At 46.9% G+C, this 108,410-nt stretch overlaps 2 protein-coding genes across 2 annotated transcripts; one reads left to right on the top strand and one right to left on the bottom strand.

Annotated features, from left to right (window-relative positions):
• The first annotated feature begins 9,694 nt into the window (after positions 1-9,694).
• POLR1E (RNA polymerase I subunit E) lies at positions 9,695-35,332 on the top strand. Its single transcript, XM_033238066.1, has 12 exons — positions 9,695-9,881; positions 10,452-10,555; positions 11,647-11,723; positions 13,395-13,480; positions 18,137-18,195; positions 19,020-19,164; positions 20,627-20,734; positions 21,356-21,452; positions 23,550-23,683; positions 26,238-26,319; positions 27,086-27,217; positions 28,416-35,332. The coding sequence occupies exons 1-12, from the start codon at positions 9,806-9,808 to the stop codon at positions 28,573-28,575; spliced, it is 1,260 nt and encodes a 419-aa protein (XP_033093957.1). The 5' UTR covers positions 9,695-9,805; the 3' UTR covers positions 28,576-35,332.
• A 557-nt stretch (positions 35,333-35,889) lies between these two features.
• Positions 35,890-104,288, bottom strand: FBXO10 (F-box protein 10). The gene is made up of 11 exons (XM_033238065.1): positions 104,008-104,288; positions 68,673-69,263; positions 63,581-64,414; positions 57,842-57,991; positions 54,724-54,860; positions 50,701-50,771; positions 48,294-48,446; positions 46,413-46,682; positions 43,488-43,801; positions 40,880-41,061; positions 35,890-37,726 (listed from the first exon to the last, which is right to left on the bottom strand). The coding sequence occupies exons 1-11, from the start codon at positions 104,173-104,175 to the stop codon at positions 37,552-37,554; spliced, it is 3,045 nt and encodes a 1,014-aa protein (XP_033093956.1). The 5' UTR covers positions 104,176-104,288; the 3' UTR covers positions 35,890-37,551.
• Positions 104,289-108,410: the final 4,122 nt, after the last annotated feature.

Below are 108,410 nucleotides of genomic sequence, written 5' to 3'. Positions count from 1 at the left end.
TAGGGCGGGATTTATCACTAAACCGCTCCAGGTTTGGACTATAGAAATGCAGCTGTTCGCTGCAACCAATCAAAACCCTCTGTGGTTTAGGCAAGCGGGCTTTCCGCCTAATTTCGCCAATCACAACAACGACTGCGTGAAGCCTGATGGCGCCCGAGAGGCGGGCCCTCAGGGCAGGCCTTACGGCCATTGGCTGGTCCTGAAGGATTTTTCCACCCACGTGGTGCCCGGCCCTTTAGTGACCCAGGGCTCTTCTCCCGGGGTGAATTCCCTTCGCTGAACAAACACAAGTACAGGGTTGGAGATTTGAGTTCCTACTTCATAGATGTTGGGAAAGATAAGTTTCCAAGAAGCTCTTTAGGTTGAAGTCCAGGGTAAAAACGGCGAATAAAAAAGGTCGGACCCCGCCCCTCGTCCAGCCGGGTGGCTGCGCATCTGGAAAAGGTGGCTCCACAGGAGCCTGGCGCCTGGCCCCGCACTCGGCCGCAGGTCATATAAACCTGTCGTCTCCGTGCCCAGATTCGTAATCACCCGCACCCCCAAAAAATAAAATAGGAAGCGCTAAGCTCTCCCATTCATGTCCCAAACGTGGAAGGGTCGCGTACTTGTATGAGACGCGGTCTGAAAAGTGCGAGAGCCGGGGCGACGCTCGGGTTTCCAGGTGCACACTTGGAGAGAGAACCCGAGCCCTGAGCATCGGGCACAGGGGCCAGGGAAGAAGCCCCCTTTCTTCGGGTGAGGACGGCAGAAAAAAGCTGCCTTCTCCTGCGCAGCTTGTCTGGGAGCGTTGCTTGGCTTTGGAGACAAAGGCAGACTCGCGAACACGGCTGGGTTCTCCTAGGGGTGGGGGTTAAGGGTCTTGGAGGAGCTCCCATAAAAATGGAACTCCCGGCCGGGCGCGATGGCTCACGCCTGTAATCGCAGCAATTGGGAAGGCTGAGGCGGGCAGATCGCCTGAGGTCAGGAGTTCGAGACCAGCCTGGCCAATATGGTGAAACCCCGTCTCTACTAAAAATGCAAAAATTAGGTAGCGGGCGCCTGTAATCCCAGCCAGCTACTCAGGAGGCTGAGGCAGGAGAATCGCTTGAACCCTGGAGGCGGAGGTTGCAGTGAGCCGAGATCGCGCCGCTGCACTCCAGCCTAGGCCACAGAGTGAGATTTCGTCGCGGGGGGCGGGGGGGTGGGGGGAGCGAGGGAAAGGAACTCTCTGCTTTACAGAATTGAACACACCGGGTACCCCTACAGCTGATTCCATCCCTTCAGTTACCAGTCGGAAGTGTTGCTTTCAAAAAGCAACCTGTTTGCATGGATTTCTTTAAGGCCTCGGTGGAGTCTGATGTTTAATTCTTTTCCTTAAGATTCGCTGACACTCTATAGCCATCACACATATTTTACTGCCAGATTGATTGGTAAAATAAAGAAAATATGGAATGATGACAGTAAGCCAGGCAATAGGAGAGATTCCTTTGTGTATGATGTGGCTCTCAAAGGTAAATGCCATGACCTAGATTCCTCAGATTTACAGGCTGACAAAACTTTTTAAAATTGTATATTCAGAACTTAGGAGTGTGTGGAAGTGGACACCTGCTATATTGTGGTCGGAATATCACTGATGCCCTGTTTGACTATCACTTCGTAGTATCTATCAAAATTTAAAATATGCGTTTGTTCCCTTCTAGCTGGCAATTCGTTTCTAGAAATATATGCTACCGAAATACAAAGATGTGGAATAATAAACCCAAGGCTCTTTACCACAGCTTTGTTAGTACAAGGAGCAGGGGTGGGGGGAGCGGGGAGTGGAGAACAAACCTAAATGTGCAACTAAAGATTACAAAAATTTGATAAGTATCATGGCTCCTTCATGACTAAGGCTCCACAGATGCAAAACGAAAGTAATAAAATCCTGCGGCCAGGCACGGTGGCTCACACCTATAATCCTAACACTTTGGGAGGCCGAGGAGGGTGGATCACGAGGTCAGGAGTTCGAGGCCACCCTGTCCAACATGGCGAAACCCCCATCTCTACTAATAAAATACAAAAATTAGTTGGGCATGGTGGCAGGCGCCTGTATTCCCAGCTACTCCTGAGGCTGAGGCAGGAGAATCACTTGAACCAGGGAGAAAGAGGTTGCAGTGAGCTGAGATCTCGCCATTGCACTCCAGCCTGGGCGGCAGAGCAAGACTCCATCTCAGAAAAATAAATACATACATACATACACACTTACATACATACATACACACTTACATACATACATACATACAGGTACCTGCATGCGGAGGTACACGTAAAAGTTTGTGAATGTATGGCTGGCTGAGTGTGAAAAGATACTATCAAATGTTCATAATGTCATTCAGGGAAGGAGTGGGGGTGGTGATGAGATGTTTTAAGAGGGCCTCCTTAGGCCGGGCGTGGTGGCTGACGCCTGTAATTCCAGCATTTTGGGAGGTCAAGGCCGGTGAATTGCCTGAGGTTAGGAGTTTGAGACCAGCCTGGCCAATATGGCGAAACCTCGTCTCTACTAAAAATACAAAAAATTAGCTGGGCTTGGTGGCGCATGCTTGTAATCCCAGCTTCTCAGGAGGCTGAGGCAGGAGAATTGCTTGAACCCGGGAGGCGGAGGTTACAGTGAGCTGAGATTGAGCCACTTCACTCCAACCTGGGTGAGAGAGAGAGACTCCATTTAAAAAAAAAAAAAAAAAAAGGCCGGGCGCGGTGGCTCAAGCCTGTAATCCCAGTACTTTGGGAGGCCGAGGCGGGCGGATCACGAGGTCAGGAGATCGAGACCATCCTGGCTAACACGGTGAAACCCCGTCTCTACTAAAAAAATACAAAAAGCTAGCGGGCGAGGTGGCGGGCGCCTGTAGTCCCAGCTACTCCGGAGGCTGAGGCAGGAGAATGGCGTAAACCCGGGAGGCGGAGCTTGCAGTGAGCTGAGATCCGGCCACTGCACTCCAGCCCGGGCGACAGAGCGAGACTCCGTCTCAAAAAAATAAATAAAATAAAATAAAATAAAGAGGGCCTCCTTAATTTTTAGTTTTACAGACTGCTGTATCAATTTAGTTCCTACAACAGGTGTTGTTACTTTATTTTTATTTTTTGTTTTTGTTTTTGTTTTTGTTTGAGACGGAGTCTGGCTCTGTCGCCCAGGCTGGAGTGCAGTGGCCGGATCTCAGCTCACTGCAATCTCCGCCTCCCAGGTTTATGCCATTCTCCTGCCTCAGCCTCCCGAGTAGCTGGGACTACAGGCGCCTGCCACCTCGCCCTGCTAGTTTTTTTTGTATTTTTTAGTAGAGACGGGGTTTCACCGTGTTAGCCAGGATGGTCTCGATCTCCTGACCTTGTGATCTGCCCGTCTCGGCCTCCCAAAGTGCTGGGATTACAGGCTTGAGCCACCGCGCCCGGCCAGGTGTTGTTACTTTAGTAGTATTTAGGAAAACCTGGAATTTCAGTTGCTTAGATTTTCAAATCACTGACAAAATTATTCCTAAAGTAATCTATATATTTCCCCAAAAAGGTATCAATAAGATACTTCCTGCAATTAGACAAATAAGTTCTAAGATTCATAAGGGGAGATAATATTGAAAGAATAAGCAAGACAGTCATGGAAAAAGTTAAGTTGGATATCTACCTGTGAGGCAGGAGAACAGGATCTGGAGGCAGTGACCTTCAGATCCACTGCTGCTGACTGGTTATCAGAGGCTACTTCCTTTTCACCCCTACCTTTTTCTGCGTGGCAATTGCTCCGTGGCAGTTGTAAGCCCTCTGTTTTCTGCCTGGCAGTTGAAATATGAAAATACCGGCCGGGTGCAGTGGCTCGCACCTGTAATCCCAGCACTTTGGGAGACCAAGGCAGTGGGATCCCTTGAGGTCAGGAATTCGAGACCAGCTTGGCCAACGTGGTGAAACCCTGTCTCTACCAAAAGGAGAAAAATTAGCCGGGCGAGGTGGCGAGCACCTGCAATCCCAGCTACTCAGGAGACTGAGGCAGGAGAATGGCGTTCACCCTGGAGGCAAAGCTTACAGTTAGCCGAGATCGTGCCACTGCACTCCAGCCTGGGCAACAGTGCGAGACTGCGTCTCAAAAAGAAAAATAAAGAACAAAAATTAAAAAAAAAAAAGAGCCAGGTGTGGTGGCACACGCCTGTGATCCCAGCTACTCGGGAGGCTGAGGCAGGAGAATTGCTTGAACCCAGGAGGTGGAGTCTGTGGTGAGCCGAAATCATGCCATTGCACTCCAGCCTAAGCAACAAGAGGGAAACTCTGTCTCAATAAATAAATAAATAAATAAATGTTTGCTTTCACTGCCTTGCTTTGTTTGTGTGCTTTGTCCAATTCTTCAAAATGCCAGAGAACATGGACAACTACCCTCAAGTGGTAACACCTGACTTTTTACAACAACTTTAATATCAATTTAATCAAATATGACATTTTTTAAACTAACCCATAATAGCAAAAGAAGGAAACCTGGAACGAGGCCGGGCGCGGTGGCTCGAGCCTGTAATCCCAGCACTTTGGGAGGCCGAGACGGGCGGATCACAAGGTCAGGAGATCGAGACCATCCTGGCTAACACAGTGAAACCCCGTCTCTACTAAAAAATACAAAAAACTAGCCGGGCGAGTTGGCGGGCGCCTGTAGTCCCAGCTACTTGGGAGGCTGAGGCAGGAGAATGGCATAAACCCAGGAGGCGGAGCTTGCAGTGAGCTGAGATCCGGCCGCTGCACTCCAGCCTGGGTGACAGAGCGAGACTCTGTCTCAAAAAAAAAAGAAAGAAAAGAAAACCTGGAACGATTTTTTTTTTTTTAAGATAGAGTCTTGCTCTGTCGCCCAGGCTGGAGTGCAGTGGCACGATCTCAGCTCGTTGCAACCTCCACCTCCCAGGTTCAAGGAATTTTCCTGCCTCAGTCTCCGAAGGAGCTGGAACTCAGGCTCACGCCACCATGTCCAGATAATTTTTGTATTTTTTGGTAGAGATGGGGTTTTGCTTTGTTGACCAGGCTGGTCATGAACTCCTGACCTCAGGTGATCTGCCCACCTTGGCCTCCCAAAGTGCTGGGATTATAGATGTGAGCCACTGCACCTGGCCGAACAATGTATTTTATAATCTTGGAGTAAAGTAGACCTTTTTAAACAAAATACAAAGCCTGAGAGGTAGAGAGTGAGTCTGCTAAATGAAGCTAAACAATAATTTACATTTTTCAATTGTGCAAAAATTCCATAATTGTCAAAAATTTTGGAAATGTCAAAAATTCCATAATTAAAAGACAAAGAACAAAGAAAACTATTTGCAACACATAACATAGACTCTAAAAAAAATTTTTTAGAGACAGTCTCACTCTGTCACCCAAGCTGGAGTACAGTGGCATGATAGACTCACTACAGCCTCGACCTTCTGGGCTCAAGCAATCCTCCTGCCTCAGCCTCCCTAGTAGCTGGTATTACAGGCATGTGCCATCATGCCTGGCAAGTTTTTATTTTTTGTAGACACCAGGTCTCACTGTGTTGCCCAGGATGGTCTCAAATTCCTGGCCTCAAGCAATCCTCCTTCCTCAGCCTCCCAAAATGCTAGGATTATAGGCATGAGCCAATGTGCCCAGCCATAACATAGATTTAAAAGGCTAGGTTCCTTAATATATAAAGAGTTCCTGTATCTCAGTAAGACTAACAACCAACTGTAAAAGTAAGCAAAGGATACAAATAGATAATTCATAGAACAGGACACAAAAATGGCTCACGCCTGCAATCCCAGCACTTTAGGAGGCTGAGGTTGGCGGATCATGAGGTCAGGAGTTTGAGACCAGCCTGATCCACATGTTGAAACCCCGTCTCGACTAAAAATAGAAAAATTAGCTGGGCATGGTGGCACACGCCTGTAATTCCAGCTGCTCAGGAGGCTGAGGCAGGAGAATTGCTTGAAGCCGGGAGGCAGAGGTTGCAGTGAACTGAGATCGCGCTGCTACACTCCAGTCTAGGTGACCAGAGTACAGGGTGAGTCACTGTATGGAATCTAACTCGCCTTTTCAGGTCTTTGTTAGTGTTATTCTGAAACACCAGCAGATGGAGATATTACCCCAGGAAAGGAAAGGAGGACTTGCTTCCCCTCTGGAAAATCATTTTCCTTCTCTGAAAAATGATACTAAAAGAAAACTCCAGGTATCTCTGAATTATTTCCAAACTAAATTTCAAAAAAAAAATTATGTGTTAAATTCTGCCTGTGATTATCCACGATTTGAATATAAAAGAGGCCACTTGGCCAGGCGCAGTGGTTCACGCCTCTAATCCCAGCACTTTGGGAGGCTGAGGTGGGTGGATCACTTGAGGTCAGGAGTTCGAGACCAGCCTGGCCAACATGGTAAAACCCTGTCTCTACCAAAACTATAAAAATTAACCAGGCGTGGTGGTGGGTGCCTGTAATCCCGGCTACTCAGGAGGCTGAGGCAGGAGAATTGCTTGAATCTGGGAGACGGAGGTTGCAGTGAGCCCAGATCACGCCACTGCACTCCAGCCTGGGCGACAAGAATGAGACCCTATCTCAAAAAATAATAATAATAGTAAATAAATAAATAAAATAAAAAAATAAAAGAGGCCACTATAGGTTTTTGCATTTTGGTTAATGCCTAAGAAGGGCTCCCTCCATCCTGCCCCATCCCAGTTATAGAGGCACGTATGTATATGTACATGGTGTGATAAGTGTGTCTTTTGAATAACTTAAATAATTAAACAACACAGGGGTATAATATGATCCCCTTCCCAGCTACCCGACCATCAACACTTTGCTTGGAATTCTGACCTGTGGTAATTCTAGGAGTTTTTGCTTCACTGGGTGTATTGTACTCTTCAGCTTTTCTCCTCGCTACAAAACAGTCAATCCAGGGGACTTTCACAGATTTTATCTGACTGGCAAAGATGTGCCTTAAAAGGAAATCAGTCTGGTACAACAGTGCTTCCTAAACTTCAAGTGCGCGTGAATCACCTGCGGATCCTCATTCAGAAGATTTGATAGGGTTGGAGATCCTACATTTCTAACAAGTTCCCAGGTGATGTCAAGGCTGCTGTTTCCATGGACCACACTTTGAGTAACAAGGCCATACAATGTGTTCCTATATCACGCGGGACCAAGATACTTCTCTTAAGAACTATACTTGGCTCATCATAGCCACTGTTATCTTGGTCACCTTTAACTTTGATTTAACTGTTCACATTTTAATTCAACCAAAAAACATTTATAGAGTCTGTTAAGTGTAAATCCTATGCTAGTTGATTTCAACCAACATTACCAAACATGTTTGAGTTCCAGTCCCTGTGCTAGGCTTCCAAGATTAGTGATAATTCAGGCCCATTCTTTGCCGTGTCATTCATTAATTCATTCCATATTTATTGAGGGTCTACTATGTTCAGGAGTTGGAGATAAAGCAGTGATCAAAACAAACATAAATTTATTAACCCCCAAAGTGTTTATTGTTAACCCCAAATAAGTTTAGTGAGAAAATGATCAATGGGGGAGACAATCACACAATTAAGCTCTTCATCCTTCTTTCTTCTTTCTTCTTCTTCCCTTTTCCTTCCCTGAACAATTCAATCCAAAATCATGAGGTGGGGCAAGGTAGCCTTCCAAGGTAGCCTTCCAAGGGAGGAAGGGCTATGAGAGCTAAATGCAACACATGATTCTTGACAGGACATTTTTGCTATAAAAACATGATTGGGGCCGGGCGTGGTGGCTCAAGCCTGTAATCCCAGCACTTTGGGAGGCCGAGACGGGCGGATCACGAGGTCAGGAGATCGAGACCATCCTGGCTAACACAGTGAAACCCCATCTCTACTAAAAAAAATACAAAAAACTAGCCGGGCTAGGTGGCGGGCACCTGTAGTCCCAGCTACTTGGGAGGCTGAGGCAGGAGAATGGCGTAAACCCGGGAGGCGGAGCTTGCAGTGAGCTGAGATCTGGCCACTGCACTCCAGCCTGGGCAACAGAGTGAGACTCCGTCTCAAAAAAAAAAAAAAAAAAAAAAAAAACATGATTGGGCCAGCTGCAATGGCTCACACCTGTAATCCCAGAACTTTGGGAGGCCAAGGTGGGAGGATCACTTGAGCCCAGGAGTCTGAGACCAGCCCTGGCAACATAGTGAGACCTAGTCTCTACAAAAAATTTTTTTAAATTAAGAAAAAAAAAAAAGCTAGGTGTGGTGGCATACACCTGTATTCCCAGCTACTCGGGAGGCTGTAGTGAGAGGATCACTTGAGCCTGGAAGGTCAAGGCTGCCATGAGCCCTGGTTGCAACAGTGCACTCCAGCCTGGGTGACAGACTGAGACCCTATCTCAAAAAACAAACAAACAACAAACGTTGGGACAATGGGTAAACTTAAATGGGATGTGAGGATCACATGGTAGTAATGTACCAGTGTTAATTTCCTGATTCTTTTCTGTTTAATTTTTTTTTTTTTTTTTTTGTCGCCCAGGCTACAGTGCAGTGGCACCATCACAGCTCACTGCAGCCTCTGCCTCCTAGGCTCAAGCAATCCTCCCACCTCAGCCTTCTGAGTAGCTGGGACGACAGGTGTGTGCCACCACACGTGACTAATGATTATTTTTTGTAGAGACAGGGTCTTGTTATGTTGCCCAGCCTGGTCTCAAATTCCTAGAATCAAGGGATAGAACTGCCTCTGCCTCTGCGCCTGGCAATTTGCTGATGGCTGTGTTGTTATTTAGGGAATGTCCTTGTCTGTAGGAAATACTAGTCTTCAGGGGTGAAAGGGTATCAGGTTGACAGCTTACTCTAAATGGTTCAGGGCAAAAAAAGTTCTTGCAGTGTTTCTTTAAGTTTGAGATTGGGTAATTAGAAAAGAGTGACAAGTGCTCAGGCAAAGGGGTTGCAGGCTTTAGGATTATTCCTAGGATTCTGGGTGTTGGAGGCGGGTGTGAGGGTATGTGGAAGGAAAAGAGTCTTGAAAGAAGGTGATTTGGAAGACAGAGGGGAGTCAACCTGAGTTCTTGCCCTTCAATAGTACGCATCTTTGGGCAAAGGGGGCCTCGGCCAGGGTCCATGCTTAAAGGTCCTGCTTTTGCCTTTTTTCTGCTCTGAAAACTCCCTGTGCAGAAGAAGGGTTGAATCCGCAGTGAAAAAGGGACATGTCCATCAGCTCGGACTCCCTCTTCTATTTCAGTCCAGAATCTCCTGCCCAAAGGCTCTGGGGTTGGTTGGGCTTCTGTTCCATCACCTCAGGGTTGACTGGGCCACATGTGTGCACGCCACAGCGCATTGCTGGGAGCTGTTGGACTGTGCACAAAGCTTGTACCTACAACTCGATGTCCACGTGGGTGGGTGGGAGGCCCTAGAGACGGGCGGCTTTTCGCCAGCGGCCACATTTAGTTGGGGCTCAAGGAGTTCCTGTCAGAGAATTCTAAATTTGAACTTGGTCTTTCAGGTCTTGGGAAGATGTGTTTGTCACGGTAGGAGAGAGACGACACTCTCTCTAGATGGTGCTGAGCCGGAAGAAGGCTCACAGCAAGCTTAGGCTGAGGCCGTAGGACGCCTCAGGCTCTGGACCTACAAAACCCAGAGTGCAGGCAAGCGCTGAGCTAATCACGTGCTGCGCCTCGGCCAGTCGCGCGAGTGTGTGGCACCTTGTGGGCGGAGACCACGCCTCTCCGCGCGGGGGGCGGGGACACGCGGCTCGCGCACTGTGGGCGGTGCCCGGCGGGGCCACGCCTTTTCCGGCCCGCCGCGCGGCCTAGACTACGGCGTGTTTAAAAATCCGTTTGTGGCTACTGCTGTCTTAACTGGTGTGCTTGGCGGACAGACAGGCGAGATGGCGGCGGAGGTGTTGCCGAGTGCGAGGTGGCAGTATTGTGGGGCGCCCGACGGGAGCCAGAAAGCTGTACTGGGTAAAGACTGCCGAGCTGAAGCAGTGCTCCTCTAACCCTCTCCCCTTCCGTCTCGGTATCTCAACTTTCCCCTCGCACTCCGTTAGGCTTCTCCCCAGCGGGGTCAGGACGCCTGTAGTCTCCACCACTCCCCTGGGCTCGGTTGGGGCTGCCCTGTCCGTCTTTCTGTCACTACCGCCCAGCCGGATTGGGACATCCCACTCACCCGCTCCCCAGGGCTGTGTCCAGGACCCTGCTGTCCCGTCACCCACGAGGTCTCCCACCTCTCCCGTTTCCCTCTCTTCACTGGGCAGGGGTTCCTTCTGTCACTTTAGGTGTGGACCAGGCCTCCGCTGTCAGCCTCTTTCCGCAAGACATTCCCCCCTGTCACAGCTCCTCCCCAGGGTTCTCCCACCTCCCTAACCCCTCTTCTCAGCTGGCCCCGGATCTCCTCCAGTTCCCTTTGGGTCAGGACCCGAGCTTCCTTGCCATCCCCATTCTGACACTCACTCCCTCCCAGTGACAGTCTAGTCCCACCGTACATTGTGTGGCCTTCTGCTCTCACCTTATTCTTGGGCTGCACTCTTACAGTCCAGTTCTCCAACGGGAAGCTACAGAGTCCAGGCAACATGCGCTTTACCTTGTATGAGAACAAAGATTCCACTAACCCCAGGAAGAGGAATCAACGGATCCTGGTAAGTGAAGCAGTTGCCAGCTGTCTCCACTCTGCAGGGCTCAGAAGGCGCCTGGGAGTGGGTGGTGTGGGGAGAAACAGGAGAGTAGTAGCAAATGGACCTTTGAAGAACTCTGATGCCCAGCAACTTGGCATGTGGGGACAGGCTCCATCTTTCATTCATTTGTTCTTTCAACAAGCATTTATGGAACCTCCTCTGTATCCCTGTGCTGCAAGCTTCTAGGAAAACAGCCAAATCAGGCCTAGCCCCACTCGGAGTTCATACTCTAGAGCAGGGTTTCTCAACCTCAGGACTATTGACTTTTGGGGCCAATTATTCTTTGCTGTGGGGGCAGCATCCCTAGTCTCTACTCACTAGATGCCAGTAGCACCAGAGTGGATTTCCCTGGATTGAGAACCTCTGCTCTAGAGAGATGAGAACTGGCTGTGAGGGACACTTTTACACAAAGCTCTGAGGCCAGGTGCGGAAGAGTACAGGGCAGAGTGAGCTCAGTGGGAGGAGAGGTCTCTGCCAGAATGCCTTCCTTGGGGTGGTCATGTTGGAGCTGAGTCTTGAAGGCTGGAACGAGGGTTTGACAGTCAAGGTTTGGTGTTCTAAGTGAAAAGGATAGCGAGGACAAATGCAGAGAAGCAGGAAAGCTTGCTTATGATTGGGGAGTCAATCAGCCATGGTCCTGAGAGTATACACAAAGAACAGTCATGGGAGAGATGGGCAAAGAAGATGAAAAAGGACTTGGACTTTGGGCCAAAGAGAGATTGCTTACAGAATCACTTTGTTGCATACCTATAAGTGCTAGAAGCCCAGGGCCTCTCTCTCTCAAGTCTTGTGATAGAATTCCCCTAAGAGCTTTTCATACCGTTTAGAAGCTAGCACCATCTGAGGCTTCTCTTCCAAAAGTTGTCTTGCTTCCCCTGCAAGGACACCCCATATTCCCTTAGAGAGAGTGGAGCTGGATCATCTGCCAGAGATGAACTAGTTCTAATCCATTGTGAGTCTGGATTCAAAAGCCTCAGCAAATGTAGAAAAGAGAGATGATGCGTAATACCTTTCAACATTGGTTGTAAATGGAGTTTCCCCTCTCTGCATTTTAGGCAGCTGAAACAGATAGGCTTTCCTATGTGGGAAACAATTTTGGTACTGGAGCCCTCAAATGCAACACTTTGTGCAGGTAATGGCAGGGGAAGGGACAGCGGGAAGGGTGATGGGGTTGGGAGTGGTGGCAGCACTGGCACTGCTGTTTCCTATCTGTTTTAAGGGCAGCAGGAGCCATCTAGAGAGGTTTACTAGGTGATTCCTGTGTTCCTATTAGACACAGAGCCCTTTCCCGCACCTGTAGACATTGCTGGAAAGGAAAGATAACTTGAATTTCCTAAAAACCTCATTTGTAACCTTGTTTGTTTATAGCTGTCTTATTCCCAAAGGCAGCTCTCTTCATTAATTTGGAATGTGTGACTAGTAGGTCAAAGCTTGCATGAAGTTTATCTGGGAACTAACGACAGGTAAAGAACTTGGTAGTGTTGAAGGCTCTGGGCTGGGAAAGAGGAGCCTGGGATTCCCATCCCGCTGTGCTGCTGTTTGACTGAGTGGCTGGGTAACTCTGCCCATCTCTGACCCCTAGTCTCCTCCTCTGTAAAATGAAGATGGTCCAACCTCAGCTGTATGACTCTCGGGGGCTGGCATGATGCAGACAGGGCCCTGTGATGGTACCCAACAATGAACTACAAACCAGGCCCTTTCTGAGCCTTACTGGACCATACTCCAATAGAGGTCAGATTGCTGTATAGGTGCTGAGAACTACTAACCCTGCACTCTCCCCTCTCAACGATGCCCTAGTTCCAACTGGTCTCCTTCCCATTTACTTGATTTTGCCTCCATAAAACTGTTGTGCCATAAATTCTAGTGTAATTCTAGATTCCTACACCCCAAAAGAGTTTTCCATTACAGTATGGCAGCGAGCCCGAATGTGATCAACTACCAGAATCACCTGGTAGCTTTTTTCTTTGTTTTCCAGAACCACCTCATATCCTCCCATCCCATCCTATCCTTTCCTTTTCCCTGTCTATGCAGAGAATTGCTGTGGGGTAGGGGTAGAGGGAGATTATTGTTACCCATGAGTAGGTGATGCATTTCTCAGGTGTGTGGGCAGAGAGAAGGTTGAGAACTTTTAAACAGGAAAAAGGGGCAGGCGCAGTGGCTCACACCTGTAATCCCAGCACTTTGGGAGGCTGATAGGGCAGGTCACCTGAGGTCAGGAGTTAGACCAGCCTGGCCAACATGGTGAAACCCCATCTCTATTAAAAATACAAAAATTGGGGCCGGGCGTGGTGGCTCAAGCCTGTAATCCCAGCACTTTGGGAGGCTGAGACGGGTGGATCACAAGGTCAGGAGATCGAGACCATCCTGGCTAACACGGTGAAACCCCATCTCTACTAAAAAATACAAAAAACTAGCCGGGCGAGGTGGCAGGCGCCTGTAGTCCCAGCTACTTGGGAGGCTGAGGCAGGAGAATGGCGTGAACCCAGGAGGCGGAGCTTGCAGTGAGCTGAGATCCGGCCACTGCACTCCAGCCTGGGCGACAGAGCGAGACTCCGTCTTAAAAAAAAAAAAATACAAAAATTAGCCAGGCATGGTGGCATGTGCCTGTAATCCTGGCTACCCGGCAGGCTGAGACAGGAGAATTGCTTGAACCTGGGAGGTGTAGTGAGGTTGCTGTGAGCCAAGATCACTCCACTCCAACCTGGGCGACAGCAAGACTCTGTCTCAAAAAAAAAAAAGGAAGCTGTACAAATAATACTTTTGAATAATCCATTATTACTTGTATTATTCCTTCTTTATTCAGGCATTTTGTGGGAATTTTGAACAAGACCTCTGGCCAAATGGAAGTATACGACGCTGAATTATTCAACATGCAGCCACTGTTTTCAGGTAGGTCCCAGTCATGAAAGCTGTCAGAAACAATGCATAGTTTGGGTTTGCTGGATGAGTTGGCTTGAGTTTTAGATTTACAAAACACATTTTGTAGTTACTTTTATTTATTCTGTTTTTTCTGCTTTGTGTTGAGAAAATGGTTTTATATATATATACTTTTTTTTTTTGAGATGGAGTCCCACTCTGTCACCCAGGCTAGAGTGCAGTGGTGCAATCTCGGCTCGCTGCAACCTCCACCTCCCGGATTCAAGCAGTTCTTCTGCCTCAGCCTCCTGAGTAGCTGAGATCACAGGTGCACATCACCACACCTGTCTAATTTTTGTATTTTTAGTAGAGACGGGGTTTCACCATGTTGGCCAGGCTGGTCTCAAACTCTTGACCTCAGGTGATCCATCAGCCTTGGCCTCCCAAAGTGCTGGGATTACAGGCGTGAGCCACTGCGCCCAGCCTAGAGTTTTTATTCAGCACACACTTATTGATAACCTAATGTACCAGGCACCAAGCTGGGGCTGTGGATGTGGCAGTAAGCAACACAGACACAGATCCTGTCCTCATAGTGTTTAGAGACTTGAGATCAGAGGTTCATAAAAGCAAGCTGAGCAGTGATCAGAGCAGAATATTAGAGCTAAACAATCGAATTTGTTGCACAATAAGCTACCTCACGTCTTTCAGCAAGAGATACATTAAATTTGAATAGTAAAGACATTATAGCCGGGCGCGGTGGCTCAAGCCTGTAATCCCAGCACTTTGGGAGGCCGAGACGGGCGGATCATGAGGTCAGGAGATCGAGACCATCCTGGCTAACACAGTGAAACCCTGTCTCTACTAAAAAATACAAAAAAAACTAGCCGGGTGAGGTGGCGGGTGCCTGTAGTCCCAGCTACTCGGAGGCTGAGGCAGGAGAATGGCATAAACCCGGGAGGCGGAGCTGGCAGTGAGCTGAGAACCGGCCACTGCACTCCAGCGGGCGATAGAGCGAGACTCTTTCAAAAAAAAAAAAGACATTATATAATGAACTAGGACATAATTAAAATTTGCTTTAAATATTTCCTTGGGGGAGAGGACACCACACTTCTGCTCAATAAAGAGAAACATTTTTACAGTCCAGAGGTCTTTTATTTTTTAAACACCTATTATGCCATGAATTCATAGGGAATAGGTTCCAGCAGCTCAGGCTCCTTCCCATTGGTTCTCACACAGTGTGCTTCTCTGGGTGGAGCAGGCTGGTGCTTCAGTTGAACCCAGGTACCTTTCTCTTTGGCTTCTTTCTTTTTCTAATCATCTTTCTTCACGTGTTTCAGGAAGCTTTCTCGGCTCTTAGAGTGCTTAATGTGCTGCACATTAATTCTCTTGGCAAGAATCTTGCCCTTAACTTGTTTGTTTACAACAATGCCAGCAGTGTGCTGGGGAACATTGTAGACTCTTCCAGTTTTGCCATGGTAACACTTGTGGGGCATTCCTTTTTGAACAGTACCCATTCCCTTGACATCTACAATATCACCTTTTTTATAGATTCACATATATGTGGCCAAAGGAACAACTCCATGTTTTCTAAAAGGCCTAGAGAACATATATTGGGTTCCTCTCCTCTTTCCCTTTCTGTTCGTCATTTTGATGAATTACTACAAGATGGTGGTTCTGGCTGAAAGGGATCTTTCTTAATTCTTAACCGTTATAGTTGGGGTAAAGAGGTTTTAGAATTTCTGGTAGACAAAGGAAATTGCTTATTAAGTTGTATAGTAACTTTCATGTTGAGGAAAAGTCTCTACACTAATTTGGGGGAGATCTATTTTTTTCCCCTAATCCAGTGGAAGAATTTACATTGCTTCTCTGCTTTGTCATCTTCAAATGCTCAGGGCTAGAGTGAGATCTTCTAAGGGGCTTCTGTTCCTTAAATCTCAGAACTTGAATCTTAGTGATGCCCTTAAATACTGAGAACCATGGCAGGATAGGGTAGTAGACAAGAAAGAATCACTGGGAGCATTGTGAATCTGCCTGATACCTCAGAGGCATTCATTCCAACTTTATTCCCTCAAAGCAGTTCTTCCATCCCTTTTGAGAATCTGATAAGGATCTGGACCTACTTCTGAGAAACATATATAATACACAAATATATATATGGGATTTTTTTTAATATGGAATTTCAGACATAATTTTTTTTTTTTTTTTGAGACCCAGTCTTACTTTGTCATGCAGGCTGGAGTGCAGTAGTGCAATCTGGGCTCATGGAAGACTCTGCCTCCCGGGTTCAAGCGATTCTCCTGCCTCAGCCTCTTGAGTAGCTGGGGTTATAGGTGTGTGCTACCACACTTGGCTAATTTTTGTATTTTTTATTCAGATGGGGTTTCACCACGTTGGCCAGGCTGGTCTCGAACTCCTGGCCTCAAGTGATTCACCCACCTTGGCCTCCCAAAGTGCTGGGATTACAGGTGTGAGCCGCCGTGCCTGGCCAAATTTTACACATAATTTTTTTTTTTTTTTTGAGACGGAGTCTCGCTCTGTCGCCCAGGCTGGAGTGCAGTGGCTGGATCTCAGCTCACTGCAAGCTCTGCCTCCCGGGTTTACGCCATTCTTCTGCCTCAGCCTCCTGAGTAGCTGGGACTACAGGCGCCTGCCACCTCGCCCGGCTAATTTTTTTTTGTATTTTTTAGTAGAGACGGGGTTTCCCCGTGTTAGCCAGGATGGTCTCAATCTCCTGACCTCGTGATCCGCCGTCTCGGCCTCCCAAAGTGTTGGGATTACAGGCTTGAGCCACCGCGCCTGGCCCTACACATTATTTTAAAGGACTCTTGAGTCCTGACACCCATCTGTGAATTTCCGAGGTGTCCCCCTGCTTTGCAAACATATATAACTATATTTAAGTCATCCTCCAACTGTTCTTGTAAAATCCAAGGAGGCAAGGAGAATTGTAATTTAACGTGTTGATTAAACACAGTTTTGTTTTTATATGTAAGAAATTAGTAAATATGAGTTTATTCTAGCTAGCACACACACAGAGATAACATTTAAGTCCTTACTGTATGCTAGTCACTGTTCCAAGCACTTTCCTTGCACACACCAACCTTCTGGAGTAAGTACTGTTGTTCTTTTTTTTTTCTTTTTTACTAATGATGAAACTGGCACAGAGGTTAGATGACCTTATCAGGGGTGATATCTGAGATAACAGGCAAGGCCACTCCAGAGCTTGTGCTGTTGTCAGGCACGGCAGAGCTTCCAGAGCTTGTGCTGTTGTCAGGCACGGCAGAGCTTGTACTCCAGAGCTTGTGCTGTTGTCAGGCATGGCAGCGCTTGTATTCCAGAGCTTGTGCTGTTGTCAGGCATGGCAGAGCTTCCAGAGCTTGTGCTGTTGTCAGGCATGGCAGAGCTTCCAGAGCTTGTGCTGTTGTCAGGCACGGCAGAGCTTGTATTCCAGAGCTTGTGCTGTTGTCAGGCACGGCAGAGCTTGTATTCCAGAGCTTGTGCTGTTGTCAGGCACGGCAGAGCTTGTACTCCAGAGCTTGTGCTGTTGTCAGGCATGGCAGCGCTTGTACTCCAGAGCTTGTGCTGTTGTCAGGTACGGCAGAGCTTGTACTCCAGAGCTTGTGCTGTTGTCAGGCACGGCAGCGCTTGTATTCCAGAGCTTGTGCTGTTGTCAGGCACGGCAGAGCTTGTACTCCAGAGCTTGTGCTGTTGTCAGGCATGGCAGCGCTTGTATTCCAGAGCTTGTGCTGTTGTCAGGCATGGCAGCGCTTGTATTCCAGAGCTTGTGCTGTTGTCAGGCATGGCAGAGCTTGTATTCCAGAGCTTGTGCTGTTGTCAGGCATGGCAGCGCTTGTATTCCAGAGCTTGTGCTGTTGTCAGGCACGGCAGAGCTTCCAGAGCTTGTGCTGTTGTCAGGCATGGCAGAGCTTGTATTCCAGAGCTTGTGCTGTTGTCAGGCATGGCAGAGCTTGTATTCCAGAGCTTGTGCTGTTGTCAGGCACGGCAGAGCTTGTATTCCAGAGCTTGTGCTGTTGTCAGGCACGGCAGAGCTTGTATTCCAGAGCTTGTGCTGTTGTCAGGCATGGCAGAGCTTGTATTCCAGAGCTTGTGCTGTTGTCAGGCACGGCAGAGCTTCCAGAGCTTGTGCTGTTGTTAGGCACGGCAGAGCTTCCAGAGCTTGTGCTGTTGTCAGGCATGGCAGCGCTTGTATTCCAGAGCTTGTGCTGTTGTCTAGTAGGTTATACTGCCCCTTATTTGAGTACTTTGTAGATGATTAGAGAGCATCGTTTAAGTAGCACATACCTCATGTTTATGCCTGCTTTTAGGTCTTTCACCAAGAAAGCAAAATTATTTCCTGGAAAGAGCCAAGGATTTGTTTTCTAATCCTGTCTCTACCTGGTGAACTGACCTGGGGCAAGTCGTTTCATCTGTGGGCCTTCTGTTTTTTAATTTCTAAAATGAAGGGGTTGGGCCAGATGACCCCTTGATTTGGCTCTCTAATTTATTCTCCAAGTTCTTTAACTGTGTACTAAAGCTACATATTAAATATTCACAGTGTACACTCATGTTAGGCTCAGGGAAGTCCTATAGTAAAGAAATCTATTATTCTTAGATAGACAAATGAATATGTATTACTATTTTTAGGCCTCCCAATTGACTTTTCTTTCTCTCTGTTTTTGTGTGTTTTGATAGATGTATCGGTTGAGAGTGAACTGGCACTAGACAGTCAGACCAAAACTTACAGAGAAAAGGTGAGTGTGATAGAATTAAGATGTGGGACCTTAAGCAAGTTCCTTCTACACCTTGGGTTTCTCCATCAGTAAAATGAGCTTGTTGAACTCAAGGGTCTCCCTGGCTGCTCCCAACTCATTCAGTCTGTTTCTCTTGACAGTTAGTTTGTACCTGCAAAAGCCTCCTTGGTCCCACAGAGAACAATCCTGCTGCCATCTGGGGCAGCTGAACGCAGCTCTGTGCCAATGTTTGGAGTTGGTTCTCTGGGATACAAGTGTAGCATAATGCTTGTTTTTAGGATTTAGTCCAAGTTTTAGAATATATTGGTTGTAGCCTGAAAACATTCATGTTAAAACAAAGTAAACTTGAGGATTTTCAATGTAGAAGGTCCCTACAAAGGTCATCTCACCCCAAGATGGCAAATTGATTGAGTCTCTGATGCTGTGTGGAGCACTGTATTGAGAAGGGATGTGAGGCTAACTTTTGGCTCAGGGGAAGGAGTCAGCCCTGTCTGTTATGGGTATAGGATGGGAGAATGGTAAATCTATTATCCCTGTCTGTTATGGGTATAGAATGGGAGAATGGTAAGCTGTGTGCTACAGATTTTCCAGCCCTAATCCTAGTCAAGTCTTTTTATCTTACTGATGGTGATGCTGATTGGCCAATCTGTTAATATCATTTGGTGCTTACAGCAGTCCTGTGAGGTAAATAGGTGCGATTCAGTCTTATTCACAGGTGAGGTAGTGATAGCTCTGGGATGCTGAGAGTGTCCCATACTGACACAGCTAAGAGGGGCAGCGCCTACCTGCCCTGTTCCCAGTAACCAGGTTTATCTCTTACACAGATGGATTCTTGTATTGAAGCCTTTGGTACCACCAAACAGAAGCGAGCTCTGAATGCCAGGAGAATGAACAGAGTTGGCAATGAATCTTTGAATCAGGCAGTGGCTAAAGCTGCAGAGACTATCATTGATACGAAGGGTGTGACTGGTAAGAAGTTGGAACTTGGGGTAAGAGTCTGCCCATAATGACAGCTTTCTCTTCTCTTGAGATCTTTTACTCATCCACAGATGGAATGCTGGGATCTAGGGCTGGATTCCTTTCTGCCTCTTGCTGAAGGCCTTCTCAGGGACAGGCTCTGAAAGTAGTAAGAAACATCCGAGATGGCCTTGTCTTCTAGTGATCTCACAGTCAAGTGCAGGGACAGACATGGAATGGATACGTACCTGCCGTGGTCCTGGCGCTGGGGTTATAGCCTACAGGGCACAGAGGAGGGAGAAGGCCTCAGGTCTCTCCTTGTGAGGTGCAGGGAAGCTTTGGTCAAAAAGGCTGATGTGTTGATGGAAATGAGCCTCCAGAGGTGGCATTTCACTTTGGAATTGGTGGTCTGTTTCCGGTGTTCAGCCCCCGGAGTATTTAATTGTATGATTTTAAAATATATTTATTGTTCAAATACATTATAAGAACATAAAAGCAAGTTTGTATAAGAGCAGCTTTTCTTTTTACCAGTTTTGGAGATGAGGTCTTGCTGTGTTGCCCAGGCTGATCTTGAACTCTTGGCTTCAAGCAGTCCTCCCTCCTCAGCCTCCCAGGTAGCTAGGATTATAGGCGCACACCACTGTGCCCCGGACAGAGCAGTTTTTCTATTAAGAATGGAATTCTAGTAATTTTTGGAAAATCTTTCCATACCCTATGATTATATAGATTTCAACACTTTCACAGATGTATTTATTTATTGATTGGAGAAGGGGTCTTGCTCTGTCACCCAGACTGGAGTGCAGTGGTGCAGACATGGCTCACTGCAGCCATAACCTCCTGGGCTCAAGTGATCCTCCTACTTCAGCCTCCCAAGTGGCTGGGACCACACATGTGTGCCACCACACTCAGCTAATTTTTTTAGTTTTAGTTTTTTGGAGAGACCGGGATCTTGCCATGTGGCCTGGGCTGGTCTCAAACTCCTGGGCTCAAGCCATCCTCCCACCTTGGCCTCCCAAAATGTTGGGGTTACAGGTGTGAGCCACCACACCTGGCCGCATAGTTATTCTTGTAGGACAGTTACAGTGTTATATTCTGAAAGTTTTGTTCCACCTACAATGTGTAGCAAGTTTTTCTAGAAGTTAAGCCATTAAAGGCTATTTTGGACTTCCCTCACTTTTAGTTTCTCTCATTTTGTATTGTAAATGTTTCTGTATTAGCACAGCTGTCTGTCCCAACTCTATTGTTGGGGAATCTTGCCACCTCCTCCTTCTCCAGTGCCTAGCTCGTGTTTGTTCATGAGTGAACATGGCAGTCCTGAAGCAGTCAGCCTGGTGAGGAGGCCAAGTCACTTTGGCAGAAGCATTCAGACTTGGGGTTTCTGGACTGTTGGTGGTCTCAAGTGTACACACTGAAAAGAATGTTGGGGAACTGGAAACAATGAGGGTGATACGTGGATTGTTTCTTTATTGAAAAGCTCTGGTCAGTGATGCTATCCACAATGACTTGCAAGATGACTCCCTCTACCTTCCTCCCTGCTATGATGATGCAACCAAGCCTGAAGACGTGTATAAATTTGAAGATCGTATCCTTCTTGCAGTAGAAAAGCTGCCTTATTTCACAAGTGGAGATGTTTGCACGTGAGTGCACAGTCAGGTTCTCTGAGGGTGTCTGTGTTCTGTGACATTCACAAGAGCTCCAACCAAACCTTTGCAGTTGCTCAGTGCTCTTGCCAGGAGGTTAGCTTGGCTTCGTCACTAGCTGAGGGACCAGCCCCTGGGATTCAAATCCATTCCTCAGCAAAATGCCAAATGCCCACAGCTCAGACCTTTGGGGTCACTCTCCATGGATAGTCGAAATAAGACTTTTGAACCAGTCAAATGCCCAAAGTCTAGGGCAGATCACTTTTGTAAAAGGAAGGGTTGGATCTTATAATGTTACCACTCAATGGGTCCAGTTAGAAGGAAAATACCTGCAGTGGCTTTGTGATGAGAAAAGGCAGAAAAGCCTGGGCAGGGAATGGGCTCTGGGCTGGGAGTCTGAGAACTGAGTCATCACCAAGCTCTGCCCCTATGTGATCTGCTCTGTGTGATCTTCAGCTCTCTGAGCCTCAGTTTCCCAGTCTGTGACATGACGCTGCTATGAGATGATCTAGCTAGTTGGATGTTTCTATTTTGGTTGGATTATATTCTTGACCTGTAACTAGTTCTTTCCCCTGCTGAGTATGAAGCTCTTCAGAGCCCATCTGAAGCTTTCAGGAATGTCACATCAGAAGAAATACTGAAGATGATTGAGGAGAACAGGTACCCTGACTTAAGCAGATGGGGATTCTGGGGAGTGCTGTTGGGACACAACAGTAGTCAGACACTGTGCAGGTCCTTTGGGTGTCAGTCAGTGAGGAGGTATGTCTGTTCAGCATTTGAACATTAGTGAGCCAGTGTTTTCTTGAATGTTTGGGCTTCCAGGAGCTGTGGGTCACATTCAGGGGAGATGGTTGGTCTCTGAGTGCATGGGACCTGTGACAGGGCAGAGGGTGGTGAGGCCTTCTACTCCGGGGCTGGGAACCAGAGCTGGCCTATGTCACCCAGTGTCATGCTGATGCTGATTGTCACTGACAGGGCCCAGATGCTGGCCTGGGAATGGGTGCTGTCCAAAGTGATGGTTTCTCTGTGATGATATGGTAGGCGAGCTTTTCTAACATTCAATTTATGTATTTAAAATATTGTATATTTTAAATAATTCAGAGATTATTTCCTTCTCCCTCCCCTTTCCCATTAAAACAGCTTCTTTTATGATGATGGTGAGATTTTTTTTTTTTTTGCTTTTGAGTTTTTTCTTTTAATAATTTGATTTTGATGAAGAGTTGTCAATCTGAGGTTTGTTCCTCCAATTTTTGTTTTTAAATTTTGCTTGTCATTGAAATCCCGCGCCTTTCCAGTGCCTTGGAATTACCATTATTACTACTTTTTTTTTTCTCTCTTCAAAGATTTATTTCCAAAAAAGAGCTCATTACTAGTTCATGGTTGTCTTAATGTGATTGTGACTTGGGCCGGTGCAGGAACGAACTCTGAGCGGGGAGTCTGAAAACTGAGTCCCCGAGCTCTGTCCTATCTTCCCTTCTTGAAACCTCAGTTTTTCTGTCTGTAAAATGAGGCAGCTATGAGATGATCTTGAAGAGCCTTTTTATCTCTGTGAGTCCAGGGTCTTGCTAGCAGAACAGTGCCTGAAAATAATAGTGAGCATTGACTGAGCCTTAACATTTTTGCCAAGCACTGTTCTAAGAGCTTTACTGGCATCATCTCTTAATCTAGAAAAAATCCTTAGGAGAAGAGTACCTGTACTATCATTGGCCCCAGTTTATAGATGGAGAAACTAGGGTACCAGATGTCAAGAAACTTGCCTGGCTGGGCGTGGTGGCTCACGCCTGTAATACCAGCACTTTGGGAGACCGAGGCAGGTGGATCACCTGAGGTCGGGAGTTCAAGAGCAACCTGACCAATGTGGAGAAACCCCATCTCTACTAAAAATACAAAATTAGTTGGGTGTGGTGGCAAATGCCTGTAATCCCAGCTACTCGGGAGGCTGAGGCAGGAGAATCGCTTGAACCCAGGAAACGGAGGTTGCGGTGAGCCAAGATCGTGCCATTGCATTCCAGCCTGGGTAACAGAGTGAGACTTAGTCTCAAAAAAAAAAAAAAACAGAGAAACTTGCCTAAGACATTAAATGGCAGAGAAAGGATTGAAACGCAGGCAGGCTGACTACAGAGTGTATGTTCCTGACTACAAAAACAGGTCAGCAAACTACGGCCCACATGCCAAGTCTGGCCTGCTGCCTGTAAGTAAGTAAAGTATAAATAAAGTTTTATTGGATCACAGCCCTATTCATTTGCTTAAGTAATATCTGTGGCTGCTTTTGCACTACAATGGCAGAGTCAGGTAGTTGCAACAGAGGTTGTATGGCCTCCAAAGCCTAAAATATTTACTGTCTAGCCCTTTATTGATCCCTGCACTAAACCATGTTCCTCCTGTTATAAGGAGTGTTGAGTGTACTGGCCTTCATCAGCTGCTTTTGTTCATTTGTTTTTTTGTTTCTGAGATAGGGTCTCGCTCTGTCACCTAGGCTGGAGTACAGTGGCGCAGACAGCTCACTGGAGCCTTGACCTCCTGGGCTCGGGTGATCCTCCCGCCTCAGCCTCCTGAGTAGCTGGGACCACAGGAATGTGCTACCATGCTGGTTAAGTTTTTGTAGAGATGGGGTCTTGCCTTGTTGCCCAGGCTTTCATTAGCTGTTGAGTGTGTCAGGGGTGAGAGGTGCCTGCTGCTCTGTTGTAAGAGGGAAATAGTTCTTGACAGAGTCCATCTTACCCTGACACAGGCCTCTCTTTCTTTTCCTTGTTTTAGCCATTGCACCTTTGTCATAGAAGCGTTGAAGACTTTGCCATCAGACGTGGAGAGCCGAGACCGCCAGGCCCGATGCATATGGTTTCTGGATACCCTCATCAAATTTCGATCTCAGAGGGTAGTTAAGCGGAAAAGTAAGTCTATGGTAAACATTTAATTCTAATTGTTTCCAGTCTGTTATTTGTCTATAATTCTTAGATCAGTTCTAATGAGAGAAGAAAATTGATATGTCTGTCCAACTGTGAGATTCCTGCTGGTACTGCTGACATGTTGAGAGGACTTGCGAGGCCCCTTTTTCTCTCTGGATCTCCTATTTTCTCGTCTGAAAATTGGGGCCACGTTGGATTATATGAGAGTTCAGGGTCCTTCCAGAGCTAACATTTGCTACATTTATTCTGCATTAGGCAAAGTAGAATATCCAGGTCAAATAAAATGAAAATTTTAAGGGACTGTTAGAACAAACATCAGCCGTGTGTGTGTGTGTGTGTGTGTGTGTGTGTGTGTGTGTGTGTGGAGAGAGCGCTTATGAGTTACACATATGTATCTTGAAAGCTTGTGGCAGGTTTGTGTTGTGTCAGCTGATTTCTAACAGGAGAGCGCCAATCTGATGGTAACCCAGTGTCACCTGTAGCTAGGATGCCTTGTGGGTCACACCCTCATACCTACCCAGAGTTAGAACCCAGGAGGAGATGTCTGTGGTTTTAGGCACAAGGCATATTTAGTTGTTGTTACTGTGATTGGGCATCCAATAGTCTATACTCCTGTTTTTCAGTATAGTCATGTGTCACTTAATGATGGGGATATGTTCTGAGAAATGTGTCCTTAGGCAATTTTGTCATTGTACAAACATCACAGAGTATATTTGCGTAAACCTAGATGGTATAGCCTACTACACACCTAGGCTATATGCTATAAGCTGCTGTTCCTAGGCTGCAAACCTATACAGCATGTTACTATACTGAATATTATAGGCAATTGTAACACAATGGCATTTGTGTATCTAAATGTATCTAAACAGAAAAGGAATAGTAAAACTATAATATTATAATCTTATGGGACCCGCTGGGCATGGAGGCTCATGCCTATATCTCAGCACTTTAAGAGGCCAAGGTGAGAGGATCACTTCAGGGCAGGAGTTTGAGACCAGCCTGGGCAACATACCAAGACACTATCTCTACAAAAAAATAAAAATATTAGCTGGGGTAGTGCATGCCTGTACTCCCAGCTATTTGGGAGGCTGAGGCAGGAGGAGTGTTTGAGCCTAGGAGTTCAAGGTTACAGTGGGCTATGAATGCACCACTGCCTCAGTGACAGCAAGACCCTGTGTAAAACAAAATCTTACGGGACCATTGTCACATATGTGGCCTGTCTATGACCAAAAGAACGTAATGTGGGACATGACTATTTGCTTAGTCATGCTTTTTTTTTTTTTGAGACAGGATCTCGCTCTGTCACCCAGGCTGGGGTGCAGTCCCATGATCTTGACTCAGTACAACCTCCATCTCCTGGGTTCAAGCAGTTTTGCCTCAGCCTCCTGCGTAGCTGGGATTACAGGCGGGCGTCACCATGCCCAGCTAATTTTTGTGTTTTTAGTAGAGATGGGGTTTTTCCATGTTGGCCAGGCTGGTCTCGAACTCCTGACTTCAGGTGATCCACCCTCCTGGGGCTCCCACAGTGCTGGCTGGGATTATAGGTGTGAGCTACCGCACTCAGCTTGCATTTGCTTAGTTCTTTTTTAAAAAATTTTTTTTTTAGACGGAGTCTCGCTCTGTCACCCAGGCTGGAGTGCAGTGGCTCAATCTCGGCTCCCTGCATCCTCCACCTCCTGGGTTCAAGGGATTCTCCTGCCTCAGCCTCCCAAGTAGCTGGGGTTATAGGTGCCCGCCACCACACCTGGCTAATTTTTGTATTTTTAGTAGAGACGGGGTTTCACCATGTTGGTCAGGCTGGTCTTGAACTCCTAACCTCATGATCTGCCCACCTTGGCCTCCCAAAGTGCTGGGATTACAGGTGTGAGCCACCATGCCCAGCCAGTTTTTTGTTTTGTTTTGTTTTGTTTTGTTTTGAGATGGAGTCTCACTCTATCGCCCAGGCTAGAGTAAAGTGGCGCAATCTCGTCTCACTGCAACCTCTGCCTCCCGGGTTCAAGCTGTTGTCCTGCCTCAGCCTCCCAAGTAGCTGGGATTACACCATACTCAGCTAATTTTTGTATTTTTAGTGGAGGTGGGGTTTCACTGTGTTGGCCAGGCTGGTCTTGAACTCCTGACCTCAGGTGTTCTGCCTGCCTCGGTCTCCCAAAGTGTTGGGATTACAGGTGTGAGCCACTGCATCTGGCCACTTAGTTCTTATTTTCACATTCCAATTCCACCTTTCCCCGTCTCTCCCTGAGCTTTCAGCACAATTTTTGTTTTCTAAAGTCGTGTTAAATCTGTGTCCTTAGGCCTCCGGCTGTGTTTTCTTGTCACTGCCCCATCACCAGCATCTCTTGTGCAGGGCAAGCTGCAGGCTGGAGCACACCAAGCATGTTTTCATTTCGATGTGGCCGTTCTGCTTTGTGGGCCCTGCTTCTCTTACCACTTGGTTCTGGTCATTACAGTGGCCCAGCTCCTGGCTTTTCTTTCAGCTCATGGTGGAGGTGTGGCCTGAGGGTTTTGAGAGAAAATGATCAAACTCAACTTTGTGTTGTAGGTGCCCTGGGACCTGGAGTTCCCCACATCATCAACACCAAACTGCTGAAGCACTTTACCTGCTTGACGTACAACAATGGCAGGTCAGAGGGTGGTTTCTGGGATTTTTCCTGTGCAGGAGAAAGTAGGTGAGGGTTGGGAGTGAGCAGCAGGGGCTTGGACTCCATTCCATGTCCACAGAGATGCAGTGCTGAAGAGACTGCTGCCATTTGGAAGGCTCCTGGGGCCCCAGTAAGTTTAGCAAACGCTAAATATGACATACTCTGTCCTTTTTGGAAAAGTATTACTTTTGGGGAATCTTAGAAGCTCTGGGAAGTCCTCCAATAGAGACTTGTTTTACTTCACATACTTTTGAAGAGCCCTTCCTGATGTCCCACAGAGCTGGTGTTCTGCGGAAAGGCAGTGTTGCAGAAAAGGGCAGCCCAACTCGGTGACTCAGGAAAGACCCGCAAGCGTTGCCCCGGGCTTCCTTCCTGCCATTTGCCTGGAGTGTGTTTTCTGCTCTTGAGTGTGCTTGGAAGAATCAGCACAGCTGATTTCGGGATGATTGTTTTCCCAGTAGCCCTGCTGAGCAGGCGGGGACAGACTCAGCGCTAGCGGTGTCCAGGGAGAGCGTAGGCCCAGCCTTCTCTGTCTGCCTCAGAGGAAAACATAGACTGGCACGCTGCTCCACTGTGCGTGAGGCCGAGGAACCTTGGAAGGGCAAAGAAGTCACCCACATTCCTTTTCCTTTCCTGAAGTTGGGAAGACATTCAGTGCATATGAGAATAGGGTTGAATGTTCTTATTTTGCTTTTGGAGAAATTGAGAGTTTAATTTTGTTTCTCCTTTATTGCCACTGATTTTCTAGATTACGGAACTTAATTTCGGATTCTATGAAGGCGAAGATTACTGCATATGTGATCATACTTGCCTTGCACATACATGACTTCCAAATTGACCTGACAATGTTACAGGGGGACTTGAAGCTCAGTGAGAAAAGGTGAGCACAACAGAATAAAGAGCTCCCTGCAGGGTACCTTGATGTCTTATTTCTGGTACCACTGGAAAGCATGAGGCACCACCAAGGGAACTGAGGATGTTTAAATGTGGGAACAACTTGGAACTAGAGGACTATTTTCAGTGAATGAATCATTGACTGACTGAGCAACTAGACATTACTGAGTGCCTTCTCTGTGCTAGGCACGGTCTTAAATTATGTCATTATCTCACTGATTTTCCTAGAAAACAATTGAAGAATCAGGCTCAGAAAAGCACATGACTTTCTCAAGGTTACACAACCAAGAGGGGAGTAGTTGGCCTTGAGACCTGAGCCTGTCCATGACATTCTGTTCCTGAATAACCAGGCAGCCTCCATTCTCTGAATTGCTGTCACAGGCGAGAGGGATTCTGTATGGGTCTGAGGGGTGCAGCCCAGGGTGGAAGTTGTAGGACAACCCAATTTGAGCTTAGTAAGAAGAGCTTCCTCACAATCAGATGGAAGGGTTTGCCAGGGGAGGTGTTCAAGGCCAGGTGGAACCTCTGTTGGGCAGGGATGTCATTTTTGCACTTCTCTGACCAGACTGGGAGAGCTGGTGGTGGAGGTGACCTCTTCGGCTCCGTCTAGCCTTGTAGAGGAGATTCAGACAGTAGGGGCAGAGCTGCCCAGGAACCGTGGGATCAGCTGATCTTTGTTAGTGATTTAAGGGCATCTGACATCCAGGAGCCCAGAGGGTATCTAGGAGAGCCTGTGAACACACCTCTGTCTGGACTCTCTAGCAGTCCATGGAGGGACTGTTCTGAGGGCTGTCCACAAACTGTACCCACAGGCAGTGAGGCTGAAAAAAGAGAACAGGTACTTGGAACCTGTCAGATTCTACCAAGTGCTCAATCCTGGTTGCTAAAAGTTTGGTTATGGGAGGTAAAGAAAGTTGCTCACAGGGCTCTGGATACCATGGTTTTTCATCACTCCTATGGATCTTTTTGAAGGGTAGCACATTAAAATGAAATTGGCTGTCTGATGGTTCCCAGTGGGTGAAGGGACCTTGCCTGCCTCTCTGCCAGGGGCTTTGCGCCTGCTGGCAACCTTTGGGATTCTGTCTTTATGGCCTGGAGCACAAATGTGTGCTACCTTTTGCCAAAGCCCCCTGAACAGTCACATTGAGGGGTCTCTCCAGTTGTTCTGTTTGTGTCTTCCTTAGGATGATGGAGATAGCCAAAGCCATGAGGCTGAAGATCTCCAAAAGAAGGGTGTCTGTGGCCGCCGGCAGTGAAGAAGATCACAAACTGGGCACCCTGTCCCTCCCACTGCCTCCAGCCCAGACCGCAGACCGCCTGGCAAAGCGGAGGAAGATTACCTAGATGCATACTTTCCAGACAGGGCATTTTGGCTGCATCATAGCCACTGGCTGGTCCTATTCATTTCCAGTTTTATGTTTTAAAAAGGAGAGGTTCAGAGATGGTGGCTCACACCTGAAATCCCAGCACTATGGGAGGCCGAGGCGGGAAGATCACTTGAGCTTAGGAGTTTGAAACCAGTCTGGGCAACATAGGGAGACCCCATCCGGGGGGTGGGGGTGGGGGTGGGGGAATGTCAGGCCTGGTGGTATATGCCTGTAATCCCAGCTACTCGGGAGGCTGAGGCAGGATGATTACTTAAGCTTGGGAAATCAAGGTTGCAGTGAGCTATGATTGCATGGCCACACTCCAGCCTGGGTCACAGAGTGAGACCTTGTCTCAAAAAAGTAAAATAAGGAAAAAAAGAAGCCTTGCTTTGGCACAGGTATGAAGCCAGAAGCGAGCATCTCAATTGTGCTTGTCTTATGCTGAAATATAAAGTGATGGCCAGGTTGGACTTCATCTCTCCCCTTTGGTATTGCTGTGATTATAAATGGCAGATGTTTCTCATGTTGGTTCACCTGTGTGGAGATTTGGGAGGGTGGGGCCTGGGGAAAAGATCTCACCAGGCTGAGTCAAACCTAACGGATGAAGGTTTCCAAAGAGAAATGTGAAGTGGCGTTCGTAGGTCTGGAAGGGCCAGTGGAGTATGTGGTAAGGAAGGAGGATCTGGCTCAGCACACCTGAGAAATGACACTTCAGGCTTTATCAGAAGGTAACTGGGTCACCAGTGTGATGGGGAGCTGCCACAGGCCAGTAGGATACCGCCTGTTGTAATGGGGTGGAGCCAAGTCAGAGGAAGTGGTGACCCAATTTCTCTGCCTGGCTGAGGCCACATAGAAGGCAGGGGTCAGCTCTGAAGGCCACACTTTGAAGAGGATGAATCAGTCAGTGTTAAGTTCAGAAAATCAATTGCTCTTTGTATCTTAAGAAGAAGAAGAAAGGATTTTAATGTACGGATAAGGTGCTATAGAATTGTGAGAAGGGCCAGAGGACCGGGCATCGGAAGGTTGCCATCGGGACTGCTGAATTCAAGAATACACTGCCGGGGGTGGCTCTGGGGACTTAGAAGCCACTTCTGCCTCATAACTGCTCCTGGAATTCATGAAGCTGAAGATTCAACACTGGGCTGCTGATTTCAGCTACCCATGCTTGCTTCTTTTTGTTTTTATGTTTTTGAAACAGAGTCTCGCTCTGGAGCCCAGGCTAGAGTGCAGTGGCATGATCTCACTCACTGCTACCTCTGCTCCCGGGTCCCAATTCAAGCAATTCTCCTGCCTCAGCCTTCCGAGCAGCTGGGATTACAGGCATGTGCCACCATGCCCAGCTAATTTTTTTTGTATTTTTAATAGAGATGGGGTTTCACCATGTTGGCCAGGCTGGTCTTGAACTCCTGACCTCGTGATCCACCCACCCTGGCCTCCCAACATGCCTCGATTACAGGCGTGAGCCACTGCGCCCAGCCTACTCATACTTCCAAAGGTCCTGTATTTCTACCACCTTGTCACCAGAGACAGCCAAAAGGTCAAGCAGCTGTCCTCCACCTTGCTTCCTTCTGGTGTGCATATATAGGAGCCTGATTTGCATGTAGAATCCTAGCAGCAAGGGAGTCTTTGAAATAGGTTTCAGCTCACCAGCCTCTAGCTACAGGAGGCATTCTGGAAGGACATGAATGGGTTATAACGGCCAACCAATTGTACGTGCCACTGAGGAGATGGAGAAGCTATGTCCAGAGGGGTGCTATAAGGACAGGAATGTGACACAGGAAGGCTTAGGTACGTGGCCTGGGCCCAGTCTCAGATCTCCAGGGTCCTGCTTCAAGTGGGAGCAGTTGAGCTCTGTGATACTCGGCGCCTGGGAGGCCGGGTCAGTGAAGGGAGGGAGATGGAGCTCAGCTTCTCTGAGAGGAGAAGTTTACACAGCACCTGGGACCCTCCATTTGGGAGTCACAGTGGAAAGGAGTCTTGGCTGAGTTTTGGGGCCGGTACACCTTTTTTTCTTTGTGCTCTGGGATACCCTCAGAGTCGTGCTCCTCTGCTTTGTCCCCATCCGCCTCTGGCCCTGGGTAGGAGGCACTTGGAGCATACTTTGTCTTCCTCCAGCAGAGATGTGGGCAGGGAATCTACTTGCCTCTTGTTTTTCTTTAAGCTGTTGTGAAAATCAAGTATGTAACTCTTCCTTGGAAAAAATAATCTCAGAAGAGGACTTCTAATACATCCTCAGGTTGTGATTTATTGTAAAATTCAGATGGGTTTGACACTTTGAGGCTTAATTTCTGGAAATGACTGGACAGAGCATGTGACTGGGACCCTCTGAACAACCTCTGACCTAGTGGAGAAGCAGGTGGTAATGACTGGTGGTATGGATAGGGAAAAAAGACTCGGCGGGCAAATACTCGTCATGTTTGTCAACAGGTGTATCTTGCTAAATGGTGGGGACACATTCCCAGGGCTAAAAAGCAAATTCCTGTATATGAGGACATTGTGAATCCTGAGGAAAGGCTCAGAAGAGGGCCCCACCGAGCACAATACCTGACATAAAAGGGGTCAGTGTCTGCAGAATGAGCCAGACCTTCCTTGGCAGGGTTTTAGGTAGTAAACACTTGCAGAAGAATGGAATTGTACTCGGGTTTCTTCTGGCTGTAGAAACCCATTTGTTTACTAATAGCTTCCCAGAGGATACCTTGATCTCACCAAGCTATTTGCCAGAATGTCTCCTGATGGCCTCACTGAAGAAGGGACTGTGAGCCAGATGCTGGTGCCCTGAAGATTTGTAATTTGTGGGATAGTCTTAACTTGCGGGGTTCGATGAACAGAATGAAGTCTGTTCCTCGGAAGGAAGTCTGCTTGCTGCCCTGACCTGTTGGACACTGTTAATTGGGATGGGGGTCAAAGAAGGCATAGTTACCACATTTGCAGGAGACCCTAACCTGGAAATAGTGAATTATAACATTCTTTCAAGTGTCTTCTCTTTTCAGAAAGTATTTTGATACAGTTTCACACAGAGAAAACTTGCAAGAACTCTTATATATCCTTTACCCAGATTCTCCAACTATTAATACTTTGTCCCATTTACTATTTGCTTTAGATATTTTGAGATTTCTCTTTGAACCATTTGAGGAAAGCATCCTACCCTTCTACCCATAAGTACTTTTCAGTGTATACATCCTGAGAATCAGGACTTTCTCTTCCATAACCACGGTCCACCAGATGCAGGGAAGAAGACACTAATACAATACTATGACTTAGCTCACAGTTCATGTTCAAATTTCACCAATCCCCATGCCTCTTTGGTCTTGCTCAGTCTGAAACAGTTCAGATTTGTACTGGATTTTCTTGGCTTTGACATTTGGGAGAGTGAGGTGTTATTCTGCAGGGTGTCTGTCTGTTGACATTTGGGGCTTCCCTGTGATGGGATCAGGATTTCCATTTTTGGCAGGAACAGCACTGAAGTGATGCTTCACCCAAGTGCATCGCATGAGGGGCCCATGATGTGCGACTGTGCTTTCCTTGCTGCTGTTAACTTGTATTAGTTAAGGTTGTGTTTTCCCCTTTGTGAAGTGACTGTTTTTCCTTTTAGTTCGTAAGTAATTTGTGGAGGGATACTTTGAAACTAAGTATCCTGTTCCTCATCAAACTTTCACCTACTAGTTTCAGCCTCAATGGATGATTCTTGCTGAATCCATTACCAAGATGGTTGCAAAAGGGTGATTTTGTAAATTATCATTTCTTCTGATTATTGGCATGCTCTTATAAGGCAGAGCTTGTTTCTCGCCCTTAGAAGTTTTGTGTTCATTTAGTTATCGGCATAGACTCAAGAGTCTTGTGTTCTGTGTGGAGTCTGTTACTGTGATTCCTTGTGATGCGTGGATTGTACGTATTTGGCCAATCTTGAGTTCCTTCAGGAAACCTCCTGGATCCCATCATTTTAAGGGTGCTTCCTTCCTTTCTGACATAAGATATTTCAGGCCTACCTTGTACTTTCCCTGCTGCAGCCCTGGAGTCAGTCTTTTGTTTTGGTTTTGCTCTTTAGAGATAGGGTCTTGCTCTGTCAGTCAGGCTGGAGAGCAGTGGTGCAGTCAGCTCACTGCACTCCTGGGCTCAAGCCATCCTCCTGCCTCAGCCTCCTGAGTAGCTAGGACTATAGGCATGTACCACCATGCCCAGCTTTGAATCAGTCTTTTATCCAAGGAGCTCTGGCCTTTTAGTGGAGAATAGCAGATGACATGAATGATGGGCCCAAAGCAGGAAGTGAAATGCAATCCTGACTGCCAGACAGATGGGATCTTCAGCTGCAACAACTGGGCTCAGAGTAGAGGCAACAACTGGGCTCAGAGTAGAGGTGACAGCTCCGCGATGGATAGCTCAGGCTGCACCAGGAGGCCATGCTAGCTTTGACTTCATTTTAAAAACACACTAACCACAGCTGATAGGCTCAGGAGCTCCGTGAAGGGCACCCTGCAGAGGTCTGGAGGGTAGTGAGAAGGTCCCAATGGGGCGAGCATGCCTGTGTCAGGAGGCTGATCAGGGTAGGAATAAGCCCAGCATGCCCAACGTGAGCCCACCATGAGGAAGCATTTGGAGAGACAGCTTTCTCTGTGTTGTTGGAAGGGAGATTGAAGAAGGGGGGCCCAGGGGTGCTGTTGACAGTATAGGCTCATGTGCTGTTCCAAGGCCCAACTCTGGCTCTTGCCTGGTCTGGCCATACGAGGTCCACCATCCGCTGTACTTAGGACCTCCTTTGGACACCAGGGCAGTGGCCTCACCAAGACCTGGAGGCCTAGATGATGAAATCATACTGGTGTTTGCTGTGCTTGTACATTCCCATCAGCAGACATCAATGTTGGGGCCTGACTGACCAACAGGTAAGTCCAGGGAGGACACAGTATAAACTGCTACTGTAGATTGAAAGCAAATGACTCCAAGGAAACACAGTAACTTAGAGAATTCTCTTTAGATCCATGAGTGCTGCCCATGGAGCTGGGCCATTCCTCCTAAGACGCAGGACAGGACTCCTCAATTTTGCTTCTTTGGGCTTTCCAAGACCTACCCAGGCCACTGGAATGAGTCTCGAGAAATGACCAGGGTGGTGAAGAGACACTCTGCAAACTGGCACATATGAGAGGAACCCAGGAGGGCAGCAGACCCCAGGGGGAGGAGGGTGCTGCCTGCAAATATCTGAAGAGTTGTCACAGAACAGAGTGAAGAGATGTCCTTTGGGGGCCCCAGGAGGTAGAGATTCTAGAAATGAGGTTGGGTTTGTTTCCTCATTTGTCTGCTTGTCTGTCCACCCATCCATCCAACACTTAGTGAGCTTTGTGCTGGGCATAATCAACAGTGAACAAGATGGGCAAAATCCCTGCCCTCAACCAACCGACTGAAAATACAGAGGATTCTGTGCCATCTGCAGGTGGTGTGTGGCTGAGTGGGCACAGGAACATGGAGAAGGAGCACTTAACTGATACTTGCAGAGACCGGGGAAGGTGTTCCACAGAAGTCGTGACTAAGGAGCTTCTGAAGGAGGGGTAGAATTCAGCCAGGGAGAGAGACTTTGGCTCAAGTAAAAAGTTAGATGGGCTCGGGTTTCTTGGGCCGGTCTGACCTGCTGTGCAAAGCACTCTCACTCCCCGATTCTTCCCCAAACGCACGAGAGCCAAGGTGGGGGGGTGTTCTTCCCACTTCTGCCTCCAAATGACCTGGAGGGAAACTGTGTCCCAGCTGTTCCCTTCCTTGCCACCTATGCCCCAGGTGATAGCCCTCCCCACACCTCTCCCCTACAAGCTCTTAACATCTGATAGGGAACTTGCCCCTACCAGGTCCTCAGGAGCATCAGCACTCCCAGCCTCCAAAATGGGGACAATGACCTCACCAAGTCAATGTTTAATATATTATTGACAGAACTTAAGATGACTGTAGGTGGCTCAGGGATGTAGCAAAGTACTCGTGTTCTGCTGGTTAGGCTAAGTTGCAGTGACAAATGACCCTCAAAAATGTCTGGTTTCAACAGAAGTTCATTTGCACATATCTGTCAGCCAGCAGGCAGCTGGGGCCCTGCTCTGGGTTAGCTTCACCCCGGGACTCAGGCTGCCGTGTCTGACACATGGCGGTCTAATGGCAGAGGGACACGCGATCGGGGCAAGTTCTGATGGCCCTTAAACTTCTGCCTGGAAGTGACCATTAACCACTTCTGCCCACATTCACTGGGCAAATCAGGTTTACATGGCAACATGATAGAGCATGTTACTCTCCCTGAGGGGCAGCAAATATTAGTAACTATCAAAACAAGTGAATATTTTCATTTTAATAGTTTCATGTATATTTATAGTAATACAAAAAGTCTTTTCAGTGTGTGAAAAACAGACATGTTGTATGTAGGATGGGATCCTGGAATGGAAAAAGGACATTAGGTAACAAAGTAAAGAAATCTGAGGCCAGGCACAGTGGCTCATGCTTGTAATCCCAGCACTTTGAGGCATTAAGGCAGGCGGATCACTTGAGCCCAGGAAGTTGAGACCGGGCTGGGCAACATGGCAAACCCCATCTCTACAAAAAAATACAAAAATTAGCCAGGTGTGGTGGTGCATGCCTGTAGTCCCAGCTACTCAGGAGGCTGAGGTGGGAGGATCACCTGAGTGAGCCTGGGGAGGTCAAGGCTGTGGTGAACCATGATTCACGACCCTACACTCCAGCCTGGGCAACACAGTGAGATCCCATTTCAAAAAGAAAAAAAGCTGAATATTTAAACTATGGACTTCAGTTAATCATGTACCAGTACTAGTTTATGAATTTTTACAAATGTACACTGATAGCATAAGATGTTAATAACATGGAAACCTGGGGGTGGCAAGGGTAGTATGGGAACTCTCGTAATCATCGATCTGCTCAATTTTTCTGCATATTTAAAAGTTCTAAAAATTAAGTAGATTTAAAGGAAAAAGTACTAACTTCTCAGGTGACATATGGATGTAGCAAAAATTCTAAGATGCTAAGTGAAGTTGGAGAAGTGTGCTCCCGGGTCTGAGGTCCCTAAGCTGACGGTCCAGTGATCCACGGGGACAGCCTGTTTCTGTTGTCTTCACAAAGCCCACTGGGCAAGCAGGCAGGAGTGGAATTATAGCCCAATGGAGCCCTCCAGCTCTCTATCAGGAGCTGTCACAGCAATGTGCGGACCCAACAAGATAGCCCCAGGACTCTCCTGTCTCCTCCAGAGGAAACAGTGCTGGACCTGGCCGTCTGGGAGCCCCAGGGTATGCCCAGACCAAGGAAAGGCTTCCCAAAGTGCCTCTTTTAAAATATAGAACTTTATTTTGGTTACTGAGGTTTTTGTTACTGTTGGTTCACAGAAAAGTCATTTCTTAGAAAATAGTAAAGGCAGCATTTTGTACAGCGACTCACATTGGGGCCACCAAACAAGTGCAAAGGAAGCGCCAGGGATAGAAGAGGCCAGCACTCTTGTGCCCAATGTTCTCAGGGAGAACCCAGTGCTCCTGGCTCCCTCTCCCCTCTCCCATCCCACCCAACAGAGCAGCACCTAGGGCCAATAGAACCAGCCATGCAGCCAAGTGCATAACAGTGACCCCAGCAGGCTGGTGAGGGGCCCCACAGGAAAGGCTGAGTGGGAGGGGATTGTTCAGGCTGAGCTGGCCCTGCATCCAGCCCCCTTCCTCAAGCAGTGGGGTCTGAGCTCGCCTGGCTTTGGGACTTGGACATATTCACAGTACAGTTCAGTAAAGTCCTCTGGGAGCTGGCCTTCCTCTCCTCACTCAGGCCACTAATCCCACCCCAGCCCCAGGCTGAGATCTGGGGACACGCAGTCAGATGTGGCCCTACCTAAGGGAGCACACAGGTGAGTGGGGGTTCAGGCTATGGATCCAGATAGCTCTAGGACAAGGCAGAAAGTGCTCAGTACCCTGAGAGGGAGCAGAGAAAGGCTACTGAGGTCCAGAGGGGGAAAAGGCGAGGAGAGCTATGTGGAGGTGGCAGTGTCTTGGCTAAACCTTGAGGAAAGGAGGACACGGAGACAGGGGAGGGCACGCCAGGAGGAGGAAAAAGCATGAGCCAAGGCACAGAGTCGGGAGGCTCAGGAGGGTCAGTAAAGGCCGGCGCTCATCCATGAGAACACAGATGCAAACGAGAGGCCCAGGTTCTCCCATCTGGACAGCCTGGTGCCAAGGAGGGTGGCTGGTGTGGGCGCGCTGACGTGGGGTTTGACTCCTCCTGCATTTGGGAGCCTTTGGGGATGGAGTAGAGCCTTGTGCATCCCTGCCCACCAAGCCGAGCACCTGCCTGCATGCTGGAGCCCCACCTGTTTCAGCATGTCCCTCTCTCATCCCTGTGCAGCCTTTCCGTGGGGCCTCCTGTTGCTCCCAGGTCCTTCCTCCCTCCCAGGTCCATGTCCAAGTCCTCAGGTCAACCAAACTCAACTCCTCCAGCCTCCAGAGACAGCTGGGAGGGTGTGGTAGGGTCCTTGGAGAGACTGAGAGGGAGACAGGTCTAGCTAGCAAAGGGGAAAATTCTGGGGCAGTTGTCTCTCTCCACCTCACTAGAATCACTTCCCACCATCAGAAGTAAATCTGCTCTTCCCTGAGAAGAGTCTGGGTTTGGTGTGTGTAAAACACGGTTCCTTAGAACTGAAAGAAAATCCTGACCAAAAGCTTCAGCATTTGAGCTTCCCTAGCTCTTCACAATCTTTATAGACGTTGAGTGACTGGAAACCCACCAACTTCTATCCCTTCTTGAAAACCATTTCCCCCTTCCTTCTTGTTACGGGCTGTGGAGCTGAAGTGTTCTGGAGGTACTGTGTTTTAAAGGCCTGGGACCCATTTGTTCGGGGGAGGGAGGGCCAGAGTCTTCTGGTGCTAAGAATAGTGCTAAGGCACTATTTCCACCTTAGCTTCTCTGAGCACCCATCCAGGCTTGGCCCTGAAGCAGGTCTGGGTCCTCACAGGATGGTGCAGAAGACACTGCGGTTGCTGTGGTAACCACCTTCCACCCGGGCTGTGATCCTCGTTGCCATGGCCGTCACCTTCTGCCCATTGTGGGCTGCCGAGGGGCGTCTGAGAGAGGTTTCGAGGTGCGGCCGTGCTGGCGGGTTCACCAGGCGCCACGTATCAGACCTGGAGGTGCAAAACGAAAATCAGTGAACTTCTGAGGGGTCTGCAGTGCTGTCTGAATGCCCTGCACAATCTTAACTTTGGTTCCAGATTGGTGGATCCAGGTGTTTAAATCTGGGTGTAGGTTTTATCTTCTAGTTTAGTGTTAGCCCAAAGAGGTGGGAGGATGAGAAACTAAGGGGCAAAAGCCCTGCATTCCACGTCCAGCTCTGCCTTCAACTCTGCATGTAGCCTTGGACAAGGTCGCCCTAAGGCCTAAATTTTCCCACTTTATTTTGAGACACGGTCTCACTCTGTTGCCCAGGCCGGGGTGCAGTGGCACAATCATGGCTGACTTTAGCCTCAACCTCCTGGGCTCAAGTGATCCTCCCACCTCAGCCTCCCAAAGTGCTGGGATTATAGGCCTGAGCCACTGCACCCAGCCGATTTCCCCACTTTAAATAAGAATCTGGATAAGATCATAGGGTGGGTGTTGTGAGATAGGGTCTCATTATGTTGCCCAAGCTGGTCTTAAACTCCTGGGCTCAAGTGATCCTCCTGCCTCAGCCTCCCAAGTAGCTGGGATTACACGTGTGTGCAACGGTATCCAACTTTTCCTCTTCCATTTCTTTTCAGCTGTATGACCACAAATGTTTATAGAAGCTTTATTCATAATCACCAAAAACTGGAAACTACCTAAATACCCTTCAGCTGATGAGTGAATAAACTGTGGAGTCCACCCATACAGGGGAAGACTACTCAGCAATCAAAAGGAATGAATGCCTTCCATGCAACACCATGAATGAATCTCCAGCATGTTAGGCTAAGTGAAAGAAGCCAGACTCAAAAGACTACATACTGCAGGATTTCTGGGTTTTATTTTTATTTTTTTTTCTGAGATGGAGTCTCGCTCTGTCACCCAGGCTGGAGTGTAGTGGTGCGATCTGGGCTCATTGCAACCTCTTCCTCCCAGGTTCAAGTGATCCTCCTGGCTCAGCCTCCCAAGTAGCTGGAACTACTGTTGCATGCCATCACGCCCAGCTAATTTTTGTATTTTTAGTAGAGACAAGGTTTCACCATGTTGGCCAGGCTGCTCTCGAAATACCGACCTCAGGTGATCCACCCGCCTTGGCCTCCCAAAGTGCTGGAATTACAGGCGTGAGCCACTGCACCCGGCCACGATTTCTTTTATATGACATCTGGGAAAATGCAAATCTACGGGGGATAGAATTTAGAGGGCTTCCAGTCACACAAACTCTTGTAGAGAGTATGGAGGGCTGGGAAAAATAAAATAATAGTGAAGCTGTGGTCACAGTTTTCTAATGCTTGAGTTACAAGGAACCAGCTTTACACACTAAATCTCCATTTGCTTAAGGCAACACATTGTCTTATATGTATTTTTATGATAATGATGTTACAGTGAAAGGATTGGAAAGTTGTGGACGGAATCAGAGGTTGGTTACTAGCATGTGAGTAAAAAGGCCTAAGCATGTTGGGAGGACTGTGTATATTTGAGTTTGGCAGCAGGGGAGCAGTACTGAAAAGGAGATGAAATGAGAGGCTGGAAGAGACAATTAGGACCTCAGGGTACACAGTGCACAATACCAGAGCTGCCTCTGGCAAAGTGTGGGCTGTACTCTGTACCCTGGGGTCTCCAAAGGGGAGGAGGAGGTGGATCCCAGGGAGTCCACAATATAATCTGCTGGGATGTGTGAAGAAAATGCTAGAATTTTGATTTTTTTAAACTTTATACTTTAACATTTTCTATTTTGGAGAGAGTTTATAACGTAAATAATATACTGCTAGAGAAACACATAGAAGTTATAAATAGGTATACCAGTGAGGCACGGTAGCTCACACCTGTAATCTCAGTACTTTGGGAGGCCAAGGCGGGTGGATTACCTGATGTCAGGAGTTCGAGACCAGCTTGACCAACATGGCGAAACCCCGTCTCTACTAAAAACACAAAACTCAGCCAGGAGTGATGGTGGGCACCTGTAATCCCAGCTGCTCAGGAGGCTGAGGCAGGAGGATTGCTTGAACTTGGGAGGAAGAGGTTGCAGTCAGCCAAGATTGCACCACTGCACTACAGCCTGGGCAACACAGCAAGACTTGGTCTCTAAATAAATAAATAAATAGGTATACCTACATCAGGGGGTTTCCTCAAAGAATATTTTTTCCTGAGAGTGGGTGTAATACAAAAAGTATGGAGATCATTACTACAGAACCTGAAGATCCATGAGAGGTTTTTAACCATGGATGTGATGTGACCAGAGCTCTCACTTAGAAAGATTAAACTGGCAGGATACGTGGGACAACCTCCAGAGTGGAGCAGGGGGTAGCCACGGGCAGGGAGACTGGCAGGAGGCCGCTGCAGGGGGATAGGTGACATTGGCGGTGCAGGAGTGATACCGACTACAGCAAATATCACTGTGATTTTACACCCAGAATGGGAAAGCAAAAGCACGGCCCAATCAGAACACAGCCCGTGCAGAGGCAGCTGGAACAGCTGTGCACTGCAGTAGTATAGGCGGTACAGGTTAGGGTGAGCAGTGCTGAGATCTGAAGTAGGGTGGCAGCAGTTGGGAAGAGGAGGTGCCGGAAAAGGGAACATTTTAGAAGCAGAATCAACAAGACCTGGTGAGTGACTGGACATCTTCGGATTAGGGAGAAAAAGGGAGCAGAAGTTTTGTTGTGAGAACAGAGTGGATGGTGATGTTGCTGAAATGGGGAACATGAAAGGACAGAGAGGTCTGGGGAAGATGTGGGTGGCAGCAATTGTGATACACTGAGGCAGAGCGACTAAAGGACAGCAGCAGCAGCAACTACCATTTTTACAACCCCTCAGAGATTCAGCCAGGTCGCGTGATCTTATTAAATGGATTTTACTAAGGTTCAGAGGTGTGAAGTAAGTTGCCCAAGGCCACACAGCCAGTAACCTGCAGAGCTGAGATTTGAAACCTCGCACCCCTGACTCTTAAAAAGCTTGTTCCCTCCCGGGGAATCCTCGGCCCCGGCCTGACACAGAGCCAGGCACAGGCCTTTTTCTGACTGGAGTCGACAGCTGGCAGTGTTGCAGGGAGCCCGGGCAACCATAATCCCTGGGTGTGGGCCTGGCTTCTTCCGGGAGCTTACTGTGGCTCTAGAGGACTGGTTCAGGCAACCCCAGGCACTCACTTTTTCTTGAAGACCAGGAACTTGTTGTTTTGCATGACACATTCTCGGTTGTTTGAGATCTGCTGAAAGATGGTCTTATTTGTTTTGCCCTGGAAGATGATGTTTTCCTGCACCAGGGCCTTGGCACGGCCCCGCACTGCAATGCCATAGGCCCGGAATGAGTGGATCCGGTTCTTTATTACCTGGGAGAGTCAGCCAAAGATTGTCACACCTCAGGGACTCATAGACTGAGCAGGCAAGTGAATTATCAGTTCTAAAACCGAGGGGCAGGAACATGCTAGGCAGGTCAATGAAGAGCCTATGAGCTCAAAGAAAGGCACCAAGAACAGTCTGGGGGAGCCAGGGAAGGCTTCCTGGAAGAGGTGATAGGTAAGTTGTAGGCATTTATGAGATGCAGAACAGGGAGAGCTATTGCAGAAGGAGAAACAATATGCAAAGGCCTGGCAGAGAGGGGAGGTAGTGTCAGGAGTCAGGGCCACTGACAAGCCAGCTGAGACAAAAGTGTCCCGCTCTCCCTTCTTCTGCTCCCGCGGTGCTCAGAGGCAAAGCCCCAGAATTCTTTACTCCTTGCCTAAAGTCACTAACCTATGAAGCTGCAGAACTGTAAAAAGGCTTTAGGCAACCCAGCAATCCCACTGCTGGATGTCTACCTAAAGGAAAAAAAAAGTCATTATATGAAAAAGTCATATGCTTATGCATGTTGATAGCAGGACAATGTACAATTGCAAAAATATGCATTCAACCTAACTGCCCATCAGCCAAAGAGTGGATAAAGAAATGTGGTACAGGCTGGGTACAGCAGCTCATGCCTGTAATCCCAGCACTTTGGGAGGCCAAGGCAGGTGGATCACCTGAGGTCAGGAGTTTGAGACCAGCCTGACCAACATGGTGAAACCCTGTCTCTACTAAAAATACAAAATTAGCTAGGCATGGCAGCACATGCCTGTAATCCCAGCTACTTGGGAGGCTGAGGCAGGAGAGTGGCTTGAACCCAGGAGGTGGAGGTTGCAGTGAGCCAAGATCATGCCATTGCACTCCAGCCTGGGCAAGAAGAGCAAAATTCCATCTCGAAAAAAAAAAAAAGAAATGTGGTGTATATATATATATATATAGACCACGGAATACTACTCAGCCATGAAACAGAATGAAATAACGACCTTTGCAGCAACTTCGATGGACTTGGAGGCCTTTATTCTAAGAGAAGTAACTCAGGAATGGAAAACCAAATATTCTATGTCCTTACTTGCTCACTACTTATAAGTGGGAGCTACGCTATGAGGATGAAAAGGCCTAAGAAAGATATAATGGACTTTGGTGACTCGTGGGGAAGGGTGGGAGCAGGGTGAGGGATAAAAGACTATATGTGGGATACAGTGTACACTGCTTGAGTGACAGGGGCACCAAAATCTCAGAATTCACTACTAAAGAACTTATCCATATAACCAAAAACCACCTGTACCCCCAAAACTGTTAAACTAAAAATTAAAATAGAGCCTTTGGGATCATAATTCCACAAGGACAGGCACAAGGTCTGTTTAGCTCCACAATGAAACAGGGCTCTGCATAGAAAGGTGCTCAGAGCTCAGTCTGGTGGGGAGACAAATAGGTAAAGGAAGAGATACCAAGCACTGTGGCGAGTGCTGTGAGGACCGAGCACGGTGGCGAGTGCTCTGTGAGGACCGAGCACGGTGGAGAGTGCTCTGTGAGGACCGAGCACGGTGGAGAGTGCTCTGTGAGGACCGAGCACGGTGGAGAGTGCTGTGAGGACCGAGCACGGTGGAGAGTGCTCTGTGAGGACCGAGCACGGTGGAGAGTGCTGTGAGGACCGAGCACGGTGGAGAGTGCTCTGTGAGGACCGAGCACGGTGGAGAGTGCTGTGAGGACCGAGCACGGTGGAGAGTGCTGTGAGGACCGAGCACGGTGGAGAGTGCTCTGTGAGGACCGAGCACGGTGGAGAGTGCTCTGTGAGGACCGAGCACGGTGGAGAGTGCTGTGAGGACCGAGCACGGTGGAGAGTGCTCTGTGAGGACCGAGCACGGTGGAGAGTGATATGTGAGGTAGGGGTGGGCAAAAGCACCAAACAAGGGGTACCTCAAACAGCCTCGGGTGGCGGGTGGGGGCTCAGGGACTCTTCCTGAACAGACACAGCTAAGCTGCAGGACTGTAGCGCAAGGCGGGCAGGGGATATGCGGGGTATATAGGGAAGAGTGTGTGCAAAGTCCCCAAGGCAGGATCTCTCTCATGAAGCATCTACTGTACGCCAGGCACTGTGCAAGATTCTGTTAAGGAAAGAGAGCTGAAATAGTGTGACTTTGACCTGGAGACCATGAAGATACCTTGGGAGGCTCCCAACACCATGACAAGGAGCTGACACCCCATCGCTGGCTTCCTGCTGGTGAGCCCTTGTTCATCCTTCAGGACTCGGTTTCTCTGTCCCCTCCTGTGGGAAGTCCCACCCACATTTCCCAGGCTGAGTCCTGGCAGGAGGGATACGGTCCCTTGTAGTGCTGAGTGATTACGGTTCTGTTCTCAGCAGAGGCCACAAGGACTGTCCCAGGGTTGTGCCCTGTGTGGGCACCACATGTCACACACATGCACACATACTCACTTTAGTGTCGGACCTAGGCAGCAGCTGCAGCCCGCTGCCCCGATTGCCAATGATATCATTTTCAATGACGATGGTGCTGTCGCCCTTGGTGATAATGCCATGGCCTCTGTTGTCATAGATACCATTGCCCCGGAGCTCCACTTTGCACTGGGCCTCAACCTTGACCCCACTTTGCCGGTTGCAGGAGATGCTGTTGTTGGCCACTCGGGTGGGTTGGCTGCTCTGGGCCACAGTAATGCCTCTGTCCCCATTCGCGTGGATCACATTGGTGATGACATGCAGTGCCTCGCTGCTCTGGACATAGAGTCCTGAGGCTATGGGTGGAGGGGTTGGAAAGCACAGGGGGGTCCCAGGGTCAGCCCTGACACCACCAATCAGGAAAAGCCTTCCCTGAATTGTGCACTCCAGGAGAACGGAGTGGAGAAGAAGAGGTAGCAACACTCAGAACCAACCCTTGAGTTTGCATCTTCCAAGCTGATGAAACAGGAGGAAATCCAGGTGCGTCAACAAAACTCTGGTTCTTCTGCATGAAGTCCTTATTCAGTGTAGCCAGGCAAACATGATGTGAGAAGGCTCCTCTGGCCTGAGCTCCCACCATGTGCTTGAATGCCTCTGGCACCACCGCCATCCTACTGCCACTTCCACCTCCCTGACGGGGTGCCCACTACCGCCTCAAGGCTGCTCACTCCCCCTCTGAACAGGCAGATCTACTCATTAGAAGGTTTTGCTTTGCTCTCCTTCCTACACTAAGCTGGAATCTGCCTCCCTACTGTTTGGGGAAATTTTCTTCTGAATGAAAATTCTGTAATTTTGGAGTAGAAAACTTACTAAGCGAAGTAATATGTGTCAAAAATGTGTTAGAAATTTGGGAAAGGGAAACTGACGCTTGGGGTTGTGTGTACTCAAAGACACCCTATTGGAGCAGTGCTGGGGGAGGTCGTGTGCTGGACGATGACTGGGGCCCTGCAGCAGTGTGGAGCCACCAGCCTGCAAGCTCAGATCTCTTCCTGGCACCAGCCTGTTGCTTCTCCTGGCTTGGTTGAGAACAACAAAAGTAAGTATTTGTGAATGTAGGTGGCTTTGCCTGTCGTACCGGACAGACAGCATGGCCACATGGAGGAAACTCTGACCTGGGAGGGGACAGAACTCATTTTCCGAATAATTGGGTTAGGGCTGCTGTTATCCATCTCCCTGTCCTCTACCACTACCACAGGCAAGTGCTTACCAGGCCCAGGAATCTTGTTTTGTTTTGTTTTGTGACAGGGTCTTGCTCTATTGCCCAGGTGGTAGTGCAGTGGCACCATCATAGCTCACTGCAACTTCAAACTCTTGAGTCCTGAGCTCAAGCATCCTCCCACTTCAGCCTCCCTAGTAGCTGGAACTACAGGTATGTACCACCACGCCCAGCTAATTTGAAAAAAAAATTTTTTTCTCAGTAGAGATGGGGCTCTCTATGTTGCCTAGGCTGGTCTTGAACTCCTGAACTCAAGCGATCCTCCTGCCTTGGCCTCTAAAAGTGTTAGGGTTACAAGTGTGAGCCTCTGCACCTGGCCCAGGAATCTGTTCTTAGTAAGCCTTCCTCCATTTCCTGACCCACCCATCCATCCTACCCTCCAACCCCCACCCCACAGTGATTTTGATAATCAGCTAGCTTTGGGAGCCCTGGAGTTAGATGAACTACACAGTAATTTTTTTTTAATTCAAGAAATATCAAACATTTTCTACCATCTTTTTTTTTTTTTTTTTAAAGACAGGATCTCACTCCTGTTGCCAGGCTAGAGTGCAGTGGTGCGGTCATACCTCACTGCAGCCTTGAACTCCTGGGCTCAAGTGATCCTCCTGCCTCCTGAGTAGCTGGGACCACAGGCACATGCCACCAGATCCAGCTAATTTTTCTTTTTCTTCTTCTTCTTCTTTTTTTTTTTAAAGAAACCAGGTTTTGTTATGTGGCCCAGGCAGGTCTTCAACACCTGGCCTCAAGCAATCCCCCGTCTCGGCCTCCCAAAGTCCTGGGATTACAGGCGTCACCCCTGGCACCTGGTCTCCCTTTTTCATCAGGTTTAGGATAACATAGATTTAAAACACTTTTATTTTCTGCCTAAGAAAGAAAACTCATTGCCAATTCAACCATGATATGCATCTCATGAGAGATGTTAAATTGTGAGAAAGGTATCCTAGCATTGATTAAAAGTGTATGTGCCACAGGTGGGATTTGGTACTGCAGGGACAGGGGCACTGAGCTGGGTGGACTTCAGTTCTTTGTCTCAAGTTCATGGCCTATCAGTGTTGATGGAACAGCCACAGAAATAAATACAGCCATGAGGCCTCATAACAAATGCCAGTGGGGCTGGGGAGGGCCCGGTTCAAAGGAGGAAGGAATGAAGGGGTACATTCACAGCAGGTTTTGAAGTTCAAGTTAGTTTGGGACATGTGGATGGGAGAAACGGCATGAGTGAGGTCAGCAGGTTAGGAGGCAGGAAAGAATGGATTCAAGTTTAGTGAATAAATGCAGGGGGACTGGGGATCAGGCTGGAAGTGGCTGATGAAGCCTGAGGGCAAGTTGGGATCAGTCTGCAGAAGGCCCTGCCTGGCGGCTGCACCGTCTAAAAATTAAGGAGTGCCTCTGCTCAGCCACCCCACTGTCTGTGAAGTGAGGAGCGCCTCTCCCTGGCCCCCACACTGTCCGGGAAGTGAGGGGCGCCTCTGCCTGGCCGCTGTGCAACCCTCCAAGTGTGAAGTGGCAACCTTGTGTGTGATCTTTCTGCCCTCCCCAAGTTTGCATTTTTGACATTAAAGTTTATTTTTAAATTAACATTAAATTAAAAGTTTTAAATTAAAATTAAATTAAGAGTTTTAAATTGGAGAAAAAAAAACAGTGGGGAGCCATGAAAGGTTCTTGAGCAGGGGCTGAGGGGGTACACTCACCTCCATTGTGATTAATACTGTTAGACTCAACAAGAGCTATGGTGATGGGCCGGCGCAGTGGGTCGTCCTCCTTCTCCAGCTCTGTCTCCCAGAGGATGGCGTCCCCATCCTCGCTGAAGTTCTCTTGAGCCCTATGGCCTCGAGGTAACTCGCTGGAGCCATCCTTCTGGCTAAACACTGCCACTCCATACAGGCCATTGTAGCTGACGTGGTTGCTGGTGACATGGGGGAGGCTGGATGACATCATCCACACACCACAGCCCTTGTTAGCTGGAACAGTGAGAGGAGCTGGTCACCGACACTGAACTCAGGTGAAGCGGCATCTGAGTCTCCCTGAGAGGGGAAGCAAAAGCCACTGGCCTGGGAGAGAGTCCCTGACTTGCTAATGACCTCGGACAAGCCACCTGATGGCTCTAGCTGCAGACTTCACCTTCACACAAGAGAGGTCGTCAGATCAGGTGAACCTCACAAGCTTGGCTCGTTCCACACAGTGTGAAAGTGCTCTGAGGACTGTCAGGGCCACATGTCCACATCAGAAGCACATGAACCCACAGTGACAGTGCCAAGGGGGCACCAATCCTTCCCTGCATAGGAGGCAGCCCAGTTGGAATCCCAGCCCTACCACCTGCCAGCTGTGAGACCCTGAGCAAGTTACCAAACCTCTCTCTGTCCCTCAGTTTTCTCATCTTTCAAATGGGGTTAATAACTGTGCCTCCTTCAGAAGACAAGCATGAGGATTAAATGTGATTGTGCATAGAAAGGGCCGAGCAGAGAGGTGGGCCTGAGTCACCTTTTTTTTTTTTTTTTTTTTTTTTTTGAGGCGGAGTCTCGCTCTGTCGCCCAGGCTGGAGTGCAATGGCCGGATCTCAGCTCACTGCAAGCTCCGCCTCCCGGTTTACGCCATTCTCCTGCCTCAGCCTCCCGAGTAGCTGGGACTACAGGCGCCCGCCATCTCGCCCGGCTAATTTTTTATATTTTTTTAGTAGAGACGGGGTTTCACTGTATTAGCCAGGAGGGTCTCGATCTCCTGACCTCGTGATCCGCCCGTCTCGGCCTCCCAAAGTGCTGGGATTACAGGCTTGAGCCACCGCGCCCGGCCTGAGTCACCTTTATTATCATCACTGTATTATTAGAGCTACAGTCCAGACAGATGAAGGCTCTGCCCAAAGTCACTGAGTGAGAATAGTTTTCTTCCTGCGATTATCTTGTTTTCCCATTATATTTTCAGTTCTCTGGATCAAAAGAAAGGATGAGAGGAGTGACATGCACATGAGCCAGGGCTGAAATGGTCCTGTTCTTAAGACATGACACAACTCCTGTCTTTTGCTATTTTAAAAGGGGATAAAGCCTTCTGCTTTGCTAACCCCGGGGTCAATCTGGACTACAACGTGATTTATTTATTTATTTATTTATTTTGAGGCGGAGTCTTGCTCTGTCGCCCAGGCTGGAGTGCAGTGACCGGATCTCGGCTCACTGCCAGCTCTGCCTCCCGGGTTTACGCCATTCTCCTGCCTCAGCCTCCGGAGTAGCTGGGACTACAGGCGTCCGCCACCTCGCCCGGCTAGTTTTTTGCATTTTTTAGTAGAGACGGGGTTTCACCGTGTTAGCCAGGATGGTCTCGATCTCCTGACCTCGTGATCCGCCCGTCTCGGCCTCCCAAAGTGCTGGGATTACAGGCTTGAGCCACCGCGCCCGGCCAACAACGTGATTTATAAGAGGCTCTTTGTTCTGAGAGGGCCTGGGTGACTGTGGCCTGAGAATGCCTGTTCAGATGAGGTCTTTGAGGCATGGGGAAAGGCAGTGACCTTCTCAGGACCCACAAGCTGGAGATGGAAACTGGGTTTCCTGCCTCCCTGGCCCGGTTGGGAACAAGCTCCTCACCGTAGATGGTATTTCCTTCTATGAGGCCTTTGCCTTCGTCTCCCACAACCACGCCATCTGAATAGCCAAAGCAGATGAGGTTACTCCTCAGAACGGGGATTCCTCCGCGGCGGATGTCCACACCTCCCCACTGATTCTCACGGATGACATTTTCTATGGAGAGAAGCAGAAAAGAAGGTCAGTACCCAAGGCAGCTCCAGTGCTGGCAAATAGGACGTGAACAGTTTCGATCAAGGCCACTCCAGACCAGGAGGCCCTGGCCTTACCCTGCCAGCAATTAGCACTGTAAATCTTGTCTGCTGTCTGATGTTTCAGGGACTTATCTGCTGACTCCTTTCCCCAAGGGCAAGGCTTGTGTCTATCTTGTGCACTCCTATCTCCCCGGCACCTACTTTACCCAATGGCCTTGAGGACTGATGATTAAAAATGAACTAGTTTTGGCCAGGCACGGTGTCTCATGCCTGTAATCCCAGCACTTTGGGAGGCCAAGGCGGGTAGATCACTTGAGCCCAGGAGTTCCGGACAATCCTGGGCAAAATGGTGACACCCTGTCACTACAAAAAAATTAGCCAGGTGTGGTGGTGTGCACTTGTAGTCCCAGCTTCTTGGGAGGCTGGGGTGGGAGGATCACTTGAACTCTGGAGGTCAGGGCTGCAGTGAGCTATGATCGCACCACTGCACTACGGCCTGGATGACAGACTGAGACCCTGCCTCAAAAAAAAGAATAAACTAGCTTTGGTGAGTGACACTGGTGTCCAAAAAACCAACCAACCAAACAAAAAGGAAACAAAACAAAGAGTAGGCCAGACGTCTGTAAACCCAGCACTTTGGGAGGCTGAGGCGGGCGGATCACCTGAGGTCAGGAGTTCAAGACCAACCTGACCAACATGGAGAAACCCTGTCTCTACTAAAAATACAAAATTGGGTGTGGTGGCACATGTCTGTAATCCCAGCTACTCGGGAGACTGAGGCAGGAGAATCACTTGAACCCGGGAGGTGGAGGTTGCAGTGAGCTGAGACTGCGCCATTGCACTCCAGCCTGGGCAACACGAGTGAATGGAACTCTGTCTCAAAAAAAAAAAAAAAAAAGAATAAACTGGCTTTAGAGCCCTCAGAGACAGAATGTGGCCATCTACCCACAAGCCTGTGAGAAGGCGCTAGCCTCGCCTATCCTTCTCAGCCTCAGCTCTGAACTCTGACCACACCCATCCCCTCCTCCTCCTGGGAGCCACTATCTCTCAGGGGTAGGTGAAAGAGTCATGGGTCAGAAGGGTAGTCCATGACACTGCTGCTCCAACACTGGCAGGGAAGGCGCAGCCTCTTGGGACTGAGGTGCAATGGCTCAGGATCCTGTGTGACTGGCCTCTTCCTGTCTCCATGACCCCACTGCAGGCCTCTTGCGCACCACACTCCAGTCCCACAAGTGATGTCCACTCGGCCATGCTAAGTCTGTTCTTACAGGCAGCCCTACATGGAAGGTTCTTTCCCAGCTCCTCCAGCCACTCCCACTCAGGATCTGGCTTCCTTGTCACCTTCTCAGAGGGCTGCCCTGACCACACAATCCCAAATGCCCGCCCAGTCCCTCTATTGCCTTAATTATCCATAGAGCACTTGTCACCCTCAGATAGGATGTTTTCTGCTCATATATGTAGGCTTTATTTATTCGCTTCCTCTCCTAAAATGTCAGTGGCTGAGAGCCTTATTCACTGCTGCAACTGTAGCTTCTGGAATACGGCCTGTATGCAACGCGTGCTCAATCCATGTCTGGTAACTGCAGTCAGGGGGATTCCCTGGACCAGTATTTGTGGAATCCCTTTCATATCCCAGGCCTGGCTCTGCTCTGTGCTGAGGCTACACTGATGTACCAGACAGACTTGACCCTCGCCTTGTGGAATTTACCGCTTTATAACAGAGGAGATGGACACCACAAACCACTAAGAAATTAAGTCAAAGGCCCTAGAGAGGAGGCATCCTGGGTATAGTGAGTGTATCTGTGTACAATGGGAAAGTCAGAGAAGGTTTCCCTGAGGAAGTGACAATTAAGCTAAGACCCAAAGTATAAGCAGGGGTTAGCCGGGTGGAGGTTTCCAGAGCAGGCAGAGGTCCGTACAAAGACCAAGGAGGGATTCGGACAGGTGGCGGGCATCGGTGCTTCTGAAGCATCTGTGAGCCACCTGGTGCTGGCCTGTCGACTCTGGGCCTGGAAGGAGCAGACACCCACTCTGTGCTAGGCCCTCCTGTAAGAAGCACAGCCACCATGCAGCTGGCGTCCCTGAGCTCCAGCCCACAGTCAGAGAAAGAGGCCATCGTCTGTGGGGGTAAAGGAACAGTGTGAGGTCCTGAAGCTGGGGGGTGGCGCCAGGGGGCCTCGGCCTGGCTGCCAGGTGCCAGGCAGCGCCATCCATACCTGTGATGAGGCCTTTGCCGTTCTCGTTCACTGCGATGCCGGCAGCACGGCCCTTGAAGATGTGGTTCCCGCTAACGTGGAAGAAGAACAAAGCAAAGAGGTGAGCCCAGGGCATCAACGTCATGCTTCCAGGAGACTGCCTTCTTTCATGGAAACCCTGTCTCTACAAAAAAATCTGACACATTAGCCAGGTGTGGTGGTGTGCACCTGTAGCCACAGCTTCTCGGGGGGTTGGGGTGGAGGATCACTTGAGCTTCCCTATGGCTCAAGTCCACAGGGGCATAAAAGCATTTCCTAAAGTCCCTTTATAATCCAGGCATATAGAAATGTTTAGTTGTCACTGGGACAGCTTGACCAAAAACTAAACCCCCAACTATGCTATACACGCACAATGATATCCAGTTCACTGTAGCCTCACTTGACTGTCATCTACAGATATACCCATGCATATATATACACACACATATTTTTTGTTTTGTTTTGTTTTTGAGGTCTTGCTCTGTTGCCCACGCTGGAGTGCAGTGGCACAATCTCAGCTCACTGCAACCTCCACCTCCTGGGTTCAAGCGATGTTCGTGCCTCAGCCTGGACTACACGTGTGCACCACTACATCCAGCTAATTTTTTGTATTTTTTGTAGAGATGGGGTTTTGCTATGTTGCCCAGGCTGGTCTCAAACTCCTGGCCTCAAGTGATCTGTCCGCCTCAGCCTCCTAAAGTTCTGTGATTATAGCCATGAGCCTCCGTGCCTGGCCTTATATGTATTTTATCCAACCCTCAAATGTTGGAGCCAGAAAATGTTTACAATTTTTTTTTAAGACATGGGTTCTCGCTATGTTGCTCAGGCTAGCCTCGACCTCTTGCACTCAAGTGATCCTCCCACCTCAGCCTCCCAAGTAGCTGGGACTACCCGTGTGAGTAACTGAGCCCTAGCATATTTTTACTATAAATCTCACCTCCAGAAAGGATCTGTGGCCACTTGGAGAAACATGTATGTGTGTACATGGGGCAGGCAGAATAAAGATACAGGAGGGATGAGAAAACATTTAGAAGAAGGGGACAGATCAGTGTACTAAGAGCCCGGGATGGGATATTAACTGCAGATGAGCACGATTTGAGCCCTGTACTTCTCTGTATCCAAGGAAAAAAGAGAAACATAATAGGTTACGTAACTTTATGTGGCAAAAATATATGCTATGGTTTGTCTCATCCAGGCCATTTCAGGGATCTTAAACTTCATTCTGTATCCTGCTCCAGACTCTTATCTCTCATTGCAAAGAAACAAAGGAAAAAAGCACAACTTATTCTCTCAAGATGACTATGTTTTATAAACCCAACACTGATCTGATTATGATATTCCTCACCCAAAACTCTTTAATGGTTCCCCAGCACCCCCAAGGTAAAGCCCAGACTTTTCAACTTGGTGTATTAGTTTCCTATTGTTACTATAACAAACTACCACAAATTTGGTGGCTTAAAACAATACAAATTTCTGTCTTTCAGTCACGAGGTCAGAAGTTGAAAATGGGTTTCTCAGGGCTAAAATCAAAGTGTCAGCAGACCTGTGTTCTATCTGGAGGCTCTAGGGAGAATCCATTCCTCATCCTTTCCAGCTCCTAGAGGCCGCCTGCACTTCTTGGGCTGTGGCCTCATCACTCTGACATCTGCTTCTGTCCTCACATCTCCTGCTCTCTTATTTTTTATTTTATTGTATTTATTTTTTTGAGATGGAGTCTCGCTCTTGTCACCCAGGCTGGAGTGCAGTGGCACGATCTCAGCTCACTGCAACCTCTACCTCCCAGATTCAAACGATTCCTTGCCTCAGCCTTCCGAGTAGCTGGGATTACAGGCACCTGCCACCACGCCTGGCTAATTTTTGTATTTTTAGTAGAGATGGGGTTTCACCGTGTTGGCCAGGCTGGTCTCGAACTCCTGACCTCAAGTGATCCACCCACCTTGGCCTCCCAAAGTGTTGGGATTACAGGCATGAGCCACCGCACCCGGCCCCTGCTCTCTTAATCTGATTCCCCTGCTTCCTTCTCATAAGGGCCTGTGGTTACACTGGGCCCACCTGTATCATCCAAAATAACCCCCTTTCATCTTTCTCCAAGGCCCTTCACTCAATCAAGTCTGCAAAGTTCCTCCTGCCTTGTAAGGCAACATATGCACAGGGCTCAGGGACTAAGACATGGACATCTTTGGGGCCATTATTCTGCCTATCACACTTGGCATTCAAGGTCCTCTGCCGTCCAGCAGCAGCCTGCCTTTGCACTATTACCTCTGGCATCTCATGCCCGGACACACCACATTTCTCACCATTTTCTCAGACATACCCTGAATTTCACTGCCTCTGGCCCAGAATGCCTTTCCCCTGGCCATAAAATCCTATTTATCTTTGAAGCACAACTCAAATGTCAGCTCCCTGACATGCTCAGCTGAGATCACGGCTGAGCTCTTCAGGCAGTCTGCACGAACGCCTAGTAAAGTGCTCATTTTGGTGAGTCTTCCATCATGGCTGTGTGAGTGTGTGTCCGTCTCCAGCATGAGACTGTCAACTCCACGAGGCAGGGACTGTTCTTGTACGTGTTGTGTATCACTGCCCCCTTATACAGGGTGGCTGGAATGTGTGGTCAGTGAACGGCACACATACATACAAATACTCTTCTGTTCAGGCAATAATGCAGAAGAAGGGAAAGAGCTGCTCTATGACCACTAATTGTTTTTAGTAAGCTGTCTGTAACAGTGAAAAACAGGATTATGTTCCATAATTTTTGAACCAGCAATTAGGTCTGGTTCAAAAATTGTGGCATATCAAAATACTGGAACATGGTGAAACTTTCCAAGATGATGAATATAAAGGCCATGCATACAACAACATGGAAACAAAGTACCTATGGAATAATGCAGGGGGGAAGCGCTCTGAATATACTTGCTGCCCATTCATGCCAGCTATTCTCCTAAAGCACAGACATAACTGTGTGAGTCTTCTGCTCAGAGCCTTTAATGAGTCCCTGCTGTGTAGACAGAACAGGCTCCCCAGCCTCAGCTTGGTCTGCGTAAGGCCTTCCTCATCTGGCCCAAGCCTTTCTTTCCATCATTCCTTTCCACTCTGCTGTGTGGCACAGATGGTCTGCCACAAGGACATCAAGGGTCACGCTGCGGTGACCACAGGGCCCAAGATATTCTGGGACCATCCCAATTTAAAATATTCTATAGCACTGTCACACCATGTCAGATTTTTTCTCAAGCCACCATGAACAGTTTGCTAACCCCTGAATCTGCTGTGCCCTGCTGCCTTTGCTCATGCTGTTCCCGTTACTAGGAACATCCACCGACCCCTCCCTGCCCCCACCTGCATGAGTCCAAGTCTTACCCATATTCCAAAGTCTGACTCTGATGCTACCTCCTAAATAAGGCCTTCCCACATCCTCCTAGTCAGAATGAGTCTCTCCTTCTGGTACCACTCTGACATTTATCACATTTATCATTTATCTAGCATTTATCTAGCATTTACTCTAGCATTTATCACAGTCTGCCCCATACTAGAACTGCGACGGCAGACAGGGTCCCAGGACTGCCACTGCCGCCTCCCACCTATCACTTAAGTCAGTCCCTGACCATAGCACGCTTTCGTGCTGAGGCCAGGGCCAGCACCAGGATGTTGACACAGCTCCCCCAGTCACCACTAGCAACTAACTGAAATTGTTAGGTGAGCTGAAATCTATGTTCCATTCCTGCCTTGGGGTACTTCTGTGCCCATTTCTCCAGGCTAGAGTAAGCTCCCAGGGAGCAGACTCTGCCCATGTTGGAAGTGCTCAGCAGTGACTGCCGAATAGAACGCCTACACAGAGTTAACTGGAAGGGCACATAAACACAAAAGCAGCCGTGTCACTGGTGTGGGATGATGAGTGAAGTCTCTTCTCTGCTTGCATCTGTACAGTTGTTTCCGTAAAGAGTGTTTTCAAATGGAGGAGAGACAGGGAGGAGGTTAACAAAGACAAAGGAGGGAAACAGCAGCACACACCTCACGACGGGGTTTCCGTGGTACAGGATGTAAATGCCAGCCTCCTTATTGGAAAAGATTTGATTGTTCCGGATGATGCCTTTCCCATTGCCAAGGACGACAATGCCAGAGCGAAGGCCATGGTGGATCTGGTTACACTGCAAGTGAAAATGAGACACCACAGAAGCCAGATCAGACATGCCAGTGAGAAGCAGAGTGCCCAACTGCTGCCCACATCTCCGCGGCGGGATGAACACAGTGGAAAAAATGATGTCACTGTAAGATCCCTAGCCCGTGACAAAGGGAACGGGTCGTGCTGCCACCATGCCCTTCCTGCACCAGTACACACATCAAAACCTGTAAGGGAGACTATGAAGATTGGAGTCTTCGCTGCCCAGCCTCTTAGGAGGGCTCTTGGTCTTCACCTGCAAGGCAGGCTACCGAAAGTTTCAGAGCCTCTAATGAGTCCCCCAAACACACAATCATTTGGCCAGGCCATAACTTCCAGGGTCCAGGGAGGCCATCTCTTGGGGAAGGGCAGCACCCCAGGGCAACCAAATGTTGGCCAAGTGCAGTCCTAAAGGGGCCACATGCACAGAGGGGTCAGAGTCATTTGACTTCTAGTCCTTTCTCATTTAGGAAGGGTCAGCGGGAGATGCAGACACTGAGGTGCCAAGCTGTCCCACGGGGCATAAGGTCTTAGAAGGTGTATGAGCTACAGGATGCCAAGAGATATCTTTCTGGTTTTTTTTTTTTGTAGAGACAGGGTTTTTGCTTCGTTGCCTAGGCTGCTCTTGAACTCCTGGCCTCCAGTGATCCTCCCATCTTGACCTCCCAAAGTGCTGGGATTACAGGTGTGAGCCACCACATCCAGCAAGATATTCATTTTTGACATCTCTGTGCGAATGGGAAAACAGGTGCAGGATTATATAGTACATTTGTGGAAGAGCCAGATCTGAAGCCTAGTTTTTCTCTTTCCCATTCCAGTTAGTTGCTTTTGCACAGTGACTTAATATTTTTAGATTAGAATAATAATACTATTGTCTCACTCTAATGGTTAATTTATAGCAGAAGGCCAATTCTATACTTTGTAAATTGGGAAGTTAGCTGTATCTCTTCCAAAACGATTTCACAGAAATAAAGTTCTAGTTGGTTTTAAAGTGTTTCGTGTGCAAACTCTCCTTATTCTTACTCTTTCTGGATTTTCCTGAAGGATTTGGTAGGCTCATCAGGGTAACCACTGCCTAAGGGAAGTCCCGCACAGGGCTGAAGAGCTCCGAAAGGAGTGCGCGGTGGTGTTAAAATCCCTACACCCTTTTACAATGCCAGGACTAAAATGTACCACTCCCTTCCCCCCTCCACCTGCTGTCCCTCTATCCTCAAAAGGGCAAACCTCTCTCATCTCTCTAGCCAGAGGGGCAATAATTTCCTAAGCCAAGGCCATGCATCTACCACCAGCTGCGTGGCAGAAACACAGTGAGGGGAAGGGGCTGGCAGGAGACACTGGCTAGCTGGGTGTATTTTCATTTTCTTTTTCTTTTTTTGAGACAGGGTCTTGCTCTGTTGCCCAGGCTGGAGTGCAGTGGCACAATCATGGCTCACTACCATGCCACAGTCATGGCAGCCACGACCTCCCAGACTCAAGCGATCCTCCCACCTCCCACCTCTGCCTCCCAAGTATCTGGGACTACAGGTGTGAGTTACCATGCCCAGCTAATTTTTAAAATTTTTTGTAGAGACAGGGTCTTGCAATGTTGCCCAGGCTGGTCTCAAACTCCTGGACTCAAGGGATCTTCCTGCCTTGATCTCCCATGGTGTTGAGATTACAGGCATGAGCCACTGTGCCCAGCCTTCTCTCTGTATCTTTATGGACAGTCAAGATATAATGGGTTCAGACAGCACCCTTGAGTCAGACTGCCTGGATTCAAATCCCAGCTCTGTCACTAGGTGTAGGACTTTGAGCAGGATCCTGTGCCTCTTTGTGCTCTGTATCTTTACTACAAAATAGGGATAATAATAATTCTTCACGGGGTTCTGTAAGCATTAAATGATAAGTAAATATCTACGAAGTGCTTAAAAAAGTATCTGGCATATAATAAGCATTATGCATTAACGGTGGCTATTATTTTTTCAAGCCCATAAAAAGTCTGTTATAGGCCGGGCGCGGTGGCTCAAGCCTGTAATCCCAGCACTTTGGGATGCCGAGGCAGGTGGATCACAAGGTCAGGAGATCGAGACCATCCTGGCTAACACAGTGAGACCCTGTCTCTACTAAAAATACAAAAAAATTAGCCGGGCATGGTGGCAGGCACCTATAGTCCCAGCTACTCGGGAGGCTGAGGCAGAAGAATGGCATGAACCCAGGAGGCGGAGCTTGCAGTGAGCTGAGATTGCGCCACTGCACTCCAGCCTGGGCGGCAGAGCGAGACTCCGTCTCAAAAAAAAAAAAAAAAAAAAAAAAAAAAAGTCTGTTACATTTCCCAACTTCTGGGAAATCTGTCTCTCAGTACACATGTAACAAAATTTCTCCCATACCCCATAAATCTGTGTAAAAACAAAACAAAAAACCCCCAAACCCCAAACCTGCCTCTCAGGAAGAGCCAGAGCGGAAAAGGAGCTGGTCTCTCATGTCACTGGCCACATACTCTAGGATTTTAAGTGGTTTTCACACTGGTAGAAAATCAAACTCAATATGGCCTCACAATAACCATGAAACAAATAATCTTCGGAACTAAATATCCGAAATGTGCTTTTATACAAATGAATGAACTAACTTGGTGGGGTTCGCTGCTGTTGTTTGTTTTTGGATCCAAGTGTCTTTAGGGCAGACATCATTCTCTTTATTCTTATCAAACTCAAAGCCAACCACAGCATGAGGGCTGAGGGCCCAGTGAGGTTTTCCTGTCTTTCTGGTCCTCCTTTCTGGTCATCTCCTTTCTGGGAGATGACCAGAAAATGACTTATCCAAAGTCACTGCTAATACACAGAGAGAGACACAGAGTCACAAGGACACACAGAGCAGGAGCCACCTGCAAACAGGAAGCATGTAAATACAAGAGGGCCATGTGTATTTAAATATCCTCACAAAAGGTTTCTGAAAACCAAGAGTCACCCTGAATAGGGAACAAACACAAAGTACCAGTATGAGTGGGTTGGACTTTTTCCGGATGTCTACACCAGCCTCTGCATTGTGGTAAATGTTGTTGCCGGCAATCAAGCCACCGCCCTCCAAGCGAAGAAAGATGCCTGACGCTCGGCAGCGGTAAATGTCATTCCTGAGCATGATGATCTAAGCAGAAAAGAGAAAGCCATTTATTTTCCTGTTACAAATATTTTCTTAGAAACCACTGGAGGAACACCTGAGTCTTTTCCTCACCACCTGATCCATGCACTTTACCCCACAGGCGAGAGAAACGCCTCAATGCTGACACAGCCATGCTCCCGCTGTGTGCTCCCAGGACACAGCCATCTCCAGGCCCTGCCTGGCTTTGCCCTGCAGGCTCCTTAACAGTCTCACATTGGTGTTATTTTTGTTGTTGTCGTTTTTTTTTTTGAGACAGGGTCTTGTTCTGTTGCCCAGGCTGGAGTACAGTGGCACAATCTTGGCTCACTGCAACCTCCACTTCCCAGGCTCAAGTGATCCTCCCCACCTCAGCCTCCCAAATAGCTGGGACTGCAGGCTAATTTTTGAATTTTTGTTTATTTTTATTTTTACTATGGATGTGGGCTGTAGTAATTTTGTTTTTAATTTTTCTATTTTTTGTAGAGATGGAATCTCACTATGTTGCCCAGACTGGTCTGGAACTCTTGGGCTCAAGCGATCCTCCCACCGTGGCCTCCCAAACTGCTGGCATTACAGGCATGAGCCACCACACCTGGCCCACACTGGTCCTTTAACTAAAACCTGGACCAAAGCATGGCCCTGTGCTCCGTATTCAGAACCTGCAAGCAGCACAGCTGGATGATGGGATAGAAAGGACGCTTAGGGGAAGATGGGATTGAGTGGTCTTCAAACTCTACATGCACTAAGGTTGCGTGAAGATTTCCCCAGGGGTCAAGGGTGCAACTACTTTTAATGAAATAAAGTTCCAGGTCCACCACTTCCAGTGCACCGCCACTAAAATCCACTTGTCTGAGATGGCATGGACAGTAAGGTACCACACAGGTTCTCCGTTCCCACCTTCCCTTCCACTTTATAAAACGAAGACCTGTTCTTCCACATCCTAAATCTTTCATGGTGTGTCACCCTGGGGTGGAAAACTACTGAGACTCCAAACCAAGGGATGATTAGAAATATTGGTATAACAAAGCCTCCTTCAAACAAGGTACCATAACCCAGCAACCTGCTAATAAAGGGATATATTTCCAATGACATTTTCTTTTTATATTTAATAAGCACAGTTGGCTCCCAATATCTGTGGGTTCCACATCCATGGATTCAACCAACTGTGGATTGAAATTAAATTATTAAAAATAATTTTAAAAATTATTAAAAAACAGGCCAGGTGTGATGGCTCATGTCTGTAATCTCAGCACTTTGGGAGGCCGAGGTGAGCGGATCACTTGAGGTCAGGAGTTTGAGACCAGCCTGGCCAACATAGTGAAACCTCGTTTCTACTAAAAATACAAAAATTAGCCAGGCATGGTGGCAGACGCCTGTAGTCCCAGCTACTCAGGAGGCTAAGGCAGGAGAATCGCTTGAATCAGGGAGGCAGAGGTTGCAGTGAGCTGAGATTGTGCCGCTGTATTCCAGTCTGGGCGACAGAGTGAGACCCTTCTCAAAAATAAAATAAAACTGAATTAAAAAAAAAAAAGTATAGGCCGGATGCAGTGGCTCATGCCTGTAATCCCAGCACTTTGGGAGGCTGAGGCGGGCAGATCACCTGAGGTCAGGAGTTTGAGACCAGCCTGGCCAACATGGTGAAAACCCATCTCTGCTGAAAATACAAAAAATTAGCTGGGCATGGTGGCTCATGCCTGTAGTTCCAGCTACTTGGGAGGCTGGGGCAGGAGAATCGCTTGAACCCAGGAGGCGGAGGTTGCAGTGATCTGAGATCGCACCACTGCACTCTACACAGTGGAGACTCCGTCTCAATAATAAAACAAAAAACAAAAAACAAAAAAAACCCAACCCACCAACAAACAAAAAAAAACTCAGTAGAAGATCTATTTACATAGTATTTGCATCGTATTGGGTATTATAAGTAATCTAGAGATGACTAAAGTGTGGGAGGATGTGTGCAGGTTATGTGCAAATACTACACCATTTTATATAAGGGATTTGAGCATCTGTGGATTTTAGTGTCCTGGAACCAAGCCCCCACGGATACCAAAGCATGATAATATATAAAAATCTGGAATACATCTATCTATGTTGTCTTAAATAATTATAGATTAATAATAAAATATATTATTATAAATTGTGTACTACTAATAATATATTGCATTAAGATGAAATTCTGTGAAGACTAAAGTAGAACAAGAGTATAAATTGTAAGATTTCAGCTTCTGCTTAGGATGGAGAAAGTAGAAAGATGATGATATACACAAACATAGCCTTTTTGGAACCCATCAGAGCTGAGGCTGCAGGACAACTAGCTAGCCTGAATGCTGCAAAAAGACAGGCACCTCCAAGGAGATGAGGCCTGAGCACTTCCCTGCTGAATGCAGGGCTGCATGTGTCACACAAGCCAGTGAGGAGAACTCAGCTAACATTTTCAATGCACTGTTAAAGGTCAGCTGTGAGCTAGTGTGAGTGCAGAAACTCTCGGAGTAGCTGCACCTGTTCACTTCTCTCTGGCCTTCACTAGGTGCTCATGGAGAAAACTGGGGGCAGATGAGAGACTGGAGAAAGCACCCTCCTGATGCAGGCTGGGGACAAAAGTGAGAGAGGCATTAAGTCCCTCATGTGTTCTTTCCCCCTAATTTTCTTACAGAACAAACCTTTCGCATCGAGAAACAGGGGGAAAAACTCTATCTCTAGGGGTGTCGGGAGGAAAGCGACTTAGGCCCAGATCATCAGAGGTCCCCTAGTGCTGGGGTGGAGCCAGGGTCACTGAAAAAGTCCTGCTCTCAAGACCACAGTCACAGCACCTACCTAGACTAAGGATGACCCAGGACAAGAGAGAAATCCTGCCATGATGCAGGGTGATAAATAATGGCAGTCTACTGCTGGGGGAGGGCGAGAGCAGCGAGAGATCACCTCTGAGGAGCGGCTGCAAAGGACGACCTGAAGCGGAGAAAGTAGCACGAGGTAATGCTGGAAAGAGCTGAAGCCTACGGGAAGCCGAGGATAATCCTATTATCACCATAATTCAAACGGGCTCAGCTCCTAACTAGATAGACCCCCTAAAAGCCAGGCAAAAGAAGAGGTGTGCCCATTTCCAAACAAAGTATTACTGACCTCAGTCGCCACTGTCCTACACGAGCTATCTGACTTCTAACTAAAATTTATGACACATAAAGAAGAAAATCACAGTCAGTGAGACTTTTCTTTTCTTTTTTTTTTTTTGGAGATGGAGTCTTGCTTTGTCACCCAGGCTGGAGGGCAGTGGCGCGATCTTGGCTTTCACTGCAACCTCCACCTCCCAGGGTCAAGCAATTCTCCTGCCTCAGCCTCTGGAGTAGCTGGGACTACAGGTGCCCACTACCATGTCCGGCTATTTGTTTTTTTTTTTTTGTTTTTTTTTTTTTTTGTATTTTAGTAGAGATGGGGTTTCACCGTGTTGCCCAGGCTGGTCTCGAACTCCTGAGCTCAGGCAATCCGCCCGCCCCGGCCTCCCAAAGTGCTAGGATTACAGGCTTGAGCCACGGCACCCGGCCGACACCTTTCTTCTTGGAGCCTCAAGCAATCAGGCTCCTCCTGCCAGCCTTTACTCTCCTGGGATGTTCTAGAGGACAGAGAGGTGACAGCCTTCTGCGGAGGAGCAAGGATCAAGGCCTTGCTTGAAAGGGTGAAAGGGTGCGTCTCCCCTCACTTCTGGGCCTTCACACACACCTCCTTTGCCTAGCATCTTCACCCTGCCAACTTTTTTTTTTTTGAGACAGAGTCTTGCTCTGCCGCCCAGGCTGGAGTGCAGTAGCACGATCTTGGCTAACTGCAAGCTCCGCCTCCCGGGTTCATGCCATTCTCCTGCCTCAGCCTCTCGAGTAGCTGGGACTACAGGCGCCCGCCACCATGCCCGGCTAATTTTTTTGCATTTTTAGTAGAGACGGGGTTTCACCGTGTTAGGCAGGATGGTCTTGATCTCCTGACCTCGTGATCTGGCCGTCTCGGCCTCCCAAAGTGCTAGGATTACAGGCGTGAGCCACCGCGCCCGGTCCCTGCCAACTCTTATTCTTCTTTCGGGCAGCTCAGTCCAGGCACCATTCCTCCAAGAAACCATCTGTGGTTCCTCGAGGCTGGGTCAGGTACCCACTTTTCTGGGCTTTTATGCCACCCATGTTTTACCTCTATCATAGGGCCTCTCAAACTGGACTGCAGTAATCTTAAAAAAATAAGTCAATTAAAACATTTATCAAGCACTTGCTATATAACAGGCACACTGCTAAGCACTTCATATTTGTGACCTTAGCTAATCCTCAAAGCGTCCCGGAGAAAGGCAGTAACATTAGTCCACAGGACTTAAGGGGCAGAGCCAGAATTTAACTACAAAGCCATATTCTCAATAACTATGCAAGGAAGAATGCCTTCCTTGAGGGCTTCAACCAGATCCTTTCATCATGGTGCTCACGACAGCAAAGCTATCACCTTTCCCTTTTTATTTGGCCATTTTCTTTTATTCTGTGTACAGCAGTCTTGCATTATGCTTTCAAAGTAACATCACCTGAAATCCTCTTTGGAAGTGGGCTGAGGAAAACACAATTAAATTTAAATTAATTAAAATGCGATTGCTATGAACCATTTTAGAAGCCTGCAACACTCATGAGTGACCTTTGTACAATGTTCTTTAGTTTGAGTACTTCCGGCATGGGACCTCCAACAGCCAGTGAGAGGAGAAAAATAGGGATGCTTATTTCCATTTTACAGAAGTGAAGGTCATGTTTACAGTGAGTTAGTGGAGAGGTGAGACTCGAACCTAGGTGCTATGCCATGCTTTCTTCTGCATGGGCTGTCTTTCCCTTCGGAAGGCCTTCCTGTCATCAGCCATTTACAGGATTTGCAGATTGTCCTGTGGTGCCCTAAGTCCCAGCACATATAAGGTGCTGATTGCAGCAGTGGCTAGAAGGACTGTTCTTAGCATAAGGTCCAAATGTCTTACGGGGGATTCCAGGCCTGGGTAAAGTAGTTTTTACTCACCCCCAGCTTCATCCTTCAACCTACCCCCACTGCATGGTTGAATTCAACCTCACACCCAGGCCCTGGCACAGGATGTTCCTGCTGCTGGGACACCCTCACTCTCCACCCCTTCTCATCACATGTGTCCAATTTTCTCTGGACCTTCTACTCATTGTACCCAGCACACACATTTCCTCTGCTGGGAAGCCTTCTCAACAACCCTACTCCAGTTTGGAGTGAAGGCAGTAATCACATCTCCCTGAATTTTCTCTTATTCAGGCCAGAGACTTTGTTTCTCCTACTCCGACATGGGTGAGCTGCGTGACTTAGTGAAAACAGGCAGGAGACCCACATTTCTAGTCTCAATTCTGCCTAACTTGCTATGTGACCCTGAGTGAACCACGTTTTCTCTCTAGGCCTCTTTTTCTGTGAAATGAGAAAAACTGTTTCTGCCCTTTCCAAATCAGATGATGGACATGACGTCAAGTGTGTGTGAATAAGTTTAAAGAAAATTATTTTTAAAATGCAAAATAGCCCCATCAAACCCTTCCTACATATAGCCACAGGAGCCCCCTGACCAATCTAAAGTCATGACAGCACCTTGCTATTATGTATACACCGCACTGCGTAAGTCAGGTTCCGGAAGATGTTTCCTTCCATCTTGGCTCTGCCGTGGGAGCAGACGAAGACGCCTCCCTTCCCATCCCGGAAGAGGCACTTGCGGATGAGGCAGCCCTGCACAGAGTTGGCCAGCGCCATGGCCTCCTTGTCCTTCTGCAGCTCCTGCTGCAGTGAGTTCAGCACTAGGCAGCTGGGCAGCTGAATGGATGCTCCTGGTAGAGGTGGGCCCAGAAATGAGCCCCCCAATACAGGGCGTGGGCCCTGCACTTGATAGGATAGTCTGTACATCAGCTGGTCCTCATCTTCATCCTCACCGCTGGGACTCAGGCCTCCATCGCTGCTGTCTGGAGTCTGGGCCACCCTTTCACCATCACTACCCACTTCTGCCTCCTGTGAGCCAGCCTTGGAGCCTGGCTTTGGGGAGCTAGAGGCTGGGCTGGTAGGGCTCTGGCTGCCCTCGATAACAATGTCACAGGTCTTTGGGCTCCAGGCCTGGTCCCGGCTCTCTAGGTCCAGGGACATTAAAAAGTCAGAGTCCTCTGTGGGGAGAAAAGTGGGCGAGGACTTGATAAGCCCTAGTAGATACTTGTAGGCCCAGTTCTTATCTGCAGATGGGTGACCCTCAACAGTCACAGAGTTGTTTTCGCTGCCCACAAATTCACAGTTTTCCAGGACACACAGGGGCACATTGTGCAGGAAGATATGAGTGTTTTTGAAGGTACAGAACTTCACTTGGCAAGTACCCGGACCGTGGACCTGGATGTGCCCATTCTCAAAGTTGCAGTTGTCAAACTGGACATGACCTGATGTTGTCTGGGGAATGAAAAGAAGAAAATGGCTGTAAGAGGGATGAGATTTGTTTTGGACTCTAGCTGCCCTTTAAGGAGGGTAGAACATGGAAAGGCCATTTGTTCTGCTGATCATCTTCCCCTCCCCACTGGGGTCTGGACGTCAGCTGTTTCCAAAAGGAACTGGGGAGCTGCTCTGCATCAGAGAGGGAGGGAAACGGGAGCTGCCTGCACCTCCATCCTTCTAATCTCAAAGGAAGGGAGACAAGTAGATGATGGCAGAGAAGTTCACACTGTATCATGACTCCTCCTAAAACCTCAAGTCTCAAGCCATGCGCCAGGGCTGGGACAGGCAGTGAGAGAGGCCTGGCCACATGTGCTGGCAAAGAGTTCTGTATGGCAACTGATGCATGTGGTGCACAGCAAAATATGTCTCTAAAGAGAGGGGACAAAGTATACTGCCATCGCCAGGAAGCACTGAACAGTAGTTTAAAGCATGAGCTCTGCCACGTGTGGTGGCTCATGCCTGTAGTTCCAGCACGTTGGAAGGCCAAGATGGGCAGATCACTTGAGGTCAGGAGTTTGAGACCAGCCTGTCAACATGGTGAAACCTCATCTCCACTAAAAATACAAAAATTAGCTGGGCGTGGTGGCGTGCGCCTATAGTCCTAGCTACTTGGAAGGCTGAGGCACGAGAATAGCTTGAGCCTGAGAGGCAGAGGTTGCAGTGAGTCGAGATCGCGCCAGTGCACTCCAGCCTGGGTGACAGAGCGAGACTCAGTGTCAAAAAAAAAAAAAAAAAAAGCACGGGCTCTGGGGGTTGACTGCAAGTGTTATCTTGGACAAATGACTTCACCTCTTTAAGCCTCAGTTTCCTTGTCTGCAGCATGGAGCTCACTAGTTCACAAAGCACTATGCTAGGCACAAACTTGGCACTCAGTCAAAGTCAGTTATTATCATCTGGGGTCAGGGACACAAGGAGCAGAGTGTCCTCAAGAGTCTGGGGTGGAGACAGGGCAGTGCCAAACTCTCCTACCTAATTCATTTGGGCCCCTCGGCTCTCTGGGCCCGACTGAGAAGCAGTCTTGGTGAGGCCCATTCACTCTCTATTCCTGAAAAAGAACTGATTCTGGATTTCATACGTATTTCATCAGATGTATCTGAACCATCAAATGAGGGACTATCTCATGATTCTATTTAATAATCCAGACGTTTTTTGAACAATTTTTAAAATTCTCTAGCAGTGACCTTTGACAGATTGTCCCAGAATTTAAGCCCCCTTAACTTCTCTAAGTTCTTCCTTATGGCTGACCTAATTTTTCCTTGCTATTTAAATGCATTTTCTCTCTAAAGATAAAAGCCAGCTCTCTGGAGATGCAGAGCCACTGCTAAGGTTCTCCTTGGAAGTCACTGAAAACTGCTGTGAAATCGCCTTGGCCTTTGCATTTTTCAGGCAAGACCATCCCAGGCCCCCGTGCCTCCTTTAGCTGAAAAACAATCATGGACTGAATACTAACTAACGTATGTTATATGCTAAGCGCTAAGCCAGAGTGCAGGCTACGAACAAGTCTAATGCCAGGCCTCATCCCTTGAGGATCTATGGTTGTACTTCTGAGGGAGAAGTAGAGGCTGAAATCAAAATATTACTCTAAGAATAAATGTATTACAAAATGTGAAGGGTCTGGAACATTGTTTCTTTCTAGAAACAAATTCTCCTGGGCCTGCAGAGCAGCACCAGGGAAGTTCATCAGTTCTTCTGAAATACTCTAGGGCTAAAACGCAGGCTTTTAAGCTTTTAGGGAACATAGCATGATGTAATTTTATAAGCATTTAGATAAGAAGGCTTGCTGGGCGCGGTGGCTCAAGCCTGTAATCCCAGCACTTTGGGAGGCCGAGACGGGCGGATCACAAGGTCAGGAGATCGAGACCATCCTGGCTAATACGGTGAAACCCCGTCTCTACTAAAGAATACAAAAAACTAGCCGGGCGACGAGGCGGGCGCCTGTAGTCCCAGCTACTTGGGAGGCGGAGGCAGGAGAATGGGGTAAACCTGGGAGGCGGAGCTTGCAGTGAGCTGAGATCCGGCCACCGCACTCCAGCCTGGGCCAGCCTGGGCGACAGAGCCAGACTCCGTCTCACAAAAAAAAAAAAAAAAAAAAGAAGGCCTGAACTTGGGATCTAACTTCCCTAATTACCCACTTGAGAAAGTTACTTACCATCTCTGACCTTCAGTAGCCCTCATTTGCAAAATAGGGATACCACATCTACTTCATCTACACAAATGTTTGCTGTGGGGGTCCAATGAGGTGACAGATGGAAAGTCACCTAGATTATGAATAGGCTTTGGATCTTACTAAGTCTGAGACCTTGATATGGCACTTAATCTTGCTGAGCCTCTGTTTCCTCATCTATAAAATCAGATGACATTACCTATCTCATAGACATGTGGAGAGGAACCCATGAGATAATGGCTATAAGGCATATGGCATGCATATGACATATGTCTGTTATAAATGACCAGTGGTATAAGGATCATTACAAACATGAGAGACAATTGTTATTGGTAATAATGACAATATACTAAAAAAATCTTATATATATATACACACATATATATATATAGTTTTTTTTTTTTGAGACAGAGTCTTGCTCTGTCGCCCAGGCTGGAGTGCAGTGGCCGGATCTCAGCTCACTGCAAGCTCTGCCTCCCGGGTTCACGCCATTCTCCTGCCTCAACCTCCAGAGTAGCTGGGACTACAGGTGCCTGCCACCTCGCCAGGCTAATTTTTTTTTGTATTTCTAGTAGAGACGGGTTTCACTGTGTTAGCCAGGATGGTCTTGATCTCCTGACCTCGTGATTCGCCCATCTCGGCCTCCCATAGTGTTGGGATTACAGGCTTGAGCCACCGCGCCCGGCCCTGTTTTTTTTTTGAGACGAAGTCTCACTCTTGTCCCCCCAGGCTGGAGTGTGATGGCAGGATCTCAGCTCACTGTTACCGCCGCCTCCAGGGTTCAAGCGATTCTCCTGCCTCAGTGTCCTGAGTAGCTGGGATTACAGGTGCCTGCCACCATGCCCCGCTATTGTATTTTTAGTAGAGACGGAGTTTCACCATGTTGGTCTCAAACTCCTGACCTCAGGTGATCCGCCTGCCTTCGCCTCCCAAAGTGCTGAGATTACAGGTGTGAGCCACTGCGCCCGGCCAAAAATCTTTTATTTTATTTTATTTTTTTTTGAGACGGAGTCTTGCTCTGTCGCCCAGGCTGGAGTGCAGTGGCCGGATCTCAGCTCACTGCAAGCCCCGCCTCCCGGGTTCACGCCATTCTCCTGCCTCAGCCTCCCGAGTAGCTGGGACTACAGGCGCCCGCCACCTCGCCCGGCTATTTTTTTGTATTTTTTTTTTAGTAGAGACGGGGTTTCACCGTGTTAGCCAGGATGGTCTCAATCTCCTGACCTCATGATCCACCCGTCTTGGCCTTCCAAAGTGCTGGGTGGCTTCAGCCACCGCGCCCGGCCCAAAAATCTTTTATTTTTTATGAGCAGGCAGGAAAGCAATGTAATTTTTATTGACTGCCTACATAATCCAAGTTTCTAGGCAATGCATAAGCTATAGACTGTTCTGCCAGGAACTACCAACACCTGGATACCTGCTTTACTTTGAACCATCTTCTGGCTCTGCGTTCACGGATGGAATGTGTTGGACAAATATTTCCTGACCTTCTCACCATCGCCCTTGAGAATTAGCAAATCATGGTAAAAGCCTGCCCTCCCTTGATCCCATACAGGGTGTGGGGTTCATGTGCTGAAGGTGACTAGTCCTGTATAGCCTTTTTCCTCTGTGGCTCTCGCTCGGGCCTGCCTCCATGAGCAGCTAATGTGCTCTCTGCTTCCTGTCACCAAGTGGCATGCTCCCAGAACCCGGTTTTCCCGCCTAGCTGCTCCACTGGTGGCTCCAGTTGGTCCAGCTGGAAAGGGAAGAGGTGCAAAAGAATTTTGGTTCCAAGCGCAAGCCATTTTTAAATACAGCTTTACCAGGAATAAAGCAGAAGGGGGATTTAGTAGAAGGCCACTGGGATATCCCACAAAATTGAAGGAAGAACTGTAGATTCTAAGCTCTACTGATCACTGTGCCTGTTTCTCAACTGGTTCAGCACTCAGAGGAGTATGAGTATAATAATAACTCTTAACTTTCAATTCCAACCAAAAAAGGGATGAAAAACCCAGAAAAGAGGCCAAGCCCCTGGGGTCAGGACTAGAAAGGCCGTCTATTGATGTGGACACCCACCTTATACATGATGGGTGAGAACCAGGCTGGCATGAAGACAAGGTTGCACAGGCGTGTGGTTGAGCAGTGCTGATCAATGCTGGCCAGCAGGGCCACTTCACCCAACTTCCCCTGCCCTACAATCTCCACGGGCACCTTCAGGATGATTTCACCTTGCTCTTCGTACACACCTGGGAAGAGCACAATTCGGTCATACAGGCTGGCCATGGCCAAGGCACTGCCCAGGCTGTCAAACTCATGGCCTGGCCCAACACTCAGGGTACGTCGTTCCCTCCTCCGGCGGAATAGAGAAAAGCAGACGGAAGACTCCAAGTCCAAGGCATTCTTGGTCCATGTCTTGGAGGCAAGGTAATGCTGCTTGAAGGCTTCTCTCCAAGACTCAGGCTCCACATCTGGCTGGTTGGGCCAATTGGGATGGCGGCACTCGGTGCAACCCAGACACAGCTGCCGCCAGCGGGTGCTGTCGAGACTGAGGATCAGTTCATACCAGGCCCTGCATACCAGGCTGCAGCGGCCCAGGTCGGGAAGGTGTAAGTAGGCTAAGATCATGCGCCATAGCTCCAAGGGCAGGCCACCAGCCTCCATGGTCACCTAGGAGACAGACACAAAACAAAAGAGATCTCTGTCTACCCTACTTACCAGTCCCCCTTTAAATTTTTTTTTTTCAGATGGAGTTTCACTCTTGTTGCCCAGGCTAGAGTGTAAGTGGCGCGATCTCGACCTCGCCACAACCTCCGCCTCCCAGATTCAAGCAGTTCTCCTGCCTCAGCCTCCCAAGTAGCTGGGGTTACAGGCATGCACTACCACACCTGGGTAATTTTGTATTTTTAGTAGAGACCAGGTTTCTCCATGTTGGTTAGGCTGGTCTCAAACTCCCAACCTCAGGTGATCTGCCCGGCTTGGCTTCCCAAAGTGCTGGGATTACAAGTGTGAGGCACCGCACCCTGCCTCCAGTCCCTTTCTTAAAATACCCCCTGCCATCTCCTGAGCCCAAGGGTGAGCAAATAAACAAGGCCCAGCCAGTCAGAGGACCCATCCTTTCAATGTGAATTCTACTCTAGATTTTTCTACCAGGAATTAGCAAGGAAAACTCTCTTTTCTCTATGGTCAGATGTTATAAGGATATGACTCCAGAACTGCCAGGTTCACCACCATGTGGAGGAAACCTTGTGGTATAAAAGCCAAACAGAAATACGACACTTTAAAAAGAGGAAGAAAACAAGGTAAGCACGTGTGTGTGTGTGTGTGTGTCCTGATAGTACCGATTCCAGATTCTTAAAGATGTCTTAGAATCTATAGTTCTTCCTTCAATTTTGTAGGATATCCCAGTGGCCTTCTACTAAATCCCCCTTTTGCTCAAGCTGGTTTGATGTGGGTTTCTTTGACTTGCAACTAGAAGAGTCTGGACTCCTAAGAGGGAACTTACCTTTGGCTGTTAGGCTCCTAGAGCTCTGGATCCCCTACACTCTCAGGGAAGAGACCTCTATCTCTTCATACTATTAGGAAAGAACTGAGGCAGTGACGGTCCATCTGTCTGTCTCTGCTCATTCCCAGATCAAGTAATTACTGTTTCCCCATGTGGGGCAGCCCCAGGAAAGACTACTGCTGAGTCAGATGCTGTGGGTTTTGGTCCTGGCTCTGCCATTGGTTATCCTGAGCAGTTAATTGGTTATTCTGAACCCCTATGGGCTGGCTGCCCAGCCATCTACCTATTGCTTTTTCTGGAAAATCTTATTCTCCCCTACCAGTGATTTGTATCACATGATTATAGAGGTAAGGTTCCCAGCAGATGTGTGTGTAGAACAAAGGATCCCCGACCCCTTGACTGCTACTGATTGGACTCTGGATGGTTTTAAAGGGGCCATCGAGACCTTTCCCAGGAGAACAGGAGTTGCAATTCTAGAATCAGGCTGGCCTTATTCCTGAATGGTGGGGAATGAGTGGCCTCTTTCCTAAGCTATAAACTCAGGAATAGCCTCTGGTGATCATTTTCCCCAGGCTGGGGCAAAGGAGGAGACAAGACAAAAGAAGCTGATCTACATTGAGAGAAGAATAAATTAGAGACACAGAAAAAAGCAGAGAAAAGGGCAGAAGCAAGGGGCGTCCGGTTTTCTACAGCACTGCAGGTCATGGCTCCAGTCTATTCTCAAAGCTCAGCTTTATCCTTGCCCTTTGAATGCCATCAGATATCCCTGATGATGTCAGCTGGCTTCATTTACTTGTTTTTATACCTAGTTCAAGGTCTCTCATTTATGAGTGTCAATTTTCCCACTTAAAAAACAAGGGGACCGAGTAGATGACCTAGAGCAACTTCCAAGTCTGAAACCCAAGTCCCTAGACAACTAGAAAGTAGGACTATGAGCGGACATGGTGGCTCACGCCTATAATCCCAGCACTTTGGGAGGCCAAGGTGGGTGGATTACCTGAGGTCAGGAGTTCCAGACCAGCCTGGCCAACGTGGTGAAAACTCGTCTCTACTAAAAAATACAAAAATTTGGCTGGGTGCAGTGGTTCGTGCCTGTAATCCCAGCACTTTGGGATGCCAAGGCAGGTGGATCACCTGAGATCAGGAGTTCGAGACCAGCCTGGCCAATACAGTGAAACCCTGCCTCTACCAAAAATACAAAAAAATTAGCCAGGCTTCGGGGTGTGCGCCTATAGTCCCAGCAACTCAGGAGGCTGAGAGAGGAGAATTGCCTGAACCCGGGAGGTGGAGGTTGCAGTGAGCCAAGATCGTGCCACTACACTCCAGCCTGGGCGACACAGCAGGACTCTGTCTCAAAACAAAACAAAACAAAACAAAAATTAGCCGGGCGTGGTCGCGGCCACCTGTAATCCCAGCTACTTGGGAGGCTGAGGCAGGAGAATCGTTTGGACCTGGGAGGTAGAGGTTGCAGTGAGCCAAGATTGCCTCACTACACTCCAGCCTGGGTGACAGAGTGAGACTCCATTTCATAAACAAATAAATAAATAAAGTAGGACTAGAAACAACTGACCTTCATCAAATTGTTGACCTCTCTAGGGCCTTGGGTATCCTCTCAATTTTATGAAAATGCTAATCATACTTGTCAGTTATCGAAGCCCCAAGAAGGCTAGGAGCACAAATGTATGACTGTCTGGAAGAAATGTTGAACTTCCTCAAGACAGGTGTGGCTTTAATTCTGCAGATTCATACTGGAGCCCAGGTGAGTAGGTTCTTCTCTAATGATCACCAGCGAGACTTTACTAAGAGAAAAGTTGGCATCTGCCACTCCCCAAGATGGACACCAGTTTATTTATGGCAGCTTCTACGACACTGATGTTTCCTGTTCTTCATTTATTTCTTTAGTTATACATTCTCGGGCTTTTTTTTTTTTTTTTTTTTTGGAGACAGAGTCTCGCTGTATCACCCAGGCCGGAGTGCAGTGGCACGATCTCGGCTCACTGCAACCTCTGTCTCCCAGGTTCAAGTGATTCTCCTGCCTCAGCCTCCTGAGTAGCTGTTGCTGGGATTACAGGTGCGCACCACCATGCCCAGCTAATTTGTTTGTATTGTTAGTAAAGACGGGGTTTTACCATGTTGGTTAGGCTGGTGTTGAACTCCTAACCTTGTGATCTGCCCATCTTGGCCTCCCAAAGTGCTGGGATTACAGACATGAGCCATGACGCCTGGCCTCTCAGGCTTTTTAAGAGAAAATTGTTCTTCTACTCATTCTCTATCCACTTTGTAGCTGAGCAATCACATCCATTCCCTTGGCTTCAACTACCACTGGAAATGCATGACTACAAAATCCAAATGTCTAGCCCCAATCATCTTTCAAGCTCCACACGTGAATATCCAATTCTCTTTTGGACATTTCTACCTGGATGTTCCATAGATACCAAAAACTGAACATCATATCCAAAATGGAATCCTCACTTCCACTTCAGGCCATGACAGAATAACTAAAACTGGATAATCCCTTCCTGCCATAAACAACTACAAAGCTGGACAAAATATATGAGGCAAGTGAATATGTGTTTTCAGGCACTGAGCAGCAAGCTGCTCAAGACTGTGATTTTTGGCCGGGTGCGGTGGCTCACACCTGTAATCTCAGCACTTTGGGAGGCCGAGGTATGTGGATCACTTGAGGTCAAGAGTTCAAGAACAGCCTCACCAACAATATGGTGAAACCCTGTCTCTGCTAAAAATACAAAATTAGCTGGGCGTGGTGGTGCACACTTGTAATCCCAGCTACTTGGGAGGCTGAGGCAGAAGAATCACTTGAACCTGGGAGGCGGAGGTTGCAGTGAGCTGAGATCACACCATCGCACTCCAGCCTGGACAACAAGAGCGAAACTTCATCTCAAAAAAAAAAAAGACTGATTTTTGAAAGAAAGGAAACATACGAGGTGAGTGCCAAGAACATCCTGGCGTTCGTTCTGAGGCACTTTCTTACTATGGTGTAAAGAGATGGAGCCCAAGCAGAGTGGCAGTCCCACCAGGAAGGCAGATTTGAGTTCTGCGCTGCTGAAGAGGCTTGCATTTGTGAGGTGAGATACCAGAATACAGTGAATGGCACAGAGGGGGTGGGGTAGGAGGGGCAGTTCCTAGGCTGAAGGTTGGGCTACACATGTTCAAGGCAAGACTTCATCGGATGTAGTAGGGATCACCTGCTATGAAAATTATTCTAATTTTCCACTTAACTTCTGTGTTTAATTTTGTTCATTCACTCATCCGACAGACATCTATTAAGCCTTATTATGTAACAGGTCCTAAGAGAAAATATTAATAAATTGGTATTAAGACATGGTCTCTGTGCTCAAGTTGCTGACAGTTTAATAAGAGGGGAGAAGACATAGTGAAAGACAAAACAAAACAAAGTTGGCAAAAGACCTTCACTAATAGGTTGAAAAATCATGGAGTAACTCCTAGAGAAGTCTTTCTTTCTTTTTTTTTTTGGATGCAGTGGCCATGATCTTTGCTCACTGCGGCCTCTGCCTCCCAGGTTCAAGCAATTCTCATGCCTCAGCCTCCCAAGTAGCTGGGACTACAGGTGCATGCCACCATGCCTGGCTAATTTTTGTATTTTTAGTAGAGACAGGGTTTCACCATATTGGCCACGCTGGTCTCAAACTTCTGACCTCAAGTGATCCGCCCGCCTTGGCCTCCCAAAGTGCTGGGATTACAGATGTGAGCCACCAAGTCTGGCCTTAGAATCACTTTAGAAAAGTGTTTCAGTTTCTTCTACAGTTAAATGCAAACCCATCCTATGACCCAGGAATTCCACTCCTAGTTATTTATACAAGATAAATGAAAATAGGTGTTTACAAAGACTTAGGCAAGAATGTTTACAGCAGCTGTATTCATAATAGTAAAACAAACAAACAAACTGGAAACAACCCAAATGTCCATCAACAGAAAGGTGGATTAACAAGTTCTGGTGTATTTGTACTACCGGGTACTATTCAGCAATAAAAAGGGATAAACCATTGATGTAGACAAGAATATGTATGAACCTCAAAAATAATACACTGGGGCTGGACATAGTGGCAGACGCCTGTAATGCCAGCACTTTGGGAGGTCCAGGTAGGTGGACTACTTGAGTTCGGGAGTTTGAGACCAGCTTAAGTAATATGCTGAGACCCCCATCTCTAAAAACAAAACAAAACAAAAAACAAAAAATTAGCTGAGTGTGGTGACGCACACCTGTAGTTCCAGCTACTAGGGTGCTTGAGGTGGGAGGATCACTTAAGCCCAGGAAATCAAGGCTGCAGTGAAACAGGATTGAGCCACTGCACTTAAGCTTGGGTGACAGAGCAAGCCACTTATCTCAAAAAACAAAACAAAACAAACAAAAAAGACAAAACTAGCCTTGGTGATAAAAATCAAAATAGCGCTTAGGCCAGGCACAGTGGCTCACCCCTGTAATGCCAGCACTTTGGGAAGCTGAGGTGGGAGGACAGCTTGAGTCCAGTTTGAGATCAGCCTGGACAACATAGCAAGACTCTGTCTCTACAAAAAAGTTAAAAACTTTTTGCCAGGCATGGTGGTGTGCACCTGTAGTCCCAGCTACTCAGGAGGCTGAGGTGGGAGAATCCCTTGAGTCTAGGAGTTTGAGGTTACAATAAGCTGATGGTGTCTCTGCACTCCAGCCTGGGCGACAGCAAAACCCTGTCTCAAAAAACAAACACAACCCAACAGTGCTTGCCAGCAAGGTGGAGATTAACTGGAAGGGATTACAAGGGAACTTTAGGGTGAAGGAAATGTTTTATATCTTGACTGGTGTGTTAGTTATATGGGTGCATACACCAAAAAACCCTCACTGGAGGTTGGGTGCGGTGGCTCATGCCTATAATCCCAGCACTTTGGGAGGCCAAGGCGAGTGGATCACCTGAGGTCATGAGTTTGAGACCAGCCTGGCCAACATGGTGATACCCCGTTTCTACTAAAAACACAAAAATTATCCAGGCGTGATGGTGTGTGCCTGTAATCCCAGCTACTTGGTAGGCTGAGGCAGGACAATCACTTGAACCTGGGAGGCAGAGGTTGCAGTGAGCCAAGACTGTGCCACTGCACTCCCTGGGTGACAGAGCGAGACTCCATCTCAAAAAATAAAAAATAGAAACCTCACTGGATTGTATGCTTCAGCTCTGTGCATATCATTGCATGTAAACATCATCTCCATTTTTTAAATAGTATATATTATCATCTCTCCCCAACCCTGCTCCACCACCTGTACTGTATTCCTGGGTTAGTAACACCATCATTTTCCACCTAGCTGCCCAAGACAGAACTAGAGAAACCTCCTTGATTTCTTTTCTCCCTCCTTCCCTCCCTCTCTACCCAATATTCTCTGAAGTCCTGTGTTTCTGCCTCCTTAAGCAATCTCTCCTATCAATACTTTCTTCACTATCCTCCCTGTCCCTGAATTACTTCTTTGGTTTGGATTACTATGACAGATTCTTCTTCTTTTTTTTTTTTTTGAGACGGAGTCTCCCTCTGTTGCCCAGGCTGGAGTGCAGTGGTGCCATCTTGGCTCACTGCAACCTCTGCCTCCTGGATTCAAGCGATTCTCCTGGGTAGCTGGGACTACAGGCACGTGCCACCATGCCTGGTTCATTTTTTGTATTTTTAGTAGAGATGGGGTTTCACCGTATTAGCCAGGATGGTCTCAATCTCCTGACCTCATGATCTGCCCACCTAGGTCTCCCAAAGTGCTGATGTTACAGGTGTGAGCCACCACACCCAGGGATCTTTCTAAAATACAAATCTGATCTTGTCACTTGTTGGCTTAAAATTCCTCAGTGGTTCCCTATGGAGTCCTGGGTCAAGCCTAGTACAGAAGATCAGTTGTGAGCTTGTCTCTTTCTCTAGCCTCATCTCTGACACTGCTCCCAACCTACCCTCGCCTTCCCAATATTACCTTTCAGAGGACCTTTCTTTATCCTCTCCCCTCAGAAATTAAGTGCCTCCCCTGGGCTTGTATAGCACCCGGAGAATAGCTCTAGCCAACATTTTAAACATGTGAAACAAAACACAGATCACACAAAGCAAATGTGAGTTTACAGAATCATTTTACAAGGCAAGTATCCTGTTCACCACCACCTGGATCAAACACAAAATGTTGCCAGCGCCCTAAAAGCCTCTCTGTGTCCCCCCATTCCAACCCTTCCTCAAAAAGTAAGTTCAGTCTTGATTTGTGTAGAATTCACATCTGAGCATTTCTTTATGGTTTTATCACCTCAGTATGCATCTTTAGAGGCCACAGTTTTTAGTTTTGTCCTTAAGTTTGTGGATTTTTTTTTTTTTTTTTTTTTTTTTTTGAGAAGGAGTCTTGCTTTGTCGCCCAGGCTGGAGTGCAGTGGCAGGATCTTGGCTCACTGCAAGCTCCGCCTCCCGGGTTCACACCATTCTCCTGCCTCAGCCTCCCGAGTAGCTGGGACTACAGGCGCCCACCACCACGCCCGGCTAATTTTTTCACATTTTTAGTAGAGACGGGGTTTCACCGTTTGTTAGCCAGCATGGTCTCGATCTCCTGACCTCGTAATGTGCCCACCTCAGCCTCCCAAACTGCTGGGATTACAGGCGTGAGCCACCGCGCCTGGCCAAGTTTGTGGCTTTGATAGGTCTTTTGATTCTCATTTCATCTGCCGGTTCCCCTCTATCTTTTCTTTACAATTTATTTGTTGAAAACCCTGACTCATCTGACCAGAGTTTCTCATGGTCTGAATTTTGCTGACAGTACGCATTACTTGAAGGAGAGTTCACTTGTTCCTGTCACCTGCACTTCCTGCATGCTGGCAGCTGGATCCAGAGGCTTGCTCAAACTCAGGCTCAACCCCTTTAACAACACTACAAGTGGCACTGCACTTTTTTATTAGGAGCCACATTTCTGGTTGTCTCTTTTTTGATGTTAGTAGCCAGTGGTGCTCAATGCCTCTATCCAGCAATTCACTGGTGGTAACGAAATGTTAATACTCTTAATTCACCAAAGAACACCAAAAACAGTACAAAACAAAACAAAAACCAAGCCCAATCAAAACTCATTTGGCTTTGATTAGCTGAAATAATTTTATAAGGAGATTTTATAATTCTATTCATCCACTATTTGGTTATCCAGTGGCACAGTACATACAGGAAGAGCCAGCTTGATGCTTTCCTTTTATTTCTCAGTTTTCTTCTTTTGTTTTGTTTCAGTTTTTTGGTTTTTTTTTTTTTGAGACAGAGTGTCACTCTGTTGCCCAGGCTGGAGTGCAGAGGCATGATCTTTGCTCACTGCAACCTCCATCTCCCAGGTTCAAGTGATTGTCCCACCTCAGCCTCCTGAGTAGCTGGTATTACAGGCACCTGCCACAATGCACGGGTAATTTTTGTATTTTTAGTAGAGACGGGGTTTCATTGTGTGTTGGCCAGGCTGGTCTCAAACTCCTGACCTTAAGTGATCGGCCCGGCTCAGCCTCCTAAAGTGCTGGGATTACAGGCATAAGCCACTGTGCCCAGCTTCTTTTTTTTTTTTTTTTTTTTTTTTTTGAGACAGAGTCTTGCTGTATTGCCCAGGCTGGAGTGCAGTGGCATGATCTTGGCTTCCAGGTTCACAGAAGGTTCAATGATCTCAGCCTTCCAGGTTCAAGTGATTCTCTGCCTCAGCCTCCCAAGTTGCTGGGACTACAGGCGCCCACCACCATGCCCAGCTAATTTTTGTAGTTTTTGTAGAGATGGGGTTTACCCCTGTTGGCCAGGCTGGTCTTGAACTCCTGGCCTCAAGTGATCCACCTACCTCGGCCTCCCAAAGTGCTGCGATTACAGGCATGAAGCACTGCACCCAGCCTATTTCTCAGTTTTCAAGATAATGAATGGGTTCCCTGTTGTTCTCTGAAAGTGATTGGCTCTCAAAATTCATGTCCTTCTCACATGCAAAGTGCATCCATCCCAATAGCCCCAAAAAGTCTTAACTTGTTCCAGCATCAATTTTAAAGTCTAAGTCCACAGTCTCATCTAAACCAGATGTGGATGACAGTCAAGGCATGATTCATCCTGAGGCAAATTCCCCTCCAGCTGTGAGCCTGTAAAATCAAACAAGCTATGTGCTTCCAAAATACAATGGTGGGATAGCACAGGATAGACATTCCCGCTGCAAGAGAGAAACAGACAAGAAGAAAAAAGTCACTGGTCCGAAGTAAGTCCAAAACAGGGCAAACAACACTAAATCTTAAGGCTGGAGAATAATCTTCTTTGACTCCATGTCCAACCTTCTGGACACAATGAGTTGGGGGCTGGGTCTCCAAGGCCCTGGAAGGCCCTGCCTCCACAGCATTGCTGGACATAGCCCACACAGCTCTGAAGGTTTGCAGTTAATACCTGTGCCTTTCCCAGGCTGGTGCTATGTGCTGGTGGCCCTGCTTCCAAGACTCCACTAGGTCACTCTACTTGGAGCCCAAATAGGGCTCCAAGTAGCATCCTTTGAAATCCAGGTAGAGGCACACATGACTCCACAGCTCTTGTACTCGGCAACTCTACAGTTAGCCCCCCGGGATAGCACCAAGGTAGACTGCTTGTGCCCTGGGATCTGCAGCCCAGCCACACCTGGGCCTGCTTGAGCCACCAGCAGGGTGACCAGGGAACAGAGGCCTGAAGCATCCCTAAGCAATGAGCTCCAAGGTTCCAAGAGTGCCTTGGGCCTGTCCCTTTAAGCTGGTTTGCCCTCATAGCACTAGCATTCAAGGCCTGTGACGGCAGAAGCAGCCTTGAAAATCAAATGGTCACTTGGCCACACCCTTGGTTTTCTCTTCTAAACCATTTAAAAAATTCTTTACATAACCAGACTGAGAGTTTTTCAAATCTTTGTGTTCTGCTTCCCTTTTAATCATAAATTGTCTTTAAATCCTTTCTTCTCCCATTTTACTATAAGCAGTTAGAAGCAGTCACGCAACATTGTGAATGTTTTGCTGCTTAGAGATTTCTTCTGCCAAATTACCTAGCTTTCCTAGCTTTCTCTCTTTTCTCCTTCTATAGGGTCCTAGGACACAGACATTGATTCAGCCAAGTTCTTTGCCACCTTATAAGAAAGATAACCTTTCTTCCAGTTTCCAATACCTTGTTCCTCATTTCTGTCTGAGACCTCATCAGACTAGCCTTCACTGTTGCAACCACTCGAGTAATCTGTAAGAATGAGGCTTCCCTATATCCCTTCTTTCTCCAGGCTCTGGCCAGAACCACCCTTCATGTGGCATTCATGTCAATGAAGTATTTTCCAGCATTTGCTTCAAAACTGTTCCAGCTTCTACCCATTATCTGTTTCCAAGTCGCTTCTACATTTTTAGGTGTTTGTTATAGCAACACCCTACTCCCCCAGTACCAATTTATGTCTTAGTCTGTTTAGTGCAACTATGTCGGAATTCTTGAATCTGACTAATCTATAAAGAACAGACATTTATGGCCGGGTGTGGTGGCTCACACCTGTGATCCCAGCACTTTGGGAGGCTGAGGCAGGTGGATCACGAGGTCAGGAGATTGAGACCATCCTGGCTAACACGGTGAAATGCCATCTCTATTAAAAATACAAAAAAAAAAAAAAAAAAATTAGCCGGGCGTGGTGGCGGGCGCCTGTAGTCCCAGCTACTCAGGAGGCTGAGGCAGGAGAATGGTGTGAACCCAGGAGGCAGAGCTGGCAGTGAGCCGAGATCACGCCACTGCACTCCAGCCTGGATGACAGAGCAAGACTCCGTCTCAAAAAAAGAAAAAGACAAAACAAAACAGACATTTATTTCTCACAGTTCTGGTGCCTGGGAAGTCCAAGATCAAGGTGCTGGCACCTGGTGAGGACGTCCTCGCTCTGTTCTTAGATGGTGGAAGGTAGAAAAGCAAGAGGGATAAAAATCTGTGTCTGCACACTGCAGAAGAATGGAGAATGCATCCCCACAAACCCTTCCATTCCTGAGGAAGAGCCCTTATGACCTTTTACCTCCCAACACTGTTGCATTGGGGATTAGGTTTCCAACACATAAATTTTGAGGGGACATATTCAGACCACAGCAGTGAACAATTCAGGAATTCAGGTTTTATATATATATATATATATATATTTTTTTTTTTTTTTTGAGACGGAGTCTCGCTCTGTCACCAGGCTGGAGTACAGTGGCACAATTTTGACTCACTGCAACCTCTGCCTCCTGGGTTCAAGCGATTCTCCTGACTCAGCCTCCTGAGTAGCTGGGACTACAGGCACGGGGCACCATGCCTAGCTAATTTTTGTATTTTTGGTAGAGACAGGGTTTCATCATGTTGGCCAGGATGGTCTCGATCTCTTGACCTCATGATCCACCTGCCTCAGCCTCCCAAAGTGCTGGGATTACAGGCGTGAGCCACTGCGCCTGGCCACGTGTATGTTTTTAAACTATTATGAAGTCATGGGCTAAAACGTACTTTATGAGTTTCAAGTCTTTGAAATCCCTACTTTTATTAAAGTTCAAATTAAGCTATCTTTGGCCCCACATTGGTTCCTCAGTCCTTCTGGCCTTCTGTACCCTTTGATAGCTTCCTTGGTATGTGGTATGTCAAGATAGCATAACAGCTTCTTTAAGAAGCTGTCTTTAAAAAATGTTCGCTGAGAAAATTGTAGATTCACATGCAGTTATAAGAAATAATAGAGATCCTTTGCATTCTTTGCTTGGTTTACTCCAATGGTAACCTTTTGCAAATCTATAGTATAATATCACACTAGCATAGTGACATTGTATAGTCCAACATCTAATTTAGATTTCTCCAGTTTTACTTGTACTCACTTGTGCATGTGTATTAAGTTCTATACAAGTTTATCACCTGTGTAACTTTGTGTGTCTACTACCAGTAAAGACGGTGAATGGTTCCAACACCATATGGATCCCTTGTGTTGCCCTTTTGTAACTATACACATCTCCATCCTGCCTCCTCTCTTCTGTCCTAACAGAATTAATTAATGGCAACCATTAATCTGTCCTCCAGTTCTAAAACTGTATCATTTCAAAAATGTTATATAAGTGGAATTACACAGTGTGTCATCTATTGAGACTGGCTTTTTTTCATTCAATGTAATTCAGTGGAGGCTCATCCTACTTGTGGTGTGCATCAAAAGTTTGTTTATGATGCTGAGGACTATTCCGTGCTATGGATGTACCGTAGTGTGTATTTGCAGAACTGACAAATGCATTCATATGTGCAATACAACCCCCTATCAAGAAATTGAATACCCTAGAGAGTTCTCTCATGACTCTTCTGTCAAGTTCCACCCCCAACTCCAAGAGGCAACCGCTTTTTTTCTCTTATCTCCTCAAATTCCTATTATCATGATTTTCTACTACAGATTAGTTTTGTCTTCTAGAATTGCATATAAATGGGATCATGCAGTATGTATTCTTCTGTGTAAGGCTTCTTTTGTTCAGCATAGTATTTTGAGATTAACTCATTTCATTGCATGTAGTTTACTTTTTAACTGCTCAGTAGTATTTCATTGTATTAAGTGTTAATATATAACAGTTTTTAAAAAATTAATTCTCCTTGATGGAAACCTGAATTACTTTCAGTTTGGTGTTATTATGGATATTGCTGCTGTGCATATTCTTATGTAAGTGTTTTTGTGGACATGTTTTAATTTTTCTTGAGTCAGTACTTAGGAGTGGAATTCCTAGGTTCTTTTCCCAGAGAGACTATACTATTTTACACTCCTACCAAGAAAGAATAAGAAGCACAGTTGCTCCACATTTGTTGTGGTGTTTTTTGTTTGTTTTTTGCGGGGTCTCACTTTGTCACCCAGGCTGGAGTGCTTGGTGTGATCATAGTTCACTGCAACCTCGAATTCCCAGGTTCAAGTGATCCTGCTGCCTTGGCATCCCAAAGTGCTGGGATTATAGGAGTAAACCAACATGCCCAGCTGCTGCTGGTTTTTAAAATTTTATCATTCTGGTGGGTATGTAATGGTGTATCATTTTGATTTTAATTTGCATTTTCTTCATAATACACGATGTTGAGATATTTTGCATGTGATTATTGGCCATTCATATATCTCCTTTTTGAAGTACTTGTTCAAATGTTTTGTCTGGTTTTTTTTTTTCAGATGGAGTTTCGCTCTTATCACCCCGGCTACAGTACAGTGGCACGACCTGGGCTCACCGCAACCTCCAACCTCTGCCTCTCAGGTTCAAGTGATTCTCCTGCCTCAGCCTCCTGAGTAATTGGGATTACAGGCGCCCACCACCATGCCTGGCTAATTTTTGTATTTTTAGTAGAGATGGGGTTTCATCATGTTGGCCAGGCTGGTCTCAAACTCTTGACCCCAGGTGATCCTCCCACTTTGGTCTCCCAAAGTGCTGGGATTACAGGTGTGAGCCACTGTGCCCGGTCCTTTTGCCTATTTTTAATTTTTTTTTTTTTTTTATATTATAGGACTTCTTTATATGTCCTTTGCCAGATACATGTTCTTTGAATATTTTCTTCCAATCTGTGGTTTGCCTTTTCATTGTCTTAATGGAATCTTTTGGTGAGAAGTTTTTAATTTTAATGAAGTCTAACTTACCATTTCTTTCCTTTTATGATTATTTTCTTCTCTCTGAGAAAGCTTTGTTAATTCCTAAGTCATGGATATATTCTCTTGTCTAAAAGCTTTGTGGTTTTGACTTTTACATACTGTTCTATGATCCATCATGAATTAATTTTTGTCATGGTATGAGGTAGTGGTTGAGGTTCCTTCTTTTTCTATGTGGATATCAAGTTATTCTAGCACCATTTGTTGAAAACAGTCTCCTTTCCTTATTGGGTTGCTTTGGTGCCTTTTTCAAAAAAAATCAAACAATGGTAGTGTGGGATTATTTCTGGACTATTTATTGTTTCATTGATCTATTTGTCAATCCTTACGCCAGCACCACAGTATCACCACATTTTTGACCTTTTTTTCCTTTTATGAATTATGCTTTTGGTGTCAAGTCTAAGAACTTGTTACCTAGCTCTGGATCTTAAAGATTTTTTTTCCTGGCCAGGTGCAGTGGCTCACACCTGTAATCCCAGCACTTTGGGAGGCCGAGGTGGGTGGATCACGAGGTCAGGAAATTGAGACCCTCTTGGCTAACACGATGAAACCCCGTCTCTATTAAAAATACAAAAAATTAGCCAGGCGTGGTGGTAGGCACCTATAGTCCCAGCTACTCAGGAGGCTGAGGCAGGAGAATGGCATGAACCCTGGAGGCAGAGCTTTCAGTGAGCCGAGATTGTGCCACTGCACTCCAGCCTGGGCAACAGAGCGAGACTCCATCTCAAAAAAAAAAAAAAAAAGATTTTTTCCTGTCTTTTTTTCTAAAAGTTTTATAGTTTACACTTTATACTTAAGCCTGTGGTCCATCTTGAGTTAATTTCTTATTGAAGTGTAAAGTTTATGTTGAAGTTTTTCTTTTTAGCCTATGGCTATCCAACTGTCCCAGGATCATTTGTTTAAAAGGTTATCCTTTCTCCGTTCAATAACTTTTGTACTTTTGTCAAAAAATAAGTCGGTTGAAGATACTTTTGTTCTTTTTTTTTACAGGCATGTGCCACCACGCCTGGCTAATTTTTGTATTTTTAGTAGCGATGGGGGTTTCACCATGTTGGCCAGGCTGGTCTTGAGCTCCTGACCTCAAGTGATCCGTCCGTCTCAGCCTCCCAAAGTGCTGGGATTACAGGCGTGAGCCACCGCACCCGGCCTGTTCTGTATTCTTTAATGGAATATGTCAAAACCGCAATGGGGATATTAGAGATGCTTTTTCTACTGGCTTGGTCATTGTTTCTAAGCCTTCTGCATCCTCCACTGGATTGTTTACGATAGGGACTGGGTACTTTTCTTTCTGAAGACTCAATACCTGGTGTTGACTCCTTTCTCTATTACAATTACTCAGGGCAACAGAAAAGATAAGGAGAGCATTCTTAGCTACGGGGTGCCTAGATTATTCCAATACTGGGTCTGCGTGTCCATGCACTATGAGAGTAGGATTCTGATTTTTTCCCAGGCTATGGGTTCTTTCAGGCAATGATGCCAATAAGTGATGATTTATGATTACCTACAACTGATCTGACCATCATCACAAGAGAGCAGTACCTCTGGCAGCTCAAATGAACCCTTTTATATTGAACTCTCACATAACTCACTCTTTCCCTCACAACTTCATATCCTTGCACTCTACATCCCTTCTGAACCTTACCCCAGACCTCTTTACCCCTTCGGAGGCCTTGGATGGCTCTGCCTCTAATTATTCTTTTCTTAATTTGAATGTTGCTTTTCTTCTCACAAAGTCATTCTCATAAGGAAGGAGCTCTGCCAGGACCCCTGAGTGGGGTAGATGCAGCTCAGCCTCAGTTAGGCCCTCTCCTCCAACCACGTTCTTGGCTTGCCTCACTTGAGAAGTAATTTAAAAATGTTATTTTGCTGTCTTTCCATAAAGTTTTGGTGACCTATGCATGGTTCTCTGAATTCAATTACTTCACATATTACCTTTCATCTAGCTGGCCTTGACCGTTCACAAAGTCCATTTCTAGCTAGCTCAGATAATCTCCCTCCCACATAACAGCTTACATACTATGTCCCCACACCATTTACATTTATCTTTCTACATTTCTTATCTATCTCCCTATAAAGACGGGCTCATCTATAATACTTTTCTAGCTGTCCTGGTTTCATTTCTTCTTTCCTTATTATTTAGCCACTTCAATTTAAAACCACCAAAAGGACATCATTATCCCCATTTTCATAACCTTCCATATGAAAGTGTGCTAACCATCAACTACCCAAACATTTCCTCCCAGCGGGCAATCTCATCTTAACCAGGACCAACTGCTGCATCTGAAAAGAGTATCTTTAATCATTGCCAAGAGCTTTGACCTACTTGTTAGGCTCTGTGTTCTCATCATCCCCACAGTCTGCTTTTGATTTCTCAGCAACTCTGAGTATAACCATATACTCTTCTTTCAGGGAGCACCATACTGTGCGCTTTCTAAGATGCTTTATCCATGATGTTCTTTCCTTCTACAAGCGGCAACTCTGACAGGTGTTCAAGAGTGAAATCAGCTAACACTAAAGGAACCTAACCTCTACAGCCTTCCAGGTGAGAGGCTTCCATAGTCTTTTTGCAGGACTTTCCATTAGGGTTCTCCTGGAATTTATTGCTAATGGTCAGTATTCTAAGTCTCAGGAGGGATTATAAGAGAGACCCAAATCACAACCACCAACCCTCATAAATGCATCTCTGCTTCCCTGTCAATTTGAGCCTAGTTTACTTTACTATATAAGTGTTCAACCCAGTCAATGCATCGTGTGCCCCATGTGACATCCCATAGTACCCAGCACTGACAATTTCTGTCCCAGATGGGTTTGCCACGTTTCCCATAGTAGCTCATCAATAAGGAATACCCTAGGCTACCATAATTCAGTTATAGAGAATATAGCAAGAACCCCACATACCATCCAATATGCAGCACAAAGTACATGCTTAATAACAGTGTTTTTAAGCAAATAAATAAGCAGAAATGAGCCCCCACCGTGCCCCCACCTCAAATTTTAGGTGAATAATTAATGTATTGCCCATTAGGTGATAGCAACCATTTGTTGTCACAGCTGATAACAATGTGAGAGAGAAAGAATTAAGCACTATTGCAGCTTATAGAGATCAAGAAAAAAGAATTCTTTTTTTTTGAGATGGAGTTTCGCTCTTGTTGCCCAGGCTTGAGTGCGATGGCATGATTTCCGCTCACTGCAACCCCCGCCTCCTGGGTTCAAGCGATTGTCCTGCCTCAGCCTCCTGAGTAGCTGGGATTACAGGTGCGTATCACCACGCCCGGCTAATTTTTTTGTATTTTTAGTAGAGATGGGGTTTCACCATGGCCAGGCTGCTTTTCAACTCCTGACCTCAGGTGATCCGCCTGCCTCGGCCTCCCAGAGTGCTGGGATTACAGGCATGAGCCACCACACCTGGCGGAAAAAAGGAACTCTTTAAGCCAGACTTAGTAGAACCTCCCATAGCAGAGATTCTTTAATTGTGGCTCTTGAAATATCGCCTAAGAATCACCTGGGGCCTATTCCTAGCTCCATTTCAGACTTCCAGAATCAGAATCTCTGGAGTGGAACCAATTATGTGCATTTTAACAAGCTCCCTGGTGATTGTGATAAAAGGCCCCACCCACACTTTGATGCAGCATCCTTCTTCCTCAGCTTCAACTCTTTCAGTGAAGCGGCTCTCTCTGCATCATGCAAAGACCAATCATTTCAAAGCCAGAAGACTTGGGGTCGAGTTGCAGGTGACCTTGAATGAGTCACTTAACCTCTCTGGCCCCAGGTTCCTCATATGTAAATTGAGGACCTTGATAGCACCCCAAAGGCTTTCTGTGATGATTAAAAAATCGAACGCACATTGTATTGGGAATCAATGCTCTTCATCAACTACTTCCAGTTTTCCTTCCTTCTGGGCACATGACAAGATTGTACATCTGATCCCTCCTGAGGTCAGATGGGGCCACAAGGCTAGTACTAGCCAATGGGTTTTGAGTAGAAGAGATGTGCATTACTTCTCAACTAGAGCACTTCATTGCCTATGCAAGATCATCCAGAGCTTGCTTTTCTCTGTGGCACAGCAACTGGCAACATTTGAGATGACGATTACTCTAGGAACCTGGATCCTTACATGTTTAGAGTAAGCAGAGACGCCGACCAAGCCAAGATGGACATACACCATGCATGAAAAATATACCTTTGTTTGGGTTAAGGTACTAAGAACTTGCAGATTGTTTGTTACCATAGCAAAGCCCAGCCATTTCTGGCTGAAAGAGCATGTGAAACTCTAAAGGGCATTATTGTAAAGCCCTTGGGCACCTTGAGATTGACTGCACTACTCTTTCCCGGGTGGTGTCAGTTCTGACCCCTTGGAGCCACTGGTGCTCTACCCTCTTACACGAGTTGCATGATGGGAAAGGCCTTGAATGCCAGACTAAGAAGCTTGTACTTGTCTATTATAGATTCCTCAGAAGGGAAGTGGCCTGACCAGAGCTATACTTTAAGGAGATCCATCCAGGAGAGGTATTTAGGTGGAACAGTGAGGGTAGGAACTCACAATTTTGCAAATATTAATCACAATTTTTTTCCCTTAGGATGACGTGAGGGTGTCTGGGGGATTTTGGACCAAGCCACCTGAGGTAGAAACTACTGGAGCTTCGGTTTTCTTGGGGTTCCAAGAAGCCCACCTATAGTAGGAAGTAAATGGTTTAGTCACTGGCCTCTCAGGGGAAGGGGGATTTCCTAGCAGGTTACTGTCTACCCTTCAGCACTTGCTTTCTCCCAAACTTGCCTGTGTACCTAACTCCAGGGCTCTGAATCTACAATGAAGCCAACAATTGCTCCCTCTGGACTCTGAGCACACAAGCACATTCCCTGTCATTCCATTTGGCTTTATTTACTATATCTTTACACTAATCCATGGATATCCATGAAGCAACAGGGATTTCTTAGAACAAGGTGACACTTTTTTTTTTTTTCAATGCATTCAAGTTTTGCCCTTCCTTTTTACCACTGGGGCCTCTGCATGTGGTATTAAAAATAACAAATGTCCCCAGAGCCTGTGCACCTGGAGCATGGTCTGAAGTAGGCCCCCAGTGGTTCCGTTTTTTGATTTAAAATTTTTTTTTTTTTTGAGACGGAGTCTTGCTCTGTCGCCCAGGCTGGAGTGCAGTGGCCGGATCTCAGCTCACTGCAAGCTCCGCCTCCCGGGTTTACGCCATTCTCCTGCCTCAGCCTCCCCAGTAGCTGGGACTACAGGTGCCCGCCACCTCGCCTGGCTAGTTTTTTGTATTTTTTAGTAGAGACGGGGTTTCACCATGTTAGCCAGGATGGTCTCGATCTCCTGACCTCGTGATCCGCCCATCTCGGCTTCCCAAAGTGCTGGGATTACAGGCTTGAGCCACCGTGCCCGGCCATTTTTTTTTTTTTTTTTTTAAAGAAATGAGGTCTCTCTGTGTTGCCCAGGCTGGAGTACAGTGGCATGAGCATAGCTCACTGCAGCCTCGAACTCCTGGCCACAAGTGATCCTCCCACCTTAGCCTCTCAAAATACTGTGATTACAGGCGTGAGTTACCATGCCCAGCCTGGTTCCATTTTTTATGGTCCCAAGAGTGTTAGAACTCAGAGTTTCTGTGTAGCACTCTCCTAACCTCCCACTGGAGGTATCCACATGCCTCTGGGCCACCTGGTATCCCCAGCCTCAGTGGGAGAGGCAGAGGCCACCCTCTCAGGAGGCAAGTCCCATGAGACTCAGCTGTCAACAAGCAGGCTCTGCTGCTGCCTCGCCCTGTGACTTCAGCAAGTCCTTGAACCTTTCTGAACCTATTTCCTTGCCTCTAAATTGAGGCTGACAATGGCTGGCCTGATACACCTCATGAAGATTTTGAGAATTTCCAGAGAAAAAAAATCATTTATTCAACAAACATTCGTTGATTGCCCACTATGTGCCAGGCATTGTTCCAAGTACTGAAAAACAGTAAATGAGAGAAAGTCCCTACCTTCAGAGACAGACAATAAATGAAAAAGATATTAACATAAATGCCATGAAGAGAAATAAAGCAGGTTAAGGGGTATATATGCACGCATGTGCTATTTCAGACAGGGTTGTCAAGGAAAGTCTCTGAGGAAGTGACGTTTGAATAGAGACCTGAATGACATTTAAAGCCATGGCATGGGCTGAGATCTCTAGTGAAGGAGTTGAGAGAGAGAAGTGGTCTGATGAACAAGCCCTCAGCCAGTCTAACATCTAAAGGGATGAAATGGAAACACATCTGTAAAGAGGAAAGCGGGGACAACCTCCCTCACAGCACTGTCCAGAGCTCTGCACCTGTGGGGCACTGGAAGGAAGGCTGCTGCTTTGTTCATTTGGTATCTGGACTCCCACTGCTTCCGGGAAGGGTGCGCTCCATGTGCCATTCACCAGGCACCAAGATGGGCAGGCAGGCTGGGGTCAGGAATAAAAACATCCCTCAGGGAGCTGCACTTGGGAACTGTGTGGTGGGAGGAAGTGGCAACAGGGGAACTCTTTGGTATTAACAGTTGAGTATAAAGTGAGGCCCTTGTTTTGGCTCCCCACAAACTCTCTAATAATGTCTCCGTTGCTCACGAATGCTTTTATGTGAGTGGATCTCTGAGGGGGCAGAGGGGACACAGGAAGTGCTGAGTTATTCCACAGGGATCCACCATGGGAAAAAGGAAACACACTTGCAGACCCAGGGCGCCAGGTGACAGAGCCTGGGCACCTCGAGGAGGAAATTCACTGTGGAATTAAATGTTTTTCTTCATTTATTGTCTGTCTCCCCTGAGTAAATGTAAGCTCCTGAAGGGCAGAAACTTTGTATCACTGCCTCGTACTATGCCCAGAACTATGCCTGGCCCATAGCAGGTGCTCTACAATCATTTACTGAATGAATAATCACCCTCATCATTATCTGGTATATTAGCAGAGCTGAGACTACTCAAATCATTAGCTACAGATTCCCTGCTGCCACACAGATCCCTGTGGAATAAAAAAAGAAGTAAATAAGAACCCACGTATGTATTCAACACTTGCTGTGTATAAGACCAAGTGGCTAGCACCTTGTGAGTCAGTGGGAATCAGATAAAGACCCTGCTCTCAAGTCTGGCAGAACAAAGATATGTCTACCAAAAAACACCCGAAAGACAAAAAGAAAACCAAAGAAACCCCACAATTCAAGGGGAAAAATGCTTAGTGCCTGATATGGTTTGGCTGTGTCTCCACCCAAAATCTCATCTAGAATGATACTCCCCAAAATCCCCATGTGTCAGGGGTGTGACCAAGTACAGGTAATCGGATCATGAAGGTGGTTCCCCCAGGCTGTTCTCGTGATAGTGAGTGAGTCTCACGAGATCTGATGGTTTTATAAGCATCTGGCATTTCCCCTGCTTGCACTCATTCACAATCCTGCCACGTCTTCTGCCATGATTGTAAGTTTTCTGAGGCCTCCCCAGCCATGTGGAACTGTGAGTCAATTAAACCTCTTTTCTTTATAAATTACCTAGTTGTGGGTATTTCTTCATAGCAGCATGAAAACAGACTAATACAGTGAATTGGTACCACAGAGAGTGGAGTGCTGCTGTAAAGATACCTGAAAATGTGGAAGCGACTTTGGAGCTGGGTAACAGGCAGAGGCTGGAATGGTTTGGAGGGCTCAGAAGAAGATAGGAAAATGTGGGAAATTCTGGAACTTCTAGAGACTTAGAGGGCTCAGAAGACAAGAAGATGTGGAAAGTTTGGAGCTTCTTAAGGGACTTGTTGAATGGCTTTGATCAAAATGCTGATAGTGATATGGACAATGAAGTCCAGGCTGAGGTGGTCTCAGATGGAGATAAGGAACTTTTTGGGAACTGGAGTAAAGGTAACTCTTGCTATGCAGACACTTGCAGCATTTTGTCCCTCCCCTAGAGACCTGTGGAACTTTGAACTTGAGAGAGATGATTTAGGGTATCTGGCAGAAGAAACTTCTAAATGACAAAGCATTCAAGACAAAGCAGAGCATAAAAGTTTGGAAAATTTGCAGGAGATCATTTTGGAACTTTAAGGTTTAATGACTGACCTATTGGATGTGACAGAAAAGAAAACCCCATTTTCTGGGCAGAAATTCAAGCCCAATACAGAAATTTGCACAAGTAACGAGGAATGTTAATCACCAAGATAAAAAATGTCTGCAGGGTATGTCAGAGACCTTCAAGGCAGCCCCTCCCATCACAGGCCTGAGGCCTAGGAGGGAAAAATGGTTTCATGGGCCTGGGCCAGGCATAGAGACCCCCTGCTCTGTGCAGCCTTGGGACATGGTGCCTTGCATCCCAGTTGCTTCAGCTGCAGCCATGGCTAAAAGGGGCCAAGGTACAGCTCGGGCTATTGCTTCAGAGAGTGCAAGCCCTACTCCTTGGTGGCTTCCACGTGGTGTTGAGCCTGTGGGTGCACAGAAGTCAAGAATTGAGGTATAGAAACTTCCACTTAGATTTTAGAGCATGTATAGAAACACCTGGATGTCCAGGAAGAAGTTTGCTCCAGGGGCAGAGCCCTCATGGAGAACCTCTGCTTGGGCAATATAGAAGGGAAATGTGGGGTCGGGGCCCCCACACAGAGTCTCCACTGGGGCACTGCCCAGTGATGCCGTGAGAAGAAGGCCACCATCCTCCAGACCCCACAATGGCAGATCCACCGAGAGCTTGCATCATGTGCCTGCAAAAGCTGCAGACACTCAACACCAGCCTGTGAAAGCAGCCAGGAGGTGGGCTGTACCCTGCAAAGCCACAGGGGTGGAGCTGCCCAAGGCTGGGAGCCCACCTCTTGCATCAGCATAAACTGGATGGGAGACATGCTGTCAAAGGAGATCATTTTGGAATGCTGAGGTTTAATAACTAACCTATTGGATTTTGGACTTGCATAGGGCCTGTAGCCCCTTTGGCCAATTTCTCCCATTTGGAATGGGTGTATTTACCCAATGCCTGTACCTCCACTGTATTTAGGAAGTAACTAGCTTGCTTTTGATTTTACAGGCTCATAGGCAGAAGGGACTTGCCTTGTCTCGGACGAGACTTTGGACCTAGACTTTCGGGTTAATGCTGGAATGAGTTAAGACTTTGGGGGGACTGTTGGAAAGGCATGATTGTGTTTTGAAAAATGAAGACATGAAATGTGGGAGGGGCCAGGGGCAGAATGATATGGTTGTGTCCCTGCCCAGAACATCACCTTGAATTATAATTCCCACAATCCCCATGTGTCAGGGGAGGGACCAGGTAGAAGTAACTGGATCCTGGGGGGTGGTTTCCCCCATGCTGTTCCTGTGATAGTGAGTCCCATGAGATCTGATGCTTTTATAAGTCTCTGGAATTTCCCCTGCTTGCACTCATTCTCTCTCCTGCCACCCGGTGAAGAGGTGCCTTCCACCATGATTGTAAGTTTCCTAAGGCCTCCCCAGCCATGTTGAACTGTGAGTCAATTAAACCTTTTTTCTTTATAAATTAGTCTCAGATATTTCTTCACAGCAGCGTGAGCACAGACTAATACAGTGCCATAAAAAAGGGAAAGTCCTTGTTTAAAGAATAAAAATGTGACCTCCAGCTAGGGAAATCAACCAATAATAATGGAAGACAACAAAAACAGCAGCAGGTACCTTTTACTAAGTACTGCTATTTGAGGGGCACAATGTTGAGTGCTTTTCATGCATTATTTCATCTTATTCCCTGAAGAACTCTTCAAGCCTTACAACTCAAAATGTGCTCCCAGGACCTAGGAGCTTGTTAGAAGTGACAGGCATTGGGCACCACCCTGTACTTCCTGGATCAGATTTGGCATTTTAACAACATCACCAGGGAACCTATGTGCACCCTAAATTTGAGAAGCAATGACTGAAATTAATATTGTCTTCATTTTTCAGTTCAAGAAACTAAGCCCAAGAGAACTTACGTGACAAATGACTTGCCCCAATCACTCGTTAGAGAGGTACAGAGCCGCTGAAGCCCAGTCTGACCCTAAAGACTCTGTTTTTAACCACTAAGCCAAGCTTCATGGAGGAGCTGGTATCTGAACTGGACTCTGAAATTTGCATAGGACTGGGACATGCAGAGGAGGAAGAAGGGGGTCTGTAGCAGAGGAAACAGCATCAGCAAAAGCCCCCAAGGTAGAAAACCTTCAGCTGGGCTTAGGACATGTTGGGAGGTTCAGTCTGGCTGCAGCTCCAGGAATCTGAAGGGATCAGTGAGAAAGGCCAGTTGTATCAGTTCACATGGAACACCCTTAGCCAAAGGTAAACAGTTTCTAGTTAATTTGGGGGACCACAGGGAGCTGCCTTGAGTCCCAGCACAAAAGGCCCTATGCGTGCTGAAATGACTCAGACGAAAGGGACCCAACAGGCTTCATTCACACTCTAGTTTGGGCTCTGCCTCTCCCTTGCAGACTAATCTTGAGGGCAGGTGACTTAACTCTTGTTTCATGTCCCACATTTGTTTAACAAGGGAAACACACTTTTTTTTTTTTTTTTTTGAGACGGAGTCTCGCTCTGTCGCCCAGGCTGGAGTGCAGTGGCCAGATCTCAGCTCACTGCAAGCTCCGCCTCCCGGGTTTACGCCATTCTCCTGCCTCAGCCTCCGAGTAGCTGGGACTACAGGCACCCGCCACCTCGCCCGGCTAGTTTTTTGTATTTTTTAGTAGAGACGGGGTTTCACCGTGTTAGCCAGGATGGTCTCGATCTCCTGACCTCGTGATCCGCCCGTCTCGGCCTCCCAAAGTGCTGGGATTACAGGCTTGAGCCTCCGCGCCCGGCCGGGAAACACACTTTCTACCCACGGAGGGCCATATTAGTATCAAAGTGTTGGAATTTAGTTTCTAATAAAAAAGTAAGGCTGGGCGCGTGGCTCAAGCCTGTAATCCCAGCACTTTGGGAGGCCGAGACGGGCGGATCAGGAGGTCAGGAGATCGAGACCATCCTGGCTAACACGGTGAAACCCCGTCTCTACTAAAGAATACAAAAAACTAGCCGGGCGACGAGGCGGGCGCCTGTGGTCCCAGCTACTTGGGAGGCGGAGGCAGGAGAATGGCGTGAACCTGGGAGGCGGAGCTTGCAGTGAGCTGAGATCCGGCCACCGCACTCCAGCCTGGGCGACAGAGCCAGACTCCATCTCAAAAAAAAAAAAAAAAAAAAAGTAAGATTAGCGGGCATAGTGGCGGGCACCTGTAATCCCAGCTACTTGTGAGGCTGAGGCAGGAGAATTGCTTGAACCTGGGAGGTGGAGGTTGCCCTGAGCTGAGATCACGCCGCTGTACTCCAGCTTGGACGACAAAGCGAGACTCTGTCTCAAAAAAAAAAGTGGAAAAAAAAAAAAAAATCAAGGGCTGCTCAGAGCTCTATTTAGTATTGACAGGAAACAAAAAAATTTATCTTCCAACATTATAAAGCACACAAGCACCAGTGTAAATAACTACAAACTGCATTAACTGAGCAACTATAATGGATTAATGATTTAAAATCTTTCTTCAAATCAAAGTAAATGTCCTTAGTTTTGTGGAGTTAACTGTTTTAAAGTAATAGTAAAATATGATAACCCCAAAGAGCCCTGTACACACACCTACACGCACCATTGAAAATGAGACAAAACCTAAGTTTAAAGATGAGAAGAACTTCAGCTGGGCTTGTCATCATTTCTTCAAACCATAGCTCTCTTTAGCTTGAGAAATAACCATCTGTTTCTTATTTTCAGCTTTGAAATTTGATGACATAAACCAGAAAGCTGTGTTCTGATGGTGCTTTCTGAGTGGGCTTGGAGCCATAAGGACCCTCTCTCCTTTCAATGCACTGCCTGTTCATTTTGGTTTACCTAGGAGACAGAAGGGGAGTTGTAGGGGGGTCCCCAGATCTGGGTTTTAGTACTGATTCTCACATAAATGTATTGCATGTCCTTGAAGGGGCAGGCAAGGGTGTTTTGAGGGCTTACTAAATGCCAGGTGTTTTTTATATGTCTTTTGTTTTGTTTTGTTTTTGAGACAAGGTCTTGCTCTGTCATCCAGATTGGAGTGCAGTGATGTGATCTTGGCTCACTACAGCCTCAATCTCCCTGGCTCAAGTGATTCTCCAGCCTCAGCCTCCTGAGTAGCTAGGACTATGGGCAGACGCTACCATACCCAGCTAATTTTTTTTTTTTTTTTTTTGTAGCAATGAGGTGTCACTCACTATGTTGCCCAGGCTGGTCTCAAACTTCTGGACTCAAGTGATCCTCCTGCCTCAGCCTCCCAAAGTGCTGGGATGATAGGCATGAACCATGATGCCCAGCCTTACACGTCATCTTAATGAGCAGTTATAACAACCAAAATGTAGTATGTTTTTCCTCAATTCCTATCAGTGAACATTTATTGTGTAGTAATATTTTAGTGCATAACAACTGTAGGATCAAATTCATTCTTATTTCATGATCTATGAATTTATATATATGTGATGGTGAGGCTAGAAGTTCCTATATCATCACTTCACAAGTTAGGAACCACAGTACTCCAAGAAAGGAACTAGGAGGCACCACACCTGGCTAATTTTTGTATTTTTTAGTAGAGACAGGGTTTCACCGTGTTGGCCAGGCTGGTCTTGAACTCCTGACCTCAGGTGATCCACCTGCCTCAGCCTCCCAACGTGCTGCAATTCCAGGCACAAGCCACTGTACCTGGCCTTAGCTATGTCTGCCCAGCACCTTCCCTCTTCTGCATCATCAGGGAAACCCTACTTCCACTCTATTTAGTCCTGCTGGGGCTGCCACTGAGAGTGGTGCAGTCCTCTGCCTCACAGGATGGATACTTGACCCAAAGAAGACAGTAAGAATCCCCCATCCCCTTGCAAGGAATGGGGCAACTCGAAAGAGTCCATGTGAGGAATGAAGCCAGACTCAGACAATCAAGGTGAGAGACTGTGAGAGATGAAAGGTCCAGGGACACAGAAACATTTTCTTTTTAAAGCCAACTGATGTTCTTTTTCAAGTTCAGAAAGTTTAAGCTGATCACCTACAAGCAAACAAATCCTGACAAATACACAGTTTTCTCAAGTAAATTATTATTGTTATTATTATTATTGAGATGGAGCTTGCTCTGTTGCCCAGGCTCTGCTCACTGCAACCTCCGCCTCCTGGATTCACGTGATTCTCCTGCCTCAGCTTCTCGGGTAGCTGGAATTACAGCAGCCTGCTACCACGCCCCGCTAATTTTTGTATTTTTAGTAGAGATGGGGTTTCACCATGCTGGCCAGGCTGGTCTCGAACTCCCAACCTCAGGCGATCTGCCCACCTGAGCCTCCTAAAGTGCTGGGATTACAGGTGTGAGCCACTGGCACACCCCTGCCCGCCACCCCCCCCACCCCCCGCCCAATTACTTTGTTGATTCTCAGGTAAATTCTTTACTCACTTCCTTTTCCTCTCTGTAGGCTAGTAAGACTCCAGTCAAAGTTGACACATTATATTTACATCTCATCTACCCTAAGGTAGAAAAAAGATAAATGCAGTTCATGTGGTCTAAGGTTGCTGTCCTATCTGTCCAAAAAAGTAAAGATATTCACTGCTTATAATGGAAATCTATCAACTTTGGTCAAATTGAAATTTCAAGCATAACCATTAAGAAAACGTGTATCACATCCACATTGGTAGAAAAAAAAGGTGAATGATGAAAAATAGCCCCAAATAAGGGAAGACAGCTATAATGAAATGGAGAACTGTCAGGACAAACAGATTGAAAGCATAAAATAAGGCAGACCTAAACAAAAATACATCAATGGTGCTACTAATGAAAATGGACTAAATGTTCTAACTAAAAGACAAAGAAAGTCAGGGTTTTCCCTTATAAGTTTTCCCAAGGTTTAAAAAACCAAAACCCAAAAACTTCCTTTTAAGTTTTCCCAGGGTTTAAAAAACCAAAACCCAATTATATGCTATTCATAAGAGACTTATCTAAAACACAGTTACAGAAAAGACTAAACTAATGGAAAAAATATACCTTGTGCAGATTTTTAAAAAGATGGCATAGCTATACTATCAGATAAAGTATAAGGCAAAAAAAAAGTATTAGAAACAAAAAAGGCAGCTTCATAATGATAAAAAGTAAATTAATTCACCAAGAAGATAAAACAACTTTATGTTTGTATGTACCTGATAATATGGCCTTACAGATATAAAGCAAAAAAAAAAAAAAAAAATTAAAAGATGAAGTAGACAAATTCATAATTATAGTTGGATATTTAAACACATCTCTCTATAATACATAGGAAAAAAAAATCACTCAGTAAGGATAAAGAAGATTTGAACATCATTAATAAACTTGATCTAATGGCAGTTCATTGGACATTGAATCCAGTAACTGTAGAATACACATTACTTTCAAATACACACGGAACATTTATAAAAACTGACCATAAACACAGCCCTAACAGAAGTATCAAGACATTTCAAAGGATTAAAATTATACAGCATCGAGCACAGTGGCTCACACCTGTAGTCCTCCCAGCTACTTGGGGAGGCTGAGGCAGGAGGATTGCTTGAGCCAGGAGTTCAAGCTGCAGTTAGCTATGATCACATCACTGTACTCCCATGTCGGAGACAGTGAGGCTGTCTCAAAAACAAACAAAAAACAGAACAAGCTCACTGACCACAGTTGATTAATAAAGGATAATTAGAAAATGTTAGTATGTTTGGAAATTACAAAACACATTTCTCGAATATAATACTTATTGGTTAGAGAAAGAATTACAATGGAAATTAGAATATTTTTAGAAATAAACAACTAAGAAGGCTCATGCCTGTAATCCCAGGACTTTGGGAGGCCAAGGCGGGTGGATCACCTGAGGTCAGGAGTTCAAGACCAGCCTGAGCAACATGGTAAAACCCTGTCTCTACTAAAATACAAAAACCTTAGCTGGGCGTGGTGGCGCATGCCTGTAATTCCGGCTACTTGGGAGGCTGAGGAGTCAGAGGAATCACTTGAACCCAGGAGGCGGAGGTTGTAGTGAGCCGAGATTGTGCCACTGTACTCCAGCCTGGGCAACAAGTGAAAGTCTCTGAAAAAAAGAAGAAAAGAAATAAATAAAGATACCACATATCAAAACTTGTGAACTCCTGCTGAAACAGAATTTGGAAAAAAATGTATAACCTTAAATAGAAAGAATCAAAAGGATAAAAATTAATGAAACTAAACATCAATTTCAAGAAGTCAGAAAAAGAACAAAATAAATCCAAGGAAAATAGAAGAGAAAAATAAAGAACAGAGCAGAACTTAGGAAACAGAAAACAAATTTATTATGAAGACTATCACTGATGATCAAAGCAGGTTCTCTGAAAAGAACCTCTACTAAAACCAAAGAAGAAGGAAAAAAAAAAAGCATTAAAATGAAATCAGAATGGAAGAGGGGATATCCCTATAGATGTTGTACACCAAAGGATAAGAAAATATTATAAGTGGCCGGGTACAGTGGCCCACACCTGTAATCCCAGCACTTTGGGAGGCCAAGGTGGGCAAATCACGAGGTCAAGAGATCGAGACCATCCAGGCCAATGTGGTGAAACCCCGTCTCTACTAAAAATACAAAAAATTAGCTGGGTGTGGTGGTGCATGCCTATAATCCCAGCTACTCGGGAGGCTGAGGCAGGAGAATTGCTTGAACCCTGGAGGCGGAGGTTGCAGTGAGCTGAGATCACGCCACTGCGCTCCAGCTTGGCGACAGGGCGGGACTCCGTCTCAAAAAAAAAGAAAAGAAAATATTATAAACAACTTTATGTAAATAAATACAAAGGGATAAACTCCAAGGAAAATATTACTTAGTTAAGAAATACAAAAACAAAAACAAAATCACCCTGGAACCGTTAAAGACATTGAATCTGTGGTCAAAAATAAGATTGCAAAGAAAACACACTTCACACCTCCAAGCCCAGGTGGCTTTATCACCAAGTTCTATCATACATTCAAGGCTCAAAGGAGGGGAAACTAAAATGGATGGTGTAAGAGGATGATATGGGCATTTGTTAGATTTCTGGACCAACTGCAGCAGCAAGGGTTGTAATCTGTCTCACTTAACTTCCTCTTATAAGTTTTCCCAGGATTTGTGATTAACCAGAATCCTGGAGAAGCTGTACCTGGATAGAGTGAACTTAATATAAGAAGCAAGCCTATCTGTATGGTGCAAGAAGTGGACTGTGAAGAATACTACTGGTTCCATTCAGATCCTCTTTACTGGCTAGCACACCTGTCACTCAGATGTGGTATCAGCTGAGAACAACTCACAGATGTCCCTTTCTCCAGAGAACTGCAACTGCCCCCTCACCAGGCTGTGCCTCTCCTCCCCCAATCCAGCTTTCCTCATACTCCTCTTCCTGAGCGCTTCTCCCACAGTCTCACTTGAACAAGAATCCCTATTTTAATAATGCCCTGCTTCTACAGAATGGGATCTAAGATATCACCATTTCAAGGGTGAAAAGAGAGCCATACAGTATAAGAAGATACTTTTAAAATGTACAACTGACAGGGGGCCACTAACCAAAATATATAAAGGATATATATTTCCTTATTGAAAAAAAAAATAAGGGAAATATATTTCCTTTATATATTTCCTTATTGAAAAATCAATTAAAAAAATTTAAGGGGCCGGGCGCGGTGGCTCAAGCCTGTAATCCCAGCACTTTGGGAGGCCGAGACGGGCGGATCATGAGGTCAAGAGATCGAGACCATCCTGGCTAACACGGTGAAACCCCGTCTCTACTAAAAATACAAAAAACTAGCCGGGCGAGGTGGCGGCGCCTGTAGTCCCAGCTACTCGGGAGGCTGAGGCAGGAGAATGGCGTGAACCCGGGAGGCGGAGCTTGCAGTGAGCTGAGATCCGGCCACTGCACTCCAGCCTGGGTGACAGAGCGAGACTCCGTCTCAAAAAAAAAAAAAAAAAAAATTTAAAAATGGCAGGAGACAATAGACAGTTTACAAAAGAGGCAATCCAATTAACCAACAAAAAACTGCTCAAGGGCTGGGCATAGCTCACACCTATAATCTCAGCACTTGGGGAGGCTGATGTGGAAGACCAGTTTGAGTCCAGGAGTTTGAGACCAGCCTGGGAAACATGGCAAGACCTGGTCTCTACAAAAAAAAATTAAAATAATTATCCAGCTGTCCCAGCTGCTCAGGGGGCTGACGTGGGAGAGATCTCTTGAGCCTAGGAGGTAGAGGTTACAGTAGGCCATGATTATGCCACTGCACTCTAGCCTGGGTGACAAAGCAAGACCCTGTTTCCAAAAAAAAAAAAGAAAAGAAAAGAAAAGAAAAAAGTGCTCAACCTCAAGATTAAGCAATGAGAGCAAGTTAAAACCACAAGAAATATCATGATACAGACATGAAAATAGTTAAAACATTAAAACCAATAAAACCAACTATTTGCCATGATATGAAGCAACTGGAACTCTCATATACTCCTGGTGGGAAAGTAAACTGTCTGACACTATCTAGTAAAGCAATTCTACTCTAACATATATAACCTAAAGAAACTTGTTCAAATACAACAGAAGATATCTAAGGATGTACTTGGCAGTCAGAAACTATAAGCAACTCAAGTATCCATTAACCACAGGATGAATACATCTACTGTGACACAGTCATACCATGAAACACTGTTAGCAATGAAAATAAGTGAGGTTGCCACATGGATACATCTCACAAACAAATTGAGCAAAAGAAGCAAAACACAAAATGCAAACAGCATGATTCTATATGTGTGATGTTAAAAAACTTAAACTATATTGTTTAGGGATATATACATAGGTGATATAACTACAAAGAAAAGCAAAAAAAAAAATGATTATCACAAAAGTCAAGATGATTTCTTCTGGGGGAGGAAATTATGATTTGGAAGCAGGTACTGAGTATTGGCAATGCTCTGGTTCTTGACATGTTGGTGATTACATGTGTATTTCCTTTATAGTTATTTGCTAAACTATATATTTGTGGTTTTTTAATGCATATTTGCTGTATTTCATATTCAAAAAGTTTAAAACAAATAAATGAAATAAATATACTGATTATTGTTTCTTAGAAGAATTGAGAAAACTAAAATCCTTTATTTTTAAATTAAAACCTTGCCTGCAAAATCCCTAACGGGGTACATGCCAAGTAAATTTTGCAGAATGCCTAAATCTATGTTGCTCAGGGTGACCTGAGGACCCCTCTTTACATATGGAAAAGTTGGGTGAGTAGGCACCCAAATTCCTGGGGTAGATACCTTGTTGAAGGCTGTAATTCCTGAGAATCCTTGGTAGGCAGAACCCGGGCGAGTATGCGGAACCAATTTGCCAAAGGGATTTGGGTTAAGGTTAGGAAGAGAAGGGATTGAGCCCGCAAACTCTGATAAGAAGTTTGAAAACAGAGACATCTCTTGGGTGGTCTAGATGACCATGACCAAGGCTGCTAGCAGGAAGGGCCCCAAATGCTCTAAAAGAGAACTCTCCAGCAGAACAGGGGAACCCAGCCTGGTGAAAAGCTCAACAAAAAGCCCAGAGTGAGGTGCTTTGGGGAGAATGGCTGAGCACGCAAGCATAAATAAAACAAGCTCTAACCTTGGAAACCAAGCATGGAATCATGCTAGCAGAGATTTGGTCCAATAAGGGCGTTGGACAGCAGTGATCACACATTCGTGGACTGTGTAGGACAGCTCAACAGTGATGCCATATAGCGGTGTCAGGAATGACAATGTGTGTGGACTCCTCAGACAATGCAGTTCTCTCTCCTCTGGAGAGTGACAGTAAGACTGACCCCTTTGGAATGTATAAGCCCCAGAGAGCTTGGAGAAGGAGACACTGGAATTCTCACTAATAAGGGCATTACAGAGGACTTGGGAGTCTACTTAGAAAAAATAAGGAAATACAAGAGTGAATTTAAACCCAACTTGTGAAATGAGACATACATGTTAAACATCTAAACTGAAATAGACAAAATCTTAATCAAATGTCTCTTTGTATACATTCCTTTATGTATACAATATCAAACATTTTAGACAAGTGAGAAACTAATAATCACTAAACTAACAGAAAGAGGGTAATGAGAGACACTAGCAGACATTTCAAACAAAAGCCATGACAGGTAACTCAAGAATAGGTTCATTCATTAAGGCAAACTGAAAGAACAAAATGCTTGTTCCATCTATTTCCTGACTGAAGCAGGTAGAAGGAATTTGTTTATTTCACATCATCCTGTGAAAAGCAAGTGATGTCTTCTTGGTTGCCCAGGACACCATCCCTCCCATCTGAGAGCTCTTGCCGACTCCCTATCTACATCATCAGAGCCCCCACTAATCTGCCCTCAGTTTTATCCCTGCCAAAGAATCTGAGGTCCCTAAGGCCAAAGTGTACGTATGTTTTTATCTATTTCTACTCACTCCCACTCCTCTTGGCACTGCCACCAATGCAAGTTTATTGAAGGAAAAAAGGAGGGAGGGAAGGAAGGAATAGTGTAACTGCGCTGCAACTGAAACAAACCAGAGAACGGAAACTCATGGTGAACTGGTGACTGCTTGACCATTTATTGCTTAACAGCTACTTGTGCGATCACAAAAATACAATTCTCCTGATAACCACGGCAACCAAAATGAAGGCACTACTGTGAAGGCGGCTCTTTTCAGAAATCTAAAAACAGTAAGAGGCCTGAAACCAGAAAGACAAAGAAATCCAAGTGCTCCAGGGCAGAAGGAAATCCATTCTTAAAAGCCCTGACAAAGCAGCTTTTTCTCCAGTCTCACAAATCTCACCAGGCTCCAACAAGGGCTCTGGAACTGGTGTGAGGGATCCTGAAATAATTCAGGTCTCTCTGTGTGCTCCTATCCCTGGAGGCCAGCTGCTATGAGGTAAGCTCACTGCGAGCTGCAGCTTATTGTTATTTTAAAATGTAATGAGAACGGGCAGGGAGATGGATATATATATATAACATTATATAACCTCAAACTAACACAGCTAGCTCTAGAAAAAGCCCCTTGAGGACAGGGACCATGTGTGTCTTGTTCACAGCTCTATGTCCAGATCCTAGTAGGTGTACAAGACACAGTAGGGGTTCCATATAGCTGCTGAATAAACGCAGAATGAGATTAGAACTGAGGGAAAGCACGGCGCCTGGTAAAAGGTCCGTCCTCTCCACTACCCATTGCCAACACTCTGTTGGGTCCTGAGCAAAATCAAAGTCCTGTCGTCCTTCTGGGTCCAGTCTCTCCATTTGCAAAGGAGACAGCTGGATTAGATAGTTTCCCAGGCATCCTCCAGCTCTGACAGTCAATCACTGTACTGTGGTTTTTTTTTTTGGTGGCAACACATGCCTGGCACTTTTCTCTCCCCTCAGAGGGAATCTGATACCCATCTGCTCAAGTAAATTGATGTTCCCATCCAGCCTGACTCATATGGTAGGAACAACAGGTTCATATGCCAATTGTAAAAGAGACGGCAAAGGGGGCCCAGAATGCGAAAAAGGGAAGATCTTACAAACCAAAACGGCAGTTTTCAGGACTAAAAATATAGAAACAAAAGTGATTATTCTGCTAAAAAAAAAAAAAAAAAAACCCTTACATGGGGCAATCTCTAGCTTACTAATAATGCTTATACTAACAGCATTATCTACTGAGGCTTTTGTGCCAGACACTGTGTGCTAAACCCTTTACAATTAATCCTCCCAGCAACCTATGAGCTTATTACCACCTTTTAACAGATGAGGAATCAATCTGGCTCAGGGTCACAAAGCCAATAAGTGGCAGAACTGGGATCTGAACCCACAGCTGACTCCAGAGTTCTGGCTCCTCAAATGACTTTCCCCTCTGTTCTTCACTGCAGTCCCAAGAGCGAGGCAGGACAAGGGTTATCACTTTTTGTTTAAAGATGAAGAAACCGTCTCCAAGAGGCTTGCGATTTGCATAAAATACACAGTGGGTGCCCAGCCCCATATTTGCCCCTGCGTTCCTAGGTGAAGGTTCTTCCCCATCCCAAGAGTCAGTTTCTTCTTCGACTTCACTTACACACTCGAAAAATCCCAGGGCTGGAGGCACCGCTGAGATACATCCTCCGCGTCCGGTAGTTTTACAGGAGGGGAAACCAAGGCACAGCTCTCCGTCGGCGTGCCTGAGCCTCCGGGTGCCGGGAGAGCGCGGAGCAGCGGGCGGCCTGAGGGCACCCCTCACGGTCCTGCCAGACCCCTGATGCCCGAAGCCCGACCAGCCGCTCAGTCTCGGCCAGGACCGAGCGGCGTTTCCTGGGTCGGTCGCCCGGGGAAGCGCCCCGGTCCCCTCCCGCGACCGCCCAAATTCGCCCGCAGCCTCTGCGCACCGGCCGCTTACCTCGCAGGGCGCTCGCCCACCGCGGAGTCCGGGCCGCGGCCGCCGGTGCCCTGGAAGCCAACCGCCACCCGCCCCGGAGCCGCAGCAGCCGGAAGGATTGCGGCGTGCGGCCAGCCCCGCCCGGGGGCGGACAGCTGCCTGGGGATCGTGCGGGGCCGCCGCCGTCATGTGACGCGCAAGGCGGCGAAGGATGCCGGGAGCAGCTGGCTAGCCGGGGCTGGACTTCCCGACCACCGCGCAGAAAAGCTGTATCTGCAGGAGGGGCACCGGGAGGTGGGAGGAATGGAGACGAGGAAGGGGCGCGTGGGTCTTCGGGTACTGCAAAGGCGAGCTTGCGGAAGGGCGATTCAGGCTCGTATTGCGTGGCCCCAGAAGGGGCAAAAATAGAACCAGTGGGTGGAAACTGCAGGGAGACATGCTAAGGCCAATACGGTGTAAATAAGATTCCTGCGAGCACCAGTTATCTAACAGTATAAGGAGCAGTTTCCAGGGGTGCTAGGCTCCCTGTTGGTGAGCATGTAGGGGCTGGGTTCATTCATTGAACAACCTAACCATTGGCTACCTCCAGACAATATACTAGGAGTACATATTAAATTAGTTGTATGTATGGCGCTTAGCATAATGCCTGCCATAAAGTAAATGCTGTATGTTTGTTGCTGCTGGTGCCGTTACTATTACGAGCACAAAACTGAACAAAGCAGATATGGTTCCTATTCTCCTTAATTCTGTAGTGGAGAAAGTAGACAGTAATTAAGTGTCATTTAAACCAGTATGTGTTTAAAGTTGTAGAAAATGTACGGAAGGAACTGTAATTTATAAATAGGGGCCAGGTGTGGTGGTTCATGCCTGTAATCCCAGCGCTTTTGGAGGCCGAGGCTGGAGGAAAGATCGCTTGAGCCCAGGAGTTCGAGGTTAACAGTGAGCCATGATCATGCCACTGCACTCCAGCCTGGGTGACAGGGCAAGCCTCTTGTTTCAAAAATAAAACTAAATAAATGAGGGACCAAGGAAGGGTAGTCAAGGAAGACCTCTCAGAGTAAGATAAAGAGCCAAATGGAAGAGGGGCAGGGTAAGCCCTGTGAAAGCTCTTGGGCCAAGTGGATTGGGTTGAAGGAGAAAAGATTGCTCTTTGTGGAAATGGAAAACGTCTAGCTTGTCTGAAGCTTTTTAACGGGGAGAAGTGAGATCAGAAAGGTAGGTAGGGGCCAGATCATGCAGCACTTAGTAGGCCATGATAAGGATTTTAAAATTGTATGTAGCAGGAAGCCACTGAAGGGGTGGAGGATTTGATACCTTTTAAAACAGTATGTCAGCTACTATGTGAAGACAGGAGTTAAGAGTGGAAGCAGAGATTGGTAGCTTAACCTACTAACTGGGCCCATGGAGGTGCTATTTATTGAAATGGGAACTATTGTAAGGGGAACATATTTGGAAGTGGGGGCAGATCAAGAACTCCCATTTGAACTTGTTAAATTTGACACTGTCAGTTAGAATGGCTATTAACAAAAAGACAAAAAAAATAACAAATGCTGGTGAGGACATGGAGAAAAGGGAGCTCTCATACACTGAATTATACAGCCATTATAGAAAAATATATGGAGGTTTCTCAAAAAACTAAAACTAGAACTGTCATATGATCCAGCAGTCCCACTGCTGGATATTTATCCAGAATGTAAATCAGTATATCAAAGGTATGCCTGGATCCCCGTGTTTATTGTAGCACTATTCACAATAGCCAAGATATGGAAGCAACCTAAGTATTCATCAACAGATGAATGGATAAAAAGAATGTGGCATATATACACAACAGAATACTATTCAGCCTGTCATTTGCAGCAACACAGATGGAACTAGACGTCATTATGTAAAGTGAAATAAGCCATGCATAGAAAGACAAATATTGCATGTTGTCACTCATACGTGGGAGCTAAAAAGTTGATCTCATGGAGTTGGCAAGTAGAATGACAGTTACCAGAGGCTGGGAGGGAAAGGGGATAGAGAGAGGTTGGTTAATGGGTACAAAAGTGGAAAGAAGATATAAATTTTAGCATTCGATAGCACAGTAGTGTGACTGTGACTATAGTTAACAATAATTTATTGTATATTTCAAAATAGCTAGAAGATTTAAATGTTTCCAATACAAATAAATGATAAATTTTTGAGTTGGAAATCCTAAATACCCTGATTTGATCATTACACATTGTATGCATGAGTCAAATATCACATGCACCCCATAAATATATATAATTATCAATTAAAAATAATTTTGAGATGCCTGTGTGTAATCCAAGTGAAGTGATTTAAAAAGCAGCTCACGGCCGGGCGTGGTGGCTCACACCTGTAATCCCAGCACTTTGGGAGGTTGAGGCGGATGAATCATGAGATCAGGAGTTTGCAACCAGCCTGACCAACATGGTGACCAACCAGCCTGTCTCTACTAAAAACACAAAAATTAGCTGGGTATGGTGGCGTGTGCCTATAATCCCAGCTACTCAGGAGGCTGAGGCAGGAGAATCACTTAAACCTGGGAGTTGGTGGTTGCAGTGAGCCAAGATTGTGCACCACTGTATTCCAGCCTGCGCGACAGAGTGAGACTCTGTCTCAAAAAAAAAAAAAAAAAAAAAGGCAGTTCACCGGTAATCTCAGCTACTCAGGAGGCTGAGGCAGGAGGATCACTTGAACTCAGGAGTTTGAGACCAACCTGGGCAACAAAGCAAGACCCTGTCTCTTTAAAAAAAAAAAAAAAAAAAAAAAAGCAGTTGGATATAGACCTCTGGAATTTACAAGAGAATATCAGCTACAGAAACATAATTTACCAAGAATACTATGAAAAAGAAATTATTACACCAAATTGTGGACTGAAATAACTGACCCCGTGGTCCTACTGACATTTTCAGTCCCTGGTTCTATAGAATATATTCCATAAAAATGTATTCCATCTATTATTACCATATGATGAATGTGGTATGATTCTAGGTGAGGTCTAAGTTACCACGTAGTGTTCTCTTTTATAAATGGGAAAACCAAACACTAAAACCTAAAGCCAACAATTTATTTTAAGACACAAAGTTGTGCGGTAGCTAGGTATAGTAGAAAGACCACAGGGGTAGTTTCACACTGCAATGAGCCTGATGATTTACCTTGCTGACTGGAATAGCTATGCCATATTTAATCCTTTGAAAAGTATCTTACTCCATGAAACTGGCAGTTCAGATATGATGGTCAATAAACAATCAAAAGCTTGAGTTTCTGGATTTGTGCCAGTTAACATTATCATTTTGGTGTTTCTATAAAACAGCTGACTTTCAAAGTGCTACAGCAGCAGCGTCCTACAAGAGCAATATGACCTCCTTATTAGTGGTGCAAGCATCACATGCCACATGGGAATTTTTTTTGTTTGTTTTGAGATGGGGTTTTGCTCTTGTCCCCCAGACTGGAGTGCAATCGCGCAATCTTGGCTCACCGCAACCTCCACCTCCCAGGTTCAAGCGATTCTCCTGCTTTAGCCTCCCAAGTAGCTGGTATTACAGGCACCAGCCACTAGGCCTAGCTAATTTTTGTATTTTTAGTAGAGATGGGGTTTCACCATGTTGGCCAGGCTGGTCTTGAACTCCTGACCTCAGGTGATTCGCCTGCCTCAGCCTCCCAAAGCTCTGGGATTACAGGCGTGAGTCACCACACCTGGCCAGGCATTTTTTTTTTTTTAGACGGAGTCTCACTCTGCCGCCCAGGCTGGAGGTGCAGTGGCATTGATCTTGGCTCACTGCAAGCTCTGCCTCCCAAGTTCACACCACTCTCCTGCCTCAGCTTCCTGAGTAGCTGGGACTACAGGCACTCCCCACCATGCCTGGCTAATTTTCTGTAATTTTTTAAGTAGAGACGGGGTTCCGCCATGTTAGCCAGGATGGTCTCAATCTCCTGACCTCGTGATCCACTCGCCTCGGCCTCCCAAAGTGCTGGGATTACAGGCATGAGTCACCACGCCCGGCCTTTTTTTTTTTTTTTTAATGAGACGGAGTCTCACTCTGTCGCCCAGGCTGGAGAGCAGTGGCTTGATCACAGCTCACGGCAACCTCCGCCTCCTGGGTTCAAGCGATTCTTCTGTCTCAGCCTCCCGAGTAGCTAGGACTACAGGCTTGCATTTTTAGTAGAGACGGGGTTTCACCATATTGGTTAGGCTGGTATCAAACTCCTGACCTCAGGTGATACACCTGCCTCGGCCTCCCAAAGTGCTGGGATTACAGGCGTAAGCCAACGCGCCGGGCCAAAAATATAACTACTTAAATATAAGAACATCATTCATAAACTACAGTTGAGCCTTCTCTTCTTTCTGCCCTCATCTCATTTCTGCATGCCTCTGTCCTGCCATTAGACTTGAGAGGAAACTTACCTATCCCTGGCAC

Source organism: Trachypithecus francoisi, unplaced genomic scaffold (genome assembly GCF_009764315.1).
Source record: "Trachypithecus francoisi isolate TF-2019V2 unplaced genomic scaffold, Tfra_2.0 Lachesis_group16, whole genome shotgun sequence".
NCBI lineage: Eukaryota > Metazoa > Chordata > Mammalia > Primates > Cercopithecidae > Trachypithecus > Trachypithecus francoisi.
This window is presented reverse-complemented; position numbering and strand designations above follow the sequence as displayed.

Excerpts from the sequence above, each read along its gene's own strand:
- POLR1E (XM_033238066.1), top strand. The coding sequence starts at position 9,806 with ATGGCGGCGGAGGTGTTGCCGAGTGCGAGGTGGCAGTATTGTGGGGCG. Across the intron at positions 19,165-20,626 it reads TGATACGAAGGGTGTGACTG|CTCTGGTCAGTGATGCTATC; the intron begins GTAAGAAGTTGG and ends TTTATTGAAAAG. Across the intron at positions 27,218-28,415 it reads TTGAAGCTCAGTGAGAAAAG|GATGATGGAGATAGCCAAAG; the intron begins GTGAGCACAACA and ends TGTCTTCCTTAG.
- FBXO10 (XM_033238065.1), bottom strand. The coding sequence starts at position 104,175 with ATGACGGCGGCGGCCCCGCACGATCCCCAGGCAGCTGTCCGCCCCCGG. Across the intron at positions 57,992-63,580 it reads GGTGTATACATAATAGCAAG|ATCATCATGCTCAGGAATGA; the intron begins GTGCTGTCATGA and ends TTTTCTGCTTAG. Across the intron at positions 50,772-54,723 it reads CACGGAAACCCCGTCGTGAG|CGGGAACCACATCTTCAAGG; the intron begins GTGTGTGCTGCT and ends CTTCCACGTTAG.